Genomic DNA, 144,179 nt, shown 5'->3' on the forward strand with positions numbered 1-144,179 from the left:
CCCCCTCCCTGCCCAACCCACTCTTCTCAAATCCCCTACTCTTCCTAATCCCATCCCCTCTTCCCTTTCACTTCTCTCCACTCTCCTTCCTATTTCCTTTTCACTACCCTAACCATCTCCTCTCCCCTTCTGTCTCCCTCCCATTCCCTCCTCTCCCTTCCACTTGCTTCTGTTACCTCGTCTCCTTCCTCTCCCAGGCTCTCTACTCACTTCCCCTCTTCCCTTCCACTTCCCTGAAACTCCCTCATCCTTTCCCCTTGTCTCCCCTCTCCCTCCATCTACTTATCTCTGCTCTGCCCCCCCTCCTCTCTTCCCTTCCACCACTCCTCTCTTCCCTTCCACCACCCCATCCCATTCCCCTCTATTCTCTTCCACCCCCACTGTTCCCTTCCACTTCCCTCCACCTCCTACTCTCCCTTATCTCACATCCTCTCCCCTCCCTTTTCTCCCCCACCCCCTTTTAGCCCCTCCCCACTCCCACCCCTTCTCTCCCCTCCCCAACACCTCCTCTCTTCCTAGCACTTCCCTTCCAATATCCCTCTCATTACCCCTCCTCTTGTCCTCTTGTTGCCAATCGCCTCCTCTCCCTCCCCATTTCCCTTCCCCCGTTCCACTTCCTTCTACTTCCATACCCTCTTCCATCCCCTGCCCTCTTCTCCCCACCGGATGTATGTTGTTACAACGCATGCTTTCACAACGCATGCCTTTACCACGCAGGTTTTACAACGCTAGTCGTTACAACGACTTGCGTTGGGGGGCGCTGGATAGTGGAATCGTTTAATTTACTATTCCAACTCCAGTCCCTGTGGATAGTAGGGAAGGTTTTGGATAGTAAATTAAACTATTCCCTATCCTACAGCGCTCCCAGCGCAAGTCGTTGTAACGACTTGCGTTGTAATACCTGCGTGGTAAAGGTACTGCGTTGAAAAAGTTGCATTGTAAAGGATGTTCCCCCTCCCCACCAAATCCTTTCCTCTTCCCTCCCATTATCCCTTCTCTTGTCCCCTTCCTCCTTCTCCCATCACCTCTCCTACCCCCTTCCCTTCACTCATTCCACTTTCCTCCCATACTCTTCTTCCCTCCATACTTCCTTTCTAATTCCATCCCTTCTCTCCCCTACCATGTTCTTGCCCTCCCGTCCCATCTTCTCCACTCTTCCTTTACTTTCATCCTATCCCTTTCTCCCACCCCTCCTCTCTCCCTTCCCTTGCCTTCCCATCACCTAATGTCTCACGCTTCCTTCCCCTCCCATCACGTCTTCTACATTCCTTCTCTCCTTTCACATCTTCCCCTCCTCTACCCTCCTACTCTCTCCACTCCACATCACCTCCTCTCCTCTACCACTTTTCTTTCACTTGTCGCCCTCCTTCTCATCCCATCCCATCCTCCACCCCAATCCCCTCCTCACCCCTCTGCTCTTTCCGCTTCCCTCCCACCCACCCCCTCCCTGCCCAACCCACTCTTCTCAAATCCCCTACTCTTCCTAATCCCATCCCCTCTTCCCTTTCACTTCTCTCCACTCTCCTTCCTATTTCCTTTTCACTACCCTAACCATCTCCTCTCCCCTTCTGTCTCCCTCCCATTCCCTCCTCTCCCTTCCACTTGCTTCTGTTACCTCGTCTCCTTCCTCTCCCAGGCTCTCTACTCACTTCCCCTCTTCCCTTCCACTTCCCTGAAACTCCCTCATCCTTTCCCCTTGTCTCCCCTCTCCCTCCATCTACTTATCTCTGCTCTGCCCTCCCATCCTCTCCCCTCCCTTCTTCCATTCCACTCCCCTCTGCCCCTGCTTCCCACCCCCTCCGTGCCCCTGTGATCCCCTCTTCCCTTCTTTTTTTAAAAAAAATTCTGTTTATTGGATTTTTAGACATTTAAAACCGAATAAAACAAGCATTAGAAATGCAATCGGGCTCGGATTTATTTGAGTTTGAGCTAATGGCATTGTAAATGCCAATGTCTTTTTGCCATGTGTTATGGAGTGTGTGCATGTGGTGTGTAGTGGAAGTATGTTGGTTGAATTGTAATTTTACCAATGGTGGCATGCTGTGCTTTATATGAATATGTTTAAAAGTAAAGTGTACCATACTGCGATTGCTTGGTGGAAAAGTGCACTGCCGGCTGGAGGTGTGTGTGCCTGGTGGAAGGGTGCACTGACGGCTGGTGGGTGTGTGCTTGGTAAAAGCGTGCACAGATGGATGATGGTTGTTGGTGTTTGTGCATGGTGAAAGCATTCATTGACGGCTGGGGGTGTGTTGTTGTGTGTGTTGTTTTCTGTGTGCTGGTGAGTGTGTGGTGGTGAGTCTGTGGGGGTGAGCCTGGGGAGTGAGTGTGGTGGTGAGTGTGTTGTGTTGAGTGGTGACAAGTGTGTGGTGTTGAGAGACTGAGGTGTGTGGTTTGTGTGTGCGTTATGTGTGTGTGGTGTATGTGTGTGTGGTGTTTTCTGCACACTCACACACTGCCCCGTAACATTCACACACTGCTCACCCGCACACTCCCAATGTCACCCTGCATAGTCACACACTGTTTACCCTGCACACTCATTCTGCACACTCACACAATGTGCACCCTGACACACTGTCTCTGCGGTCACTCTGCACTCACTGTCACTCTGCACTCACTGTCACTCTGCACTCACTGTCACTCTGCACTCACTGTCACTCTGCACTCACTGTCACTCTGCACTCCCTGTCACTCTGCACTCCCTGTCACTCTGCACTCACTGTCACTCTGCACTCACTGTCACTCTGCACTCCCTGTCACTCTGCACTCCCTGTCACTCTGCACTCCCTGTCACTCTGCACTCACTGTCACTCTGCACTCACTGTCACTCTGCACTCACTGTCACTCTGCACTCACTGTCACTCTGCACTCACTCTACAGTCACTCTGCACTCACTGTCACTCTGCACTCACTGTCACTCTGCACTCTGCACTCACTGTCACTCTGCACTCACTCTGCACTCACTCTACAGTCACTCTGCACTCACTCTACAGTCACTCTGCACTCTACAGTCACTCTGCACTCACTGTCACTCTGCACTCACTGTCACTCTGCACTCACTGTCACTCTGCTGTCACTCTGCACTCACTGTCACTCTGCTGTCACTCTGCACTCACTGTCACTCTGCTGTCACTCTGCACTCACTGTCACTCTGCTGTCACTCTGCACTCACTGTCACTCTGCACTCACTGTCACTCACTGTCACTCTGCACTCACTGTCACTCTGCACTCACTGTCACTCTGCTGTCACTCTGCACTCACTGTCACTCTGCACTCACTGTCACTCTGCTGTCACTCTGCACTCACTGTCACTCTGCACTCACTGTCACTCACTGTCACTCTGCACTCACTGTCACTCTGCACTCACTCTGCACTCACTCTACAGTCACTCTGCACTCACTCTACAGTCACTCTGCACTCTACAGTCACTCTGCACTCACTGTCACTCTGCACTCACTGTCACTCTGCACTCACTGTCACTCTGCTGTCACTCTGCACTCACTGTCACTCTGCTGTCACTCTGCACTCACTGTCACTCTGCACTCAATGTCACTCTGCACTCACTGTCACTCTGCTGTCACTCTGCACTCACTGTCACTCTGCTGTCACTCTGCTGTCACTCTGCACTCACTGTCACTCTGCACTCACTGTCACTCTGCACTCTGCTGTCACTCTGCACTCTGCTGTCACTCTGCACTCTGCTGTCACTCTGCACTCTACAGTCACTCTGCACTCTACAGTCACTCTGCACTCACTGTCACTCTGCACTCACTGTCACTCTGCACTCACTGTCACTCTGCACTCACTGTCACTCTGCTGTCGCTCTGCACTCACTGTCACTCTGCTGTCACTCTGCACTCACTGTCACTCTGCTGTCACTCTGCACACACTGTCACTCTGATCTCACTGTCACTCTGCACTCACTGTCACTCTGCACTCACTGTCACTCTGCACTCACCGCCACTCTGCACTCACCGCCACTCTGCACTCACCGCCACTCTGCACTCACCGCCACTCTGCACTCACCGCCACTCTGCACCGCCACTCTGCACCGCCACTCTGCACCGCCACTCTGCACCGCCACTCTGCACTCTGCACCGCCACTCTGCACCGCCACTCTGCACCGCCACTCTGCACCGCCACTCTGCACCGCCACTCTGCACTCTGCACCGCCACTCTGCACCGCCACTCTGCACCGCCGCACCGCCACTCTGCACCGCCACTCTGCACCGCCACTCTGCACCGCCACTCTGCACTCTGCACCGCCACTCTGCACCGCCATTCTGCACCGCCACTCTGCACCGCCACTCTGCACTCTGCACCGCCACTCTGCACCGCCACTCTGCACTCTGCACCGCCACTCTGCACCGCCACTCTGCACTCTGCACCGCCACTCTGCACCGCCACTCTGCACCGCCACTCTGCACCGCCACTCTGCACCGCCACTCTGCACCACCGCACCGCCACTCTGCACCGCCACTCTGCACCGCCACTCTGCACCCCCACTCTGCACCCCCACTCTGCACCGCCACTCTGCACCGCCACTCTGCACCGCCACTCTGCACCGCCACTCTGCACTCTGCACCGCCACTCTGCACCGCCACTCTGCACTCTGCACCACCACTCTGCACCGCCACTCTGCACTCTGCACTGCCACTCTGCACCGCCACTCTGCACCGCCACTCTGCACTCTGCACCGCCACTCTGCACCGCCACTCTGCACCGCCACTCTGCACCGCCACTCTGCACCGCCACTCTGCGCCGCCACTCTGCGCCACCACTCTGCGCCGCCACTCTGCGCCGCCACTCTGCGCCGCCACTCTGCGCCGCCACTCTGCACCGCCACTCTGCACCGCCACTCTGCACCGCCACTCTGCACCGCCACTCTGCAACCCCACTCTGCAACCCCACTCTGCACCGCCACTCTGCACCGCCACTCTGCACTCTGCACCGCCACTCTGCACCGCCACTCTGCACTCTGCACCGCCACTCTGCACTCTGCACCGCCACTCTGCACCGCCACTCTGCACTCTGCACCGCCACTCTGCACCGCCACTCTGCACTCTGCACCGCCACTCTGCACCGCCACTCTGCACCGCCGCACCGCCGCACCGCCACTCTGCACCGCCACTCTGCACCGCCACTCTGCACTCTGCACCGCCACTCTGCACTCTGCACCGCCACTCTGCACCCCCACTCTGCACTCTGCACCGCCACTCTGCACTCTGCACCGCCACTCTGCACTCTGCACCGCCACTCTGCACCGCCACTCTGCACCGCCACTCTGCACCGCCACTCTGCACTCTGCACCGCCACTCTGCACCGCCACTCTGCACCGCCACTCTGCACCGCCACTCTGCACCGCCACTCTGCACCGCCACTCTGCACCCTGCACCGCCACTCTGCACCGCCACTCTGCACCGCCACTCTGCACCGCCGCAACGCCACTCTGCACCGCCACTCTGCACCGCCACTCTGCACCGCCACTCTGCACCGCCACTCTGCACCGCCACTCTGCACCGCCACTCTGCACCGCCACTCTGCACCGCCGCACCGCCACTCTGCACCGCCGCACCGCCACTCTGCACCGCCACTCTGCACCGCCACTCTGCACTCTGCACCGCCACTCTGCACCGCCACTCTTCACCGCCACTCTGCACTCTGCACCGCCACTCTGCACCGCCACTCTGCACTCTGCACCGCCACTCTGCACCGCCACTTTGCACCGCCACTCTGCACTCTGCACCGCCACTCTGCACCGCCACTCTGCACCGCCACTCTGCACTCTGCACCGCCACTCTGCACCGCCACTCTGCACCGCCACTCTGCACCGCTGCACCGCCACTCTGCACCGCCACTCTGCACCGCCACTCTGCACCGCCACTCTGCACTCTGCACCGCCACTCTGCACTCTGCACCGCCACTCTGCACCGCCACTCTGCACCGCCACTCTGCACCGCCACTCTGCACTCTGCACCGCCACTCTGCACCGCCACTCTGCACTCTGCACCGCCACTCTGCACCGCCGCACCGCCACTCTGCACCGCCACTCTGCACTCTGCACCGCCACTCTGCACCGCCACTCTGCACCCCCACTCTGCACCGCCACTCTGCACTCTGCACCGCCACTCTGCACCACCACTCTGCACCGCCACTCTGCACCGCCACTCTCCACCGCCACTCTGCACCGCCACTCTCCACCGCCACTCTGCACTGCCACTCTGCACCGCCACTCTGCACCGCCACTCTGCACCGCCGCACCGCACCCTGCACCGCCACTCTGCACCGCCACTCTGCACTCTGCACCGCCACTCTGCACTCTGCACCGCCACTTTGCACCACCACTCTGCACCGCCACTCTGCACTCTGCACCGCCACTCTGCACTCTGCACCGCCACTCTGCACTCTGCACCGCCACTCTGCACCGCCACTCTGCACCGCCACTCTGCACCGCCACTCTGCACCGCCACTCTGCACTGCCGCAACGCCACTCTGCACCGCCACTCTGCACCGCCGCAATGCCACTCTGCACCGCCACTCTGCACCGCCACTCTGCACCGCCACTCTGCACCGCCACTCTGCACCGCCACTCTGCACTCTGCACCGCCACTCTGCACCGCCACTCTGCACCGCCACTCTGCACCGCCACTCTGCGCCGCCACTCTGCGCCGCCACTCTGCGCCGCCACTCTGCGCCGCCACTCTGCGCCGCCACTCTGCGCCGCCACTCTGCGCCGCCACTCTGCGCCGCCACTCTGCACCGCCACTCTGCACCGTCACTCTGCACCCCCACTCTGCACCCCCACTCTGCACCCCCACTCTGCACTCTGCACCGCCACTCTGCACCGCCACTCTGCACTCTGCACCGCCACTCTGCACCGCCACTCTGCACCGCCACTCTGCACTCTGCACCGCCACTCTGCACCGCCACTCTGCACCCCCACTCTGCACCCCCACTCTGCACTCTGCACCGCCACTCTGCACCGCCACTCTGCACTCTGCACCGCCACTCTGCACCACCACTCTGCACCGCCACTCTGCACCGCCACTCTGCACCGCCACTCTGCACCGCCACTCTGCACTCTGCACCCCCACTCTGCACCCCCACTCTGCACTCTGCACCGCCACTCTGCACCGCCACTCTGCACTCTGCACCGCCACTCTGCACCGCCACTCTGCACCGCCACTCTGCACCGCCACTCTGCACCGCCACTCTGCACTCTGCACCGCCACTCTGCACCCCCACTCTGCACCCCCACTCTGCACCGCCACTCTGCACCGCCACTCTGCACTCTGCACCGCCACTCTGCACCACCACTCTGCACCGCCACTCTGCACTCTGCACCGCCACTCTGCACCACCACTCTGCACTCTGCACCGCCACTCTGCACTCTGCACCGCCACTCTGCACCGCCACTCTGCACTCTGCACCGCCACTCTGCACCGCCACTCTGCACCGCCGCACCGCCACTCTGCACCGCCACTCTGCACCGCTGCACCGCCACTCTGCACTCTGCACCGCCGCACCGCCACTCTGCGCCGCCACTCTGCACCGCCACTCTGCACCGCCACTCTGCACCCCCACTCTGCACCGCCACTCTGCACCGCCACTCTGCACTCTGCACCGCCACTCTGCACCGCCACTCTGCACTCTGCACCGCCACTCTGCACCGCCACTCTGCACCGCCACTCTGCACCGCCACTCTGCACTCTGCACCGCCACTCTGCACCGCCACTCTGCACTCTGCACCGCCACTCTGCACCGCCACTCTGCACTCTGCACCGCCACTCTGCACCGCCACTCTGCACTCTGCACCGCCACTCTGCACCGCCACTCTGCACCGCCACTCTGCACCGCCACTCTGCACCACCACTCTGCACTCTGCACCGCCACTCTGCACCGCCACTTTGCACCGCCACTCTGCACCGCCACTCTGCACTCTTCACCGCCACTCTGCACCGCCACTCTGCACTCTGCACCGCCACTCTGCACCGCCACTCTGCACCGCCACTCTGCACCGCCACTCTGCACCGCCACTCTGCACTCTGCACCGCCACTCTGCACCGCCACTTTGCACCGCCACTCTGCACCGCCACTCTGCACCGCCACTCTGCACTCTGCACCGCCACTCTGCACCGCCACTCTGCACTCTGCACCGCCACTCTGCACCGCCACTCTGCACTCTGCACCGCCACTCTGCACCGCCACTCTGCACCGCCACTCTGCACTGCCACTCTGCACCGCCACTCTGCACCTCTGCACCGCCACTCTGCACCGCCACTCTGCACCGCCGCAATGCCACTCTGCACCGCCACTCTGCACCGCCACTCTGCACCGCCACTGTGCACCGCCACTCTGCACCGCCACTCTGCACCGCCACTCTGCACCGCTGCACCGCCACTCTGCACCGCCACTCTGCACCGCCACTCTGCGCCGCCACTCTGCGCCGCCACTCTGCACCGCCACTCTGCACCGCCACTCTGCACCGCCACTCTGCACTCTGCACCGCCACTCTGCACCGCCACTCTGCACTCTGCACCGCCACTCTGCACCGCCACTCTGCACCGCCACTCTGCACTCTGCACCCCCACTCTGCACCCCCACTCTGCACCCCCACTCTGCACCCCCACTCTGCACCGCCACTCTGCACCGCCACTCTGCACCGCCACTCTGCACCGCCACTCTGCACCGCCACTCCGCACTCTGCACCGCCACTCTGCACCGCCACTCTGCACTCTGCACCGCCACTCTGCACTCTCAAACTGCACTCTCAAACTGCACTCTCAACTCTCAATCTCCACTCTGCACTCTCAAACACCACTCTCAATCTGCACTCTCATACTGCACTCTCATACTGCACTCTCATACTGCACTCTCAAACTGCACTCTCAAACTGCACTCTCAAACTGCACTCTCAAACTGCACTCTCAATCTGCACTCTCAATCTGCACTCTCAATCTGCACTCTCAATCTGCACTCTCAACTCTCAAACTGCACTCTCACAATTGTCATATACACGAATGTGAGTGTGACAGGAGCAAGGCGGTCATGTTTTCTGCCCCCAAGACCACTGTAATCAGATGCTTTACTGTCTGCTAGAATAGTGCAACTACTCCATATAAACAGTCCTGAAGAATTCCAGTTAGACTTCTGAAAGGGGAAACCTGTTGACAGACAGCCTTTAGAGCGAAAGACAGTTCCCCCCAGCTTATCCCAGATTTGCTGCTTTTATGAACACTACACATAAACTTTGAGAATGCTATTAGGCTTTCAACGTTTTGCCCCTTATTAAAAAAATATTATAGTATGCCACTTGTAGTATGTCATTGCTCTGCATTGTGCTGCTTTGGCATTTCATCTTGAAAAAATACTTTTGGATTGTCTTAAGATATGTAAAAAAAATATACACAAACCTTGAACACCTAAAGAGTGATATTTAAAGAGGAATGAAAGTGAATCTCTGAACTATATGAAACCAGTCAAAAGGTTCCTATCTCCCACTTCCGATAGATGCTTGCTTTTAGAAAAAAGATTTTGTAAAACATTGTCAGGAGTCTCAAACAGAAAGCAAACAGTTCTAAAAGGCGCTGCCTGCCAGCTTGCTATTCATTACCTCAGCTCCGAAAACAAAAGCTGCTGCAAAGAAACACATAATAAACTCGAGAGAACAATTCCATTCACACCGGCCACGGACCATTCCAGAAAAAAAATGAAACTGAGATTAAATGAACAGCCCATGACAGAACGTCAGACTCTTGTTCTTGAACTAATGAAGCCCTTTCCCGGCCTGGCATGGAGCAGCTGCGCGCTGAGCGCTGCTGAATGGTGAACGCGCCCGGCCATCTGGATTCACTTACGGAGGCACCCTGACAGCTCCTAATTATAATTAATGTACTTCTTTGCGCGCACACGCACGAAAAATGCTACACATGCCCGACGAAAACGACATTTAGCCTATCACTTCAAGGCTATTAAAACGACACCACAACGAAGACGAATCACTGGCCAGATGACATCCCACACTAAGGAATGTGTGGAATGTCTCTCGCCAAAGCCCTAGGAGATACTTTTTTTTTTCTTTAACATTAGGATCTCGAAACTCCTCCCACTTTCAGTGGGCGGAGGCCGAGCCCTAAAAAGGAGAAAATCATTTCGGACCTTTACACTACCGCATTCATCAACCCATTATATGATATGCAATACATTAGCTTGTGCATTACAGTGATCAGTAAACATATTATAGCGTTCTTAATCAGTTGATTGTACATTAAAATAAGATGTGAGATAGTTCCAGTAGTTTTTGGGGCGGGATCTCGCTGGCAACTCCTCCTCATATGTAAGCCTGTATTCGCGAACACGCCCACGCAAGGTGGATGAAGTCTGCCTGCTCAACCCCACATCGTTTACAGCCTGTGTCGGCTCGTAAGCCATATTTAAATACTTTCACAGGTGTATAATATGCCTGGTGTAAGTACATAAAGTGAATGATTCGAAGATTCCCATTCAGTGTGAGCATTGGAGTCAGGGCGCAGGCGGTCCGCCATTCTTCCTCTGTGAGAAGATTATCAAGGGCTTTGTCTCACCTTTCCCGTGCCCTATCTGTCGTGATTTTCAACTCATTCTGTGCTGTGGTGTATAATCGGGATACTAAGTGCTTAGTATTCGGTGAAGATATAATTAGTTGTAATGTGTCAAGCTGCTCATCCGGAAAACTAGGGTATGCTTTCTTCATTGCCCCCTGAAGTCTGTGATATGTAAATTGAAACAGCAGCGTCTGGTTGGTAATACAAGTAAGATCCTGGGCCGTCTTGAACACTCCATCCTTGTATAAATCTCCCATGTTGTCTATCCCCACTTGGTGTAGTAGGTTCATGCCTACCGTTTCATTGGTAATGGACACCTCAGGATGGTGACTCAGCGGTAGGGCCGGTGCATATAGCGGCAATTTATCAGCCATTTGTCCTAGCTTTTGCCAGGCTTTGTTTGTGGCGTCGATTGTGTTGATATCTTTAGCGTGCAGTGGAGGTCTGGTGTGTGTTATAATTGATGTTAATGGGATGGGGAGGGCATCACCCTCCTCCACTGCCGTGTCTGGTACGGTATTGGATGGTACCAGTACGAGGCGTATTGTGCCTGTGCACAAAGATAGTAGAGATAAAAATCAGGGACACCCATTCCGCCTTTTACATATAGTAGAGTTAATGTACGCAGTTCTACACGCGCCTGTTTGCCTGCCCAAATTAACCTCAGTACAGCAGTTATATTTTTGAATACTTCTCTGGGCGGTGGTATCGGTATATTGTTAAAAAGATAGAGGAGTTTAGGGAGGACCACCATCTTTACGATAGCTATCCTGTCTGCAAGTGAAAGTGGTAATTGTATCCACCGATTGATCTTGTCATCGAGAGAGGATAATGCTCTTCCATAATTCGTTCGTTTAACAATTTCAGGGTCTCTATGATACCACACCCCTAAATATTTGATAGGTTCTACTTGCCATTCGAGGGGAAATTCTGTGACATGTGGAAGTGTGGCATCTGTCAGTGGGAGAATAGATGATTTGGACCAATTGATCTGGAGTCCTGAGTGTCTGCCAAATTTAATATATTCACGGAGAAGTGGGGCCAGGTGTTGTTCGGAGTCTCGTACATATAGCAGCATATCATCCGCATATAGTGATATATGCAGTGGTCTATTAGGGAATTGTAGGGCAGAATGACGGTGATTTTGTCTCACTTTGCAAGCTAGGGCTCAAGTGCAAGGGCGAATAGCAAAGGAGACAACGGGCACCCTTGTCTTGTCCCCCGTTCTATATTGATCGGGTCAGAGATATAGCCGTTGATTTTGATTGTAGCTGTTGGTCGAGTGTAGAGCAATCTCACCCACTGGATAAACATGGGAGGGAACCCCATTCTCTGAAGTACCGTTAGTAGATAGGTCCATTCAATAGAGTCGAAAGCCTTAGCGGCATCTAACATGACTGCTACTGCCTTAGTGTTCGGTATGAGATAGTGGGATAGTGCAAACAGTGTCCTAGTGTTATGCGTAGTGGCTCTAGTTGGTATGAAGCCCGATTGATCCGGAAGTACTAAGTTGGTCATAAGTGGCTGCAGCCTGCTTGCTAATAGTTTGGCTAAAATTTTAGAATCAACGTTTATTAAAGACAAAGGTCTGTATGAATCGCAGAATTCCGGATCCTTAGCAGGTTTCAGTAGAGCTATCACTACTGCTTCCCTCTGTGTCGGCGGCAGTTCTGCTTTCTCAAATGCATCACCATACATTTTGACCAGGTGTGGGGCAATTAGGTCTACATAGGTTTTGTAAAATTCCCCCGTGAACCCGTCGGGGCCTGGGGCTTTGCCATTGGGTAATGTTTTTATGACCTCTGTGACTTCTTCTACTCTTATGGGTTGTGCTAGATATGCCCTTTGTGTATCAGAGAGCCACGCTATGGCAACATCTTCTAGATATTCCAGTACTTCCGTCGGTGACGCAGTGGGTTGCGACTTATACAGTGTGCCATACGTTTGTACAAAGCCCTCCAATATACCTGTTGCATCCGAGCATACAGTACCATCCTCTTTCCGAATTTGCAACTTTTTGGGAATTTCGACCCTCACAGATCTTAGCCGCCAAGACTCTTCCCGCTCTTCCACCTTCTCCATAAGTCCTAGCTATATAGCGTTTATTAACATAAAGATTGGTATTCAGACAAGACTTGCCTCAATTCCCCCAGGACAGTTTGGTCTAGTGTGCGGTCATAGCGTTGTTCAAGTGTTTTCAGCTGTGTTTCGCAGCGTGTTAGTTGACCTCGAATGTCTCTGAGTATCCCAGTGTTCGTGCTGATGCATACTCCCCTTAAGGTGGCTTTAAAGGCCTCCCAAAGGAGACTTGGATCTTGTGTGGAGGGCGCATTGAGCTGGAAGTAGTCGGTGATTGCCTTGGCTATGGTGTTGGCATATACCCGGTCAGTAAGGACTTTGGCACTGAATCTCCAGCTGTATGGTGGTGGTGTGTAATGTGGGATGCGGAGGGTTAACAGTATAGGGTTATGATCATAGAGGTCTTAGGCATGTGTTTGATGGCTTCGGTCCAGTGTAGAATTGTGTCTGAACCAATCCAGTAGTAGATACGGGACCAGCTGCCATAGGCAGCTGAGGAGTGTGTCGCTTCTTTAGAGGTTGGGTTATTTGTTCTCCATACATCATGCAAATTTATATCAGTGAGGATGTCTAAGACTTTTGTTCTTGCTTTTCTATGCGGTTCCAGTGTTGGCCCGATCTGTCTAAATTATCATTCAGTGTGAGGCTCAAGTCACCGCCCCAAAGTAAAATGCTATCATGTGCCTCATGAAGATGTTGCCACACTTCCTGGAAGAACTCTGGTGCATCAATGTTGGGACCGTACGTATTGATAAGTGTGACCCTTTGCCCTCTGAGTTTCCCCGTTAAAATGAGGTATCTGCCTTTAGTGTCTACCACCAGACGGTCTTTGCTGAAGCTAGTACCCTTCTTTATTAAAATCGTGACTCCCCGCAAGTAGGTAGAGTAGGCAGAGTGATATCCAGCCTCAGCCAATAGTCCGCCTATTGTACACTTCATAGAGGGATTAATGTGAGTTTCCTGCAATAGCGCTATGTCTATTTGCCATATGTTTAGGCAGGCAAATAGCTGTCTAACCTTCTTTGGGTTTGCAAATCCCCGTTTGTTCCATGTTATCAGTTTTAGATGTGCTTTTCCTGTCATGTCATGTGAGTTAGCCATCCCCAGTGGGCAAGCCCGCGTCCCATAATGTCATGTGTATCTTTGCCCAACTCCTGGACAGCCAACAATATCTCAATGCAGAAGTCCCATGTGTGTTATTACAATGCCAGTGGGCGTCAGCAATGCATCTCAAGTGGTCAGGTCCTGTGAACTGAACTAATCCCCAACTTGGAAACCCCCCACCCACTTCAGCAACCCAATTTTGCCAAAGCCATACCCCAGTTAGAACAGTCTTTGAACTTAAAAACATTTCGGGCTATACCCATACAGAGGTCCTCCGAGGGCCCACTACTCCATCCAAATTAATGGATGTGGACAGACAATAATTGTACCCGCAATATGTAACTTTCTAAACACAACTCTTGATTAAGGCCACATTTTCACAGTATTCGTATCAACATTGCACCCAATGTTACGTTTATCCGTTACTGAGCACGGATCTACCTACCTTCAGTGTAAGGACATCGCTTCTTGTAACAAACAGCCGTGATATATAATCTTTAGTTCTAGGGAGTCAGGGGAGCATTACCTCTAATCATATATTTTATATCCTCAGTCCTAACTCACACTGTGTAGTACAAGATTATAAGAGTAAAACATGCAGTACTGTCATTTTACCTGGGGGTATCGACCTCCGTCCCACCAGACCTACATAACTGTTCCCCAATCTATGCTATACACTCAATACTGTTCCTGGTATTGCATTGTGAGTTGACAACAACGTTCGTAAGATCCTGAAATACAGTATCATGTGTCCCCTTATTGTATCACGCTTACCACCTATACAGTTCGTGGCATCCATATTGTGCAGTTTCTGTAGTTCGTATACTGCACTTTCTACAGCATATTCGTCATCTTCCATGCTACGTAGCCGATCAGTCTAAGTCTTGTTGTTGGGAAGCGCGTTTCTTTTTTTTGTGTTTACTGCCAATCTTTTTAAGGAAATCATGAGCAGCCTTGGGTGTGGAACAGAGGGTGGATTTACCTTCCCATGTTATCTTCAGGCGCGCCGGATATAACATGGCATATTCTATCTGCATATTTCTCAATTTCGCCTTGACATTGGTGTACTCTTTTCTCGCCTGTTGCACTGCCATAGTGTAGTCCGGGTAGAACTCCAGTTTATTTCCCTGGTACGTGATTTGTTTTTTCTCCCGTGCTATTCTTAGTATACTGTCCCGGTCGCGGTGATTTAGTATTCGAGCCACTATTGGCCTAGGAGTTGCTTGGAGCCAGCGATCTGTGCGCTCGCTCAACTATGAAGATCGGCGATAGGTGTTCGTCGCCGAATGTTGCTTTGCATAGTTCCTCCACATAAGTCTCCATCCGTCCTGTGTTAGTTGTTTCTGGCACACCCGCTATGCGCACATTGTTGCGAAGTGATCTGGCCTCCAAATCTTCCGCCCTAGCTTTGATCACCTCCAGCACTTTTTCCATTCCTGCACATTTGTCAGTAGAGGTGTGTGCCTCATCCTCCACCGCCGATATGCGGGTTTCAGCAGCATCCAGGCGTTCTCCCTGTTTGTCTAATGTGGCCGCCATATTGTCCACCCTGCACGTGAGATGATCCAGTTTACCATTTATATCTTGCAGATTGGTCTGTATCGCTTTCAGAATGGCTTCCATGGTGCTGGTCGATTCCGTTTCACCCTCTGTCTCAGTATCAGAGTGTGCTTTATTGCTGCGATTCGGTCTGCGCGCTTCGAATGTTAATTTTGGCTGTTGTTCATCTGGCTTCCCCATCGTTAGGGAGTATTCTCTTGTAGTGTGACTCAGTTCGGCCCTTTTATTAGCTTCAGTTGTGCCCCGGCTTCAGTACAGGTTGATTGATTTGTGTCGTGTCTACAGCATACGCGCACACAGCTTTAACGTTCTTTAGGAGGAGAGTGTGTGTCAGCCTGTCATTTAGTTGCTGTCGATCAGGGCAGTAGTCGCTGTGGTAAACGCAACCCCACGTGCATAGGAGCGTGCCTCCTCTGTATCACAATCTCTAGCTGCGTTACGGATTAGTGTCTGGAATCAAGCACTTCCCATTTCCAGCCCTTATCCGCATTTGCCATTCGCGGTTTATGTAGGCAGATTTCGTGGTGGCCAATGCCCTCGCTACCGCATGCACTGTTATTGCGACCCTGCAGCCATCTGCGTACTTTACTGTAGTTTTTCGCAATTCTGCCTATGGTTCATGAGTTCTAGAAGCGCTATAGGGCTTCCGTCAGAAATGCGATCTATCATTTGCGCCACCTCTCAGTCTCCCCCACTCATGTGCGCTGATGCTGCTGGCCATGTGTTTTTGCAGGATCGCCTCCGCGAGAAACAAAGCCCATTTAGAAGCTTAGTAATCAGCCGTTGAATTAAGTACCACTCTGTGCTCCCGGATGGGAGATGCTGCGGCGTTGTTTCTATAAAGTACGGGGCCACTCTCTGTTTACGCCGCGCGCTCTGCCTCGCAACCGATCATGGCGGCCGCCATTTCCAGTCCGCTATGGCGCCTCACTAGCCAGCGGGCAGTTTGTCTCCCCACAGCTTCCCAATGCCGCAGTTCGCCTTCGCCAAAGTCATTTGTTGGCCTGTAACACACCGATAGCGCCCCCTAGCGCCTCCCCCCTCTTCCCTTCTACTTCCATTCTCTTCTCCCTTCCATCTCCTTCTCTCACCTCCTGCCTTCACCTTTTTATTCATTCCCCTCCCATCTCTCCCTTCCCTCTTCCTTTCCACTTCCCTCCACCTCCCTTCTCTTCCTTCCCACCCAATCCCCTTCTTACCACTCCCATCCTCTATTCCCCCCTCTCCACTCTTCTTCACTTCCTTTTCTTGCAACATCCCCATCCCCTTGTCTCACCTCCCACCCCCTTCATTTCCTTTGCTTCCCCCCTTCCATTTCCCTCCCACCACCATCCACTCTGCTCTGCCCTTCTCCCGTCCAACTCCCCCTCTTCCTTTCCTCTCCATCCTCTCCACACCCCACCCCTACCTCCTTTTCCTCTCCATCCCTCTTTCCCCTTCCTTCACACTTCTCTCCCTTCACTCTTCCATTCCCTTTTTTCCCTTTTACTCTTCCCTTCCACTTCCCTCTCATCCTCATCTTTCCTTTCCTCCCATTTCCATCCATTCATGTCCCCCTTCCCCTTCCGCCACCTCTTCAGCATTCCAGCGTCTCTCCTAGCCCCTCCTATCCACTAGCTACTCCCATCAAATCCAATCCTATCCCCTCCTCTTTCATCCTCGTCACCCTTCTTTATTCCCTTTCCTCCTTCTCCTTTTACCACCTACTCACTCCCCAACTCTTTTCTCCTCCTCACTCTGCTGTTCACTACTCCCCTCTTCTCTTCCATCCCCCGACTCGCCTCTTCCCTTCCACTACCCTCCTCCCCTCTCCTCCCTTGCTATCGTCTCCCATCACTCTACTTTTCCCTTCCACTTTCCTCCCCTCTTCTCCTCCATCCTTCCCATCTGCTTTTCCACCCTCCCCGCCCATCCCCTTCTTTCCCCTCCCAATCAACTCCTCTCCTACCTCCTCCATCTCATTCCACCCTCCCATCTCCTTCTCACCCCTCTAACTTTTCTCTTCTTCTCCCCTTCCCTGTCTCATTTCTTCTCTCCGCCCCATCCCATCCTCTCCACTACCGTTCCACGTCCTGCAACACCGCCCTTCCATCTCCTTGTCTCCCCTCACCCTCCCATTCCTTCTTTTCCCTCTTCCTTGCCACTCCTATTACCTCTGTCTCCCATCATCTGCTATCTTCACCCCATCCCCTCCTCCCCATACCATCTCCTCCCCTCCTCTCACCTTCCCTCCTATCCCCAACTGTCCTTTCCCTTTTCACACTTCCCTCCCTTCACCCTCAAATTGCTTGCCACCTCTTCCACTTCTCTGCTCTTCTCTTCCACCTGCCCTCACATCCACTCTTCCCTTTCACTTCACTCTCATACCCTCCTCTCCTCACCCTGCTTCCTTATCACTTCCCCCCTTTCCCATCACCCCATCCCATAACGCATTCCCTCGTCTCTCCTCTCCACTTGCCTACTCCCATCCTATCCTCTCTTCCACCTTCCTCCCTATCGTTCCCCCTCATTCATCCCCACTCCCACTCCCCTCCTTCCCACTCCTCTCCTCCCTTCCACTTCCCTCCTCCCCACTCCCCTAGTTCCTCCTCCCTACTCCAATTTTCCCTCCTCCCCATTTCCCTCTTCCCCATTTCCCTCTGTCCCTCACATCCACTCTTCCCTTTCACTTCATTCTCATTCCCTCCTCTCCACTCCCCCACATTCATCCCCACTCCCCCACTCCTCTCTTCTCCACTCCTCTCTTCCCTTCCACTTCCCTCCTCCCAACTCCAATCTTCCCTCATTTCCCTCCTCCCCATTTCCCTTTGTCCCTCACATCCACTCTTTCCTTTCACTTCATTCTCATTCCCTCCTCTCCACTCCCCCAGTCATCCCCACTCCCCTCTCCTCTCCTCTCTTCCCTTCCACTTCCCTCCTCTCCCTATTTCCTCCTCCCAACTCCAATCTTCCCTCATTTCCCTCTTCCCTTCTCTCCACTTCTCTCTCACTCCTCTGCCCTATCCTCTCACCTCCCTTCCTATCGCCACCTTCCCCTCCTATCAAGGATAAAGAAAGGAAAGGTTAGAGAAATAGATGGGTCAAGGTAGAAGGAAAGTAAACGGAAGAGAAGGGCATTGGGAAGTTAATGTGGCTTGGGAAATGGAAGGGACAGGGAAGGAAAGGGTGAGAGGAAAATAAGGAAAGCAATGAAAGGACTGTGGTATGGAAGGGAAGAGGTTAGACTGGCTCACTCATGTCCGACCCCATCCTCATTGGCGAGGGCATGTGCCAGGGATGCCCGCTGTCCAAACTAGCAGCTCGCCTCCACATACAAGGTGCAGAGTGGAGTACACCCCTAGGCGATCACGTATACTCGATCTGCTTCAATGCAGATGCTCTTCTCACCTATTTGAGGGATATCTCTTTTATCACTGATGGGATTGCTTTCACTCTGCGACAACCACTCTCCGACAATTCACTACGCTTTCATATCTGAAAAAAGTAAACTGGGCTAAATCTGGTCTTTTCCCACTTGCTCGGACCACCCTTGGCCCGAACACTGACGTGTTCGCTACCACTCCTTGTTTGACAACCCAACACATAACCTGACACATGCGGTCACTTCCCTGAGAACTTAAATGACATTCTGGAGGACTTTACCTCTATCCGTCGCAGGCAGAGTAGCTTTGCTCAAGATGGCCGTACTCCCCAACTCCTGTACTATTTTGTCAACTTGCGCTTGAACAAACACACCTCCTTTTTGAGACATAAAAACTTAATTTAGAACACTTCCAGATGCCGTGTAGCACTTTATAAACGTTATCAACCTACAGCCTTAGGTGGTGTGGCGGTTCCCAACTTTGAGAAATATTATTTAGCGTCCAAACTTCAATGGGTGTTGAGATGCTTTCTGCTTTACAATTAGCGGACACTGCCCTGCTGCTGCCAGCCTGGACCTTGGCCATCATTGCTCAGCTATTCCACCCTTGTGCCTGACCGCTACTACCCAGGCTGGCAATTCCATTGTTGGCGCATCACTGCTGCTGACAAAGTCTCTACCTTACGTGGCAGATTATGCCATACACGCCAGCCTTGACACTCTTGGGCACACCGCATGGCCAACGCTACATCATGTGTCAGAGCTGACTGCGTGGACCGTGCCTAGGGTCCAGACGATGGAAGATCTCTGTAGAGATAGCCTGCTTATGCCCTACCAACTTCTGGTGGAGGACAGTATCCCTCCTGGTTAGTTTCTTCTCCCCGCGTCACTAATGGGGGAATCAAGGTGGAAATGGAGGGAATGACCCGTGAGCCACCTATGCATCTAACTATACAGTACATGCATGTCATGGGCCGGGGCAGGCAGTTGGTGCACTGGTTTGCTACCACTCTGCGCTCCTATACGGCTCCACCACTTGCATCCATGCGTGCACAATGGGAGGCTGGCCTTTCTCATCCCCCTATACAGATAGGGAGTGGTCAGCCGTATTGGAGGGTCCTACTCGCATACCTTGCAATGTCCATTTTTGCTTGATTCAGCTAGACATCGTACACAGGGCCGACCTTACTCTGACCATCAACGGACACTTTCACTGTACAGACGCGGCATGCCCCTGTTGACGGATGGTGAATGCCAATATCATAATATGCACTGAGCTTGCAAGCCCCTACAGCGCTACTGGCATGGGGTCCCAGTGCATTGAGAGCTCTCTCTCATACATGGGAGGTGTGCATACTTGCCCTAAACCTGCAAGGCAAAAAACACAGTCACGCCTCGTTTCATAGGTCTGGGTCAAATCGTAGCCAAGCGGCTGATCACATGCAGACAGAAGTCACCAGACCCTCCGCACCTTGCCGCCTGGATGTGGGCGCTTACCAACTGGGCCTAAGCAGAGTGTAGCACTACACAAGGGAGATGCCATGGGGCTCTGTTAATATCCATTGGCCAGTAGCTGGGATGCAGTCATGGCTGACCTCCATACGGATATATCAGATGCTCCTCATCACTGGAAGCAAAATGAACCCACAAAGATGAATCGGAAGGTGTAGCTTGTGAGTTGCTGCCCTCTATCGTCGCTTCCTTCAGCAGGCTCAACGTTGATGAAATGCGCCGCTTGACAGATAATGGCCCGCTGATGCAATACCTGGAGACATACATGGGTGACTCGCTTAGCAACTAGACGAGGGGTGGGGTTTATTAGTGGTGAGGGTGGAGGCTAGGCCTGATATGTTAGTTACTACTAAGGTTCTTTCTCCATGTGTTCTCATTGTTGTTTAATTGAGATCCTCAACTATGTTTTTCTGCCATCACAGGTATTCGGAGTGGCAAGGTCCTATCTGCTTCCATTAAATATTGCCAACAATGTAATTTATTAGGTTGCTGTTGCAAGATAATAACATGAAATTGTTAACTGGCCTCATCATTGTAAACTGTGTTCCTGGAATCCTTTTCTTTTGTAACTAACTATAAAAAAGCAATAAACTGATTTAAACAAAAAAGAAGGGAAGAGGTTTGAGAAGGTAAGTCCAGGGATGGGAAGAGTAAGGAGGGGAAGGTAACAGGGTTCTTACGTGAAGGGAGTTGGGAAGAGACAGAAAGGCAGCAAAGGGCAGAAACATAAAGATAGGAGATGAGAGGGGATGGGAGAAGAGGGATTTCGGGACCAGAAAAGAAAAGAATGGGCTGGAAAGGAAAGAAAAGGACATTGAGAGGGGAAGAAATAAGGTAGAGTAGAAAGGGAAGAGCGAATTGAAGGGTAATGAAGGGAAGCAGGGGGAAAGAAGAGTAAGAGGGGAGAGGCAGGAAGAGGATTAGTTGGGATAGGGAACAAAGTAACAATGGAAAGGGGATTGAGAAAGGAAGTCAGGAAGGAAAAAGGGGGGAGGAATCAATGGGTTAAGAGATGGAAAGGGAGGGGGAGGGAAAGAAAGAGGGACGCAATTAATCACTTACAATATAGAAAGGAAAGGAAGGGAGACAAAAGGGAGGAAGGTGGGTTGGGAAGAGGAGAAGCTCATGTTTCAGGATAGTTGTCATTCATCAGTAGAGAGTAACACACACAGTTCAAGGTGCTGGAACTGCTGCTCTAGTCTTTTCAGGTTACAGTACCACTCCTTGAGCGCAGGTGCATCACTCACAGCTCGCCAGTTCATGTAATGAAGGACATCAATCCTGAAACATGAGCTTATCTCTAGGGATACGGTAATAAACAGAAGATCCTTGAGCCAGGTATACAAAACAGGATAAGTTTATTTGAGCTTAGTTCCAGGTTAAGTTTCAAGTAATCACGTAGAATATAGCAAAGCCCCACCAGGAGCAGCCTCCCTGCTGCTTAGCCTGCATCCACCAACTGCCACTCCACACATCTCCAGATCCCAAGCATTCTGTGACATCACACACATCCAACATTCCAAACATCATCAAGCACACCAGCATTCATTCTGGCTGAGCAGTAGGGAAGAGACAGCTAGGGAAGAGGAATGGCAACACGCACGTTAGAACACATCCCCCTTCCTTAGGGAAACTAAAAGCAGGAATGATGCACATAAATAGAAACATCATTAAATACATTACATAAGGAGATGGAAGCAATCCAAAATATACATGCATGAAATAGAAATGATGCAGATAAATGGAAAACATCATTAAATATAAAAAATCAGAAGAGATGGAAGTAATCCACCATATATATGAATGAAATTATGGAATTGACCGAATACGAAAAATAACTGATAGAGATTAACCCCATTCCCCTCCCTTAGGGAAGATGAACTGATTGAGATAAACCCCAACCCCTTCCCTTAGGGAAAAATGAACTGCTAACATTACGAGGACATGGCTTAAAAACACCACCAAGCCTATGCCTCTGAGCCAACAAAACTGTTAGGCAACCTCTTACATCATTAAGGCAGAGGTGGGTGGCATACGGCATTCAACTGGATGACGAGGATTGGCAGGAAGTGGTTTCATCCCCCAGGGTGGTGGCTATACCGGCCAGATTGCGTTTAGTACAACTTAAGATTCTTCACAGGATGGGGGGCGTGGCCAACAGCATGGCCGACTAGACGTGCCTCGCCGGAGCTCCGGCCGAGTTGCCCCATAATCCGACTTAAAACCCTGACATCGAGCTAAAAAGCATACCAACTTGCAGCAAAACCACTCCGGTTACCGCAGTGCAGGCGGCCAGGGTAGAGGTGCGGTTTCTCCCTGGAATTCGGCAAGCCCGGAGACTGCATCGGGGTGAGGGCGGCCATGATGGCGGCCGTGCAGCGCGGAGGACGGCGAACACGCTGACACAGTGCCCGACAGGCTGCCTGAAGAACCGAGCGGCGGAGCGCCCAGGGACCCCTCGCGGTCCGAGACTGTGACGCGCGGCAGGGAGAGCAAGCCGGACCCGCACTGACCACTCGGCGGGGAACAGTCCCATCCCAAGATGGCGGCCGGCGGTGAGTGCTGAGCTGTGGCGCTGCCCGGCGGGGAACGGAGGAGAGCTGGGGAACGCTCCGAATTGAGACCCTGATCCAGGAGACACAGTCGCCAGCTGGGGTGGCTTCTTCCCCCCCCCCCGTTTTCGCCAGCACAGTGACGGGGTGAAGTGCGGCGCCCAGGCTCCGAGGACCGGGAAGAAGTGACGAGGGTGCCATACTGAGACCAGGATACGACTGGACTCCCCCCGGCGGAATCTGGCCAGTGATCCAGCGGAGCAGAAAGCCTTCACGTGGAGAGCATGGGGAAAAAGGAGACGGTTCCCAAGAGTACAAGGCAAGGCCCCATGGATAATTTCGCGGCCCCGAGGACCGGGACTGACCAACCGGGCTCCCGCCCCGATATGGCCGTGTTGCTGGAGGCCAGTCAAGCGTCCAGAACGGACATCCAGGCGTCGAGATCAGCTCTGGAAACGAAGATTGGAGAGGTCGGGGCGGAGGTGACGCTATTGCGCCAAGACTTTAGGAACCTGAACGAAAGGGTGACGGCCACGGAGGGCAGGCTGAAGGAAGACGGAGAGGCGATTAATACACTCAGGAGAGACATGGCGGACCTCCAGGCATCACACCGTAACCTCCAATGGAAAGTGGACGATGCGGAAAACAGGTCCAGGCGCAACAACCTCCGCTTTGTGGGGTTTAGAGAAGGGATTGAGGGCAAGGACATGGCTGCCTTCCTGATAAACTGGCTCAAGACCACCTTCCCGACGGCGCCATTTTCTCCCTGCTTCATAATCGAGCGAGCGCACAGGGCGCTCTTGGCCAAACCCCCGGAGGGTGCGAGACCCCGGCCGGTCATCGCGCGCTTTCTGAACTTCGCCGACAGGGACCTGATCCTCAGAGAAGCCAGGGCACTGGGGGAGATTCGACTGGAGAATGCAACGATAATGATTTTCCCAGATTATAGCCAGGAAGTGTCGAAACAACGCCGCTCCTATGACTCGGTGAAAGCTAAACTGCGATCCCTGCAAATCAAGTACATGCTTCTCTTTCCCGCCAAGCTGAAAGTGATCTATAGAGACAAAGCGATCTTCTTCACTCATCCTGAGGACGCTTGGCAGTGGCTCGAGGAGCGCCCCATCTTGAATAGCCGCGATGTGGCCAGCCGGGAGGCAATGGACAAAACAGCGAGGAGTAAGTCACAGTGGGAAATGCCGAAACCGCAGGGACAGAGGACGCGGAGAACCCAACACAAGGCTTCAGCGACACCGTATAGGACCCGGGGGTTGGCAAGCAGGAGGGTCGGCAGATCGGAATCCCCCGACGCAGCGCCAGGCTCACGATTTAGTGCCCTCCGGAAGGGAGCCCGCTCGGAGGGCGATGAAGTGGAGGAGTCGGTGGGTCCATCGTCCGGTGAGGACATGGAACTTTTGAGTGAATCACAACACCCTTTGGCGAAGGAGATCCATCACTTGGAACAGGACCTCTCTGGCCACGGCCTAACCACGGACACACAAGACTCCCATTCATGAACCTGGTGCGGTATGGCTCGATGCCGATGGCAACTCGGCGCACGCAAGTTGGCACAGTCCCCCTCACATACCCTACTTCCCCTGGTGTTTGATTTAACCACTGTTTAAGTTGGGGAGGGATGTGCGGGAGGGCGACTGACCTGCTCCCATTGATGGTTTGGTCCCATGTTGGGGCACAGCTGGAAGGGGAGGGAGGTGGGGTGGGGGTGGGGGGGGAGCACGGGTGTTGTTACCTCATGTTGGGGTGTTGGGTTGTTGGGGAGGGTGGGGGACGGATGTTCATGAAGCAGCGAGTTCTAGAAAAATTCCCCTTGCTACTGTCCTGGCCCTGGGGTCCGGTCCTTGATGGTCCTCGTGAGGTGCAATGGCAAATACACTAGCTACACCGAATGGAGAAGGCGCCGGGATTAAGGCGCTAACATGGAATGTGAACGGCCTGGGTTCCAAAATTAAGAGGAGCCTGGTGACTGCATACATTAAGCGCGCAGCTCCGGACATTATTTTCCTCCAGGAAACACACTTGAGGGGAAACCGATGTCCTTTTCTAGCGCGCAGGCAATACATAGTCCTGGCGCACGCTGGATACACCATGGACTCTAGGGGCACTGCAATACTCATTAGAAAAACAGCACCTTTCACAGTAACACGCACATGGTTGGACCCACAGGGCTCATTTGCCGGAGTGCAGGGGACGTGGAGGAGGCGCAGGTACACATTATTGTCGGTATATGCTCCACCCAAACTGCAGACACGAACGATGCAGGAGATCACGAATATACTACTAGACACGGCCGACACGGTACAGATTGTGGGGGGGGGATTTCAATGACGTAATGTGCACGACACGCGATAGATCAGGGAACCCACACACAGTGGCCACAGAGACTGCTTTGGCGCGTAGAATAGACACGATTGGTCTCACCGATGTATGGCGGTGGCTCCATCCTGCTCAGGAAGCTTACTCCTTTTTACTCCGGGGCCCACAAAGTCTTCTCTAGACTAGATTACATATTCACTTCGAGGCAGGAACTTTCGGCGGAGGACTCGGCAGACTACAGGGCGAGGGGTATCTCGGACCATTCCCCACTGTTAGTACACATAGGTCGTGGAAGGGGGAGAGGACAGGCACACTGGCATATGTCGCCATGGGACATACAGACTCCTGAAATTCTAAGGGGCATAAGAGCGGATATTAAAGTCTTCGTGGCGGAAAACGAGGGATCGGTACAGTCCGGGGTTACACTTTGGGAAGCCATGAAAACCGTGTTGAGGGACCGCTTCCAATCCAGGGTGGGGGAGGCCAGAAGGAAACGCACAGAAGCCATAGCGAGGGAAGAGGCAAACATTTTGACCCAAGAGGCCGAATACCACAGAACGAAGGAGGAGGTAGATCTAAGAATACTGCTTGACACTCAAAGGCTGTACAGGGAACTAATCACGGATGAGGCGCGTACTCAGGCGCTGGCTACCCTACATCGCCTGTACGACGTCGGCGACAAGTCCGGGAAACTCATGGCGTGGCTGAGCAGGCGGGAGCGGGATGCCAGGTGTGTAGACTGGGTTGAGCTCCCTGGTCAGGCGCGGGCGTCCTCGGATGACGCTATAGTAGAGGCCTTTGCGACCTATTTCGAGGACTTTTACAGGGCTAGAGACCTGGGGGACCACGGGGTGGTGCAGTCGTTCCTGGGTAACATAGAGGTCCCGCAGCTGACCCCCGGAGATAGCGAGGCTTTGGAAGCCGACCTTTCCTTGGATGAAATCGCGGAGGCGATGACTGCCCTGAAACCGGGGAAAGCCCCGGGACCTAATGGTTTCCCGGCGGAATTTTTCAAGCGGACAGGGGACCTCCTTTCACGTCACTTGAAGACGTTATATGCAGATGCGTTTGACTCTGGGACTCTTCCGCCGGACTTGGCCTTGGCTACCATAATCCCGATCCACAAGGAGGGCAAGCCCAGGGGGGACTGTTCCTCCTACCGCCCAATCTCCCTTCTGAATATTGAGACTAAAATCCTGGCCACGATTCTGGCAAGGCGACTGCGACAGGTCATAACGGACCTAGTACACCCGGACCAGTCCGGGTTCCTGCCGGATAGGGCCACTAAACTCAACCTGCGGCGCACACACAACTGGCTCCAGGAAGTCTGTGACAGAAGTGAGCCACACTGGTTCCTCTCATTGGACGCGGAGAAAGCGTTCGATGCGGTCCACTGGCCCTTCCTAATGGGGACCCTTGAACGGTTTGGGTTTGGGCCCAAGTTCCAGAATTGGGTGCGACTTCTATACTCGAACCCTAGGGCCAGAGTGCGGATAAATGGGCGGTTGTCGAGAGAGTTCGCGATAGAGCGGGGGACACGCCAGGGGTGCCCGCTATCCCCACTCCTCTTTACCCTCACGATTGAGATCCTCGCGATACGTATCCGGCTCAATAGCGATGTGGTAGGCTTCCACTGGGGAGAATCGGCCACTGACCAGGAGAAGATTTCCTTATACGCCGATGATGTGCTGTTGTACGTGACAGACCCGGCTAGGACAATACCGGCCTTATTTAGGGAACTGGGCGAATTTGGGGCAGTGGCCGGACACACTATAAACTGGCATAAGTCGATCCTCTACGACCCACGAGGTGCGCCGCGGGGGGAAGGACTGCCGGAGCAGCTCATACACACCACAGAAGGCTTCCGGTACTTGGGGGTCTTTATCACCCGAGACAAGCGGCGCTCCTACGCGGACAATGTTGATAGGGTGGTGGTGGTAGCGAGGGCGGAGATGGATAGATGGCGACCGCTCCCGCTCACCATTCTGGGTAGGGCCGCCCTGTATAAAAGGATACTGCTACCAAAGTTTTTATATGCCCTCCAAAATGAATACTATCCCCTACCGGCTATGACAGTGCGAAAAATTCATACCGATCTCCGCTCTTTCTTGTGGCTGGGGAAGCAAGCCAGGGTGGCACTCACGACCCTGCAGCGCCACCAATATAGTGGGGGACTCTCGCTGCCCAACCTGGAGGCCTATTATTGGGCAGAGCACCTTACCCCGATCAATGACTGGATTCATGCCCCGGCTGACCACCCTACCTATGCGCTAGAGAGATCTAAATGGGACAATAAAACGGTGTTACACTTCTTATATGGGGGGGGAGGGGGCCGACAGCTCCTCCCTGCGACTAAGATTACACTATTGGCGTGGCGCAGAGCGACGGTTAGAATGGGCTGGCATGAAAGGCCCACCCGCCAAACACCCCTGTGGTCATGTAAGTGGCTGGCGGAACTGTACAAACTACGGGGATTCCAAAGGTGGGACGATATTGGCATCTCCACAATTGGGGATGTCATAGCAAGGGGGGAACTTAAAACCTTCCAGGAGATGCAGCAGGACTTTGGACTACAGAGAACCCAATACTATAAATACCTACAGTTGCGACACGCATGGGGAGCACAAAACATATCTCTCACTGACATACCCCAGTTTGCACCACTTGAGGGCCGCCTACTGCAAGAGCAGATGCAGAGGGGGGCGGTATCCATGACATACAAAACGCTAACAAATAACATGTTGGGCGATCTACAGGCCCTCAGGGAGAGGTGGGAGGCGGATGTGGGCACGATGGAGAACCTGGATTGGGAACTCGTACTCATGCACCCCCGAGAAGTAGCCATAAAATCGAGGCTTCGTCTCATCCAGTGTAAGGTCCTTCATCGGGCCTACTTTGATAGAGTAAAGCTCTTTCGGATGGGGAGGGTTACCGACACCACCTGCCTACGATGCCAGCACCAAACAGGCGATTTCTTTCACATCATTTGGGGGTGCTCTGTAATACAGGAATTTTGGGACGAGGTCTTCAATGAATTGAGTGCGATACTAGAGGTGGAGATATCTAAGGACCCCAAACTGGCGCTTCTGGGCATGTCCACGGAGGTCGACATCACACGATACCTACTCATTTTTCTGTTGCTGGCCCTGGTAGTCGCAAAAAGGGACATTGCGAGATTGTTGGGGGCGCCTGGGAAACCCAATCTGGAGGACTGGAGAAGGGGGTTAGATATGTATATGGCAGCGGAACGAGTTACCTATAAAGCTAGAGGGTGCCCACGAAAATTCCGAAAAATATGGGCTAAGTGGAGACACTACCATGGATTGGAGTAGGAGGGGGAGACTGACTGGGGAGGAGGGCGGGGGAGGGGTGGTTCGCCGGAGTAGTACGTTTGTCGCTGACTCCAGCATTTTGCCTCCGGTGGGTTTGGGCCATGGGTTGCTTATCTTCAATGTATCACAACTTGGAGAGCCGAATGAGACAAGGATGTCGGGGGGGTGGTAGAGAAGGGGGACACGCTGCTCGGGGGGGGGAAGGGGAGGGCGGGAAGGGGGGCTTCGAGAAGAGGTCTCTCAGTTGATGTCTTTACTTGTAGTTAAGGGGGGGGGGGAGTTCGGGGTGGAAATAGGAAATAGATCAGTTCACCACGATGTCTGCCATGTAACTGTTGATTTACAAAAGTTGCGTAAGGTCGGGAAGAGCGGAATGTGGACGCTCCCCCAAGATGTCTTGTTTCTTGTTCTTATGGTTTGCCTGATGCAACAATAAAAAGAATTTATAAAAAAAAAAAAAGATTCTTCACAGGATATACATGACGGGGCCTAGACTGGTGCAGATGGGAAGAGCTACTACTGGAGACTGCCGTAGACGTTGTGGGTGCATGGGAACCATCCTTCATATCATCTGGGAATGCACGCACATACAGTCCTACTGGAGGGAAATACACGACGTGGTTGAAACAGTGATGGGGGTATCCCTTCTCCCAGAGGCGCGAAGGTGCTTATTAAACATTTGGGAACCAACAGATCTAAATACACACCAGAAACAATGGGTCATGTTGGGGTTCAGGTGGCGAAAAGAAATATTGCCTGAGCTTGGGGGGACCCAGCCTCTCCCACTTTGGATACATGGATATCGGATATGGACTGGTGCATGTTTCGTGAAAAGACTAATAGTGGCACAGCGCTGCCCCCAAAAAAGGGTCAAGATCTGGGGGACCTGGAACTCGTCTAGGGAAGACATCTGTAGTCCGCCGCAACACCTGGCCCAAGATGAACAGCTCTCTCTTTGATTGGACCTCACTGTGTACCTTGTATGTAATTATTGCCGAAGCTGCTGTACCCGAATTGAATTTCTATGTATCATTGTATGTTAATAAAAAGATTTTTTTTTTTTTATGTCAGGCAACAAAATTCACAACAATATAGCAGGAACTAATCACCCCACAACCTTACCACCATAGGATACTCCGTGATAGGGTAATCACCACCCTATAAGATGGATCTTGGGCACACACCACCCCACGACCTCACAACACCGTAATAGGGTACTCACCACCCTATAAAACATGACTGGGGCACTCACTACCCCAGGAACAGAACTGGGGCACACAGCTCCCACAACCACACAAACTGGTGCACACAGCTCCCACAACTACACCATAGTAATGGGTACTCGCCACCCATGTAAACCAGAACTGGGGCACTCGCCACCCCACAACCTCCACGTAGTAGGGTACTCCCCACCCTTATAAACCAGAACTGGGGCACTCACCACCCCACAACCTCGACATAGTAGGGTACTCACCACCCCTAGAAAACCAGAACTGGGGTACTCACCACACCACAACCTCGACTTACTAGGGTACCCACCATACTAGAAAACCAGAACTGGGGCAAACACCACTCCACAACCTCGACCTACTAGGGTGCTCACCATCCTAGAAAAACAAAACTGGTGCACTCAACTCCCAGAAAATACACGTAAAAGGGGACAAAAAAAATACTCACCACTCTAGTAACAGAACTGGGGCATTATAAGGGTACACACATCCCTATGTAAAAGAACTGGAGTACTCGCCACCCCACAGCGTCACCTAAGTATCATACCCCACAAACTCACACATCCCTATGAACCATAACTGGGGCACAACCTCCCCCACAACACATTTTTCAGTTATGAAAATGGACAAATGGGACTTGTGTTGCTCCGGGAGCGATCTCTCACCCGAGGTCCTCACCATACAGACTCCTTGCCAACAAGCTGCATGTAGCTGTCGCCACCCAATGCGATGGTGCAAAAAGTTCAATGCCGAAGATTTCTCCAAAAGGGCACAGCGACATCAACGGAAATCTCCATATGCTTGATCAGCGTTGTAGATGTACATGCGATGAGCCACAAATGCTATCCGCCTTGCACCTTCTTGCGCAACACTTGCTACATTGTAAATAACAGTGAAAACGTGGTTGGCAAAAGGTAGCGCGAAACAGCATGCTCTGCCAATTCCAAGATGGCGGCACACTGCATCACGCTGGGCCGAGTGGCTCACGGCACGTCTCTGTAAGGGGAAACATGAGACAATAGAAAACAGAGGAGACGGAGGAACGTCATTGTGGCACAATGGAAACCCCACTCGACAGAAAATAGAGGTAAGAGCACGCACTGGGACAGACGTGGGAACACTTTTGAAAAGGGCCGCTTGCGTGTATTTGAAAAAGTAGACTGCCAAAACGGCACCGCAGTAACGGGGCTCTCCGTGCAGAAATGCACAACAAACTTACCACAACACAGTTACCTCACTTGGCGTTGCAGTACGACCACAGAAACTCTCCTCTTGTCTTGTCAGTGGTTCTTCTCAAAGCGCCCTGCCAAGCACAGACCCAAGAAGTGCTGGCAGGAAAGGGACAGCACACCTCCGCAGGTCGTGCGAGAACACTGACACACGTGGTTCTAGTTAAACACTCTTGTATCCCCCCAACACTCTTGGTTCCTCTAGAGCAGGCGCTAACTTCCACAGCAGGTTGACACGCAGCGTCAAAGGATGTTGGAAGGTTTCCCTCAACATGCCACGCTGCCCAGAGTGTACATCTGGGCAAGACCAACTCCTCCAAGACAGTAGGATGGTGGAATCTTCACAGTAGCTGCACAAAGACCGACAGTAGTAGGTCAAACTCCCTGGGCTGCAGGCTGTCCAGATGAGAGAGGACACTGGAGGGGCGGACCAGAGCGTTTCCTTTATGCTTCTTTTTCTTTTGAAGTTCAGTTCATATGTTCCAGTTAATTTAGTAGACTTCTTAGTTCCAGTGTCTTCTTATCTTCTTTAAAGACAGTCTCTTATCTTCACGCTGTAGGTTCTTTAAATCGTCGCCAAAACTTTTTATAAACAGAAGATCCTTGAGCCAGGTATACAAAACAGGATATGTTTATTTGAGCTTAGTTCCAGGTTAAGTTTCAAGGAATCAAGCAGAATATAGCAAAACCCCACCAGGAACAGCCTCCCTGCTGTTCAGCCTGCATCCACCAACTGCCACTCCACACATCTCCAGACCCCAAGCATTCCGTGACATCACACACATCCAACATTCCAAACATCATCAAGCACACCAGCACTCATTCTGGCTGAGCAGTAGGGAAGAGACAGCTAGGGAAGAGGAATGGCAACACGTAAGTTATAACAGATACTCAACACCGACTGCACCAAACAAGGTGGATACACAATGTTGTTTGATGGAAGCAAGTGTTACCTTGCACCGCATTAACCAGGATGCATCTGAGTGAACTAGTTACTGGGATGTCAAAGCAGTGTGCTCTCGCCGTTTTTGTTTCATAAGGCTCCCATGAGCTGGTTGAGCTGACAAGCTCCAAATGATAAACATGTGATAAAAGAGTGGTACTGTGACGTGAGAAAATTTCTGAGCAGCAATTCCGGCACCTCTAACTGTACGTGTCACTCTCTACTGATGAAGGACAACTATCCTGAAACATGGCTAATGTCTAGAGTTATTGCACGCAGGCTGCACCAACCATGGTGAAAACTAAAGATTGTTTAACCACTTGGCTGCTAAGGCACCTGATGAGCTTCCATTGACTTTCCATTGAAATCAATGGAAAGTCCATGACGAGTTACCCTTGTCATTAGCGCTGAAGTGGTTAATGGATGCAAGTGTTACCATGCACTGCATTTACCAGAATGTATCCGAGTGAACTGGGTGCTGGGATGTCAATACCTTCTGGAATCAGGAAAAGGGGATAGGAACTACGGGTTAGGAGCAAAGGAAGTGCTGAAGAAAGGAGAGGTTGGATAGAAGGGAATGGGATGGAATGGGAGAGCAGAGGAGTATAAGAGATTCGGATGGGAAGGGAATAGGGCAGGAAAATCAGAAGTTAAAGAGCGAAAAGGGAAATTAATAGAAGGGATGCAAAGGAATAGGTGGGTGGAGCAGGAAAGGGATGGAAAGTGATGTGGGGAACTGGAAAGAAGCAAGGTATTTATGGAGTCGGAAGGGAGTGAAATAGAAGAGAAAGTGTAGGTGGAAGGGGCGGGGAGGGAAGGGGTGGGGTCAGAATAAGTAGATGGCATGAAAGAAAGGGACTAAGGGAATTGGAAAGGAGTGAAAGGATGGGGAAGGTAAAGGAAAACAGTGTAGGTACAAAAGCAAAGAAATTAATGGGGATTGAAAGCGGGTGAATGGACATGGGTTGGGCAGGGAAAAGAGGGGGAATGAAACAGGCTCGGGTGAGAGAAGAGAATCGGATTGGAAATATAAGAAGGGAAGTATTAGGGAGAGTGGGGAAAGAAAAATGTGTTGTGGTGGAAGGTGGAGAAGGGAATAGGGAATAGGGAAGATGAGATGGGAAGGGAAGGGAAGGAGGAAGTTATGAAGCAAAGTGTTTATGGCTGAACTGCAAGTGATAGGAGGGGGTAGGAAGTTAAGAGATGAAAAAGAACCTGAAATGAAGGAAAGAGGGTGGTAAAGAGATGGGGTGGGTTTAACAATAATGTGTGGGGTTGCTCGAGAAGAGAGAAGGGGAGTGCCTGGAGGTAGAGATCAGGGGAGGAGCAAGGTTGAAGAATGAAGGGAAGCAGACAGGAAGTTTGGGGGGGGGGATGGGAGAGACAGGGAATAGATTGAAAAGAGAAGAATTATGTTGAGATTGGAAGAATTGTGATGGGGGTGTGAGTTGAAAGGATAGGGTAAAGGAATGAATGATTAAGGTAAATGGGGTTCCAGGTCAGTTTCACTTTGGTTTCAAGTCCAGTTTTCGTTTAGTTAATTTACTCACCTTGTTCCCTTGCCCACCCCCCTGTTTCCATCCTTTTTTGAGCTGGCTTAGGCCACGTGGCTTCCTACTACTCAGTGTCCCCCAGCTCCAATCACCCGCAGTGCTCCTCCCCGTCTGGTGTCCTTGTGTGCAATGCTGCTGGTCTCTGGTTTCCTGCCTTTTATACCAAGCACATGTCAATTCAATTCAATTCAAAAACCTTTATTCGAATTTCAAAAATTCATAAAAGCAATCGCGTATACAAAGTATCATAAAATCCCATTTAAAATTTTACGAATTACATTTACAAATTTCCGAGTTTAGGCAGCAAATTATTATAACAGCTGAAATTAAACAGATATTCAAGGATTTTCCATCATTTTGCGAACACGGGTAATAAGTCTCAAAAAAGTGCTAGTGCAAAAGACCAGTTCTTCAGTATCCAGGGAAAGCAACATCAAGTAGGACTGCCCCAGAGAAAGGGGTCTACGTTTCCTAAACTACTACGCTAAAAACCATTTAATATATTTTAAATACATTTTACAAGAGAAGAAAAAGTGCAAATCATTTTGTGTGCTCACTCCATCACAAGGGCAAGGTTTATAATGTGATTTTGAACAATAGCCCAGGGGGAAGCATAATAAAAATCTTACAGTTCCTGCCCTTAGATGGAACAGGAGTGATCTTTCCCAATTGGACATTGGAAGTGTGAGATAAAGTGGTAGTGGATGCCTATACAACTCATTGTTCATGTATACCGCGACGGACGATTTATTGAGTTCCTTTTTTGTCCTATCTAAGTTATAAAGTGCATATAGTGCATGTTTTAACTCATTCTTATCTTTGGGCTCAATTCTGGTGGGATCCAAAAAGAGGTGGCCTTTATCCACACTACATAAACTTTTGTAAACTCCTGAGAACCAGGGAATGTCCATTCCCTTTTCACAATTAAGACAGTCGCTTATAATTTCTTGCATTAAAGTGGCTGATTTATTCCTCCAAATCGAGAGCCAGAATAACGCCGGTCTTGTCTCAATAAAATCACAAATGAAATGCAGATTTAGTTCCCTGTGGTAAATATACTCAGAGGTAGAAATTGGGACACCCAGAATTTTCCTACAGAAGCGTTTTTCTTCTAGTTGGATACAATGATTTTTTGCCAGGCCCCATATCTTCGCCCCGTATGTAACTACTGGGGCACACTGCAATTTGAAGATTTTTAAAATAGCTTTAGTTGCGCCTATTTTCCTTGGACAGGGTAGGCTAAGGATTGAGTTGATGGCCTTTGAGAACTTGCTTGTGGAGTGGGCCAAATGTCGAGTCCACGAGCCGTTCGCAGCAAAGACCATCCCTAAATATGGGAATGAGTTAGTGGAATGTAGTCTGTCAGTCCCCATTAAAATTGAATTAAGCTGTCGTTTCCCTAACCCGCATGACATGATAAAAGAATTCACGCGCAGATCCAGGTCATCCATATGCTGTACAAAGGTTTTGACTAGGCTACGTAGCGAGTTTGGAGTGCGGCCCACAAGGACCGCATCATCTGCATAGAGAAGTGCTGATAGTAATTTCCCTTTGATTTTCGGAACATCTGAGGTCGCCTGCTTTAGAGAATTGCTCAACCCATTAATATAAATAATAAAAAGCAGGACAGGTCATAATGGAGACCTTCCGACATGTCCTCAAACATCTCCACTGTGGGTGATACCAAGTTTTTCATGTTAACATGGGGATCGGAATAAGGTAGAGACATGATCCATTTCCTGATGAGAACCAGCTCCTGTCTCTAAAAATGAAAATGATCTCCATGCTACCAGCTTAAAACCTATCTTTTTTCATGCCCTCTCTCTCTTTGGGCTTCTCATTTGGCTCCACAATAGATGCAAGAGCCTAGACACCATTGGGTATATGTGCGCTCTACAAATTTCTTGTAATTACTTACTGTGCTACCCACATAACTTACCCAGAAGTGTTCTCTCCGTTCTGCAGTGGAGGCCTCCCCTCCACACGTATCCGGGTCCTGCACTCCAGACATTGTGTTGCAGGGTCTGTGATCACATAAGTGTCCTGTTGCCAGGCTTCTGCTGCTTCTGGTATGCTTTCAGATAAGTTTTAGAACGTACGTTTGCCTCAGTTTAAAATAAATTATATATACATAACATGACCCATCCTCACAGCTTGTGTGCACAGAGCTCCTTGGATGTATGTGTTAAAGGATTCTCAGTAGACCACATCTCTGCATCTGACCTCCCGCCCCCTCTCTAGTAATGCCTCAGACTCGTGTGCTTCCTGAGATGTGGTTTCTCAGGATAGGAGTGGTACTGACTTTGGTGGTGTCCTCCTGTGACCTGTCAGCCTCCAGCTGTCCCCTCTGTCTGGTACTGCTATTTGCAGAGTCATCAGTGAACTTAGTCTCAGTCCCCATTTAGCCCAGCTACTGACATTGCATGCCATCATCTAGTATCCACCCACATGTTTACTTAAAATGAATAATGAACATTACTGGGAGATAATCATAGCTTTTGAATTGAGAAGAATTACATTCAGGCTACAGACCTGTTCATTTGAAAAAATGTACCTATGCTTCAAATTTTTATTTTACAAAAGCTTAGCTTTATTTCACATATTTTTACTATGTTTCACTACAGCTTTTCCCCTCATTGCACTCCTATAGATTCTATGAGCTATTGTAGCGGTTCTTAACCTTTTGACTTGTGTGGACCCCCAATGGATCAATACCGGAATCCCGGGACCCCTGACTTAAGCAATTCCTATGATTTGAACCTCAATACAATACACAAAAACAAATATACACCAAGCACATGCTCAAATATTGAAATATTTTATGTAATTCACAATCATATAGAAAAAGATTTCACATTCTCATTTTGCTTCTTTATTAGTATATACTTTATTTATTTTCATTTATTCATTTTAATATTTAATTTAGTAAAAGTCACGGGCCCCCGAGTAAGCCTCATGGACCCCAGAGATCCTCAGAATAGGAAGGGAAGACGAAGGGAAATGGGGGGGAAGGCAAGAGGGTACAGGAATGGAAACAATGGGAGTGTGGGAGAGGCAAGAGGATTGGGCCAGGAGAGCAAGAGATGGTAGAGTGGGTGGAAGTTGAAGGAGAAAGTAGAGGAGGGGATTGGAGGGTGGAGGACGGGATGAAAGGGAAGTAGAAGGGAAAAGAAGGGGTTATGGAAAGGGGAGAGAAGGGGATGGGAGAGAAGAGAAATGGGAGGAGTGCAGTGGAATGAAATGTAGCGGTATGGGAGAAAATAACATTGGAATTGGGGAGGAGGGAATTAAAAGAGAAGAGGAGTGGGGATGGAAGAGAATAGAGAAATGGGAGGGAAGAGGGAACCGAAAAGGGAAGTGGTGTGTTAAGGAGGAGGAAAAGGGGAGTGGGTAGTGGGGAGGGAAGTTGGAAATGAAAGGAAAGAGGGGAAGAGGAGAGTGGGGAGAGGGCGGAAGGAAGGAGAAGAGGGAGGAGTTGAGGAAGAGGAATAAGGGCAAAGTATGATGAGGAAAGAGGAAGGTGAAGGAAGCGGAGGATGGGATGAGAGTAGACAAGTGTAGACGAGGGAAAAGGAGAGACGAGGGAATGAAGAAGAGGTGACGGGAGAGAAAAGGAAGGAGAAATAGAGAATGGGAAGGGGAGAGAGTGGAAGGCAGGGGAGGGGAGGGTAGTGAAGAGGGAAACAGGAAGGAAGACGAGATGGGAGGGAGCGGTGAAAGGGAAGTGGGAGGGGGACGGCAAGGAAGTGAAAGGGAAGATGGAATGGGAGGGAAGTATGAAGGCAGAGTGGAAGGATAGGACGGGAAAGGATTAGGAGGGAAGAGGATGAGGAAGGGATGGGAGGGCAGAGGGGATGAAAGTGGAAGGGGAGAGGTGAGGATGGGTATAGGAAGCAAGTGGATGGGGGAGAGGATGGTAGGGTCGGTGGACAGAAGGCGATGGAAGGGGGAGTCAAGAGAATGGGAGGTGGGAGGGGAGAGAAGAGAATGGGTGGGGGGGAGATAAGGACAAGGGAGGGATAGGGGAGAATGGGAGGAGAGAGAATGGGGTGAGGAAGGGGAGGAGAGGTGGAAGGAAATTGGTTGGGAAGAGAGGAGGGGACAGAAAAAGATCTGAGTGGGGAGGGGAGAGAAGTGGAAGAGGGGAGGGGATGGAGAGAAGAGATAGGCGAGGAGGAAAAAGGAATGGAAGAGTTTGAGATGGGAGAGAAGCGGGAGAGGAGTCGGGTGGAGAAGAAGGGGTGGGAAGAGAGTAGGGGATGGGAGGAGAGTGGAGGGGATGGTAAGTAGAAGGAAAGTGGTTGGGAAGAGAGACAGTGATGGAGGGGGGGAGGATGAAGAGAAGAGAGAGTGGAATAGAAGAGTGGGGATGGAATAGAAAAGAGAGCAGTGGGGAGGAGAGGAGTGGGGAATGGAAAAGGGAGAAAAGGGTGAGAGGTAGACGTGTAGGTGAACTGAGAGGAAGGGAAGTGGGAGGGTAGAGGCAATGGGAAGGAGAGGGGACAGACGTGTAAATAAAGAGGGGAAGAGAGAGATGGCGATGACGAGAGGGAAGTAGAAGGGAAGGAAAGTGTAAGGGAAGAGAGAATGGGGTGAGGGGACGGAAGTGTAAAAGAAATGGGGAAGTGAGAGATGGGGATGGGAAGGGATGTGGAGGGGAAAAGTGGGATGGGAGAGCAGGAGGGGAGAGGAGGTAGTAGGGGAGAGGAGATGGGAAGATGGAAGGGATGAAAGTGGAAGGGAAGAGGCGAGGAGGGATGGGATGGGGCATGAGATGGGAGGCGGAAGGGAAGAGAGGACAGGAGAGGATGGGAGGGAAGAAAATGAGATGGAGGGGGAGAGAACACAAGGGGATGGGAGGGGGAGAGGCCCAAGGGGATGGGGGGTGGAAGTTGAGGAACGTGGAACGGAATAGGGAAGGGGAGGGAAGTAGAAGGAAAGAGCAAAGGTGAATGGGGCTAGAGGAGGAGATGGGAGTGGGGGAAGAGAGGAAAGGACAGAAAGAGTAATGGGAGGGGAGGATACAGGATGGGAGAGTTGAAGGGGGGAATGGAGGAAGGGAGAGGAAATGAAAGGGCAGAGTGAAAGAGAGTAGAGTGGGTAGGGGGTTGCAGACGTGAAGATGGCAGTGGGGAAGTAAAAGAGATAGAAGAGGGAGGGTAGTGGGAAGAGGGACGTGGGAGGGAAGTGGTAAGTAGATGGGAATAGGGGAGTGGGTAGGAGTAAGTAGGGAAGACATAGGGGAGTGGGGAGAATGGATGGGAGTGGAAGGAAGTGTAAAAGAAAAGAGGAAGGGAGAGATGACGATGGGAGGGGAGAAATGGGAAGGGGAGGGGACGGAAGGGATGGGAGAGGAAGGGTCAGGGGCAGAGGAGAGGAGGGGATGGGGCGAGACGAAGAGTGAATGTTGCAAGGAGAGGAGGGGATGTGAGGCTGGAGAGGATAAAAGTAAAAGGGAAGAGGGGAGTGGAGAAATGAGGCAAGGAGGGACAGGTGAGATGGGAGGGGATACAAGAGGATGGGAGGGGGAATTGAAGGTAGTAGAAGGAAAGGGGTGGAGGAGGGCATGGGGTAGACAAGGGGGTTGCAGTGGGGAGTTGGGGAAAGTGGAAGGGAAGAGGGCTGAGGAAGGCATGGAACAGGGAAAGGGGATGGGAGGGAAGTGAAAGGAAAGATAGGGAATGGGGAGGAATTGTGAAGGAAGTGGGGAAGGGCTAGACACGGATGGGAGGTGAGGGGTGGTAGGGAAATAGAAGTTGAAAGAGGAGGGGAGTGGAAGGAAAGGATGGGGAGGGAAGTGGCAGGCAAATGAAGAGGGGAGAGGAGGTGCTGCGAGGGAAGAAGGGACGGGAGAGTAGGTGTAATGGGAGAGGAGCGTATGGGAGGGAGGAGTGGGGACTGGGAAGTGGAACAAAAGGAGGAGATGGGAGTGTGAAGGATGTAATGAGGGAGGATTGGATAGAGGTGGAAGGAAAGTGGTAGGGAAAAGAGGAAGTGGTGGGGGAGAGGAGGTATGGGGATGGGAGAGGAGGGGAGAGAAGGGTATGGGAATGAGAGAGGAGAGGATGGAAGTAGAAGAGGGGAGGGAAGAGGATGTGAGGGAAGGGGGAGGGAAGAAAGGTAATGGAAGGGAAGATAGGGAATGGGAGGGGAAGGGAAGTGTAAAGGAAAAGGTGGTGGAAAGTAAATGGAACACAAGGAATGTAAACAGAAGGAAATGGAGAGGGGAAGGAAAGAAATGCGATTGAGATGAGGGTTGGAATTAGAGGAATGAGTGGAGTTGGGAGGGAAGGGGCTGTAGAGATCCGCAAAGGGGTAGCGCTGGAGAGAGAGAATGGAAGCAGAGAGAGAGGACGTGGAGGGAAGGGAAAACGTGGATCGGAGAAAAGGGAAGAGAATGAATTGGAAAACATCTTTGGTTGAGAAATGAAGAATTGGGCAGAAAAGGCTGCGAGTTTAAAGAACAGCGGTGAAAAAACTAATAAAATGGGAATTTCAAGTCAGTCTCATGTCAGTTTTGAGTTCAGTTTGGTTTCCAGTTCAGATTTCACTTGGTTCATTTACTCACCTTGTTCCCCTGTTCCCATTCTTTTTGGAGCCGGCTCACCCCCCGCGGCTTCCCGCTTCTGTGTCCCCTGCTACCCGCAGTAGTCCTCCCTGTCTGGTGTCCTTGTGTGCAATGCTGCTGGTCCCTGGTTACCAGCCTTCTATACTAAGGACACGTCACAATGTAGAGCTTTCAGCATGTCATCATACATCAACGCTGGGTGATACCACGTTTTTCATGTTAATGGGGGAATCAGGACAGTCACAAGCCAAGTTAAAAGTGCGATTTCTTCACAAGATATCTATTCTTAAAAAAAAAAATCCAGTCAAGAGCCTGAAAGAATACCCCATGCTACCCAACATAACGCACCCTAAAATGATCTCTCCCTTTCCTCTCTGCTGCAGTGGAGGCCTCCCCTCTGCACGTACCCGGGAGGGGGCTCGCCTCGAGACATCACGTCGCAGGGCCTGTGACCTCATAAGTGTTCCGTTGCAAGGATTTTGCTTTTGGTGCTGCTATGAAGGCACGAACGAACTGTAACGTAATTTTGAAATATTTTTATTAACATTAATGAAAACATTAATAACGTTATTAACATGCAGAAAACAGGTTAACGTAACTTCAAATTAATATTAGAATGTACATTTGTCTCATTACAATTTTTTCATTTATTCATAATGCCCGGCCTCACAACCTGTCTACAGACTGTGTTCTATTGATGTATTGAACGATTCTCACTGGGCACATCTCCGTATCGGACCTGCTTCTCTCCTCTTGTCCAGCAGACGCGAAACTACCGTCGGGCTGAGAGGGTAAAGCTGCAGTTGTCTCATTCGACACCCACCGACAAATAACAGCAGGGGTACCCAGCAGCATTTTAATTCGAACCAAATTGCGACAATAAGTATCCATCATTTGGCAGTGAAAAGATTATCAGTGTCAGGACAGAAGAATTGAGCCTTCCATAAAAGTCTATGTTAGCCTAGTGTATTAAAGTCTTTTTAATAGCATTTTGTCTTATGTTTTCACGGTGCTGTAAAAAAATACGGATATTGTACAACATGATTTAAACAAAGTGCACAAGGGAAATATTGCATTTTGGCATCGAGGAAAAACAGAATGCTTCATTCGTCTAAATGCACATTATAGGCAACAGCATATCGGTGTTAATATGTACCATTATTGGGCCAACTGCAGACATCTACACACAACCTGAATAAATGTTGAATTCCAGGGAGAAGGCAGATGAGAGATTGATGAAGAGAGAGAAAAGATTTACAGAGGAGAACAAGGGTGGAGGAAGGTCAGAAGAGAGACTAGTAGAAGGGACTGTGGTGGAAGATGGGAAAGCGCGCAAGTGTTAAGTAGGTGGACAGTGGACTGATGGGCAGGGCTACGCAGAGATGAAGGAGGAAAATCTCTGGTAGATCTAAAGAAGGAAATATGAGTTGGCCAGTCGCTACGGGGAGCTGGATAAGGGGAAAGGTTGTGGTTATAGCATCACTAAGTAACATCAGAACACATATTCACAATGATGCAAACGTGGAGCAGGACAAAGCGTGTGCAAAATTTGGGTAATCCACTTTTGTGTAATTACTTGAAATGTCAGAAAATGATGCCAAGTTACATATAATTATGCAAAAAGCAACACTGGCATTTAGTGCTGCTATATTTTACCACAAAATGTGTCCTTGAGTCAACTTTGGATGCAAGGATGGTTTACGTGGTAAAAAAACAAATTGTGCAAATATACAAAAGCTCAATGGACAGTACCTGCTTGCATTTAGCATTGTTCACTGCATTCTTGAATTTTTTTACTGCAAATCGTGCATTAGCTGTACATTTGCACTCCGAATGGGGCATAATTGCTCAACGTGGTGTAATAGCGTAATTTCTGGAATTTAGCCCAAGAAGAGCAATGCAAAATTACAGAAATTACACTATATTACACAGGTGCAATGCAAATTTCTACCATGCCTAAGCAGGATCTATGCTGATTTACACACAGAACTGGTTCCTGGCAGGGTGGGCTACAAAATGATAGACTAGAAAGTGGCCCCAAGTAAATTCAAGTGGCAAGGAACAACTCAAGAATTCTACCCATCACTTTTTGTTTTATTTACTATGATGCTCAAAGTGCAAAGAGTGTGCTCACATGTGCCATAAAACTCCAGTTGTAATCTACTAATGAGACCTACATAGCCTGACAGCAATTTAGGGTGGCTTATTTTACCATTCAGAAGAGACGTGGCCTGGCAGTTTGGGTTGAACTGATCCTATTGGAGCATGACCAAGACTGATTGCATATGGCTGGTTCCTGTCTGAGGTGGCATTGTGGGCAAAACAAAATTATAGACATAAATGCAGCTCCAGTAATAGCCAGGGTTTGAAATTAGTTCAGGCATTCCACCCAACATGTTTTCCTATCTGCAATATTTGCTGTAGCAAGTGCTAAGTAGAACACTAGAGGCCTAATTACAATGTAGGTCGGAAAGCATCCGACCTCTGCTCGGAGGCTGTAGGTTTAAAGTCCGACAGCTCTATTATAATGACAGCTGTCAGACTTTAAACCGGCTGGGGAACCCAACTCCCTGACGTCAAGCTCAAGGAGAGGTCGGCCTGTCAGAAAGGCATCATAATCCCTTAAGGATGGCATTTCCGCAGTCTGGATTACAATGGCACTTTCTGACATGGAACTGCTGTCAGAAAGTGTCTTTGGGTGGGCCCTAGAACGGCCCCTTTCTTCCCTGGCCCTCCGCATGTGGCCCTGGGAGGCACCTATGGTGCGCCCCGCCACATCCCTGCACCGTGTGGCAGGCACAGTGAAGTACCTGCCACACAGTGCAGGGATGTTTAAAGATGTACATTTTTCAATGGGAGCTTGCGCTGAGGGCAGTTTCAGCCTGCCGCACAAGCTCCCATTGAAAAATGGAAGTTTTCAACCGCAACATGTGCAGTTATATCCTAACTGATGTATCGGAACCACCGACCTGAGATCGGTCGGTTCCCAATCAGCAATGATGTCAGAGGCAACTCCGACCAGCATCGTAATCAGGGTCTAAATCTGGTGTAGAAAGCACTATTTAGAACTCAATGCAATACAAAGGTTCCTTGGAAATCACTGGGGTTTGTATAATTGCCAGCCGGGTGCATATGGGACTGCTGTGATAGCCCGACCTTTTACATGAATTAGAATCTATTTCCCTCCTCACAAACAGCGGGAGACTTGCGTTGATGGTGGACTACTTTAAGGGCCAACAGAGCGAGAAGACTTGTGCATGACTCTTGTTTTCCATTGTGTTGCACGGCACAGGCCAACATGGGGTAGTTGAGAGAGAGACCTGAAGAACAAGTCCCAGGAAGAGAGACAGGCTGAAATATTTCTGAAAACTGTATTTGTAGTGCAAAGGAACGTCAGTTGTTGTCTCTGCTTGTTTTAAGATGTTATGTTGTTTGTTTGTGTAGCTTTCCAAGCCATCATAATATCATGTCAAAGCCCCAAGCGAAAGAAAACAAGGTAGAGAAAATGAGGAAATAGCCTTGTGGATGAAGTGGGTGCTCCCCAAGACATTGGATTCTGACCCGTCAGGAAGCAGTGCTTTATGGTTAAACAGCCTTAGCCATTTGAGCAACATGAAGGAAGTGGAGAAAAGAAGAAATAGGGTGGAAGGAGGGATCCCCAGAGGAAAGGACGTTGCTGGGGTGCCAGAGAAAGGAATCGAGCGATGACAGCATTTTAAATCATGGTATACAATTAATGAGATACTAAGGTAGGTCAATAAGAGTACCATTGAGGGAGGAAATTACCAACCAGCTCCACAGTGCCAAAAATGTGACCCCTTATGAGCATCTTCTTAACAGTTAAATTTCACTCTGTAACCACTGCTGAAAATTAAGTTTGGAAGGAAGACTTGAAAGTCTGGGAGAACCAAGGCAAACGGGGTTAGAGATTTCAGGTTTTTCAATATTGTTTGAGGGGTGGGGGTGGGGAATTGGGTTAAAAGGAAGGAAGTGCGCATTACTCCTGTTTTTCCCAAACCGTAACCTTTTGTACAATTGTTCCATCACTGACAGACTGCAGTCCAACATTGTTTCTGGAAGTACAATCTTATGCTAGTGCAGAGCATCTCATGAAGACATCTTATATCATGATTCTTTTGCATCACACACACTAGGATTCTAATTAAATATACTCACCCTGACATCTGTATAAAACATATTGTATAAATTCCACAGACTTAACTTGTAGCCTTTAGTCTCAATGCAATGCTCCTAAATATTTTCAGAAAATGCTACTATTTAATACTCACTTGTCACTAATGTTCATGTATGTGCTGCATGTTTGGGTAATGGTCTGGGATGTCAAGGCCTGCAAAAGATTGAAATTCAAAAGTGGAAGTAACATCATACACCCTGTGAACAAAAATGGCATCACCCCCTTGACCTCTTGACTCACCTTGAGCACCTCAACAGCCTTCCATTGACTGCTAAGGGGATAGCAGGAGCAAACAGTGTGAAATAAAGAAAGAAAGACGGACTTTTAATTCAAGGTTTAAGATGAATCCCAAGACCATGGATAGTAAGCACTGGTCCAGTGTGCTTGCTACAAACAAACCCATACCACTTAATAGTTAATCAAATCGATGGATCAGCATCACGTGCATATCTCAGCTGTGAGCGAACAGATGATGCAGTAGACACAGTGGGATTAGCCTGCCTCGCTAAGTCCCCAGTTCTGGATTTAGGTACTCACCACACACCTCTGTACATATCCATGGAAGCAACACTTGCAGCAGCACGGTGGGGTTAATATAACTATACAGATGCCTCAAATCAAAAGAAAATAAAGTTGGTGATTCACTATTAAAAAGTACTCAAGTTTGCTTCACCAGTTAGCAGTTCTGAAGCTCTGCCCTCTGATGCGCCGAAACTTAAATCACAGAAAAGTAGTTAACCCAAGAACAAAGCACTACAAAAAAACATTGATGAGTTTAGACGAGAAGGGAGGCGAGAGGAGATTTCTGGGCTGCTCAAAGAATGTAAACTAAGCAGTCATGCACCCAGAGCGCCAGTGACACTAACATTTAGGCAATCACTTTGAAGTCAGAGAAAGAAAAGGCGCTCTTGGAAAACAGCATCTGGTATTTGATCTCGGTCTTTGAATGCTCTGCTGATGGGATGAGATAAGAAACAGATTTACAGGCCTGTTTAACGGAGGTTGGAGCCAGTGAAAACACGTCTAGTCGTGTGAAGTGCTCTTCAAAAGAGAAAAAAGATTTACCAAAATAAGAGCAGGGGATGGATAGGAGTAATTGGTCCCTGCTCTCCAGAAGAGATAAACGAAGGAAGAGGCATGATGCCAGCATGCCATAGATAAATGGGTAGAAAGAATAGGAGAGCAACGCTGAAGTCAGTAAATGGGAAGCCTAGGGGCGGGCTGAAGCCCACAGAGTATATACAACAGGTCTCTTCAAGACAGCACATGTGCTGTCTAGAGCTGAGAACTAAAAAAAAAAAAAAAAAAAAAAAAAAAAGAACAGGGCTTTAGCCCAAAAATGTATTGCTTCTCTCATCAGGCACAATGTTAGAGAAAAGTTTTCTTTTCTCAAAACTTTTCTAACTTTGCATGTCTGCTGTACTGTACAGCACACATAAAAAATGTGAACATTTTTCAATGGTGTCTAAGTATATTAATGTCTATTCTAGGCATCACACATGCATCCTTGCACTATGAAGCAAGAGTATGTACGTAGTGCAAAGCTGCTTAAACTGCACCAACACAGGAGATGACAGCAAGAGATATCTTATCACATTACAGAAAGGAGCACTTGTGGAAGAATACAAGGAAAGGTGATGTGAAAGGCTTTTCTCCCTGGGAGGTGCGAACTCACGCTAGACAGCCTAAAACAATTGAAGTCAGCAAATAGAAAGCAAGCAAATGTGAGTTGCAAAGCGAATTTTAAGCAATGGGTGGAATGCATCCCCAGGATAGTTTTCCGAACGTCCCCAAGATGTCTTTAGCAAATTAGACAGATGCACTGTCTGGCAGGCTTCAAACTAAAAATGAGTGACAGTGACCCCAACTGGCTCAAATTAAGCATGATGTGTTCCTGACCTCTGTAACGTGGCCCTAAGAGTCAATAGTCTTGCCCATTATCATTAAAGCTATTTTATGTCCTTTAAAGGGAAAGACACTGAGAAAGAATAGAAAGGCATAAGTAACGGCACAGTTGGATATCATGTAAAATATGAATCGCGGGCAGACAGGAAACAGGAACGCTAGTTGGGGCTGGTGGTCATCGTTGCTGAATGCAGGCCTTATGTGGATGTCCTCTTTCTTGTACAGGAAGAAGCATGGTCTCTCTCATCCTTCGGCCATCCTGCTGCCTCTTAGCTACTGTTAACAAAGGAAATCCGGGACATTGGAAAGTCATCTTGGTGCACTGGATCAGGTCTTGACCAGCACCGTGGGAAAGGTAAAAGGAGAAACAAAGTAACACCCCCAGGCGAGAACAAAAGAATGGGAAATGGAAGGACAAGCCTGGCTGTTTTGGGAGCTGAAAGCATGGGAATTTAAGTAAGCATGCTTTTGGCTAGAAGGAGAAGATACAAAAGGTTGGGTTCAGGATGAAGGCAAGAGCAGTCATGATGAGGGAACAAGCCAGCAAGGCCAAAAAAAAGCAGAAGTAAATGGGCATGTGGGGAGTCTTGAATAACTGGAGCAAATCCATATAAGGAGCACTGGGGTTATTAGCATGGTTACATCACAGAAGTGTGCCGGGAGACAGCATTTCAATATCTTTTGATGATCTACTTCCATAAGTAGTAAGTAATATTTTTTATTGTTTGGTTAATTAAAACCTTTACAATTTCCATGTAAAAAAAAACATAGTAGTAAAATTCATATTCTAAAACCATTAAAATAAAACATATTGGGCTTTCATCAGTTATGCTAACATTCACAGTGCAGCAGCAGCAGAATTCGTATTCTAAAACTATTGTGATAAAACACATAAAACTTTCTTGTGTTATATTAACAAACAGAGCAATTGTCAGTAAATGTTTACACAGTCTATACGTTTAAGAAAAGCAGGGTTCACATCTCAAAGAGAAAGAGAGGAACTGTTCCATCATCAATTAGTTGGTACCAGCAGTAAAAAAAAAAAAAAAAAAAAATTGGCTGTTAGCTTTAAGGGGTCATGAAACGCAAAGATTAAACAGTCTGGTCACTTGACGCAAGAATTTTTGTCCCTGCTGCTTCCATAAATTGAACAAGGTGTAGTACACTTTCCTTGGCGTCAGCACATAGGCGGCATATTGACTGACCCTGAAGACGCTTCCATGGGGGAAGATGCGGTAAAGATGGTAAAATACCCAAACAAAAGTGAAGATATTTTTCTTTCCTCTTTCTATTAAAGCCCGTGCCTAAGTTTGGTAGTGGAGAGGATTTTTCATAGCTGTGAACTACAAACCATACGTGGGTTCTTTCTGTGAGTGTTGCCTTGTCTTCTACTAGCGATAGCTTTTTCACTGTTTTGTTAACAATTTGTTTAAAACAAGGGTAGGACCCTGAGGCGGCCCAGAGCTCCTTGAGTCCCAAACGATCTATACATGCTGTCAAGTAAGACCTTGCTGCACGGGAGGAGCTACGCTAGCAACCAAGATGGCCGCATAAGCTCTCGGCTCCGCCGACCTCCGCCAGTTGCTCACAAATCCTGACGATTATCCTGATTTCTCCCCGGACTCCCGTGCAGCTGATGTGTTCCTGACTCTAAAGGTGCAATCCCGGAATTTCTAGCTGCTTGAATAACGAAGATACGCCGTGTTCCATTCTAGGCCTAACCCAGAGTTGAAGCCGGGGCCTCGATTTCTAACCCAGCCGGGTTGGAGTTGAATAACATCGGCCACGGGACGTGGGTGGCGTCCGGTCTCCCGGAGTGGTGTTTCGTGTCCGTTTCGGATGGTGGATAGGTGGCAGTCTTATCTCGCAGCTATGGCGGCGTGACGCATTGGTTGCTGTGGTCTGGGATCCGCCGCCCGGAGGCCCCGTTGGGCTCCCGGGGTCGATGGGCTTGGTTCCTCTCTGGAGGCGACGGTGTTGAGATCGCGCTTTTGAGAGTGCCTACAGTTGTCATCGGATTTGCCTGTGCCTGGTGCCCCGGAGTAGTCGACCTCCGGGGTTCAGAGACCTGCTTAGTCGCTTCGTGAGGGGCGATGGAGCGGGTGGAATGTATACCGTCGCTGCATACTGTAATGGCCGCCATTGGGGAGCTCCATTCACAGGTCACCGCCATCATCCAGAGGATGGTCGTAACGGTTGATATCATCTACCGGAGCTGTTTTTCCCACGGATCAAGAAGCGTCTGAGACGGAGGGCCCCGTGCTGAAGCCAGGCTTGGTATCTTTTGTCGACCCCCGAACGACTGCTAGCAAGCCCCGGACTATCGAATCTACATCATGCCCTGTGTCGATACCGCCCCAGATGGACATGGATGATCTTATATTTCAGAGCGAGTTCTCCAGTGACTGTAGGTTTGTTACCTCACCCTTTTTCTCCTGGATGATTCAAATACGCTCTAGCGATTTATCTTTGGTGGACTGTGGATATCGTTTGACTCTTAGACTTTGTGTACTATTCTCCTGGCCTCAATCCTTCTGTACTGACTTTGAACTTTCTCAACATTTTGATACTCTCATGGGGATGGCGGATCGAGCGGACAGGGCTTGCATGAAAAATCGCAGCGGCCAGGGTTGACTTTGACTGGATGGGTTTAAACAATGACCTCATTTGATACGGGATTGTAACCTATACTAGCGCGGGAGTTGGGTGGCTCTTCTACGCTCCCCCCCGTCTGATTTTAATCGTTGCATTGTATTATTCTGGATACGTGTAGGGGCGGGCTGCTACTGGCGGGGGGTAAGGGAGACCGGGGGCCTGTTTGATATTTCCTCCCCCACTCTTTCTTCTTCCTTCTTTTAGGTCTAGTTCTGGGGCGACAGGCACACTGCTAGTGGGGATGGGCCGTAGCCATTGCAGGGGTGTAGGGTGGGGGGATTGGGGAGGGGTTTGTTATTTTGCCTTAGTTTAGTTCTATGGCCTTTTTTTTTCTTTCCTTTTTTCTTTTACGAGAGACGGGTTGTTTATCCTGTATTGATTTTCTTATGTATCGGGGTGTCCGATTTGTCTTCATTATCCTGAACTATGGGTGGGTGAGCCCTGCTGGCTGCTACTTCGCTGGATTGTTGATCGTACTTCTCCCTATTGATGTACCGAACTAAGTTGACATTGCATACTCCTTTGAATTGACTTTTCCACATTGATTTATTCGCTCACCTATCGCAATATTGTATTCTATGTATGACACCCGATATATGTAAATTTCTCTTGTTTTCTTCAATAAAATCTTTAAAAATTAAAAAAAAAAAAGACCTTGCTGCACACTCCCTCTTTAGGTGTATTTTGTTCCATAATTGTGAGTTCAGTGTGCCTGCTGCAGATTTTTTTATCCTATACCAGGTCTTAGCATAGGCTCCTTTGCGGGCTATTTCTTGACTATGCACGCCGAATTCTAGCCTTATTTAGGCTGGCGAGATGTACTTTGGTAGATTAAATATTATTCTGGCAGCTCTTGAGACAGTTCTGTCCAAAGTCAATGCATCACTTCCTCTCAGACACTCACCATAAGTGATTGCCGGGATGAGTTTCGCCTGCCAGACTTGTAGCAGTGGAACAAGGCTAGGGCTGGCCATTCTCTTTTTGATCGATAAGTAGAGGAAACCCTTTTATATAACTTTATAATGATATGGTGGTGTTGAGGAATTGTCCAAGTTGAACAGGCACTTGAATTGCCGATTTGCCTTAAAGATCTGCAAAAAATGGCTGAAGGGAGCATGCATGTACACGTAAAATGTCAAGAGAACATTAATATAGTATCTTGACAATACAGATTTATGTACCATTTAGCAATACTAGCAAAAATGGGTTTTGTCAAATGGATTTAAACCAGAGGTTGGAAGACAATCCCAAAATAAATCTCAACACCGTCAACAAAAGCCAATGGAATGACTCACTTTTTTTCAAACATTCTTTCATGGGATACAAGCAAAGCAGCGACCTAGAGCTCTGCGTGTTCTTTACAAAACAGTTCTGAAGACAAAACGGACAAATAGGTGGGTCATGCTATGTATGAGAATTTGACAGCGCCATCAACCTTACCAGTCCCTGCCAGTTGGACCATTACTATGCAGTCTATGAGAATGAAGTACATCTTTTGGCTTTGTATTTTTGGTTTGGAATGAACTGATTAAGCATGAGTCGGAGACAGTTAAAGCCAAGGCCAAGAATGGATCTAGTAGGGAATTAATGATAAAACAAGATGTAGTAAAAACATATGTAGTAAAGTGGATTATCTAAGGTACCAGCAACATGTTTTTGTGGCTATCATTTCTGAAGAAAAATATTTTACTTTTCACCAACCATCTGTATCAGCTCAAAGGAGAGATAAATGCTAATGGCTGAATTAATTCATGGATAATTAACAACCTTTTTGTTTGAGAAGGGAGTTTTTAGGTATCGGCTACAAACAGCTTTAGATGCCTGTTGGCCAGATCTATTGTTTCCAATACATGAAATGGTTTTGCATCAACCCCTTACTTGGATAGCTTAGTTATCTATCCCAGCTGTCGCATCTTCTTTCAATGGCTTTCCTTCCTATTCTTGTGTTTGTCCTGTTTAGGAGCATTTCGATTTCAGTGTTCTGATTGGTTGCCTTGTAACTGCTGACGTTGCTACTCTGCAATGAACTACTATATTTTCCTTAAAGCCTTCCCTGAAAATTGATGTATTTGCTTGCTCTCTCCCCAGAATACGTCCCCTTTAATTTTCACAGCTCTCCGTAATGCTTCCCCCCACACCTCACTCTGCTTACCCCTTCAGCTCTTTTTCTTAGAACACCCTAACTCCTCTGTTTTCCCACCTTTTGCTCTTGTCTCTTGTCAGCTTTTACTTTCTACTCACTGTTGCCCATAATGCAGTAGCTCCCTCATCTCTCCATGTTGTATTCATTTTGGTTAAAAAAAAATTAGGACTCCGCAGCTGTTATTTGCTGACAAGCTACTCCTCATTTAATATGTAGTTATGCAGACATATATATATTTTTAATGTAGGTGATACAAGATTGGTGTCCACGTGTATGTAGCTGCAACCTGATACATGGACGTTGGACTTGCATGCATCATCATACATGGGAATTTGCCAGATTGCCGGACGTGTGTGTGCATGTGCCTTGACCCATGTGTTCACATACTGGTTCAATCAAGCATTGGCAAAGCAACTAGCTTGGCCATTTAAATCTGAGACCCACTGGTTTTGCCAATGCTTGTCAATTACAGCCACTTCAGAACGAGGGCTGTCCTCAGGAGCATAACCATGATCACAGTACATAGCGTTATTGAACCTTTGCGTGGCGAAAAAGTGACTTATCACTTTCAAAGTGAGATTTATTGAGAGATTTGGTTAAAAGCCATAGTTGCTTAGATTCCAACAGCATTGAGATTTATGTTTTGTGTACGAACATACTAACTTGCTTTAATATAAAATTACTTACTTCTTATTACAATACAATGTCATCATTATCCAGCTGAATGGCACTATGGAAGGATTAAAAGCTGAGTCCACCCTTGCAAGACTGACGCCTGCGATGTATAGGTTAAAGACAGATTTCTGCAGCAAGGGTTTGTCTCCAATGGACTACTATGTCACCAACATCATGTTTTTTAGGTCAAGCCTAGGCAGCACATGCGCTGCTCTGCAAGGTATGCTTAATTTAGACTGTGGCTTGAAGCACGTACCATCTTTTCGATTCGTTCCTGGTCGTGCCCTTCATAAATGCCTGCTTTTGTTTGGTCAGTTTACTTAATGAGTCCCGGCGTTTGGCGTTTCAGACCCTTCCCGCAGACTTTTTAATTTTTTTAATTTACATTCCATCGCGCACCCTATTTTTTTTTTTAATCTGCTTCGGGCTTGTGTATCAGCACGGCGCCCGCTTCACTAACGCGGCACTTGCATTTTCCATTGAGTATATTTTTATTATAATCAGCGCAACTGCCGGCACTTTAAATTTTTATTATAATCCACGCGACTGCTGTCGTGATTTATCTTTAAGTAACACAGCCACAAGCCTTTTATTTTGTCATCAGTATATAAAAGAAGAAATGCAGTGTGTATTAATAGGCCAAGTGAGGTAGACATTTTGTTTAAGAAAAAGGGGGGTAGGCGGCATTAGTGATTCTCAAATGTGTGTTCTTAATATAGATACGGTCGCTAAACAAAGAAATTCAAGGAGTCAACAAAGATTAAGCTCATACCTTTGCACGGAGAGCCGCCGGCCGCTTCCCCACACCAGGAGAGCGGACACTGGTGGCTGCAGTAGCCGGCATTACTTCAGACCGGCGTCCAGTGTGTTCGGAAGGAGCATGGTCATAAGATTGGCCACTTACAATGCGAGCACGTGATGCAGGACGGCTAGGAAATGTGATCATCAGCCATCTTGTAGATGCTCTCTTATTCATCAGTTGTTTTCTTTCAAGCAGCCCAGACTGCATCAGTTTGAGCTTCAGAAGCCTTCTAGTGTACAAAAATAGGGAGAGGCGATTTTGGCCCATTAAAAATCGTGTTTCTATGAAGTGTTATAGCACGTTCTGTATTTACATTCCAGTAGCTCTCAGTTTCACAAATGCGAGACCAGTTACAATAAAAATGCTTGTTTTTTTTTTATATATTTTTATTGAGGTTCAAACCATCATACCACCAGATCCATATCACATGCGAGAACATCTGAGAGATGATTCATTAGGCATTATTCAAAACAGAAGAAACCAGTGCTCAACGTTTTTGTCCCCCCCCCTAACTCCCCCGGCCCCTCCCCCTCTACCCCCACCCCCCCCTGTCAGTGTGCCCTTGATTATTTCCCTAGAGCTCTAGGTTCTGCCAAGTCTAATGCAAACAATGTAAAATAACAGCAGCAGTAGTCCCAAGAGTCGGTAGATTCCGCAAGACTGCCCCCGTGTGCTCCGGATCTCCCTCCTGACCTTTCAGTATATCTGAACGTGTCGTGCAGGGCCTAACTCCCCTCTGTATGTGCTCAAGTGTCCCCACCCAAAACATTCCCCTCTGCATTCCCGGCAGTCCCTGCTCTGGTCACCACACCCATATCTGTACCTGCCTGGACCCCGTCCCCCTCGTCCAACTCAACTAGTGAATGGCGCTCCGTTACTAATGCTTCCCAAGCCCCTGCAGCTTCCAGCGCCTTCTCATTAGAGGAACGCCTGGCCAGCTGAAGCCGAAGTGTCCCCTCGCTCAGTTTAAGAAGCCCGCCTTCCACCTCCGAAAGCTCGGACCCGTCCTCGTCTTCCAGTGCACGGTAAGCTCCCTCTTCGCCATTATCAAACCCAAATCATAAAATTTGGTTGTTACTTTAGTGCTGGGGGTGTGCGAGAACCACAACAGAAGGCAGGTTCCCATCTCCACTTCCAGCTCGCGCTCCGTTACTTGATTCAAGCACGTCATCACATCTGCCCAGTAAGATCCTAACCCCGCACAGTACCAAAACATGTGGCCAAAGTCAGCGCTTTCTGCGTTGCACCTAGGGCACATCGATGAGGTCCCCCCAAAGTACTGCTGAATTTTGACCGGAGTTAAATAGGCCCTGTGAAGAGTGTAAAATTGAACCAATTGGAACCTGGCATTGCGCGTGCCCTTCCAAGCCCGCCTCAACAATTGTGGCCACGTCGTCTCAGGGATGGGCTTACCCAGATCTTCCTCCCATTTACCTCTCGGGATGTCCAGGGGGGAAAGATTTTCCGTAGACAGTCGCCTATTTAGAAAAGTAGGTAGATAATGGTAGATAATGAGATCTTTAATCACTGGATTACGACAAGTCTAGAATTAATCAGTACGAAGGGATTAAAGAGCATGTCCAAGAATAAGAAAAAAATAGCACTCTGGTTCTCACAACCTCTTAGAGAGAAGCATGCGGAGGTTAGACTATTGGAGAGAAGTGGAGACGCTCATACACAATAGAAGAACGACGAATTTATAAAGAAGCAAGAAATCAATACCATCTGCAGATTAAAGCTGCCAAAAAAGTATTTTACTCTGAGGCAATTTCATCGGCAGAAAATAAGCAGAAGGAGATCTTTAAAATAGTGGATGACTTCCTAAATCCAAAGATTATCAAGCAAGATATCCCCCCCTCTCAGACCCTATGTGACTCCATTGCAAACTATTTTGAGGCAAAGGTCCAGGAGCTCACAAAAGCTTTCCCGATACCATCGAAGGGACAGGAAAAGGGAACATTAGACCCAGATACCAGAAGGGCTGAGTTGAATGAGTTTCTTCCAATTAGTCTGGAAGACAGCAGACAGGCAATCTTGACAGGAAGATCCGGATCCCCTTTTGATCCGTGCCCCCCCAAGGTACTGCATTCTTTGATTGATTTAGTGAACCCGATCATTAATAACATAATAAATTCCTCCCTTGCATCAGCCACAATCCCTCAGGAATGGAGGTTAGCGGCAGTTAAACCTCTGCAGAAGAAAGCGCTGGCTAATCCCTCCATTTTATCAAACCTACGGCCAATCTCATTATTACCGTTCCTCTTTAAGCTCACCGAGGCAGTTGTAAATAAACAACTGACCACATTTTTGGAGGATGAGGATCTTTTACACCACAACCAATCGGGTTTTAGAGCCTCTCACTCCACGGAATCAGCTCTCCTTTACACAACTGAGACACTGAGGGCCGCCATGGATCAAGGAGACAGGGCTGTCCTAGTTCTCCTGGATCTGTCGGCGGCCTTCGACACGGTCTCGCATGAGATACTGATTAACCGTTTAGCTACGGTGGGCATAGGGGGCACGGCCTTGGCATGGCTGGAAAATCTCCTTGTGGATAGGGAACAGATTACTGTTCTTGGACAGTATTTATCAGCTAAAAAGTCAAATCCCACAGGTGTACCCCAGGGATCAAGGCTAAGCCCGGTGCTGTTTAATCTATACATGACACCTTTAATTGCGCTAATAACATCATTTAACATCAATACAGTATCATACGCTGACGATACTCAGCTCATCTTAGTATTAGACAGCAAGTCCAAAAGAGCAGAGGAGAATCTTGGAAATTGCCTCACTGCAACCTTCAATTGGATGAAGGCTAACCATCTAAAATGCAACACGGCGGGAGGAGCCTAGCTCGCGAGCGTAATGGTCGCCCTTTAGCTCGGCTCCTGCAGCCCTCCGTCCTGATTGCCTATCCTGTCTTCCATCCTGTCCGGGGACGACACATTTTTGGGGAATTGGAAACAGAACGGCTTGTTTGTACTTACCATCTGACCCCGGGGTCTCGGTGTGCAGCGGCTCCGGAGTTGTGTCCTCTGTGAGATCGGGGCCTCCGCGAGACTTGGACCGGGACCTAGCCGGTGGGATCCGACGGCTCTCGGCCCCGGCCGAGAGCGAGAACCAGTGATGGGAGCCGTTGTGCGGAGATCCCGGCGATCCTGACCCGGGCCTGCCCTGGTGGCCGCGCGGCCGATGTGGGTGAGAAGCCCCGGGACCTGATTCTGTGAAGGGGTCTCCCCCGCCGCTGCTTTGTCCGGCGGCCCTGGTCCTCGGTGCCCGGACTCCGCTTGTTTGGGGCGCCGGTGCTGGTGCTGGCGGAGACCCGTCTTGGGCGGACATCCTTTTGGCATCAGGGCCGCCCTTGCTGGGACCCCCGGAGCTTGTAAAGTCCTACATTTTCGAACTGTTCTTTCCAGGGGTCTTGGTGGGCGGCGACTGGGCTGATTCACGAAATGGCGGCCGGCCCTCTGGAACGAGAATCACCCTGTGGCGGCGGGCTCGTGTTGCCTAATTGTGCGGGGATCGGATCTGGTGAGCGTGAGCCTACGGTCAGAGATATCCTGGAAGCCCTGAGATCCCTGCACGCATCCCTGGCCCCGGGCGTCTCGGTGGGTCCGCCACGATCTGCCGCCATTTTGGGCGGCCGTTTCTTCTTGTCGCCCTCTTGTTTCAATGACTCCATTGCCTCGCCCTCCTCGATTGACTTGAGTGTTTCCACCACTGATCGAAGATCGTGTAGTGTGCCGGTGACTTTGGGGCGCCCTGTTTTTCAAGGTTCGGACCCCGGGGACTTGGACGCTGTGCCGCGGCCCTGTTCGACATTGCTGCCTGGAACTATTGGTGGACTGCCTCCTGTGCCTGCTTCGATGGCTTTGCCTGTGTCTATAATCGAGACCACCTCGCCCGCTCCAGTGGCGCAACTGAACTCCTGTTTTTCATTGCTCGTACTGCGATTGTTGATGCATCTACACTTTCCGTTTGGACTTCTGCTCCCTTGCGGATCTATCTACCCCCCACGTAGCTATGCTAGTCACCATTCCACTTGATTATATGCTGATCTCGTATTTAGTATTTGGTTTTACATTGCCATGTGGTGGGTGGGGTTTGTCGCTCGAAAGGGTTGGGGGTGAAATGTACGACTTCTGTTTGATTCCTGGTATACGATTTTGTAGCACAATTGTTTCTAACCGTATAAAGGTGGGAGGTCCCCTTCTCATTATGTTTTGTGGCGCGTTATGGGGTGTCGTCCTGGTCTGTTTTTGGCTGTGCTTGTCTGGTTGGGCGGAGGGCTGCGGCCGACCATTCTGATTATAGTTATTCTGCTCCTCCCTCCTGTCTTCCTCTTTCTGCTTCTGTTGCCTTTTTGTCTCGTTCTTCTTTCTTGCTTCTTGCTATATTTCGGGTTCTGGTTTAGGGCGACAGGCACGCTGTTTGAAGGGTAGGCCATAGCCTTCTACAGGGGTGCAGGGTGGGTTGGGTTCTACTTTTTGTTTGTCTTCTGGTTCTATGGCCCTTTTGTATCTCTTTTTCGTGAGGCCGCGTCTGTCCCGACCTCCTGTGGTGTGTTTCGGGTGGGGGGTGTGGCGTCGTTAATCCTCCTGCTATGTTTAGGCTGCCTTTCCCCTCGATCGCCATACCCTCACGTGTGCTGCTACTCCTGTTGTCTCCTGTCTTCCCGCCACGGGGGGCCTGTGTCGGCGTGTCTTCTTCCTTTCGTTTTTTATATTTCCTTTCCCTTTTTCATTGTTTTATTTTGTCCTCCCTCCCTTTTCCTTTCCCTTCCTCTTCCCCTTCCCTATTTCGCCCCCCCCCCCCTTTTCCTTCCTGTTTCCTAGAGGTTGCTATGACGGGCTGGTTTTGATGCATTGTTTTTCCGATCCCTCTGTTCTGGCTTGGTTGTGTCTTGGGTGGCGGGCATGTTACGAGGATAATGCTCAGGGGCCGATTGTGTCTCACATATCCTGATTTTCTTGAGTGCATTGTATTGTCCCCCCTATATTGTGGCCTGTAGGAAGGTAGATCCCTGACTATGGTTGCCCCCAACTTTTTGCCTGGTGTTTTGCTGATTTTCTGACTTAGTTGACCTGAGGCCCTGCTATTCAGGACCTCAGGCCTACTGCTCTCTCTGTAAAATGGATTCCATGTACCCTAGGTACATATCTAATTGGATACTGAGTCACCTTATCAGTCCCTGTACAGTGTACCTTAGGTACCCAGGGCATAGGTGTACCCAGGGCCTACCAAGGGCTGCAGCATGTATTATGCCACCCCTGGCTGGCCATCCAAATCTGACACAACTGGCTGCACGACAGCTGGGGCAAGGTGGTGTAACCACCCTTTGCTTTAGATATAGTATACCTATATCTAACCCTAAAATGGACACACAGATCTCCTATCAGTCACTCCTATGGCAGGCCTTAACAATCCTGGAGGCAGAGTGCTTGGAATCGTGTGAGATAGTGCTCTGGCATGAGCTGAGCCTGTCTGCGGCTTTCGGGATCCATCCCTTAGCCGTTTCCATGATATCGCATACCATATACTCTTAAGTGCATTATAATCCTCGCGGTTAAATGCCAACTCTGGTATCGCTTTATCAAAACATGTCGAGTAAGGTGTCATACGAATTGGAATACTAACCCCTCGCCAATTCTGGCGACGGGGTTAGCATTCCACCCTTCTAGAGGGACACGACATGTATGTAACCCCTAACCCCGGTTAAAGTCAGACAGAGCCTTAGCATCCACAAAATGGATGCTGCCACCGAGACACAAGTCTGCCCTCCTGCTGCTGGGAGTCCTCCCAGAGCAGGAGATAAGGACAAAGGGTTTCCTGCCAGGGGCGGTGCCAGCACAGTCCCAGACAAGATTTTGTGTATTGTAGGTAGGCAGGGCTTCAGAGGAAGGTGACTGCACGTGGAACCCCGGTGCTCACTGTGCATAGGCTGGCTTGAACCAGTTCCAGGGACACTCCAGACCCTGTGCTGGGGAAAAGCCCGCCAAGGAAGTGGGTGTAACCACCCCCCTCCTGGTCCCACCCCTAGGGCAGGACTTAGTCGCGTGCCAGCCCCCTTTTCCCAGATAAAGGTAGGGACTGGCCCCCTTCCAAATCAGATCATCTTTGGAATCAAGATACCACTTTCCACGAAAGGACTTCACGATTTCTTCTTCAAGATTCTCCCTTGTGGCTAAGGAGTAGTCACCCTGCATCCGCAGGCACCATCTAAGAACACTGCGGTCTGCTGCACGTCCTTCCTCCGGAATCCGACTGCCCAGCTCGACGAGACCCGGCTTCCCTGGCACCTCTGACCTCTACCCACCTCTACAGCACAGCTGAGAACCGTGGGTGCGACGAGACCTCGAGGGACCGGCCATCGCCAAGACTGCACGACTTCTGCACAGCAAGCCCACCGAGTAATTTCCTGGTGAGTGCTTTGGGGTCCGAGAAGCCCCCACCCTGAGCAGCTCCAGCACCGAAGAGCAGCCCCCCAGCATCTCCACGATCGGCGTGGGGCCCTTCTGCTTTTTGCTGCTCACCGCGTTGTTTGGCTACTAGCTCGCTGGCTTGTGGCCTTCCGAACGACGCCCGACGACAACACTGCTGCTGGTCTGGTTGCTCCAGACTGGCCCTTGCTTCCCTCCATCGGAGAAGTACCCTGGACCCTCCTGGTCCGGCTAAGACGCCATTTTAGGTCCACCGCGTGGGCCTTGCATTTGCCAAGACTTGTTGCCCAATCCTGGGTCCAGCGATGTCGACAGCAAGATCCTTCGTGGGACAGCTCGCACCTCCATCCTGGTCGCCGACAACGCCTCCTGGTCCGAGAGACTGCAGAGCCCAGCAGCGCCCACTCACCTGACTGCGGTGACTTCGCCCAGTGCCATCCTGGTGCCCACTTAATCACTGGCTAGTGATTGAAGAACTTGGTCCCCTCTGCTTTCAGGTTTTCTTCTTCCTTGATCCAGGCTTGGATCCATCGAACTTTCTTCACTGGTCGCCTGCCAGCAACTTCCTCCTTCCAGGCTCCTGGTCCGGCAACGAGGATTCCCGACGTCTTTTGAGACCTATGCAGCTGCAGCCCCTGGGCTAGGTAACTTCGGCACTTCGGTGTCCCAGCATAGCCTCACTATCCAAGGGTCAGGATCCACTGTCGTTTTCTCCCTACCAGGTCGGGTTCGCCCGTGAACACTAACTTTGTGAATTCTAGCTTCCATAGACTTTGTCCCGCATCCCGCGTGAGAGTGCACACTCTGCACCCGAGTTCCCTAGGCCTCCTGCTAGTAATCTAAAGGTTCAGTAGTCCAGTCCTAGCGATCCCAAAGCCTCTGAGAATCGTTACTTACCTGCTAGTAATTCGCATTCCACTTTTAGAGTATATGGTTTTTCGTGCCCCTCGGGCATTTGTGTATAACGTGCTAACTTAAGTATTTTCATAAGAGTTTTGTTGTGTGCTTAGCACCCTGTCCTCATAAAGAGTACAGGGTTGTTGTGATTCTAATAAATACATTGTTTATTTTCATAACACTTGTGTGGTGTCCTTTCACTGGGTGTTCAAGGGGTAATGTGATGGTAAAACAGCTGGCTTAACACGCCCTCTAGAGTCTTAGCCTTAGACTGCTCGTATCCATGCTACTAGGATAGCTGGTCTATAAGGTTGACTTACAACCAATCATCAATAAGGGTTGTTTGGACTGATATATAGTGATCACTAGAATAGTGAGCACTGCACATCAGGCCAACTTCTCACATTGGTGAGCAGCGGTTGGGATTTGAGCTTGCTGTTGTTTTACCACACATGCCCTAAGAATATCTTGTGAAAGATCACATAAGTACTAAAGGTACATATAACTTAGCTTAGAATACTCTGAGTTCTACTGAACCAGCTGTTGTAGCTCCTAGGGCCTAGCACACCCTAAACTACAACTCTAGCAAGGGATCAGTAGGCAAACACATAGTGTAGGTAAGTGCACCACTTACACCTCACTAGAAAAGCATGTCTACCCAGGGAGAATCTACTGAGACTCCCCTGGTCAGTGTTGACCCTCTACAGGTCACATCAAGATATGCAGCTCTCAGTTTTCAGGAGATGAGACAAATCTGTGTCTCCAGGAAACTGAAGCAGGGGTCTAACCCCACCACTCCCTTTCTGATAGGTCTCTTAGAGACATATGATGCCAGAAAGCTTTCTCAGTTACATGAGAACATGCCAGCCTTAGAGGGAACCTCTGAGGATCCAGATCTCCCCAACATTGCTAATGCAGTTGAGGAGGAGGATCAAGAGGAACTCTCTGGGGATGAGGTAGACAAAGGTCTTGAGGTAGTCAGAAGGCTAACTAGGGCCAACTTAGACCTACTTGGGGAAGGATCTGGGGGACCCCCAGTACTGACCCTAATGAGGCCTAACCTTGGAGTTAGGAGAGATAGATCTCCTTCTAGGGACTCCATTAGATCTCTGCACTCTAATGCCTCTTCTCAGGGGAGAAGGAACTCTCCCCAGAGGAGATTGACTTCCCCTCAGAGAAGAGAGCATGAAGCAAGGATGAGACAAGCTAAACTGAGGATTGAAAGGGAAGAACTTGCCCTGGCCAAAGAGAAGCTTGCCTTTGCAAGAGAGCAGCAGATGAGTGGGTTAGCTCCCACTGGTGGCAGCAATCTCCCAAGAGAAAAAGAGAAGGGTTTAGATACTAAACACCTGACTAAGATAGTGCCCCCCTTTAAACAAGGGGATGACATCCAGAAATGGATGGCTGCTTTGGAGAGGGCCTGCACTGTGCAGTGCATTCCCCAGAGTCAGTGGGCAGCTATACTGTGGCTCTCCTTTGATGGTAAAGGTAGAGATAAGCTCCTCACTACAAGAGTGGAGGATGCTAATGATTACCAGGTCCTGAAAAATGCACTGGTTGATGGGTTTGGCTTAACCACTGAGCAGTACAGGTTGCTGTTCAGAGACACCCAGAAAACTCAGTCTCAGGACTGGTCTGACTTTGTTGATTGTGCCACTAAGGCTTTGGAAGGCTGGCTACTGGGTAGTAAGGTTACTGATTTCAAAGGATTGTATAATCTAATTATGAGAGAGCAAGTCTTAAATAATTGTCAGAACCAGTTATTACACCAGCACCTGGTAGACTCTGATCTGACCTCTCCACAAGAATTGGGTAAGAGGGCAGACAAATGGGTCAGAACCAGGATTAGGCCCAAGAACCAAGGTGGTGACCAGAAAAAGGAATCAACCAAGCCTCAAGAGAAGGGTGGGAATAAATCTACAGATCAAACTACATCAGGGCCCCAAAAATCCTCTGACGGGGGGTGGGTCCCAGAACCCTTCCAATAACCAAAAGAAACCTTATTGTTATCCCTGTAAACAGGTGGGTCATTTAAAAACTGACAGCAGTTGCCCAAAGAATAACAATAAGGAAAACATACCCCCAAGTAACATTCCCAAACCTCCTGTTACTACTAGTAGTAATCCCCCAGGTGGTGGGAGTGCCCCCAAGAATTTGGGTGCATTTACTTTGGGAGTTCCTGGGGACTCTGGCCTAACCAGGTCCCCTGACTTAGATACTCTTGTCTGTGAGACTGGCATGGGGTTTGCCAACTTCACAACTTGTCCCAACACTTTGGGCAAGTACAGACAGGAGCCCCTCATCAATGGTATAAAAGTTGAGGCCTATAGAGATACAGGGGCTAGCATCACTATGGTGACTGAGAGTCTAGTCCCCTCAAGGCAACTTTTACCTGGTGCCACATACCAGGTGACCAATATTGATGGAGTACAGAGAGATCATCCCATGGCAGTGGTCAATCTCAGCTGGGGAGGTGTCACTGGCCACAAGAGAGTGGCAGTGTCACCAAACTTGCCTGTAGATTGCCTACTGGGGAATGATTTAGAGCTCTCAGCCTGGGCTGCAGTTGAGCAAGAAACCCATTCTAAAATGGTAAACACCCATGGTAAGGTTAGTGGGGCAGTGATAGCCACAGCCCCAGTCCAAGATGTCCTCCCTGAACAGGTCAGGAGGGTTGTGCCAGTCACAACCCAATCTCAGACAACTTCCTTCCCAGAACAGGTTGTCAAGGCTGTCATGGTAACAGCCCACACCCAAACTGAGCCCCCTCCTGAAAAGGTTGGGAGAGTTGTGATGGCCACAGCTCAAACTCAGACAGATGATAGTGTTGTGAAGCCTGAAACTATGGATCACTCCACTCAGACAGAGAGCATTGAGGAGGAAGAGAAATCTCCCTCCCACCAGACTTTAGGAAAAGATCAGCCTCCTCAGGGAACTGATCTGACCCCTTGTGAAGAAACTGCCACAGAGGTAGTCAGGCCTAGCCTGGCAGAACCCCTGATGTCAGTGGACCCTTCCAAGATGGGACCCAGTCTGGAGCAGGTAACCTGCCCCTCTCTCCCCTGCCTCAGTCAGCCCAGGGCTGTAGAGGTCAGGGAGGCCAGTGTTGGACCCCAAAGGGCCCCCTGTCCAAAAGAATCTCCCAATCAACAGATTAAGGGCACTGAAGCTAGTAGTCCTAGCCAAGTGAAAATAAAACACACTCCTGAGGGATCCCCCTTAAAATTAGTTAGGGACCTCCCCCAGATGGACACTGCTGGGCACAGCCAAACTTGGGACCTGAGGGCCCCAGACCTGACCTGTCCCTCCAGTAAGCCAAACAGAGGGACCCAACCTCCAGCTGTAGGTAGCCAGAGGTTGACCCTGAGAGCCCAAAACAACTCAGTCTTGGAAAGAAAGGCCTCTTTGGTGGATGATGATTGGAGGAAGCTGAGCCCAAAATTAGTGGAGCCTCACTTCAGTACTCCATCTCAGCACCAGCCTTTTTCTGTGACAAAACACACCACAGGTAGAGATTCCCTATGGTGGAGACCCTCAGACACCCTTAGGGTGAGGGATTGCTTAGTGGACCATGAGATAGGGGGTAACCATGCCAGTGCTGGTACTTCCTTATATGGCCACTCAGGCAATATAGGCTTACCTGGCAAGGCTAGCCTTATCTCCTTTCGTTTGGGGGGGGGGGGGGGGGGGGTTTATGTAGGAAGGTAGATCCCTGACTATGGTTGCCCACAACTTTTTGCCTGGTGTTTTGCTGGTTTTCTGACTTAGTTGACCTGAGGCCCTGCTATTCAGGACCTCAGGCCTACTGCTCTCTCTGTAAAATGGATTCCATGTACCCTAGGTACATATCTAATTGGATACTGAGTCACCTTATCAGTCCCTGTACAGTGTACCTTAGGTACCCAGGGCATAGGTGTACCCAGGGCCTACCAAGGGCTGCAGCATGTATTATGCCACCCCTGGCTGGCCATCCAAATCTGACACAACTGGCTGCACGACAGCTGGGGCAAGGTGGTGTAACCACCCTTTGCTTTAGATATAGTATACCTATATCTAACCCTAAAATGGACACACAGATCTCCTATCAGTCACTCCTATGGCAGGCCTTAACAATCCTGGAGGCAGAGTGCTTGGAATCGTGTGAGATAGTGCTCTGGCATGAGCTGAGCCTGTCTGCGGCTTTCGGGATCCATCCCTTAGCCGTTTCCATGATATCGCATACCATATACTCTTAAGTGCATTATAATCCTCGCGGTTAAATGCCAACTCTGGTATCGCTTTATCAAAACATGTCGAGTAAGGTGTCATACGAATTGGAATACTAACCCCTTGCCAATTCTGGCGACGGGGTTAGCATTCCACCCTTCTAGAGGGACACGACATGTATGTAACCCCTAACCCCGGTTAAAGTCAGACAGAGCCTTAGCATCCACAAAATGGATGCTGCCACCGAGACACAAGTCTGCCCTCCTGCTGCTGGGAGTCCTCCCAGAGCAGGAGATAAGGACAAAGGGTTTCCTGCCAGGGGCGGTGCCAGCACCGTCCCAGACAAGATTTTGTGTATTGTAGGTAGGCAGGGCTTCAGAGGAAGGTGACTGCACGTGGCACCCCGGTGCTCACTGTGCATAGGCTGGCTTGAACCAGTTCCAGGGACACTCCAGACCCTGTGCTGGGGAAAAGCCCGCCAAGGAAGTGGGTGTAACCACCCCCCTCCTGGTCCCACCCCTAGGGCAGGACTTAGTCGCGTGCCAGCCCCCTTTTCCCAGATAAAGGTAGGGACTGGCCCCCTTCCAAATCAGATCATCTTTGGAATCAAGATACCACTTTCCACGAAAGGACTTCACGATTTCTTCTTCAAGATTCTCCCTTGTGGCTAAGGAGTAGTCACCCTGCATCCGCAGGCACCATCTAAGAACACTGCGGTCTGCTGCACGTCCTTCCTCCGGAATCCGACTGCCCAGCTCGACGAGACCCGGCTTCCCTGGCACCTCTGACCTCTACCCACCTCTACAGCACAGCTGAGAACCGTGGGTGCGACGAGACCTCGAGGGACCGGCCATCGCCAAGACTGCACGACTTCTGCACAGCAAGCCCACCGAGTAATTTCCTGGTGAGTGCTTTGGGGTCAGAGAAGCCCCCACCCTGAGCAGCTCCAGCACCGAAGAGCAGCCCCCCAGCATCTCCACGATCGGCGTGGGGCCCTTCTGCTTTTTGCTGCTCACCGCGTTGTTTGGCTACTAGCCCGCTGGCTTGTGGCCTTCCGAACGACGCCCGACGACAACACTGCTGCTGGTCTGGTTGCTCCAGACTGGCCCTTGCTTCCCTCCATCGGAGAAGTACCCTGGACCCTCCTGGTCCGGCTAAGACGCCATTTTAGGTCCACCGCGTGGGCCTTGCATTTGCCAAGACTTGTTGCCCAATCCTGGGTCCAGCGACGTCGACAGCAAGATCCTTCGTGGGACAGCTCGCACCTCCATCCAGGTCGCCGACAACGCCTCCTGGTCCGAGAGACTGCAGAGCCCAGCAGCGCCCACTCACCTGACTGCGGTGACTTCGCCCGGTGCCATCCTGGTGCCCACTTAATCACTGGCTAGTGATTCAAGAACTTGGTCCCCTCTGCTTTCAGGTTTTCTTCTTCCTTGATCCAGGCTTGGATATATCGAACTTTCTTCACTGGTCGCCTGCCAGCAACTTCCTCCTTCCAGGCTCCTGGTCCGGCAACGAGGATTCCCGACGTCTTTTGAGACCTATGCAGCTGCAGCCCCTGGGCTAGGTAACTTCGGCACTTCGGTGTCCCAGCATAGCCTCACTATCCAAGGGTCAGGATCCACTGTCGTTTTCTCCCTACCAGGTCGGGTTCGCCCGTGAACACTAACTTTGTGAATTCTAGCTTCCATAGACTTTGTCCCCCATCCCGCGTGAGAGTGCACACTCTGCACCCGAGTTCCCTAGGCCTCCTGCTAGTAATCTAAAGGTTCAGTAGTCCAGTCCTAGCGATCCCAAAGCCTCTGAGAATCGTTACTTACCTGGTAGTAATTCGCATTCCACTTTTAGAGTATATGGTTTTTCGTGCCCCTCGGGCATTTGTGTATAACGTGCTAACTTAAGTATTTTCATAAGAGTTTTGTTGTGTGCTTAGCACCCTGTCCTCATAAAGAGTACAGGGTTGTTGTGATTCTAATAAATACATTGTTTATTTTCATAACACTTGTGTGGTGTCCTTTCACTGGGTGTTCAAGGGGTAATGTGATGGTAAAACAGCTGGCTTAACACGCCCTCTAGAGTCTTAGCCTTAGACTGCTCGTATCCATGCTACTAGGATAGCTGGTCTATAAGGTTGACTTACAACCAATCATCAATAAGGGTTGTTTGGACTGATATATAGTGATCACTAGAATAGTGAGCACTGCACATCAGGCCAACTTCTCACATGGCCCCATGCCCCCTTATTAATGTTGAGGTTGGTTACGGGATATCGGATGTCTTCATATTGAAAGTGAGCCTGTCATACGACTTTTCCCCATATTATAAAATTAAGCCTTATTTACTCCTGTGTTCTAGCCCTTTGGTTCCTACGTCTCTTCTCCCCTTTTACGATTGTACGGCCCCTGCTTTGTACTGACTGATTATGTAATATTTGCCTTGAGACTTCTGATTGCTTTGTACATTGCGGCCGGCCGGCTTGGTTGTAGGCCTCGACTTGTCTCTCCTTTTGATGTTAATAAAGGTTTAAAAAAATAAATTAAAAAAAAATAAAATAAAATGCAACACGGGCAAGACTGAAATTCTCCCTGTGGGTTCCCAAAATCTGTTTTCCCCTCAGATGTGGTGGCCCCCTAATGAGGAAATTCCGCCAAAAACAGTATTATCCGCACGTAATCTGGGAGTCAGATTTGATGAAAAACTTTGTTTTAAACAGCAAGCGGTTGCAGTGGCAGGATCTTGCTTCAACATCATTCGTGGACTTCGAAAGTTTTTTAACTTTCTCCCTTTGGAAGCAAGGAAGACAGTTGCAGTGGCACTAATTTCATCACGCTTGGACTACTGCAATAGCATATATGCAGGAGTGAATAGAGCTACCCTGCATAGGCTGCAGGTGGTCCAAAATGCTGCTGCACGCCTGGTGCTTAATCTTCCTAGGAGGTCTTCTGCCTCTGCTGCCCTAAAACAGCTACACTGGCTCCCCATACATAAGCGAGTGCTTTTTAAAATATTGGTAATTACTTTTAGAGCGTACCACAAAAAAGGGCCTAAGAAAACAAGTTACTTACCTGTAACTTTGGTTCCCCAGTATTGGTAACTTTCATAGATTCCCATGCTTTGTATCATTCCCCGTCGTCGGAATGGGAGCCTCGGTAGTATAAAAACCATAGAAACAAAAGAGAAGCCTAGGCCTCATCTCATTTTGTATTCTATCAACCTCTTTTTGTAAAAAGAGACCAAACTTTTGCCAGGACCAATCAGAGCAGCCTCACCCTCTAGAACCTTCCTGAGAGAGCTCAGAGCCTCAGATTTTCGTAGCCGTTGTGCAAAACTGCCACTAACTCTGTAGACTGAGCTTTCCCAGGGGAGGCGGGCGGGCGCATGGGAATCTATGAAAGTTACCAATACTGGGGAACCAAAGTTACAGGTAAGTAACTTGTTTTCTTGCCCCAGTATTGGAACTTTCATAGATTCCCATGCTTTGTATCAGAGTAGCTAGCAGTAAATTACCAAGAACACATTTTGTAAATACATGGCATTACATAACCATAGAAGCAATACATAAAGCATATCAAAACAAACAAAATGTGCTCACCAGGATGGAGGGATCGTAGGGAAAGCTCACCTCTCAATGAAAGAGATTCCGCAGGACTGCCTGACCAACAGCCGCGTCCTCTCGTCCTGCAGACTCCAGGCAGTAGTGTTTCATGAAGGTATGAGTACTGCTCCACGTTGCTGCCCTGCATATGTCCTTAATGGCAACTTCCGAAAAGAGAGCCACTGACGAAGCCACCGACCTCGTGGAATGTGCACGGACTCTTCCGTCCAGTGGCTTGCCCGCTTCCTGATGACAGAATTGAATCGCACTGGAGATCCAGCGGGAAATTCCACTCTTCGCCAAAGGTAACCCCTTCCGTGGTGCACTGTAGGACACAAACAACTGAGTTGTCTTCCGAAAGGGACGTGTGCGCTCCAGGTAAAACTTTAAGCATCTCTGAACGTCCAAAGAATGTAGTGTGCGTTCCGCAGCAGTAGAAGGGTGCAGAAAGAAAGATTTCAGAATCAAGGGTTCATTCAAGTGGAACTCAGATGGTACCTTCGGTATAAATTTTGGATTGGTCCGAAGAATAAGAACCTCTCTTTTAAATTGTAGGAACGGATGCACTATGGAGAGTGCTTGAAGCTCACTCACTCGTCTCGCTGATGTTAGAGCCACAAGGAGGGCAAGTTTCCAAGACAGGAACTTTAAGTCTGCTTTGTGCACAGGCTCAAACGGAGCCTTCATGAGTTGCGCCAAGACAAGGTTGAGCTGCCACACTGGTGGAGGAGGACGAACTGGTGGATACATCCGGAATAATCCCTTCAAGAATTGTTTCACAACCCTAGAGGACCATAAGGAAGGACCTGAAGAACTGCGTCGATACCTCGATATGGCCGCCAGATGTACCTTTACAGATGCATGTGCCAAGCCAGACTTAGCCAGAGATAGTAAATATGGCAACAAGTGATGAGGTTGGGAAGTGTAAGGATGTAGACCTTGACGTTGACACCAGAAGCAGAATCTTTTCCATTTTGCCTTGTAAGTCTTATTGGTACTAGGTGCTCGGGCATGAGCTAAGACCTCCCGGCACTCCTGAGAAAGTATTAGATGACTGAACTCTCTGTGTTCAGGAGCCACGCCGTCAAGTGGAGTGATGTCGGATCCGGATGGTAGACCTGCCCCTGACTCCTGGACAACAGGGACGGAATGGGTTGGAAATGAATTGGAGGAGCTTGGGAGAGCCTCAGAAGCTCTGTGTACCAGAATTGTCTGGGCCATGCTGGAGCAATTAGAATCATCTTGCAGGGCTCTGCCTTCATTTTCCTGAGGACTCGAGGAATGAGGGGAATTGGAGGAAAAGCGTAAAAGAATGCGCTGTACCAAGCCATCGAAAGAGCATTCCCCAGGGACCCCTGATGGTGAACTTTGCTTGCGTAGAACCGGCATTTGGCGTTCTCCGGCGAAGCAAAGAGGTCGATTGTTGGTGTCCCCCAGACTGAGAACACCCTGTCCAGAATGGATTGATTCAATTCCCATTCGTGAGTCACCTCCGTCTGTCGACTCAAGGCATCCGCCATGACGTTGAGTGTGCCTGCCAGGTGTTCTGCTCGCAGAGTGATGTTGTGGAGAATCGCAAAATCCCAGATCCGTTGAGCCTCTGTGGACAGAGTTTGCGATCTGGTACCCCCTTGTTTGTTGACATAGTGCATGGCCGTCGTATTGTCCGTCCGGACCAGCACTGTATGGTTGCGAACTCTGGGAAGGAAAGCCTGCAAAGCCAACCGAATGGCCGTCAGTTCCAGGAAATTTATATGGTACTGGCGCTGTTCTGGACTCCAATGGCCACTGACCTGAAGCTCTCGGAGCACTGCACCCCAGCCTTCCAACGAGGCGTCCGTGGTCATGATCATGGGTGAAGGAGAAATCCTGAATGTCAGACCTTGTGCGATATTGTCCTTTAGAAGCCACCATTCGCACGCCTTCCTCATTGCCGCTGTAACCAACACCTTGTCGTTGAATGACCCCTCTGATTGGCGCCACTGCTTGTCTAGTTCCTCCTGCAGAGTACGCATGCGCAGCCTGCAATGCGGTACTAATGGTATGCAGGATGACATTGACCCGAGAAGGGACTTGTATTGGCGGACTGAAAGGCATTTCTTGTGGTATAGTTGTCGAGCTGATACCAACAACTTCTGTTGTCGTTCCTCCGAGGGACGGGCCGTGCATTGTGTGGTGTCCAAAACAGCCCCCAGGAATCTGGCGGCTCTGGAGGGCAGGAGGACAGACTTGCGTTCGTTCAGCTGAAGGCCCAGGCAACGGAACAACTGGATGCAAGTTGCCACTGCTTGAGAAGCTTCCTCGAAAGATGGCGCCTTGACGAGCCAGTCTTCTAAGTAAGGGAAAACTTCTAGAGATTGTTTTCGAAGAAAGGCTGCTACCGGCGCCAACACCTTGGTGAACACTCTAGGCGCCGACCGAAGGCCGAACGGAAGTACCTTGAACTGAAAATGGCTCTTTCCCACTGTGAAGCGTAGGTATTGCCTGTGAGCTGGATGTATCGGAATATGGAAATACGCGTCTTCTAAATCCAGCGACGCCAAGTAGTCGCCTGGATTCAAGAGAGGAAGAATTTCCTGGAGAGTGACCATCCTGAAGGAGAGCTTGACGAGATAGGTGTTGAGCTCCCGCAGGTCGAGAATGGGACGCCAAGTGTCTATCGTTTTCCGCACGAGGAAGAACCTTGAATAGAAACCCGGCCCCTCTGAGACAGAGGTACCGGTTCTATCGCTCCCTTGAGGAACAGTTGATGGGCTTCGAGGTGGAGTTGTCCCAGATGTCCCATGCGGATGGCGCCCGGAGCTCTTGTCGGAGGAAGGTCTTGGAATTCCAACACGTGGCCACTCTCTACAATCTTGAGGACCCACTGGTCCGATGTTATTGATCTCCAGCTGGTCAGACAAAGAGATATCCTGCCCCCCACTGATGTGATTGGGAGGGGAGGAACAGTAGGTAGAGCCGGAAAGCCGCTATTGACGCTTGGTGTTGTCACGTCCCTGCCGGGACTGACGGCCCCGCGGCGGATGGCGAGAGAAAGACGCTGATTGTCCTCGCTGATTCGAATACTGGGGCTTATAGGACTGTGAAGGCTGAGAGGAATATCGCTGTTGGTTTCCTCTGTATGATGCAAATCCTCTGCCTCGTGCGCCCCTAAAGGGGACCTTACGGTAGGTGAGTGACCCTAAGGACTTTGCAGTGTCCGTGTCCTTTTTGATATTCTGCAGAGCATCGTCCACGTGCTTGCCAAACAGCATCTCCCCATCGAATGGTAGATCCAGGATTCTATTTTGGACCTCCTGGCGAAACCAGGTGGCTCTCAACCAGCCCTGGCGCCGTAGTACTGCCGAGCCAGCTAAGGCTCGAAATGCCGTGGAAGCAATGTCCATTGCACAGTCGATAACCTCAGCAGAAGACTTTTCCCCCTCTACAAGCACTTTCTTGGCTTCCTCCTTTGTGGGTTCCGGTAACTGCTCCACGAAGGGTTCCATGTCGCACCACATCTGGCGGTCGTAGCGGCCAAGGATGGCAAGAGCATTTGACGCTCTAACAAGCAAGCTGGCCATTGAGGAAAACCGCTTCCCCACATTATCTAGGCGTCGACCGTCCTTATCCGGAGGTGTGGTCAAAGGTGTGGACTGATTCTTGGACTTGCTTTGAGCCACCTGAGAGATGACTGAATCAGGCTTCGGCTTACCAAGAAGGCAAGCAGGACTGCCGTCCGGAGCCTTATACTTTTTCTCCAGCCTTGGAAGGACTGGAATAACCGTGGCCGGATTCTGCATAATTTTCATCCCTTCCTCCCATATATGCTCAATGATGGGAATAGACTTGACCGATCTCCTGTATTGTTCCTTAAAGTCATACAGGAAACATTCCGATTCCTCTCTCGAGACAGGCAATCCAAATCATTTAGCTGCCCTTTCCATCAGGTGATGAAACCCCCCTATATCCACTGGAGGGGAGATGGACGTGTCACGACCAGCGGCGTCCGGATCTTGTGGTCCACTGTCCCCTTGATCCAAATCTGGGTCTTGCAACGGATCAATCAAGGGATCCACCTGTACCACCTCCTCATCCGAAGAGGTATCCTGTTGGACGTCATGAATAGGTGTGGGATCCGGAGTGCGGACCCGGACCGCAGGGGTTGTAGGTGGTGGCGAGGGGGGCACCACAGGAAGACTACTAGCCGGCTGCACTTGCGACTGCGTAGAACCTGCAGACTGTCCAAAAGGTTCCGACGGAAATCTTTTCCGATAATCGTCCAGCATCATCTGTAGATCAGTAATGAGCGAGGAAGGCATGTCCACCATGCCCTGACCCAAACTCGGAGTGCGTCGCTCCACCAGAACATAAGGATGCGACTGCTGGCCACCTGCCTGTTCGTAACCCTCCTCTGTGTCCGTCTCCTGCATCTTGACGTTTAATTCAGAGGGACTATAGGCAGGACCATAATTGTCCTCATCGTCACCTTCAACTTCATCTTCCTCAGAGTCATCGTCCAGAAGCATAGTAGGAAGGTGTGAAGACACCCGTCGCGGAGACGTCATCTCCGGCGTTATTTTCATCTTCTGCGAGAAAAAAACAATTTTTTGCCCCGTCGACGGTTTCGTCGACGAAGATGTCAACGGAATGGTTGACGGCACCATCGCTTTCGTCTACGCCGGTCTCGTCGTCGACGTAACGTCATCAACATCGTCGTCGAAGTCGTCGTCGTCGTCGACGTAATTCTCGTCGTCGTTGCTGCCGTCGACAGTACCTTGCTTGCCGTCGTCGACGTGGAAGATGTCAGCGTCGACGAACCCGGGACCTTGAATGACGACGAAGTCATCGTGGAGGGCGCTACCGCCGACGAGCCCGTCGACGGAGCCACAGAAACAGCGGGAACTTTAACTGAAGTAACGCTCGTCGACGTACCTGGTGTTTTTGTCGTCGACGGATGCTGTTTTTTGTCCGGCATGGATCCCGAAGTGACAGAAGAGTGTTTGTCACTGGATTTGGTCTTTTTGGACGGAGGAGGAGAAAGAGCAACCTCTTTTTTGTCCTTTAAAGCTGCAACCACTCCCGCAGCCTGTCCCTGCCTCTCCTTTTCACTTCCGTGAGGAGATTGAAGGGGACCAGCCCTCTCAGACCTATCAGAGATCTTGTGAGGGGCTTGAAGAGAGGGCTCAGATGTAGAAGCACCAGGGGGAGACCTACCCCTCTTCCTAGATCTCTGAGAGGAAGCACAAGACATGGAATCTTCCTCATCTGAAGAGAGCACCTCCTTGCGAGTCTTCATCTTTTGAAGCCAGGTTAACAGCCGACCTTCCCTGTCTCGAAGAGTCTTGTTGGAGAAGGTTCTGCAGATCTTGCACTCTGTGGCCCTGTGGTCAGGATATAAGCAGTAAATACAATTGTCATGCTTATCCTCCACAAAAAGACGTTTTTTCCCACAAGAGGCACAGGCCCTGAACAAGGCCTTCTTCTCCGTGTCAGACATGTTGTTTTTCCAGTAGAAGCTAGAAGAAATATCCAGAAAGTAGTTGAAAAACTGAGCAGAGCTCAGTGGAGACTCCCTAGCACAACGTGCGGTAGAAAAATCTGAGGCTCTGAGCTCTCTCAGGAAGGTTCTAGAGGGTGAGGCTGCTCTGATTGGTCCTGGCAAAAGTTTGGTCTCTTTTTACAAAAAGAGGTTGATAGAATACAAAATGAGATGAGGCCTAGGCCTAGGTTTCTCTTTGGTTTCTATGGTTTTTATACTACCGAGGCTCCCATTCCGACGACGGGGAATGATACAAAGCATGGGAATCTATGAAAGTTCCAATACTGGGGCAAATATCTGTTCACGGTTCAAGCCATACATACCAGCTCGGAACCGGAGGTCATCAGATATGTGTCTTCTGACAGTCCCCAGATTTAGATTGGCCACCAAAGGAGGAAAATCCCTGGCCGTTCTAGGTACCAAGGCCTGGAATAAACTCCCACAAAGCCTACGGCAAATTCCCACTGAGAGCGAATTCAGGAAAGCCCTGAAGACGTGGATTTTTAACTTACCAGACACGATCAGCAAACTGCTGGTCTAGGCTCTAAATGACTCTCAGGTAAAATGAAATTGATGTGAGTAATTTTTCCGGCCCTCCATTCTAGGTTACGGACTACAGCGCCAAGATGCTCCTTGGAGCGATAGAATGCGCTTTACAAAAACTGGTTTACATTACATTACATTACATTTACAAGTGATGGCCTTGAACGTACCCGCCGCCATAGTGACGTATTGGCACCCCAGCGATGTTGGGAGTTCCGACAATCCCGTCTTCCACTGTTTCTGAATTCCCGCCACGAGGGCAGCATGCAATAGATAATCCCCCCTCGGCAGGTCGAAGGCTCCCTGCAAGGCTGGGAAAGACATCAAGACACCGTCCCTATATAAATTCCCAATCATGTGGATCCCGCACTCCTCCCAGCCAGCCAGCGCTGACCAGTCCCCGCCATGGGGGAGGGCTGTGTACATGCCCAAGGGGATTTCCGGGGCATATGGGCTCGCAAAACCTGCTCGTTTCTGACTCCGTATCCAACATGATCGGAGGGTGCGCTCCTCAAGAGTGAGCTGATCCAGTCTAATATTCTGCCGAAGGATAATGAACAATAATACATGTCTGGGGATGACCCTACCCTGCGGTCCATCCGGCCCTCTAAACTCTCGTGCCACTGCCTGCGTAAGCCATTGCAGCTGCGCCGCCAGGTAATACCACTCGAAATCTGGGGCCGCCAGCCCTCCTCCGTCCCTCGGTCTCGTCAGGGTGGTCAGCGCCACTCTCCGTCTGCCAGATCCCCAGATGAACCCTGTCATCAGCGTCCGGAGTGTCTTAAAAAAGGAAACAGGGATCCAAATCGGCAACGTGCGAAAGTAGTAGAGCAACCGAGGGAGCGCCACCATCTTCAAGAGCGCTACGCGCCCAGCCACCGATATAGGGAGAGTGCGCCAGAACGCTATGCTACCTTTGAGCCCCTTCAGTGCGCCTCCCACATTCCCCTCGAAGAGGTCGGCGGGGTCGTGAAAGATGCGGACACTCAAATACGGTAAGCAGTCAGGTTCCCACCTCAGGCCATCCAGTGCCGGTGATGGCCGACCCTCAGGGGACAGGGGAAATAAACAGGTCTTATTCCAATTCACCTGTAGGCCCGACAAGCGGCCAAAGTCTCTGAGCAAGGTTCTAGCACCCTACAAGGAGTTCCCTGTATCAGCCAAATACAAAAGGAGATCATCCGCGTATAAAGAAATGTGATGGGGCGCCCCACGCAGCAGGACCCCCTCGTACAACCGTCCCTGTCAGGCATGTGCTGCTAGCGGTTCTATTGCCAGCGCAAACAATAGCGGGGACAGAGAACAGCCCTGGCGAGTACCCCTCTCCACCTGGCAAGCCGCTGAGATCGTGCGGCCCGTACAAACCCTAGCCGTGGCGGACCTGTATAACAAGCTGGTCCAGCGTATAAAATGATCCCCTAGTCCAAAGCCCTTCAACACTCTGAACAAATACGACCACTCGACACTGTCGACGCCTTTTTGATATCCACCGACAGCACCGCTGCCCTCGTCGAGCCTTCTCCTTCGTCCCCCATGATCCGTATCAGCCGCCTTATGCACGTCGCGGTGTTCCTAGCAGGGATAAGACCCGATTGGTCTGGGTGCACCAACGTACCCATGTGGTCTAAGAGGTGCGTGGCCAGGATCTTGCTAAGGATCTTGTAGTCCACCGTAAGCATGGAAAGCGGCCGGTATGCTGCCCTAGTCGTGGGGTCCCCACCTTTCTTCAGCAGTGGCACTAGGATCGCTTCTCTCATGGTGGGTGGCAACCTGCTCAGTTCCCACGCCTCTCTATAAACCGACTGCAGGTGCGGCCCCAGGATATCCAGATATGCGGCATAGAACTCCACCGGGAGTCCGTCAACCCCTGGCGTCTTTTTCCTAGCCATGTGTTTAACCGCCGCCCTAATTTCTCCCAGGGATATAGGTTCACCCAGCTTGGCGCCCTGTTCCGGATCCAGCTGAGGTAGCTCCGCGGCCTCCAGATAGTCATCCAGACCGTCAGGGGTGTCCCTCATCCTGCTCTGATACACTCTGATACAGCAGTGTATAATAATACAAAAATTGGTCATTGACCTCCTTTTGTGAAAAGACTAGGCCCCCCTCGGGCGTGGCCAACAACACTATTGGGGATCCCCGGACCGCCGGGTTAGCCAGCCAGGCCAACAGCGACTCTACTTTGTCCCGCTCAGCATGAGCACGGACCATGGCAATAAAAATGCTTGTTAATGATGTATTCACAATATAGAATCAAGTCACATGTTTACCAACCCAAGCAATATAGGCAGGCAGAAATGTTCTCCTACCACTCACTGTTCTGGGCACGGTTTGACTTAATCACATGGAAAGGACTGATTTAGCAATTGGTAAGAAAAAAAAATCCATGTGCTTGGCCCTGCTCCAGCCCTAGCAGCCTTTCAAAGATACTGCCTTGTTGGGAAATCCTCCCTTTTCTGTAACCGCATTGAGGCCTGCTGGTTTTCTTGGTATCTGTGGTCTAACTGCATCACGATTTCTATTATTTGCTTTGAATCAGAGCCGAAGCCCCACAAGTTACTTTTCTATCCACAACAGCATGTTTTAAGCGCTCCCGATGAGATAAAATCTCTGTAAAGCACAGGGTAACTCCTTGGTGCTAGGTTTGAGCTGCATTAGATAGTAAAAATAAAGCAAAATTACAACAGGAAGGGAATATACAAGATTATGCAATAGTTGTGCAGCTTGGCATTCGTTATAAATTAACACGTGATGCTTTCTTTAACGACTTGCTTTGGTTTGATAATGATAACAACGTAAGCCATTGTGTTAGCACAAGTTGTCAATGAGAAGTAGCACGTTATTACCATCTCATAACTTTTGACAATACAAGTAGGCGAATATCTATCATGTTTATGAAGTACGAGCAGTACCACAAAGTAACTGTATACACTTGTTGCTACATAAATGCCTGGTATGGCTCGGCACTGTACACGTATGCATAGGTAAGAAAACGAGTTACTTACCTGTAACTACGGTTATCCAGTATTGGTATCTTTCATAGATTCACATGCCTGAATCATTCCCCGTCGTCGAGGCGGGAGTCCCACGGTAAATAAAATATATAATAGCAGTGCCTAAAATTTCTTGTAGTAGGCTGGAAAAGCCTAAAGGCCTAACTAGGCCTCAAAACTTAGCAGCCTATCTACATCATTATGTAAAAAGACCTGAAATAGTAGCCTCAGCCAATCAGCTGTCCTCACCCTCTAGAACCTTCCCAGCTCAGGCAGTTCTCCTCAGATTTTCCCAGCACAAGTGAGAATTAGTATCCATAGCCAGAACTGCCCTACCGGGGAGGAGGGTGGGTGCATGTGAATCTATGAAAGATACCAACACTGGATAACCGTAGTTACAGGTAAGTAACTCGTTTTCTTATCCAGTATTAGGGTATCTTTCATAGATTCACATGCCTGAATCAGAATAGCAAGCAGTAACATCATGTCTGTCGATAGAGGAAGGTGGGAGACAAAGAAAACATAAATCAATCCCCACACAACCAGGAAGGTAATAGAGTACAAAACATGTTAACATAACATATGCATCAAAACCTTCAAATATATCAGATAGGACAGCATTAGAAATATGTAAAGTTTAAAAGATATAATCTTTCCAACCTTAGTGAAGAAGATGCTGCAGCACTGCATCACCAACAGCTGTGTCATCTTGAACTGCCGACTGCAGACAGTAATGTTCGGTAAAAGTGTGCACACTTTTCCAAGTAGCAGCTCGGCAAATGTTCTCTAGAGTCACTCCAGCGAAAAGGGCCGTAGATGTCGACACTGTTCTTGTGGAATGAGCTCTGACCTTCCTTGATAAAGGTCTATTGGCCTTGTCATGACAGAAGGTAATTGTGGAAGACAACCACCTGGCAATAGTTGCTTTTGTGACAGCTTGACCGAAGGTGGGTCTTCCATAGGCAACAAACAGTTGTGTAGATTTACGTATGTCTTTCGTTTTTTGCAGATAGAATTTCAGACACCTTTTGACATCAAGAGAATGTAAAACCCTCTCTGCAGGAGTTTTTGGATCCGGGAAAAAGGTTCTGAGTTTGACCGGTTGATTAATGTGGAATTGAGTTGGCACTTTAGGAATGAATTTAGGGTTGGTCCTAAGTGTAACAAAGTCCTTAGAGAATTGCAGAAAAGGGGGAGTAATAGTGAACGCCTGTATTTCACTAACTCTGCGAGCAGAAGTAAGAGCCAACAGGATTGCAACTTTCCAAGTCAGAAACTTCAGTTCCGCTTTATGGATTGGTTCAAAGGGCCTTTTAAGAAGTTGGGAAAGGACTACATTAAGATCCCATTCCGGAGGAGGAGGACGAACTGGAGGAAAAGCTCTGAATAGTCCTTTAAGGAATTGTTTGATCAAGGAGGAAGAACATAAGGATGGTTTGCTGGAGTTCTTCCTGAATCTGGATATTGCTGCCAGATGTACTTTAATAGAAGAAAAGGCTAGACCTGATTTAGCCAGAGAAAGCAGGTATGGAAGGATGGCTTCAGGAGGAGCCTGCAGCGGATGAACGTCATTATCTCCACACCATGAACAAAACCTCTTCCACTTGAAACGATATGTTTTGATGGTACTTTGCGCACGTGCTTGCGACAATATCTTCCTGCATTCCGAGGGAATGTTTAGGTCTTTGAACTCTAGGAAATCAGGAGCCAAGCGTGCAAGTGCAGCGATTGAGGATCTGGATGTTGGATCTGACCGCCCTCTCTTGTCAGCATCGACATTGTCGGTTTGAGCCGAAACGGAGGCTGTTGAGACAGCAGGAGAAGCTCTTGAAACCAATATTGTCTTGGCCAACGTGGAGCAATGAGGATGAGAGTGCAGTGTTCCCTCTTCATCTTTTGCAGGACTTTCGGAATGAGCGGAATCGGAGGATAAGCGTACGCAAACATTCCGGTCCATCTCATGAGGAGGGCGTTTCCTCTTGACCCCCGTCCTGGGAACCTGCTGGCATAAAACAGGCACTTGCTGTTTTGCTGCGTGGCAAACAAATCCAGCGTTGGTCTCCCCCAAAGGCGAAAAATTGTGTCTACTTGATGTTGTTCGAGTTCCCATTCGTGACAGTCCACAAAAGTTCTGCTGAGACTGTCTGCTAGAGAGTTTCGAACCCCTTGAACATGCTCTGCTTTGAGGGATATGCTGTGACTTAAGGCCCATTCCCACATCTCCTGAGCTTGCAGTGACAGGGTAAGAGATTTCGTTCCTCCCTGTTTGTTTATGTAGAACATGCTGGTGGTATTGTCCGTGCGCACCAGGACGGACGAATTCACGATCCTTGGTAGAAAAGCTTGCAGGGAAAGAAAAATGGCCCTGAGTTCCAATATGTTGATGTGCATCTGTTGGTACTGATGAGACCATCTTCCCTGGATCTGAAGGTCCTGAAGGTGACCTCCCCAACCTTCCATGGACGCATCCGTAGTCAGAGTGAAGTCCGGAATCTCTTGGAGGAAGGTGAGGCCCGGCGACAAGTTGTGCGTCTTCGACCACCAGAGAAGAGCCTGTTTCATTTTGACAGTGACTTTGATGCGGTCGTCGAATGATCCCTCGACCTGCTTCCACTGACGAAGCAACTCTTCCTGCAACGGTCTCATCCTGAGTCTTGCCATAGGAATGAGATTGATCGCAGATGAACACATCCCCAGAAGGGAAGCATATATCCGAACTGAAAGCGACTTTTTTGCGGATATTTGTTTTGCCAGTTTGACGAGCTTGTTTTGGCGCTCCTGTGTCAAGTATGCCTTGCACTGGCATGTGTCCAAGACTGCACCCAGAAAAGTCAATCGTTGACGAGGTTGGAGCTGAGATTTTTGAGAATTGAGGGTCAGTCCTAGATTCGAGAACAGTGAAAGTGTTCTGTTGACTGCCTCCATGGTCGAGTGACTGGTTGGACCCTTTAATATCCAGTCGTCGAGGTATGGGAACACCTGGAGTCCCAGGGACCTCAACATTGCAGCCACTGGAGCCAGGCATTTCGTGAAGATTCTGGGGGCCGATTTGAGGCCGAATGGGAGGACTTTGAATTGGAAATGGACGCCGGCCACTTGAAACCTTAGGAATTTGCGGTGGTTCGGGTGAATAGGGATGTGAAAATATGCGTCTTGCATATCCAGAGAAGCCAGAAAGTCTCCTTCGTTGAGACAATTCAGAATGTCCTTCAACGTTACCATGCGGAAACTCTGTTTCTTTAGATATTTGTTGAGTTTGCGCAGATCCAATATTGGACGCCACTCTTCTGAATTTTTCTCCACAAGGAAGAAGCGTGAATAAAAGCCCAGCCCTTTCTGAGAAGGATGGACTAGTTCTATTGCGTTCTTGCGTAGCATCTTTAAGGCTAGGGGGAGGGGGACCCCTGGGCGGCGTTGTGGGAGGCTTTTGTAAAAACTCCAAAGTGTGTCCCTTGCTGACCAAATCCAGGACCCACTGATCTGAAGTTATCTTCCGCCATTGATGGTAAAAGGCGGAAATCTTGGCGCCCACGGGAAGGGAAGGAGGGGTGGCCGACATCCGGCAAAGCTCATTGGCGCTTGTTAGAATCTCTCCCTTGATTGCCTGAGCGCCGTTTCCCTCCTTGCCGAGAGAAAGAACCAGAAGCAGACTGCCGGTTAGAAGATTGGTAGTAGGGCTTGTTGTAGGAAGATTGATACTGTCGATTTTGTTGGTTTGAATAATTTCCTCTGGAAGAGTAACCACGACCTCTTGCACCTCTAAAGGACCCCCTCTTGTATTGCAGGGTTCCCAGAGATTTCGCTGTATCGGTATCGGTTTTAATAGCCAATAAAGCGTCATCAATGTGCTTTCCAAACAATGACTCACCATCGAAAGACATGTCCAAGATTTTGGTTTGGACCTCAGGTCTAAAAGTGGTAGCCTTGAGCCAACCTTGACGTCTAAGCACAATTGCTCCAGCCAATTGTCTAAAGTTGGTATTAGAAATGTCTAGGGCGCAATCAATAATTTCTGAGGCCGCCCTTTCGCCTTCCTGCACAATTCTGCGTACATCCATCTGTTGATCCTCCGGGATCAGCTCAAGATATTCCGTGAGCTCAGACCACATTTGTCTATCATAACGAGCCAGGATAGCTAAAGAATTAGCCGCTTTAATGGATGCTGCTGCGTTTGCTGAAAATTTCTTCCCAATGGCGTCAAGCCTTCTTCCCTCCTTATCAGGTGGCGTTGAGATGGGAGCAGAAGGATTTTTGGACTTTTGCTGCGCAGCTTGAGAAATGACCGAATCCGGTCGAGGATGGCCGATTAAACAAGCAGGAGTATCGGATGGTGCTCTATACTTTTTGTCTATCCTCTGCAAAACTGCTGGAATGGAAGCTGGTGTTTTCATTATATTGAGGCCTTCCTTCCATATATAGTCAATAATAGGTATGGCTCTGATCACTCTCCGATACCCCTCCTTAAAGTCATGTAAAAAGCAGTCCGACTGCTCAACTGTGACAACCAATTCAAATCTATTAGCAGCTCTCTGCATAATATTGTGAAAACCCCCAATATCTTCAGGCGGAGAGTCTGAAGGACGGGGAGGAGGCGGAGAAGGTGTAGGGATGACATAATCCTCCCAAGGGTCCACTGGAGTGTTATCCGGTAATTCTCCCTCCTCTCTACTTTCGTCACCATCAGAGGACGAACTGTCCACAACCTGAGGAATTGGTGAAGTACGTGGTTGTGGTGACAAAGGAGCTCTTGGCGACGGAGGTCGTGGCCCGGGAACCGGAGCAGATGACCCAGCGGGCGCACCCTCATTAGGTGGAAATCTCTGGCGATAATCTGCCAACATAGCTTGCAAATCCTGTATTAAGGAAGTTGGTAAATGTGCTGTGTCCTCAGACCGAGGAAGTCTAGAATGAGGTGACTGATATGGTGTGGAATAGACGTCATGCGTATATTGCTCCTGAACCTCCTCTTCATCATCCTCTTGAAGTTTAATATGCAATTGAGAAGGGTGACAGGCAATCCCAAAGGGGTCATCATCCTCTTCCCCTTCATCTGACTCTCCTTGCATGTATGTCTCCAAAATGTGCGATGGCAAAAGTGGAGAAATATGTGAATAATCCTTATAAGTTTTCATTTGAAAATGAGTGAATTGTATCTTTGCTGGCGGGGAACCGTGCAGCCGATGAGCAGAAGTCCCAGTAAACGGATTCTCCGTCGACGGCGCTGCCAATGCTAAAGATCTTGCCGTCGACGAGGTCGTCAAAGGTATTGTCGTTGACGAGTCCTTCGACGTTGAGAGCGTCGATAATGCCGTCGTCGACGAGGCCGTCCTCGGCAGGTCCCTCGTCGTCGAGACCGTCGACGGCGTCTTCGTCGACGAGTCCCTCGTCGACGGGACCGTCGATGGTGTCTTCGTCGACGAGTCCTTCGTCGACGGGACCGTCGATGGTGTCTTCGTCGACGAGTCCTTCGTCGACGGGACCGTCGATGGTGGACCGTCGATGGTGTCTTCGTCGACGAGTCCTTCGTCGACGGGACCGTCGATGGTGTCTTCGTCGACGAGCCCTTCGTCGTCGGGGTCGTCGATGGTGCTTTCGTCGACGATGCCTTCGTCGACGTGTCCGATGTTTGTGTCTTCGTCGACGAAATCTTCGTCGACGAGGTCGTCGATGATGTCTTCGTTGACGATGAGGTCGTCGATGACGGCTTCGACGACGAGTCCTTTGGAGACAATGTCTTCGTCGACGACGGCCTTGCAGTCGTCGACGGAGCAGACGGTTTAGTCGATGGAGCCTTCGTAGAGAAGGATTTCAAAGACTGTGACTTGGTTTTTGATATCAAAGGTGGTACAGACATCAAAGGTGACGTGATAGCTGAAGTGGTAACCACAGAAGTAGAAGAGGAGGTAGAAGTCCAAGTAGTAGTAGGTACAGACACCAGAGATATAGTTTTGGCCTGGGTAGTACTCACATGTGAAGAAGCCGATGCACTCTTAGAGGGTTCTGAAGCTTTCTGAGAGGTTTTCAACATTTTCTTTCTCTCAGGAGAAGCATTGTCCGTGGATCTAGCTCTCTTGCTAGAAGTTGAGGCTTTGTCCTCCTCATCAGTGGATGAAGACTTTAGCCACAAAAGAACCCTTGCCTCCCTATCCCTGATGGTTTTCTGAGGGAAGGTACGGCAAATTCTACAGTCCTTCACCACATGTGAAGGGTGCAGGCAATAAATACAATCCGAGTGCTTGTCATCCACATGGACTCTCTTCTTGAAGCAGGTTCCACAAGGTTTGAAAAGAGCTTTCCTTTCAGACATTATAAGCTTGAAAATCCAAAAAACTGAGTAGGCACTCAGGGAGACTCCCTTACACACGAAGTGCGGTGAAAATCTGAGGAGAACTGCCTGAGCTGGGAAGGTTCTAGAGGGTGAGGACAGCTGATTGGCTGAGGCTACTATTTCAGGTCTTTTTACATAATGATGTAGATAGGCTGCTAAGTTTTCAGGCCTAGTTAGGCCTTTAGGCTTTTCCAGCCTACTACAAGAAATTTTAGGCACTGCTATTATATATTTTATTTACCGTGGGACTCCCGCCTCGACGACGGGGAATGATTCAGGCATGTGAATCTATGAAAGATACCCTAATACTGGATAACAGTTAGGGTCAAAAAGATGAAATTATACAAATGTATATAAACATTAACTCAGTCAGATACTGATAATGTGCAAGTAAATAACTCCACAGATTCCTCGGCAATTCAAAGGACGCAGGCAGCCCAGTGGTCCCACCACAGCGCAGTCAGCTAGTTATGTGGAAAGGCTGTGAGGACGAGCTTCCAGAAGTGGAGTGTGAAAGCATAATAGCATTCACTATTAAGATAAGTGTGTTGATGTGCTGCCCCGTGTGTCAAATAATTCCTATCAGCAGGTGGAGTGCAGCACAACTCTAGAAGCTTTGTCCGTACACACAACACTATGGTTCCTTAATCAGATAAGATTCACATTTGTCAAGGAGGTCTAATGTCATCCTGATTGTCACTTGCAAGGGTCAGCACAATACCCTCCCATTGCCTCCTAATAGGATATTTTCCAAGACCTCTTGATTCTTCCCTCTTCTATTTAGGGCTATGGTCTCTTCTTCTGCCCATTTATGGACCGACCTCTATCACTGTTTAGTAGAGTGAGTGAGTGCTATTCAGTGACTTTAACCTAAGACTTGGCTGACAGAAGGGTGATACCCATAAGCTTGGACCCTGCTCTGTTGCCCATGGGCATTTATAAAGACAGCACTGGAGGCAGCAAAGATTGTGAAATTCAGTGGCAGTTGAGGAAACTTAACAAACCTCCCGACAGGAGGCAGCCATGTTAGCAGCAATCCCAGACATCTGTCTTATCCCTTACAAAGAAGCATGACATCTGGGGCAGTCACACGTTGTGGTCGGAAAGATATTAAGGAGTGCCGGAGGGGTCAAGCATGCTCTGTACATTATGTAAAGCTGAACATTCTTAGAGCACATTGTACATTATATTGTGTGAGGCTTAGCTAGGATCTTGCTCCACTCCGCACTAAGACTTCTACCTAGGTTTGCCTCCCAGCCTTCCTTAAGGCCTAACAGGGGGTCCCCTACATGAGACTGAATAGCATTCCTTAGCCAAACTATTAACTTTTTCCCAATTCCCATAATGTAGTGTGTCTGTATTATGGCATGTGTACGAGGTTCTGTGTGTATTATTGGCCAGTAAAAGTGTTCATAGCCTTCACCAGTCTACCAAAGGTCAGGAACTGCCCCGGGTGTTGGCCATACTGTTCCACTAAAGTCCCAAATGGGAACAGGATTCCATTATGGAAGAGGACGTCCACCACCAGAAGGTCCACACCCTTCCAGAGTTCCAATGAGGGTTTAGAAGTGAAGCCTAAATTTAGGAATATTTTGTAGAGGAATTACAGGGGCATATGGGATTAGACTCCTGTTATAACAGTGCATTGTTATGAGCAACAAACGGGTAGTATTTTCAGAAGAGAGGCTCCAGAAAGAAACAGTTTTTGTATTTCGATGAAACTGCCTGGTGCAAACCCCACTTCCGTTAATGATCAGCCAGCAAAGCAACAGGAAACCCGCTAGTGTTCTATATCGGGAGCTCCTAGGCTAGGTCTGCTGGTCCGCCAGGAGCTTTACATTTGGCTAATGACACATTATGCCAGCCCATAATTCCAAATTGTCTCCCAACATCCTGTCAAAGGCAAGAAATAATTTAATGGAAAGTGGAAGAGGTAAATATAGCAAAGTGGGAAGTAGAACCATTTTGCCCAGGCCAATCCTGCAGATTGTGGACACAGGTAAAGACTTCCAAAAAGCTAACTGAGACCAAAGCAATCACTTTTGTTAAATTACCATCAAGTAGATCTTCGTTGGAAGGCTATATGTTAATTCTTAGTTAACAGAATGTTACAGGTTTCCATTTAGTTACTTTGTTGTACATCTTTATTACAAGTTCTGGACAAGCAGGGTGTACCGGAAAAAGGCACAACCAGTCGACACCCAATGCCACCTTACAGCCATTCATGATCTGTAAAATTGGTGAGATAACATTACATGCATCCTTCAAGTATATCAATATGTCTGGCATCTGCATAAAATGAAACAACACAAGTAATTTCATCCAAAGTGATATTCCAGATACCTCTCATCAGACAACACTTTGCAGCTAGCAACTCTATACCAGGGCTAACTAGAGGGGTGATATTGGGCGAGTGATTCAGACATAAGCCCACATGTAGAGATCCTACCTGTTGGGTCGCTGTACCAAAATTTAATCTACAAAGCATTTTAGGGCTAATCCCAAATCAATCCAAGGCAGCAAACATTTTCCGACCGAGTGACTCAAAGGACTTCAAGGTCCAACACCAAGCAGACTGCTTCTGGCTATTTAATTGATTGAGGCATTCCCACCACACAATGTAATGGTTTAATGTTAAGGGAGGTGCTTCAGCCTGGCATAAATCCATTTTGGTTAGGGTGTATCAATCCATGGAGGCCCAGGAGCAGGGTTGCCACCAGTATTTTGCTCAATATCTGATTAACATTATATGGAGAAGAGCCTACAGGATGCCGCCTCATGAATCTGCTTCCTCTAGTCAATCCCCACTGCCTGCAAGCCCAGCATCCAGGTACAGATCTTGCTCCTTCCCTCAGCACATTCTAGCACTGAGCTGGAGATCACAGGCTAGAACCAAGATGTTCGTTGGCGGTCACAGTTACTTCACGTGGCACCAAGCCTGGCTGCCACCATGGAGCCCAGTTGCTCAGCATATGGCTAGTATGCAGTCCACACGCCATTCATGCAAGGCGGCCAACAAGTGGAGTCAGCTAGAACCAAGGTCAGTCAATGGCCTCTGCTACAGCTTTTTACAAGCTATTTCAGGGCTACAGGTCACAGGATGAAGGTGGATGGCATAGGCTGGGTCGAGTGTGCTATTGTGGCATGTCTTGTAGACATCTGGTCAACAAAAGTAGGCAAGACCCAAAGTGCACTACTAAATTAGCCTTATGGATTCCAATATAAACAGTCTCAGATGCTTTTCTTTGATAATCAGGTAATTCTTTGGAATTAAAGGAGAGTTTTTTTAACAGTTTATCTTAGAGAAATTGCATTCTCGGTTTCTATGATGTCAATACAGGTGTTGCTCCACACTTGTAGAAATGAGATAACAGAATACATCACTTAAACATTCTTCTTGTGAAAATGTTTGACGACACAACCCAATTCATTTCGGGTAGAAACCCTTCATTAGGGGTAACTATGGATACAATGAGAACCATTTTAGGTCAATGAGGGGCAATATGTAGGGAAACAAAAGATGAAAACTGGAGAAAGGGATGAGAAAAAATAGGAACGTGTGTATTGCAACACGCGAAGGTCACAATTCCACTGGATAGAAAAGGAAAAACAAAAGGCACCCCATCAATCAGAAATGTCCTGACATATACCTTACATGCATCCAAAGTGACAAAAATAATGAGTGAAAATATGTTCAAACAATCATCTGAGAGTCCGAAAAAAGTAACAAACAAGCATTTACAATGCAATGGTCTCGGCATCATTAAAGGTAGAGCTATTGGCATTGCTCATGACATTTCTTTTTTTTCTTTAAATCATAAATAAATGGCATTGTCATTTACATTGCCAATACACAGCACTCTGCACTCAACAGCACACACCACTCTGCACTCAACAGCACACACCACTCTCCCTACTCCCTACTCTGCACTCACCACTCTGCACTCACCACTCTGCACTCACCACTCTGCACTCACCACTCTGCACTCACCACTCTGCACTCACCACTCTGCACTCACCACTCTGCACTCACCACTCTGCACTCACCACTCTGCACTCACCACTCTGCACTCCCTACTCTGCACTCCCTACTCCCTACTCTGCACTCCCTACTCACGACTCTGCACTCTGCACTCACTACTCTGCACTCTGCACTCCCTACTCACGACTCTGCACTCCCTACTCACGACTCTGCACTCCCTACTCACGACTCTGCACTCTGCACTCACGACTCTGCACTCTGCACTCACGACTCTGCACTCACTAGTCACGACTCTGCACTCACTAGTCACGACTCTGCACTCACGACTCTGCACTCACGACTCTGCACTCACGACTCTGCACTCACGACTCTGCACTCACGACTCTGCACTCACGACTCTGCACTCACGACTCTGCACTCACGACTCTGCACTCACGACTCTGCACTCACGACTCTGCACTCACGACTCTGCACTCACGACTCTGCACTCACGACTCTGCACTCACGACTCTGCACTCACGACTCTGCACTCACTACTCTGCACTCACTACTCTGCACTCACTACTCTGCACTCACTACTCTGCACTCACTACTCTGCACTCACTACTCTGCACTCACTACTCTGCACTCACTACTCTGCACTCACTACTCTGCACTCACTACTCTGCACTCACTACTCTGCACTCACTACTCTGCACTCACTACTCTGCACTCACTACTCTGCACTCACTACTCTGCACTCACTACTCTGCACTCACTACTCTGCACTCACTACTCTGCACTCACTACTCTGCACTCACTACTCTGCACTCACTACTCTGCACTCACTACTCTGCACTCACTACTCTGCACTCACTACTCTGCACTCACTACTCTGCACTCACTACTCTGCATTCATTACTCACTACTCTGCACTCACTACACACTACTCACTACTCTGCACTCACTACTCACTACTCTGCACTCACTACTCACTACTCTGCACTCACTACACACTACTCACTACTCTGCACTCACTACACACTACTCACTACTCTGCACTCACTACACACTACTCACTACTCTGCACTCACTACTCACTACTCTGCACACACTACTCACTACTCTGCACTCACTACTCACTACTCTGCACTCACTACTCACTACTCTGCACTCACTACTCACTACTCTGCACTCACTACTCACTACTCTGCACTCACTACTCACTACTCTGCACTCACTACTCACTACTCTGCACTCACTACTCACTACTCTGCACTCACTACTCACTACTCTGCACTCACTACTCACTACTCTGCACTCACTACACACTACTCACTACTCTGCACTCACTACTCACTACTCTGCACTCACTACTCACTACTCTGCACTCACTACTCACTACTCTGCACTCACTACTCACTACTCTGCACTCACTACTCACTACTCTGCACTCACTACTCACTACTCTGCACTCACTACTCACTACTCTGCACTCACTACTCACTACTCTGCACTCACTACTCACTACTCTGCACTCACTACTCACTACTCTGCACTCACTACTCACTACTCTGCACTCACTACTCACTACTCTGCACTCACTACTCACTACTCTGCACTCACTACTCACTACTCTGCACTCACTACTCACTACTCTGCACTCACTACTCACTACTCTGCACTCACTACTCACTACTCTGCACTCACTACTCACTACTCTGCACTCACTACTCACTACTCTGCACTCACTACACACTACTCACTACTCTGCACTCACTACACACTACTCACTACTCTGCACTCACTACTCACTACTCTGCACTCACTACTCACTACTCTGCACTCACTACTCACTACTCTGCACTCACTACTCACTACTCTGCACTCACTACTCACTACTCTGCACTCACTACTCTGCACTCACTACTCTGCACTCACTACTCTGCACTCACTACTCTGCACTCACTACTCTGCACTCACTACTCTGCACTCACTACTCTGCACTCACTACTCTGCACTCACTACTCTGCACTCACTACTCTGCACTCACTACTCTGCACTCACTACTCTGCACTCACTACTCTGCACTCACTACTCTGCACTCACTACTCTGCACTCACTACTCTGCACTCACTACTCTGCACTCATTACTCACACTTTCTAAAACTCTATAGTCCGAAGCATAATAGGCACATGACCAAAAGAAGGGTAGACATTTGCTTAAAATAATCTTATTGTATTTATGAGAAGCAAAAGCTAGACTGTGAAATGTGCTGAATATCAGTTTGTTACGAATCAACAGAGTGGAGTTAGAGAACCAAGAAATAGTCATTTAGAATCCGGGTTAGAAGGAGTAGTAATCACAAGCTGAGGATCAACAGGCGCGAAACAGCATGGTGGGCGCGCACGAGACGCAGCGTGGGCGTGCACATCAGCTGAAGATCGCCGGAGAAGACACCGAGTCTGCCTGCTGCCGTGACTGACCCGCTGCGAGGGAAAGAGCCCGGTGAGTGGGGGTAGAGGGGGGCGGCAGAGAGGGAGGGAGGGTGTGTGTGTGTGTGTCTGTCTGTGTGTCTGGCGTGTGCCTGCCTGCCTGCCTGCCTGTGTGTGTGCGTGTCCACAGACCCTGGTCGGCTCGTGCACCGCACTGTCTTCCCTTGCGAGCGAACTCGGCGACAATAGATCTCGTTGCCGAGACCTAAAAATGCAAGACGTGTCACACCACATTGCATAATGAAAACCCATCCCCTCCCGAGATACGATAAATTGCCAAAAAGAAAGAGGGTCCAAATGTGCCCATATTTACGAAATCACAGAGTACGTGAACCATCGAGCATCCCGTTGAGTGATGCATCAATTATATTTGTATCAGTTTGAGATCTGCACCTAGGGGCACCCGTACTTTCCTCCAAATCGTGTCCGATCTGGAACCTTCTCTATCGAAGAAACAAACTGCAATAATCATTTGCAATGCAATAGGTCTCGCATTTGCAAGAGTTTAAGCTACTGGCATTGTAAATGACATTGCTTTTAATTTACCTTATTGATAATTAACACATAAATAAAAGGCATGGTCATTTACAATGCCAATAGCTCAAACTCTTGTAAATGTGAGACCTATTTCAATTCAAAGAAGTGTCTGCCATTGTCCCAGGCTGCTTGGAAATGGAAAGCGCCCATGCTTTAGGAAAGTATGTCGTGCCTACAGTAGGAGAAATTCATTAAAGAAAATCGTGCTTACAGACAAAATAAGACATATCGTGTAATATGAGTAAAAGGGCTTGTCCTCATTAGAGGTTACAAATATAGACATGGTGGTACTAAGGAGGGACTAACAAGCTTATTAACAAATCAGAAGTCAGCATTTATGAAGGACAATGACACAAGCCAATTCCAAATATGGGCGGAGTGTGGGTGGGGCTTCATGTCTATACTCTAATACAGCATGTCTCACAGAGCAGAGCATGCACTGCCCAGGCTCGACCTAAAAACGGTGCCCACAACTAAAGAGTGCATAAGTCTAACAAGCGTACACTTGCGGTGCATATCAAGGTTTTACCTGTTTGTGAATATGTTTGTAAACCGACGCACCACCATTGAAGATACCAGTGCAAACTTTACCATTCAGTGGAATTCCGACCTTCACGTGCTGCAATACACACATACCTATTTTTTCTCATCTCTTTCTCCAGTTTTCATCTTTTATTTTCCAACATATTGCCCCTCATTGACCTAAAATGTTTCTCATTTTATCCATAGGTACCCCTGATTAAGTGTTTCTACCCGCATTGAGTTGTGTCGTCAAACATTTTCATAAGAAGATTGCTTTTGTGATATATTCTGTTACCTCATTTCTACAAGTGTGGAGCAACACTTGTATTGACATCATAGAAACGAGAACGCAATTTCTCTACAATAAACTGTTCACACCAGTGCAAAAACTGTCGTTTTATTTTAAAGAATGATCTAGTTATCGAAGAAAAGCATCTGAGACTTTTTATTGGTAGCCACAAGGCTAATTTAGTAGTGCGCTTTGGGTCTTGCCTACTTTTGTTGACCAGCTGTTTGCGAATTATCTTACAAGCACTGGGCAGAGCTTGCACCAACGCTGCATACTGCAATTTCAACGTTTTAGGGATTAGAATTATTATTATCGTTCGCTTGATGATTGATTTTTGATGTTTGAAACATTTGTGAGAATTACATTTCCTTTAAATTGTGACAAATCTGCTATCTTTGGCCACCCAGCCACTCCTCCAACATGTGATCCTACTTCAGTGGTAGAACAGTTCACAGATGCATTTAACACATACATGGAAAACTATATTTGTCTCAAAACAGGAAGATGGCACATCTGTGGAACAATGTGGAGGTCCTGTCAACATTATTCCCACAGACAATATCTACAAATTGAAACTTTTAAAGGCCAGTAAATTAACCATAAAACCACCAGACTGTAGGATTATGAAGGATTGCAAACCTATTGACCCTTCAACATTATACAGCACCAGACACCCATACAAGACCAGCACCCGGCCACGAGTACAGAGAGTATACAATGCTTTCTTAAAACTCAAGCTGCAATCAAATTGCACATGTAAGTTCCTCTTGGCACTTCTGAAAGTATTTATATTACTATTCTGTTCGCAATCAGGGTGTCGGGTTAAAGTGGAGTACGATAAATCCAGCTAGATTTGAGGAGATCATTATAAAAACAAATGTAAGTAAAATCATGACATGTTTAGCGTATGACTCCCATCCAGATGTTATAATCCAATGTTTTGAATCTATCTGTGAAGACGTGGCTAAAAACCTATCTAAAGCAATGAGGAGGCGGGACTTACCAGAAACAAGATGGTTTAATGCTAAATGTTCAAAAGCGTGTAAAGACCTGAAGAAAGCTTTGCACGCAGTCCCCCGCGATAGGGCTCTGATCAAGACTGTTAGACAGACCTATAAAAGTACTATTAAGTGTAGAAAGGTTGAGCTGAGAAGACAGGCTTGGGAAGACCTTGAGAGAAGCTAGCGCTCTCAAGGACTCCAAGAGTTTCTGGGAGGTCATAAATCGCCCTCTCTTCTCCAACGACACTAGGAGTATGGATTCTACTATAACGGGGGAAACCAGGGAGTCTCACTTTCTGAGTATATTTAACCCAAAAGGTGTCTCTTCACAAGAGCAAGGGATGAAATATCCATTAATTTAGCGCTGCGAGGCCCCCGGGCGGTTATGCGCTATATAAGTGGAATTTTTCATTTCATTTCATTAATTTACAAACAGCTTGTCAACTTAGTTCACCCCTGTCCTTAAATGAGGTTGAGGACGCCCTAGCAAAGGGCATTCCTGCGAAAGCCCCAGGAGCGGATGGGGTGCCCTTGGATTTATTCAAAAGCAATCCTCAACTATGGGTCCCCCTGATGCTAAATGTTTTTAAAGCGGTTATAGTGGCCCCTATCCCATTATCATGGAGAAGTGCAGTGGTAGTCCCGCTTTTTAAAAAAGGTAACTGGAATGACCCCACATGCTATAGGCCAATCTCTTTAATTGACGCCACGTGCAAGGTAATGGGGAGGGTAATCCTTGCACGTTTGGAGTCATGGGCCAATGCCTCTGGACTTATATCAAATACCCAATATGGCTTCAGACAGGTGATGGGAACAAATGAAAAGTGCCTTAACTTGTCCATGGGCAAGTACATGAAGGCCAGGAGGGGATCGATCCACCTGGCCTTCATGGACTTGTCCAGTGCTTTTTATACAGTGAGCCGTGGGAAGTTGTGGACACTGATGGAAAATATGGGTTTTGAAGAACCCCTCATTACCCTGTTGCGTAGGCTACATGTGTCTACCTCCGTAGCCATTGGCTTTGGCCGTGGAGGAGAAAAGACTAGGCCCATTGCTTTTACGGAGGGGGTACGCCAGCGATGCAATCTGGCCCCTTTTTTATTCCTAATATATACAAATGTATTAGAATTATTCCTGTTAGAACAGCAATTGGATTTCCCAAGCATAGAAGGTAAACAGGTTCCATTGCTGTCTTAGGCAGACGATACAGTGTTGATGTCCTTAATGACCAATAGACTCCAAACATGTTTAAGAGCATTTACTGAATTTATGATGGAATTGGATTTAAAGGTACATTTTTGTAAATCATATATTATGGTATGCGATCGCAATTCGACAAAAACAAGGACATTTATTGTAAAGGAAAAAATGATTGATAAGGTGCCAAATTTTACCTACTTGGGGAATGTTTTTAATAACAAATTAAATTGGGATAATCTAATTATGGCTAGGAGTCAATATACTAGCAGAATATTAGAGGGGCTTTTTCGCTGTGCTGGTAAAGTCGGACATAAGCCGGTAGCAGAAATGTTAACATTATATAAATCGAAATGTCTGTCAGTACCCACCTTTGGCGCAGGAGTATGGGGCTACCATAAAAGTTCCCAGATCCAGATTCTAGAGAACACATTTTAAAAAAAGGTTACTGATGATTCCCAGCAGTCTTTCAACATTTTTTTATCACTCTGAAGTGGGTCTGCATTATGTAAAAGATAGGATAAATATTGCCCCATTGATTCTATGGGGGAAAATCTGGACCTCGGAGGACTTATTATTTTCAAGAAGTATCCTAAGAGATTGTATGAATCTTGATAACACAATGTTAATCTCTTGGCTACGTTATATCAAAGATACCTTTTTATAAAATTGGCTTGGAAAATTACTATGATAATCCGGAGGGAATCCAATAAGACATGAAACGGGTTATAAAAAATAAATTTTGTACTGAAATTTGTATGTCTAACCCGGATCATGGATTAGTAGATTGTGTGTTTCAAAGCCAACCGCAATTTTACTTGTCTTTTACCATGCATGTTCAATCACGTTTCCTAATGACCAGATTTCGCCTTTGCACATTGCACTTTCTTGTGGCTTTCCCCAATCAGGCAGGCTGGTGTGAGAGACTAACCCCCTGTCCCTGTAATAATTTAGCCCATTAGAGCACAATGCACTTTATGCTGTTTTGCACACTTTATAAAGACCCAAGGGCACGTTTTATTAAGCCCATTTTAAAGGAAATCCGTCCCTGCTCCTGTCAGGAGGGTTTTAATTATTGGCGGTCATTATCTACTGCAGTTATGTGCAGTGCTGTGCTCAACTTCATTAAAACTGCACTTTTAATCAGGAAACATTATGAATCATGAAATGAACTTATATTTTTAGTGAATTTAGGGGTTTTTAATGTCTTGCACAAATATGTTGTAGAACTGTAGGAGGCTTTCTTCAAATTCATAGAATCAGTGCTGGGATAAAATGACCTAGGAGTAGAAATTAGATTTACCGCATATTTAATCTTTGTACAAAATGTTTCCTATGCATATTAAGTCATGTTTTTAATGTTTTAATGTATGAATATACATTTCAGGGATTTTAGGGTTTTTTAATATCTTGTAGAAATATGTTGTGGAATGGTAGGAGGTTCTTCTTCAAACTTCTAGATTCAGTGCTGGGATAATATGACCTAGGAATAGAAAATACATGTACTGTATATTTAATCTTTGCGCATAATGTATGTACGTAAACTTTTATGATTCAACTGAATCAAATAAAGTTATTTGAACTTGAACTAATACTCTGTTTTGCATAACCAGTTTTTAATTTGCAAGCCTGAGGTGGGTGTGAGTTGACTGTGACTACTAAATATGAAAATAGCTAGCAGCTACCACATAATTTATTTCTCCATACCAGCAACAGCAGTTACGAAATCAAATTTTTCCTTCAGAATGTCCTTGATTTTCACAATAACTGAATTCTGAAAGTCAACATGTACTAAAACTTTCAAATAAAAGGGTCGCGTTCGACTGGGAGATGTATTGGGCTCCAGGCAACAGGACCTCCACCAGCTCCATAGATATTCTTTGGAGAAGAATTAACGCAGAGAAGTTTCACCCAGTAAACAAAATGTTCCCCAGAAAAGCCCCAGAGATGAAAAATTAAATGGTGATAAAGTTTATTACCATTTTATTTTTCATCAACCTGTCCGAACAGTGTGTCAGGAAGGGGCAGGGCCACTGCTGCAGCAGGGAGGAGATGTGTGCTGGCTGTGCACTTAAGTTTAAAGTGTGTATGTCTCTTTGGCTGGCTGTCTTGTGATGGCCAGCCAGACATGCGTATTTTTACCTCTTTAACCCAGCTACAATAGTCAGCTGGGTTAGAGAAAGCACAGGCCTCCAGTGCTCTTGAGAGTGCTGAGAGAGGCTGCTCCCTCCAATCCTGGTGCGTCTTCATGCTGGCCAGCATGAGAGCAGTGCTAGGATTGGTTAGGGGAATTAGCTGGAGCCCATAGAGCCTAGAGGAGACAGAAGCAGAAGATGGACTGGAGCGAGGAGGACACCGGACATCATGCAGCAAGCAAGGTAAGTGGCTATTTCTTTTTATTTATAGTCGTCACTCGCCTTGCATGCATGCACCCAACCACCACCCATTTACTCCCCCCCCCCCCCCCCCCCCACTCTTTTGAGTTGCCAGCGGAAAAAGGTGTTTAACTTATTTTATTTGGGGAGGGGTAGAGCGAAAGAAACCAGATGCAGGGCATATGCTACCTCCTGCAACTTTTCGTTTTACTGAGGCCGCTCTGGTCTACAACACGTATGCCAGGGTGTTAAATGACTCGGCAACGAACAACTTACTAGCATAATGCTGCAGGAAAGATAGGTAATTCTAGTTAAATTGGTACGGGATGTGTGGTGGATAATAGTGTGAGTCTATATTTTATTAACTTTGACAACATTCATAGTGACAGTCATCCATTCATATGATGATAATCTTAATTCATATGATTTATATTAGATTAGCGTAAGTAAACACTACCTATTATAAAATACCAAGGGGCATATTATCAAGCCTGTGCGATAAAATTATCGCCGCTTTATCGGCCGAAAACGGCCGATAAAGCGGCGATAATGGGCTTGATAATATGCTCAATGAATTCCAATCGAAGCCCATGTTAGATGTGAAGACATCTAACATGGGCTTCGATTGAAATTCATTGAGCATATTATCAAGCCCATTATCGCCGCTTTATCGGCCGTTTTCGGCCGATAAAGCGGCGATAATTTTATCGCACAGGCTTGATAATATACCCCCAAATCTTTTGTGTATACTGATTGGATTTTGGCGGCTTAAGGCAATGTCTCTTCATTATACATTGCAAAAGTAAAAACAGACAAAACAAAAAAGTTACTTACTTTTCAAACGCATCAGTCAACTTCGAGACTTGTGACGGAGAGAATTCCTTTCTAGTCATGTAGTAAGAGTTTTCAACCTGTCATGATGCACCTGCAAAATAATACCATGGAATAATAAGGATACAACAGTAAAAGAAGAAAACCAACCACAAAACAATCCTGTCTAGAAAGAAGACAAACATGGTTTACTCTTGCACAGCCATTAATAAATAAAGCCTCCTGCGATCGGTTGAGAGAGTGGGCTCTTCCAAAAGCAGATCATTTAATCTAATGGCGAAGAAAGGCATTTACTACTAATGTTTTAATATTGGAATAGATGTGAGCCACGAATACATGTGGTCATCTTGAAGAAAAACACAAGGCACGAAAGCAGAATTTAATAGAGGGCTTCAGAAGCTTTTCCAAAAGGTCTGTTTCCCAATTTCCCGAAGTACTAGGTCTATTTAGAAAAGATATTTACCTAAACATTCCCGGGTTTCCTTCCTCAATTAGGTATCTCTTAGGGCGCAGCTAAATACCCATTTCTCACAAGTATTTTTATCTTTTCACATAACGAAAACCTTGACAATTCAAAGGCCCCTAAAACCTTTGAGCTTTGGTCAATTTGCATATCAGAGATGAAAACACACTTTGCTGTCACTGATAATCATCCAGACATTCTTTGCCCATGTGCATGATTTTAAAATGAAAGGTGTCAACTAGGACATCAAATTTAGATCAGTTTATTATTGTGTATTTGAAACTATGCAATACAAATGAAGAAAAAGAGAATGTCACAAATATGCATAAGAGGGCAACTCTGTGCCACGAAGCCTAGTGGAGCCAACCTCAAACTTTTACACAAAATTTATCTACAGAGGAAATTACAATATTGATGGCAGCCTGCAGGGTTCGACGTTTCAGGTGCAATACCTCTCTTACATATTTCCCTGATTCTGTCACCATTCATGGAATCCTGATTCTCTTTTCTGTGCAGGGTAAAATGTTTCGGTATCCACTGAGAATTGATCAGCATATATTGATAGTGTTTTTCTCCAGCAGAAAGGTAAACTACTATGTAAAATGGTGCGCACCCAAAGAGTACCCCACTCTTAGCCACAGTCCCTAATGTCTCCTTTAACCAGGTTGTAGCCACACAGTAGGTGGAAGTTCTATAACAGCAGAGAGACAACCCTTTTATGTCTGGGGTCCCTGGTACGGAAACACAAGTGTCCCCCCATGCTTTGTTCCTTCATAATTGGAATCCCTTCCCGCCCTTGCAAGTACAGTGAGAATGTTGTGTAAACTAGGAAATGCATAGGAGGGCACAGATTTCCCTTTATAAGAACCTGTGTTGGTATTCTCAAATATGGGGGGTTGTCCTCAGCGAAAAGTGGTCATCACCATCCCTCTATATTTCAGGCACCCTCATGCACTACACCCTAGGTTACTGGTTACTACGTGGTAAGAATGAAGCCAAAAGGTCTGCAAGAAATCTCTTGAAGCTGCGAACAACTGTTGCACATAACCTTACTGAGATGTATGTATGTAAGGTGTATTTGTATAGCTCTCTGTACAGTGATAAAGGCAAACATACTGTCCACGAATGATAGAAGAGGGGCCTGGGTTCTGGGAGCAGAAGTTTACCATTATTACATTGTGATGAAGTGTTCTTTAAAGAGGAAAGTGTTAAATTCTTTCCTAAATTGAAGCAGTGTTAGAGGATGATGGATATGGAAATGCTGCTACAGAGTGGTACAAAACGGGGTGGTGATGGACGGAGCATCTGAACCAATCAAACACTCACACCCAGTCAACAGATCTGGGTTTAATCCATCACCGTTCTTTAGCCCACTCTGCCACCCCAGTTCAGACATGGCCATATGCAAATCAGTCTGACCCTGTGCTTGTATTGTCAACGCCTCGTCCATCACCACCTTTGGTTTTGCTTTGTTTGCCATAAGTTGGCAGGGTATGCTCAGACGCGAGTCCCTTGCTCACTTTGCCACTGGATTCAAGCAAGCCGGGCTGAAGACGGCTGTAATACCAGAAACCGGTCCTCGGAAGCTTGTTTCCTGTCCAGGGAAGGCATGGCTTGGCAGTTCGAGCTGGACTGTTCCCATGAGGCACAGGGCCAGACTGATTTGCATATGGCCATGTCTGAACTGGGGTGGCAGAGTGGGCTAAAGAACGGCGATGGATTAAACCCAGATCAGTTGACTGGGGGTGAGTGCTTGTATTGTCAACGCTCCGTCCATCACCACCTTTGGTTTTGCTTTGTTCGCCATAAGTTGGCAGGGTATGCTCAGACGTGAGTCCCTTGCTCACTTTGCCACTGGATTCAAGCAAGCCGGGCTGAAGACGGCTGTAATACCAGAAACCGGTCCTCGGAAGCTGGTTTCCGGTCCAGGGAAGGCATGGCTTGGCAGTTCGGGCTGGACTGTTCCCATGAGGCACATGGTCAGACTGATTTGCATATGGCCATGTCTGAACTGGGGTGGCAGAGTGGGCTAAAGAACGGTGATGGATTAAACCCAGATCAGTTGACTGGGGGTGAGTGCTTGTATTGTCAACGCTCCGTCCATCACCACCTTTGGTTTTGCAATGCTGCTACAGATCCTTGGTCCATAGATGGAAAATGCCTTCCGCCTTGTCTTTTATTTTTTGGACTGTTCGTATTTTTTCAGGCCCTGGATGAGATGTGCTGTGGCATGAATATTTAAATGAATAAATACTAAGCAATATCAATATGTAATATAAAGCCATATATAATAATATATAAAGCAAAGGACTATGGGCCAGATCTATGAAAGGATTTAGCATTTCTTAAATGACCGAATCACAATTTTGGTCAGTTAAAAAATGCTAAATTGCCTTTCTATATGTAGATATGGAATCACAAAACGTGATTTCCACCCAGTAGAAATTGCATTTTGCGATTCCCTAAATAGGAAATTGCAAATAGGGATTTCCTATTTGCGATTTCCTAAGCACGTGTACGAAGCATTTCCTAAACGCGCATTTAGGAAATGCTATTACCATCGACTCCAAGTCAATGGTATCCATGTGCAATTTGAAAAAAGCACCCCAAAATGCTTTTTTTTTTTAAGTGCCATAAAGGGCGCACTTGCCCCTAGGGCATTTATGTGCTTTACGTGTGCACCACTTTTTTGGGGGGGGGGTGCATCAAGGGGGCATTACTGGACAACAAATCATAACAGACAAGTGAAGTGCTTTTCCAGCTTTCGGTTCTTGAAAGGTACTAGAAATGTCTGAGAACTGCTGTGTTTGAATGAGTTAAAAATTTGCTCCAGCCGCCATCACATGATGTGACCATTGAAGAAAAGAATCTTGGGTGCAACTTGTTTGGGGTTCAGTGGAGAGAGGAGGGCACAACGTAACCATGCACTGGTAGTTAAATAATGGGGCATACCATAAAAACTGACACGGAAAGAAGAAAAACCACAAACAGGTTCTTGAATCATTTTTAAACCACCAAAACAAAACTGAGAAAAGAACACAAAAAACTGGTTACTGGAAAGGTACTTGCATTGTACTGGGGGTAGTATTTAAGCAATGGCCCGGAGATGCAAGGGGACTGGTCATACTCTGGGAGCAGGGTAATGGTCACACCACACACTTGAGTCCGAATGCACAATCCAATGCTGAGGAAGCAAGGCTGATTGAAGGGAAGGCAGGCACCCCCATGCGTAGTTGGAGTCACATAGGATTCCTAAATAGGACCAAAAAAAGACCTTATCGATTTTTTTCCCCATTAACAAAAAGCAATGAGGACTTCAAATTTTTTGGGTCACTTGTCATGACAAAGATTTAGAAATGACAAAGATTTAAGATTTAAGAAAAATTTGTCTCCAACTTAAGCTCCTCCACAAATGACCTCAAAATAGCTTTTAGACCCATTGGGGAGCTTGCCATGATAACAGCATTGTTTGCATATAAGAGCACAGGTCCGACAGTTGATTAATAACTTATCCTGCTCCTCTGTCACCAGTGCCCCCGCCAACCCATTGGTATGTAACAAAATTAAAAAGGGGGCCAAAACAGAACCCTGCCAGACACCCCGCGCCTATCTAAGGGAGTCAGTACACTCTTCATTACGACCAAAACATACAAAGGCTGTCAAATTAAAATAATGAGCAGGCAGAAGTTCACTAGTCCAAAATCTATACCCATGTTATCAGGATCAATCAGGATTTGTAAAGGGCAACTAATCACCTGACACGGTATCCAGGCACTTGCAGAGGCTCATCTGAACAGCTAGGTCTTGAGGGCTCTTCGGAATTCCGGAAGAGAGGTGATGGCCCAGAGTTGCGTGGGGAGGCCGTCCCAGGTCTTTGCTGTGATGTGATGTGGGAGTAGCAGCGTCCTCCAATTCTGCTTCGGTTGATGCAGGGAGTGTGGGCAAGTGAACGGGAGGCGGAGTGCAGTATTCGACGGTTGGTGGAAGTTCAGGCGGTGGTTAATGTAGGCGGGTTCTTGATTGTGTAGAGCTCCGTTTGCATGGGTCAGCAGATTGAATTGCCATCTCTTCTGTACAGGGAGCCAGTGGAGTTGCCCGAGGTGGGCTGTGATGTGGGGTTGTCAAGGAATGTCGAGAACTAGTCTGACTGCGGAGTCCTGTATGGTTTGAAGTTTCTATATGAGGTGTGTGGTAAGTCTTACGTAGAGAGTGTCACTGTAGTCCAGACGCCTGGTGATAAGGGCATACGTCATGGTGCGTGTCATGTGCAGGGGTAGCCACTTGAAGATCTTATGTAGCATGCGCAGTGTGAGGAAGCAAGCAGAGGAGACAGTGTTAATGTGATTTCCTGACTAGCTTGTTGTCAATGATGATTCAGAAGTTCCTGGCATTGTCCGAGGGAGTGGGTGCGGTTCCTAGGTCTGGTGGCCACCAGGAGTTGTTCCATGTGTTGCATATTATCCAAAATCCCCCACAGGTTGGACTGTGCTACGCTATTAAAAGGCGCATGAAAGGTCAATGAATGCCATATAAAAGGTACTGTGCCTGGCCACTGTATATTTGGAGATCAATAGATAAAGATTTGACCACTGAACCCTTTCAACAAACCAGCCCTGACGAAGTCGTAGTGATATCTCCCAGAAAAGATGAAACACATGTTGGCTAAAGGAAGGTCACCTGAAGAAAATGAAATAAAATACAACAATTGAAGACAAGAAAATAAATCTCTTTTGCTCATTACCAATTTTGACTGTCTTTCAACAAAACTGTAATTAATTTGAATGGCTTGTGCTTCATACAATTAGTTATTATTGGGACGGAAAGTTTAACTATGACGGGGTTGTGATCACTGTACAATTGCGATAAAACAGTGTCCTTTGTTAGTTCATGGTAGTGTGTTTAACTTATGTAATGGACTACAAAAGAATGCGTCTTTTTTTCACCCTGGTGCACAGGAATCTCAATGCTGTTTTACATGGCTAAAAACATGAATAACATCAATAGGTTTTACATGTGAAGCCTAATGCTTTTTAGGTCTCAGCCTAGCGTACACTGCGCATCAGTGTTCGCGCAGCCCGAGTCCTTTTCTGAGGGTTTTGAAAATGGACCTGGAAAATAAGAACTATAGTTACATACCTGTAAACTGTGGTTCTCCAGTATTGGTGTCTTTCATAGATTCACATGCTTGAATATCCCCCGTCGTCGAAGTGGGAGTCCCACGGTACATAAAAATAGCAGTCATATATGCATGTATACATGAAAATTATAACAAATAAAAATATACATACATATAGTGCAATAAATTGTAAATTCTAAAAGTACCATAGAACATAATAGGCCCATTGAAAAGCCTAAGGGAGAACTCACTTTAGTAGCATATCAGTGTCATTATGTGTTGGATCACATTCCAGCCAATCAGGCTGTAGCCTCCTCTAGAACCTTCTCCTCAGAAGCCCAAGTCCTCAGATTTTCGTAGCACAGAGTAAGTAAAAGTGCCTGAGGAGAAGAGAGCCTCTGAGGGGAGGATGGGAGGGTCGCATGTGAATCTATGAAAGACACCAATACTGGAGAACCACAGTTTACAGGTAAGTAACTATAGTTCTTCTCCAGTATTAGGGGTGTCTTTCATAGATTCACATGCTTGAATAGAGTAGAAAGCAGTAAATCATCACATGAGTCAGAAAGGTAATACAGCAAGCAAAGAAGGTAAATATATATGGCAATATGCACTAAATACCAAAACATTATTAGGAAAAAACCCTTATGACTGGAGGCGGGTAGCAACAGAGGCTCACCTTTATTGGAAAAGATTCCGCAGCACCGCTTGACCTACTGCCGCATCCGCGGCGTCTGTTGATTGCAGGCAGTAGTGCTTAGTAAAAGTATGGCTGCTCGACCAAGTTGCAGCTCTGCAGATCTGTCGTAAGGGTACCCCTGCAAAAAGGGCAGCCGAAGTAGACACTGCTCTAGTTAAATGAGCTCGAACTGGAGCAGGAAGGGGCTTTCCAGCCCGTTGGTGGCAGAAGGATATGGTAGAGGATATCCACCTGGTTATAGTCTGTTTGGTAACAGGTTGTCCTTTGCAAGTTGGACCATATGCCACAAACAATTGATCTGACTTTCTGATAGGTGCAGTTCGTTGAATGTAGAATTTGAGACAACGTTTCACATCTAATGAATGCAATGACCGCTCCGCTGGAGTTTGCGGAGCAGGAAAGAAAGTTTTCAGTATTACAGGTTCGTTGAGATGAAAGTCACTGGGAACCTTTGGGATGAACTTAGGATTAGTTCGTAATGTCACAGCCTCGTTGGAGAATTGTAGGAAAGGAGGCTGTATGGTAAACACCTGGATGTCACTGACACGTCTTGAGGACGTTAAGGCGAGTAAGAGAGCAACTTTCCACGTGAGAAATTTAAGAGTTGCAGAGTGAATAGGCTCAAATGGTGGTAGAAGTAGTTGAGACAAGACCAAATTCAAGCGCCAAGCAGGCGGAGGGCGACGAATAGGTGGAAACATCCTAAAAAGGCCCTTGTAAAATTGCTTAATGATCCTTGAAGAACATAGAGATGTGGAACCATCATGGCGGAAACGGGAAATCGCCGCCAGAAACACTTTAAGAGTTGAGTGTGACAGTCCTGATTGTGCCAGGGATAAAAAAAAGGTAACATCTGTTCAGGTTTTGCAGTCATTGGGTCCAGATCCTTAGTGCGGCACCAGACACAGAAACGCTTCCACTTTAATTGGTACGTTTTTATGGTGGAGGGTGCGCGAGCCCGCGCTAACACCTCCCTGCAGTCCCTGTCAATATTTAAACGTGCAAATTCATTGTACTCAGGTTCCAGGCATGGAGTTGAAGATATGCCGGATCCGGGTGACAGATTAGTCCCTGCTGCATCGTGAGGAGGTGCGGTAGATGACGAAGTGGTAACGGGTCGGACTGCGAGAAGAGGAGCAGGTCCGTGAACCATGGACGTCTCGGCCATTTGGGTGCGATCAGAATGATGCGACAAGGTTGGAACCTCATCCTGTGTAAAAAGCGAGGGATCAGAGGAAGTGGAGGGAAAGCATAGATGAAGTCGTTCGACCAATCGATCGAAAATGCATTCCCGCTCGACTCTCTGTGGGGATGCCGACTTGCAAAGCGTTGGCATTTCCTGTTGACAGCAGTCGCGAAAAGATCCATCTGTGGCCGGCCCCACCGCCGGAAGATGAACTCGACCGTCGGCTGGTGGAGTTCCCACTCGTGATTGTCCGACGATGCTCGGCTGAGTGAATCTGCCAGAACATTGGCCACACCTGGCACGTGAATGGCTGTGAGCTGAATTTGACGTTGAATCGCCCAATCCCATATTTCCTGTGCCAGTTGAGAAAGTAGAAGAGACCACGTGCCGCCCTGCTTGTTGAGGTAGTGCATGCTGGTGGTGTTGTCCGTCCTTACCAGCAAAGTGTGTCCCTGCACTAACCTCTGGAAAGATTTTAGGGCTAAGAAAATCGCCAAGAGTTCCAGACGATTGATGTGCCAAGTTCGTTGGATTGCTGTCCACTTCCCTTTCACAGACATGCCGTCGATATGCGCTCCCCAGCCTTCGAGAGACGCGTCTGTTGTAAGAGTCAGAGTTGGAGGTTCGTCCTGGAATGATCGGCCCGCAGATATGTGCGGAGGGTGAGCCCACCACTCCAGCGCTTTCTGGATGCGAGGTGTTAAAAGGACCTTGTCCTCGAATGACCCCGACACCTGTTTCCACTGCCTGTCCAGTTCCTCCTGTAGAGCCCTCATGTGCAAGCTGCAATTTGGGATAAGTTGGATGCACGAAGAGGCCATGCCAAGGAATGATTTGAACATTCGGACAGAAACGTACAGTTTTGATTGGAGGAAGCGCACCATCTTTGCCATGCGGTCCTGTCGTTCCTGGGACACGAACACTTGTCCCTGTCGAGAATCTTGCAAGGCTCCGAGAAAATCTCTCCTTTGCGATGGTTGAAAATGTGACTTCTGGCAATTGATTGAAAGCCCCAAGGCGTGGAAGAGGGAGACGCAGACTTGAGTGTGCTGCTCCGTCAGGTGAAAAGTTCTTGCCTTGATGAGGCAGTCATCCAGGTATGGGTAAAATTGGATACCTTGGAGACGCAGGAAGGCAGCTACCGGGGCCAAGATCTTGGTAAAGACCCTCGGTGCTGATCGGAGGCCGAATGGTAGGACTTTGAATTGGAAGTGTAGCTGGCCGACTGTGAACCGTAGATACTTCCTGTGTCTGGGGTGAATTGGCACATGGAAATAAGCGTCCTGAAGGTCGATTGTTGAATATAACTCGTTTGGAATGAGAAAATTTAGAATTTGGAGCAGAGTTAACATCTGAAAAGTTTTTGAAATGATAAATTTGTTTAGGGCTCGCAAATCTAAAATTGGTCGCCATTCCCCCGACTTCTTCTTGACTAAGAAAAAGCGGGAATAAAACCCCTTGCCGCGTTGACCTTGCGGCACGATTTCGATGGCTCCTTTTTTGATCATCAATTTCACCTGGGCCAGAAGTTCTTTGAAATGAGGAGGTGGGGGCCCCGAAGGTGGATGAGAGGGTGGAAATTGTGAATTCCAGGGTATGTCCTTTGGATATAACGTCCAGGACCCATTGGTCGGAGGTGATTTCGGACCATTTGTAAAAGTACTTCGAGATGCGACCTCCAAGATTTACGGTCGGCAAAAGGAAGGGTCTGAGGCAGTCACTGCTTTTTGTTGCTTGAGCCACCTCTATAAGTGGATTTCCTCTGGTATGGTCTGGAGGTGGATTGACGATTTTGGGGTTGATAGGAACCCCTCTGTCTGTTATCGTTGTAGGTGTTGTAAGAACGATATTGACTTGATCCACGAAAAGTAGAGGAACCTCCACCTCTACCTCGTGCACCCCGAAAGGGTCGTTTCTTGTACTGTAGGGTAGCCAAGGACTTCGCAGTGTCGGTGTCCTTTTTGATCGCCTCAAGGGCATCATCAACATGTTTGCCAAATAATAATTCTCCGTCATACGGCAAGTCTAGGACTCTTGCTTGTACACCTCTGGACGGAAGGTGGTAGATCTCAGCCAGCCTTGACGCCTCAAGACTGCAGCCCCAGCCAATTGTCGAAACCCCGTTGAGGAAATATAGAGTGCACAATCAATGATTTCGGATGAAATCAACTCCCCCTCTTGGATAATTGCCTGTGCTTCTGCACGGATTGCATCAGGTAGCTGAGGGATCAATGCAGCAACCTCGGACCACATCTGGCGGTCATAACGGCCCAGAATAGCCAGAGTGTTTGCCGCCCTCACCGTAGTAGCCGCCATAGTTGTGAATTTCTTTCCTATTGAATCCAACTTGCGGCCTTCCTGATCAGGAGGAGACGCGAGTGGCGTAGCAGGATTGCGCGATCTTTTTTGCGCAGCCTGTGTAATTACCGAATCTGCCTTTGGCTGAGACACCAAGCAGGCCGGGGAGGACGCCGGAGCCTTGTATTTCCTGTCCAATCTGGGCAAAACTGCAGGTACAGAATTTGGACGTTCCATCAATTTAAGGCCCTCCTTCCAAATATAGTGTGGGATTACCTTTCAGATAGGTCTTTAAAGTCATACAAAAAACATTCACTTTCATGCTGTTGTTGTTCGACCTTGAGATGAAAACGTTTGGTAGCACGGATCATCAAATTGTGGAAATGTGCAATGTCCACTGGGGGCGAATGTAGAGGTGAGGTGGGTGGAGTGGAAGGTGTTTGAGCCCTGTAATTGTCCCACTCAGTCATATCGACGCCATTGTCGTCGTCATCAGTATTGTGAGGATCCGGATCCTCGTCGCCAGTGTCAGGACGAGCACCACCTGGTGACGCGGGTGAAGCTGGTGCAGGTGCCCGAGGAAGTTGAGGTTGAGGCTGCGGAGGAGGCAGTGGTGCTGGAGAAGCAGGTGTAGAAGAAGGAAACCTGCAGTTATAATCATCCAGCATGTGTTGAAGGTTCATAACCAAAGATAGAGGTATCTGTGTAGTCGGTTCTGAAGGCATCGGTTCTGACGCATCAACCGGAAACAATTCAGTCCCATCTTTGACATTGTCCACCACATCACCCTCATCACTATATTCTTGGCACTTAATGTGTAAATCCGAAGGGCTGGTAGCCTGTTTAAAAAATTCTTCCACCTCTGAATCGTTTCCGGATTCCTCCTCACCAGACTGGAACAATTGGTCTGGAAGATGAGTGCCGCTCCGCACCGGACTCAGTTGGATGAGTGGTACTGTCCGCAAAGAAGAAGCAGTAACCACTGTATAGACGGCAGCTGTTTTCGGTAAAGGTCGACGCGACGTCAACGAGCCCGTTGGCGTAAATGTGGCAGTGTCAGGCAGAACCTGAGGCGGCTGCGTCGTCAACACAGAGGCAATTGGCGTAGAAATGGATGGTTTTTTCTTCGTCGACGAGGATTTCTTGTCCGTCGACGAAGCCGTCGACGAGAGTGGAGCTTTGGCCGTCGACGAGATTGGAGCCTTGGTCGTCGATGACGACGTAGACGTCGACGGGATGACAGCCGTCGTCGATGCCGTCGACGATGGAATGCTGGTCGTCGGAGGCGCTGTCGACGAGGCAACCGTCGACGGGCCCGTCGACGAGGTGCTGGTAGAAGGCTTGATCTTCGTCGACGGTGTACGCGTCGACGAAGGAAGCGTCGATGACTTCGTCGTCGACGGTCTCTCTTTGACGGTTGTCGACGAGATCTTCACAACCGAAGAGATGGGTCTCGTCTTCGTGGTCGTCGTCGACGAGGTGGTCGTCGTCGACGTAGCGCTGGTCGACATAGTGCATGTCGTCGTCGACGTAGAGATGGCAGACACAGATTTCGTCGACGCTGAAGACAACGGCGGGCGCGTCGACGAGCCCGTCGACGAGCCAAAACCAGATTTTTTACTGGAAGGCAAGGTTTTGGGCGCAGACGTCAGAGAACCAGGTCCCGTAGACGTGCCCTGAAGCAAATCCTGTGGGGAGACAATCCCAGAGGACTCCAACAGTCTACTCTTCTTAAGAAAAGGAGAAGGAACCTCAGTCTCCGACCCACGCTTCTGAGAAGATCTTGAAAAACCAGAAGATAAACTGCCTACCTCTGAAAGTGCAGTGTCCGAAGTCTTCAACCTCTGTAGCCACAGAAGGAGACGGGCCTCTCTGTCCCTCAGAGTCTTGGGAGGGAAAGTACGACAGTACTTACAGTTTTTGACCTCATGGTCTGGGTAGAGACAGTAAATGCATTTACTGTGTGGATCCTCGTGGAAAAGGCGTAATTTACCACAAGAAGGGCAGGCTTTAAACAAAGATTTCTTGTTTGAAGACATTTTCTGAAGAAAAGAACAGTAAAGTTGAAGAAAACTGAGCAGAGCTCAGGGAGACTCCCTTCACACGACGTGCGGTAGAAAATCTGAGGACTTGGGCTTCTGAGGAGAAGGTTCTAGAGGAGGCTACAGCCTGATTGGCTGGAATGTGATCCAACACATAATGACACTGATATGCTACTAAAGTGAGTTCTCCCTTAGGCTTTTCAATGGGCCTATTATGTTCTATGGTACTTTTAGAATTTACAATTTATTGCACTATATGTATGTATATTTTTATTTGTTATAATTTTCATGTATACATGCATATATGACTGCTATTTTTATGTACCGTGGGACTCCCACTTCGACGACGGGGGATATTCAAGCATGTGAATCTATGAAAGACACCCCTAATACTGGAGAACAGCGCTCGTACGTGTTCATTTTCTATGGTCCATTTTGATTGGGCTTTGCGTGAGTGTAGTTTTTTTAACAGAACACGCAATAGGCCACGGGCGGTCGCGTAGCTCTGCCCATGGCCCATTGGTGTCTGTTACACGCACCAAAGCCCATATGTCTGCAATTATGGTGCCCAAACACGGGCGCGATAATTGAAGACATATGCTTCGTAGTGGCGAGCGCAACACGCACAGGCGTTTTTTTTTTTTACAATAGCGATCGCTTTCACTGCTGCTTATTTCGGTTGTTGCTGTTGTTGCTAATGTTGGACCTCCTGAACTGGGCCCATGGCCAGGTTCCCTCCCGCCCCACCCAACTGTTTTGCAATCCTGTTCTGCTCCTGAACTTAACTCGACTCCCTCCTCTCACTCTTCCTCCCCCTCAGTCTCTACAGCCTCCAATGCATTTTTAGAAATTTGTGAATGTAAGCTGCATATAAAACACACACTGTACTGGGGTATAAGCCAAGGGCCGAAATGCAGTAGATTTTTGGACTCCAAAGACTATGGAGAGGTTGCAATGTTATATATTGAGAGTGCATATTCACGTATCTACGTTGTTTGCTATGCATATATCGAACCTGCTGAGACATCACAACATTGTACCAATTCATAAGCGCAGTTTTAGCCACATGGCAAATATGTGGTAGTTGTCTTGATCCGTTAATCAACCTAACTGCAACAAGGCCCCACTATTAAACGAGGGACAACATTTTCAATACGTCTATCAAAGATCCTGGTTATTGTCCTATTCGCAGAGTTTTCCACTTTTCCAACATCAACAAACTTGCATATTTTTCCCTTAAAACTGGCAATATTTCCTCACGAGTGCTAGTAAGTGCAAAAAATGTATGTGGATCCTTGCGAGTTAACTTTCCAACCATTTTGATTCTTTGTCCAAAACTTAAACTCACATGTGGAGAACTGTGTGACCTATCCGTAGCAAAGGTATTATTCATTGGACTAAGGGAAGTTTGCATGAGAAAGCATTGTAACTTCACACAGGCTTGCATCAAATTTGCAATGCCGATGACGTACACTACAGAGAATACAACACCCGCACACAGATTGAGACACTGTTCAACCAGGGAAGATCTAAAGAAATCCCAGTGCTCGTCGAGGCCCAGCTTAAATATACCCCCTGTACTATGAAGCCAACCACCCAACTGCAAAACATTGTGCAACTGCAAAAATATATGCATCAACACTTTATAAAAATACCTAAAACGGCAACCATTATATTTTGTTAAATTCACCTTTCCTTAACAGACACAAAAAATTAAGACAGTACAACCACCAAATTAACATCTGCAGTTTCAGGGGACTAGGCTAGTGGTATCTTCCACAGCGGCCTTTAGTTTCCAGAACTATAGATATGCTTGCTACAAGATGAGCTAAGTAAAATTTGTTTTGCCATTTTAGGACTATCCAGATCTAGAGTTATCTAAAAAGGAGCTGTAGGCGTTGCGGGTTGAGTGGTGCTGTACGCGGTGGGGATTGAGTGGTGCTGTAGGCGTTGTGGGTTGAGTGGTGATGTAGGCGTTGCGGGTTGAGTGGTGCTGTATGCGGTGGGGATTGAGTGGTGATGTAGGCGTTGCGGGTCGAGTGGTGCTGTATGCGGTGGGGATTGAGTGGTGATGTAGGCGTTGAGAGGTGATGTAGGCGTTGCGGGTTGAGTGGTGATGTAGGCGTTGCGGGTTGAGTGGTGCTGTAGGCGTTGCGGGTTGAGTGGTGCTGTAGGCGTTGCGGGTTGAGTGGTGCTGTAGGCGTTGCGGGTTGAGTGGTGCTGTAGGCGTTGCGGGTTGAGTGGTGCTGTACGCGGTGGGGATTGAGTGGTGCTGTACGCGGTGGGGATTGAGTGGTGCTGTAGGCGTTGCAGGTTGAGTGGTGATGTAGGCGTTGCAGGTTGAGTGGTGATGTAGGCGTTGCAGGTTGAGTGGTGCTGTACGCGGTGGGGCTTGAGTGGTGCTGTAGGCGTTGCGGGTTGAGTGGTGCTGTACGCGGTGGGGATTGAGTGGTGCTGTAGGCGTTGCGGGTTGAGTGGTGATGTAGGTCGTTGCGGATTGAGTGGTGCTGTATGCGGTGGGGGTTGAGAGGTGATGTAGGCGTTGCGGGTTGAGTGGTGATGTAGGCGTTGCAGGTTGAGTGGTGAGGTAGGCGTTGCAGGTTGAGTGGTGAGGTAGGCGTTGCAGGTTGAGTGGTGATGTAGGCGTTGCGGGTTGAGTGGTGCTGTACGCGGTGGGGCTTGAGTGGTGCTGTAGGCGTTGCGGGTTGAGTGGTGCTGTACGCGGTGGGGATTGAGTGGTGCTGTAGGCGTTGCGGGTTGAGTGGTGATGTAGGTCGTTGCGGGTTGAGTGGTGATGTAGGCGTTGCGGGTTGAGTGGTAATGTAGGCGTTGCGGGTTGAGTGGTAATGTAGGCGTTGCGGGTTGAGTGGTGATGTAGGCGTTGCGGGTTGAGTGGTGATGTAGGCGTTGCGGGTTGAGTGGTGCCGTACGCAGTGGGGATTGAGTGGTGCTGTACGCAGTGGGGATTGAGTGGTGCTGTTCGCGATGGGGATTGAGTGGTGCTGTACGCGGTGGGGATTGAGTGGTGCTGTAGGCGTTGCGGGTTGAGTGGTGCTGTAGGCGTTGCGGGTTGAGTGGTGCTGTACGCGGTGGGGATGGAGTGGTGATGTAGGCATTGCGGGTTGAGTGGTGAGGTAGGAGTTGTTGGCTGAGTGGTGATGTAGGTGTTGCGGGTTGAGTGGCGCTGTACATGGTGGGGCTTGAGTGGTGCTGTAGGAGTTGCGGGTTGAGTGGTGATGTAGGCGTCGCGGGTTGAGTGGTGATGTAGGTGTCGCGGGTTGAGGGGTGATGTAGGTGTCGCGGGTTGAGTGGTGATGTAGGCGTTGCGGGTTGAGTGGTGCTGTAGGCGGTGGGGATTGAGTGGTGCTGTACACAGTGGGGATTGAGTGGTGCTGTTCGCAGTGGGGATTGAGTGGTGCTGTTCGCAGTGGGGATTGAGTGGTGCTGTACGCGGTTGAGATTGAGTGGTGCTGTAGGCGTTGCGGGTTGAGTGGTGATGTAGGCGTTGCGGGTTGAGTGGTGATGTAGGCGTTGCGGGTTGAGTGGTGATGTAGGCGTTGCGGGTTGAGTGGTGATGTAGGCGTTGCGGGTTGAGTGGTGATGTAGGCGTTGCGGGTTGAGTGGTGATGTAGGTGTCGCGGGTTGAGTGGTGATGTAGGCGTTGCGGGTTGAGTGGTGATGTAGGCGTTGCGGGTTGAGTGGTGATGTAGGCGTTGTGGGTTGAGTGGTGCTGTACGCAGTGGGGATTGAGTGGTGCTGTAAGCAGTGGGGATTGAGTGGTGCTGTACGCGATGGGGATTGAGTGGTGCTGTACGCGTTGCGGGTTGAGTGGTGCTGTAGGCGTTGCGGGTTGAGTGGTGCTGTAGGCGTTGCGGGTTGAGTGGTGCTGTAGGCGTTGCGGGTTGAGTGGTGCTGTACGCGGTGGGGATGGAGTGGTGATGTAGGCATTGCGGGTTGAGTGGTGAGGTAGGAGTTGTTGGTTGAGTGGTGATGTAGGTGTTGCGGGTTGAGTGGCGCTGTACATGGTGGGGCTTGAGTGGTGCTGTAGGCGTTGCGGGTTGAGTGGTGATGTAGGCGTTGTGGGTTGAGTGTTGCTGTTCGCAGTGGGGATTGAGTGGTGCTGTACGCGGTTGAGATTGAGTGGTGATGTAGGCGTTGCGGGTTGAGTGGTGATGTAGGTCGTTGCGGGTTGAGTGGTGCTGTATGCAGTGTGGATTGAGTGGTGTTGTAGGCGTTGCGGGTTGAGTGGTGATGTAGGCGTTGCGGGTTGAGTGGTGATGTAGGCGTTGCGGGTTGAGTGGTGATGTAGGCGTTGCGGGTTGAGTGGTGATGTAGGCGTTGCGGGTTGAGTGGTGATGTAGGCCTTGCGGGTTGAGTGGTGCTGTACACGGTGGGGATTGAGTGGTGATGTAGGCGTTGCGGGTTGAGAGGTGATGTAGGCGTTGCGGGTTGAGTGGTGATGTAGGCGTTGCGGGTTGAGTGGTGATGTACGCAGTGGGGATTGAGTGGTGCTGTACAGAGTGGGGATTGAGTGGTGCTGTACGGGATGGGGATTGAGTGGTGCTGTACGCGGTGGGGATTGAGTGGTGCTGTACGCGGTGGGGATTGAGTGGTGCTGTACGCGGTGGGGATTGAGTGGTGCTGTACGCGGTGGGGATTGAGTGGTGATGTAGGCGTTGCGGGTTGAGTGGTGCTGTACGCGGTGGGGATGGAGTGGTGATGTAGGCATTGTGGGTTGAGTGGTGATGTAGGCGTTGGGGATTGAGTGGTGCTGTAGGCGTTGGGGATTGAGTGGTGCTGTAGGCGGTGCACGTTTTCAGCAGGCACACTCCTCCAGCAGTCAGTGCACACTTTCACTAGGCACACGCCACTATCCGTCACTGCACGCCTTTACCAGACATACACACCACCAGCCGTCAGTGCATGCTTTCACCAGGCACACACCATCAGCCGTCAGTGCACGCTTTCACCAGGCACCCACACCACCAGCCATCAGTGCACGCTTCCACCAGGCACACACACCACCAGCCAGCAGTGCACACTTCCACCAGGCACACACACCACCAGCCATCAGTGCACAATTTCTACAGGCACACACACCACCAGCCATCAGTGCACAGATCATTTGTTAACGCATCCACAATTAACTATTGTAGCAATCGCAGTATGGCGCACTTTACTTTTAATATCAATATGATGAGTCTTTGCAAAGCAAAGACTGCGTGTCGCACAGCTACACAGGCCCTGAATCAGGCCTAATTAACATTTAACTCGTTTTTCTCCAATTACATCATAAAGTATTTGCAAACATACTCAAAATGAGATTGCAATTCATATAAAGATGAAAAATATGAAGCAATGTATTGTCGCTCTTTTAGACTGCAAAAATCATTCTTTAAACAAAATATCAAATCAAGTAAACAATTCAAACTGTTTTCATCAAATAACAACGTATTTAACAACTGAAAGATATGACTTTTCAATGTTTCCCTTCCCAATGCATTTCGGGTTCAAAATCGAACCCTTCGTCAGGGGATTAGCAAATTACAGAATGGCCAGGTTTTTCCACCGCGGGGTTCGGCAGAAAACAAAGGATTATCATCGTTACGGAGAGGCCATTCCGACATAGAGATGCATATATAACTTTACTAAAGAGAAAACCGGAAGCCTCCGTTTACCTCCCTAACAGAAACATAAGATCCGATCCGTGGACGTAAGTTATGCGAACCCCCACAATGTCTAAACCATTTAATCGGATTAATTGATGGTATAGCAAGGAATCATGGACCACATGGAATAATAATCGTTTGGTAGACTATAATAGTCTCTGAGAATTAGTCCTGCTCTGTATATACAACCTCCGCATATTGATTCCGATAACAACTTTTAATAAATATTGAAAGGATCGTAACTAAATTAAAACAGATTCATGTTGCACCATTTTATGTATTGTTAACTGGGATTGACGGTCACCTGACGAAGGCCTTTGGCTGAAACGCGCGTAGTTCTATTCCACCGCTTTGCCTATCTCATTTTTACAACGACCGAAAATTATCTCACAATTTTGATTTTATGTTTGTCTTGTGTATACATAATTTTGTTTGTAATGTGTCAATATTTGCATAAAATAAATATCATGAAATGAAAAAATGTAATGAAAAACAATTCAAGATATCTATATATATAAAAAATGAATAGAAAAAATAATAAATAAAAACAAAGTTTTGTGAATTTTAAAATATGGTGTTGAATCATTAATTGTTTACTACCAGTCGCTTCAATGTTGAGTAAATATATGGGCATTTGTTAAATTGTATGTTTGCTAGTGAGAGTCTCTTCTCTCCTTTTCCATAAATGCTAATTGTTCCCTACGACTAGCAAACCTAATATTTGTAGGGGTCCCCTGCTTTCCAAGAATCAAATTACAGAATGCAACATAGTTTGCTGTGGAAGATTCCGAAGTAGTTCTCGTCCGAATCTACAACACAAAGTGATGTGCTTAGTATTACATAATTCTGTACATTCTATTCCTATAAACAATATTGAGAGCTTTGCTGTGAAATTGTGAAAACCCCCGGTAAGGCAAGTGTAGAGAAAACCAAAGTATTAGATCCATATTTTCCTCCGAATGGAAGTGAAAGCATTAATATAGCCCAAGTGGTCTAAAATAAAGTGCATAGAGCTGTAACCAGACACACTATATCTCCCGTGGTGTGTTGATCAAGAAACATGCAGATATGTCAAGCGTTATAATCCTCAAGTTCGGTTGTGAACTGCAGTGTTTGAAACCTAAAAACGCGACCCAATGTGACTGCCCGTTCTAGAAACACATGCTGTCCTACCTTCCGTATTCCGATATTAACCGAAAACCGTCGTAACCTGCCAAATAGTATAATGGGCCTTGTTATGTGGATGCTTATCTAGTAGAATTACACAGTGCAATTTGACCGTTATCAAAGAGTCTTACCCACTGATCTTATGAAACCACAGTAGTAAATGGATGTAGAACTCGTATATCACACTGACTGCCAACTTCGTCCGGTAATCTAAATAAACAAATCTAATGAATACTAGATCCCACACGGGATGCAAAAAGTTTAATTCTATGCAATTTAAAGTTTAAACTCACCCTAAATTCTTTCTCTGTAGCGTTCTATCCTGCCGCCATGTATTAAATCTGCGTGGTCACGTGTACTCGAATATCCAATCTACTGCGATTAAAAAAGAGCCTAAAGGTAGATAACGGACTACAATACCTCAACCAGTCTCTGGGGTAGAAAGGTAGAAGAGGGACTACAATTTACGTGCAAACTCTAAGAAAGACTTCGATTTTCTAAAGTGAAACTTTATTGTTCCCCTTTATAAACAAGCATTTACAATGCAACGGCTTCGCCTTTGGAAAAGTTAGAGCTATTAGCAATGTAAATGACAATGCCATTTATTTATCTGTTTTCAAAACCAACACATAAATACAAATTTTGTCATTTACAATGCCAATAGCTCAAACTTTTCCAAAGGCGAAACCTTTGCATTGCGCTCCGTCTGTGGCATTATTTATGGCAGGGGTCGGGTACAAGCTACAAAGTGCAGGGCAACAATTCCTCCTCATTTTCAAAATCTACTGGATTACATGCACATATCTGGGATAAAGTGTCATTCAGAGTCACACATATACTAAAATGTCACACACTAGTGCTCTCCAATTAAATGTATGGTCAGAGTAGTGAGAAGTTCAGGTACTTTTCCTCTACCCCCCCCCCCCCCCCCCCAAAACGGAAGTACTCAGTAGCGGACAGTACCTGTCCATTTAGAGCACTGATTATAGTGCTACGGACGTGTAGCCTGCGACCGGAAGCACTATGAATATGCATTGTTTTAAAGTATATGATAGGCTGGAACAAAACATGCAGAAATGTATTGTTCATTATTATTAGGCAAGTGTTGAGCTTTTATTTTAGGGGTCTGTGTCATGTCAGTTAGTGCCCTTCCATTTCTGGTGCTTTGCAGCAGTTTTAATATCTTCATAAGAGTTTTTATTGGCTCAAATTGGTATCATTTCTGATATGCACATGTTTTACTCGTCTTCATTCCTTGATTTTTGCTCGCGAGAAAGTTTCACTCATAGTCGTTGAATGTCACTGGTAATTACACTGAAATTATGAAAACGTCACACATAAGCAATCAAACTTTGGCAGCTATGCTTAAAATCGTGTGATGTAGTGACTGCAGCAGTGTAGTTTTAAACCCTGAAATATCCTACATGTTCTTGGTAACAAAATTTCGGCAAATATATCACACTCTTAATAGCCACCTAGCAATCCTTCGTCTATTTAAAAATACTGTATTTCGAACAATTTAAAGAAAAAAATGGGATGCCGTGTCTCCTGACCGTATTATAACTGTGGGACCTACTGCGCAACTAAATGAAAAGAGCGACAATACAATTGTCTAAGCCTTGTGTCACGACAGGAATAGTCGCAGTCTATTGGGCTCGAAGCCCTAACCTTGCAAGATGGTCGCCGTCTTGGCAAAGTGTACCAGTCCCTTTTTTATGTCTCTCAACGAGAGGCTATTTACTACGTTTCTGCAAACTCAAAACACGGAAGACAGCACATGGTCTAAGAAGAGTAAATAAGAAAAGGCGTTTCCTCTGGGTGAGGGTACGCAACATGCGGTCCCACCACACACAAAGTGTTTACGGATCTTATGCACTAACCCAACAGCATCACTTTGTTACTTACTGTGTGCTTCTGGAGTTGAAATGCTGGAACGCGAAGGCGCCAAACACGAACCCGGAGACCACGGTGCCGGTGGTCTCCCCTTCCGTCATCTTTCAGCGGCTATGGAAGACCTGGGTGCTCTGCCTGTTCATCCTGCTACGGTTTCCCAAATGCAGCTATCTTTCGGGGTCCCCCGTCCGGCTGGTGAAGAGGTGCGCTGGCACTCGCACCAATCCTGCTAGGGGCGGGGGGCAGGTCAGAGCAGCAGGACGGCGCCTGACAGACAAATGGCAGCAGAAGCGCTCACGAGGACGCTTGCAATACGGAAGGCTACCAAATTGCCCATTCTCTGGGAGTGCTCTAAATGACATTAAATACCGAGGGGCGGGAGAGGACACGGACGGCGGGAGGGGGCGGGAGGGGGCGGGAGGGGGCGGGAGAGGACACGGACGGCGGGAGGGGGCGGGAGAGGACACGGACGGCGGGAGGGGGCGGGAGTGGACACGGACGGCGGGAGGGGGCGGGAGAGGACACGGACGGCGGGAAACGTGCACAGGACAGCGAGGGGGGGGGCGGAAAGGCACACGGAGGGGGCGGGAATGGACAGACTTTCAGTGAAAGGGGAGGGAACGGGGAAAAACTTAACTCCGCCCTGGGAAAAAATCTCGGGAACGCCCCCGAATCTGGTCCGGCCTTGACGGACAGATCCGGCACTCAATGGCTAGCCTCCATTTATGGAGCTAGCCAATGAGAGCCGGGGGACGTTCCCGAAGTGCTTATTGTCAACATAGGATTTCACCTGCGCTGAAAAGCTGCGCAGAGCGCAGCCTTCGGCAGGCGAAACCCAAAAACGGCCACACTGATCATTAATGTGTTTAAAGATGAAACCAAAATATTTCAGATGTGTGTATGCTGTGAATAGTAAAAAAGAAAAGAAGATTGAAACAAAAAGAAACCAAAGAAGTGATGTGCAACACTAAGCTCCCTTACAATCTAATTGTGATATAAACAATTTTACATGATAATTACATGATGAGTCATTGAAATCTATTTACAAGAAGCATAATAATTCATAATGATCATTGAGACCCCCTGGGATAAGAGTCCCTAGGTGTTTTATCCAAAATGTTTCCCTGCGCGCCAGTGTGGTATTTATATCTGTGTCGGTGCGCTTGTCAATATGCTCAAGAATTGTGAATCGTAATTGTGGTACTGTATGTGAGGTAGTTGTCCAATGGGCAGCTAGGGAAGAACTCATGTTTTTATTCCGGATGCGACTCTTGTGTTCTACAATTCTTGTCTTGATCATTCTACTCGTTCTCCCTACATATATTAAACCACAAGGACATTTGATTGCATATATCACTCCTTCTGTTGTACAATCCGACGTGTGTCTCAAAGTGATAGCTTTGCCAGTATGAGGATGTCTGAATTCTTTGCCAGTCATGACGTTACCACATTGTCCACAGTTGTAGCATTTTCTCATTCCCTTATGATTGGCCTTCATAGTTTTTTTTTAAGGTTTCAGAAGCTCTCTCAAATTCTCTGAACGAGTGTGTGCAAATAATGGTGGACCGGTCAAAATACCTTTAAAGTCTTCTAATTTTCCACCAGTTCCCATCTTTTGCGAATTATGGCCTTTATTTTGGAAGATTGTGTCGAGTGCTTTAATACAAACACTTCTCTTTTTGTTGTTTGTTTTGTCTGCTTTTTTAATAAGTCCTCTCTTTTTACTTGAAACTAGATTTTCTGCTTCCTCCAATGTAGGATTAGGATAGCCTCTTTGTCGGTATTTGACAGATTGCATCTTTATTAATTCCTTACATGTATCCACATTAGATGTTATTCTTTTAATCCTCATGAATTGGGAGATCGGTAAATGTTTTTTCAAGGAAATAGGATGAGCACTTGAGTAGTGTAACACATTATTCATATCTATGGGCTTCGTGTATACTTTTGCCATTAAACCTTCATTGGTTTTTGTTATTTCGATGTCCAAGAAATGAATTTGATGCGCATCAATTTCATGGGTAAACTTTATACGTCGGTTACATTTGTTAAGGTCAATTATGCTGGATTCCAATAGCTCCCTTGATCCTCTCCACACCACTAGGATGTCATCAATATATAGTACGAACATCACTGCATTCTGTTTCCAATCGGTATTCTTTAAAATAAACTGATCCTCAAAGTAGGCCATGAAGGTATTTGCGTAGGCAGGCGCCCCCGGAAATCCCATGGATGTGCCTGTCTTCTGGACGAAAAAATCATCTTGCCACTGAAAGTAACTATGATAGAGTGCGTAATGTAGCAGCTCTAGAAGGAATACACTCTTGTCCTGGGGTATGTCTGACTGTAAAAGTCTCCACTCTACTGCCTCAAGCCCTTCGTTATGAGAAATTGACGTATACATCGCTACAACGTCTATGGTGCATAGCAAAATATCTTCCAGGAAATACTCTTTAATGGCTTCCAATTTGATCAAACAGTCTGTGGTATCTTTTACGTATGTTACCCAGGATTGTACTAGAGGTTGAAGATGATGGTCTAAATAGTATCCCACTGCCTCATGTATGGAACCGCATCCTGCTACAATAGGACGGAAAGGAGGAAAACCGGGGGTTTTCACAATTTCACAGCAAAGCTTTCAGTATTATTTATAGGAATAGAATGTACAGAATTATGTAATACTAAGCACATCACTGTGTTGTAGATTCGGACGAGAACTACTTCGGAATCTTCCACAGCAAACTATGTTTCATTCTGTAATTTGCTAATCCCCTGACGAAGGGTTCGATTTTGAACCCGAAATGCATTGGGAAGGGAAAAATTGAAAAGTCATATCTTTCAGTTGTTAAATACGTTGTTAGTTTGGATTGTTTACTTGATTTGATATTTTGTTTAAAGAATGATTTTTGCAGTCTAAAAGAGCGACAATACATTGCAATTCATATAAAGATGAAAAATGTATGTTTGCAAATACATTATGATGTAATTGGAGAAAAACGAGTTAAATGTTAATTAGGCCTGATTCAGGGCCTGTGTAGCTGTGCGACACGCAGTCTTTGCTTTGCAAAGACTCATCATATTGATTGTATTACTCTTTGGGAGGAGGGTACTCTCCTAACTACACGTGTCTGCACACAAGAAACTCTTTACATTCACCCACAGTATAACATCACAGAAGTTCACCACAGTTTATTTAGGAGTGCAAATCCACCTATTTCTTTAGCACTTTACTTTTAAACATATTCATCTAAAGCGCAGCATGCCACCATGGCTACAAAAATAAATAAAAAAATTTTGGCCTACAATTTATAGACTTTTGTTGCAGTTGGTGTTGCAATATTTAGCAATGCCAATAGCTCAAACTTAATTAACCCGAGACCTATTGCATTGTAAATGCTTGTTGTTGTTTGCTGTTAATTTTTGTCAACAGTGCTACTCTGACTGATTGTCAGATAACTGTATCAACATTATCGTGACAATCGCAGACTGGGCAGTTTTTTTTTGGTTATGTTGAAATTATAATTGAAAGCTATTATTTGTAAGCAAATGTGTTGGTGATTGTTAGATCTGGCACCATTGGCGTGGGTCTCCCTTCCATTTTTGCTGTTGCCTCATGCATTTTTGCTGATATTAGATGCTTTGGGCACTGTGCCACTGCTATCCAGTGCCACAGTGCAAGTGCTCCCTACTGTAAATTGATGTACTAATCAGTGGTTCCATGTTTGGCTATTTGGTTTACTTGTCAGACCCTAGTCTAGTGCACTGAGTGTGCCAGGGCGTGTAATCCAAATGCTGCTGGTGGGCCTGCAGTACTGGTTGTGCCACCCACAGAAGCAGCCTTGTAAAATGTGTCTAAGGTCTGCCATTGCAGAGCCTGCGTGCAGTCTGGTACTGCCATGCTGACTGGGCAAGTGCACCCACTTCCCAGTCCCTAAACCTTCCCTTTTCTTCATATCAGTCACCCCCATCGTAGGCCCAAGGGCAGGGTGCATTGTAAGTATAAGGTAGGACAAGCACTGGTGTGTGTGGCATGTCCTAATAGTGAATTACAGCCATTTTCGTTTTTCACTATTGCAAGTCTACCTGTTCTCCATAGGCCAGAATGGGCTGTTAGAATTGTTACAGTTTATAATCCTAACAGGCTCAGAGAACATGGTAGAAATTTTAGTTTAGTATGCCTGAACTCATAATAATAAAATACATCTTTTAGTAAGGTTTATTTTAATATTCTGTGTTTGCAAATACCACTTTTAGAAAGTAGGTATTTGCTTGTCTAACCATTCAAACCTGCCTCTGCTAGTTTGTGTATTCCTATGTCTGGTTTCTGTGAGTGACAGGGCTGAGGAATTCCAGGAGACAGGCTGAGTCACCCAGTGGTGAATAGAGAGATCTGCATCTAGATGGGAGGGAGGAGTGCACCTGAACTCTGAATAGGGCTGTGCCTGCCTTCCACAATGATGTCTCTGCCCTGCACACTGAAAGAAGAAAAGGAGTCCGGTAAACAATGTGTTCCAGGACTGTACTTGCCTTCCACAATGCTGGCTCCACCTGCTGTGGGGAGTCTGATGTGCATGCCCTGCACTGTGAAAGGAAAGGAGAAGTCTGGTAAACAGAGTGCTTCAGAACTGGTTTGGACTGGGCAAAGGCCCCTCTCCCCTCAGAGAACAAAGGATTTCTGGGTATAAATATTGGGACCCTTGCCCCATGAAATTAGATCACTTTGGACTACAAGAAGAAACCTTTACTGAGGAGAGGAACCTGAAGAAACTGACGAGAGACTATTCTCAAGCTGAAGTGCGGCTTGGGGGATTGGCCTGCAGTGGTTGCCTTACTGCCAAAGGAAGGAGAAAGGAACTTTGTGTACTTTGCTTTCAACTTGTGAAGAGTCTTCAAGGGCTTGGAAAAGAGATTGCCTCCTGCTGAAGTCTCAGGGACAACAGACTTCACCCCCCAGCTCCCCAGAGTTCTTGTGGAAGTGCCGGCTGATGTTTTGGGCCTTCTGAGGAACTGCGTGTCGCAAGGAGCTGGAAGCGCGACTCAACGAGAAGAAGCGTGTCGCAGTCGCTGTGTCTGCCGTCGCAACTCCGGAGAAAGGAGGGTGTCGCCGCTGGAACTGTCGCACTGCACCGCATCGGAGAGAAGCGTGCCGCAACGAAGAGGAAGTGTGTCACCGTCGCTGCTGCTGCCGTCGCAACTCCGAAGAAAGAGGGCGTCGTCGCTGTGGTTGTCGCACTGCATCGCATCAGGAGAAGTATCTCGCAACGAGGTCGGAGCGTGTCGCCGTCGCTGTGCCTGCAGTCGCAACTCCGAAGAAGGAGGGTGCCGCCGCTGGAACTGTCGCATTGCACCGCATCGACCAAGAGCACCTCGCATCGACCGAGAAGCGCGCCGCCGTCGGAGCTGCTGCCGTCGCATCTTGGATGTCGCCGCTGTAGTTGTCGCATCGAGCGGAACCTTCACGCATCGTGGAGAAGAGCCTCGCCGCTGGAGCTGTTACCGTCGCATCGTAAGGGTGTCACCGCTGCAGTCCACGCATCGAACCGAGATGTTCTCGCATTCCCGAGAAGCTCGCCGCATCTGGAAGATCTTCACATCTTTATTTCTTTGCACCTTACTGTCATTTCCCATCGCTGCGGCATTGCTTGTCGTGAAAGCGCAACGCAACTTAAGGTACATTGACGCAGAGTGTCACATCTAAGAACTGAACTGAACTAAGCTTAAATCTACCATCTTAAATGTAAGCATAGTGTGTATTTTTGTCGTTTATGGTCTTGTGGTAACTTTAAATAAAGTCTACTTATTTTTTATTTAAAACCTGTGTGGTGTCCATTTGTAGTGTTGTCACTGGGTTACTGTATGTGGTCACAACTGCTTAACCTACAACGCCTCTGAAATAAGCCTTGACTGCTCGCGCCACGCAACCTAGAGGGTGAGCAGGGGTTATTTTAGGTGTGTAATCCCCTTGTCCTGACTAGAGGAGAGGGTCCCTACTTGTCACAAGTACCTACCTGTGCCAACTAGAGACCCCCAAATCTAACAGTGATGCTATCACTAGCTACTGTCCCGAAGAAGGGAGACATGGATAGCGCTATAAGGAGTAAACAAAGTTTATAAATACTTGAAGCTTTATTATATACACACATACATATATACCAAACTTCTGTGAAAAAAAAAAGATTTCACAAACAAAAACAATGTTTAAAGGGGGAGGAGGAGCAAAGTGCACAGATTTCTAAAACCAGCAAAGAAAAGAGTCCAGCAAAATGCGACTTGCTTACACCCATGAAACAAGTGTATTTCAAAATAAGACACTATATAAATACCCCAATTTTAAGCAGCTTTCTGATCCTATCCGCCTTTAGAAATGTGGAAACCCACTTGCAAAACAACCTCCTTACCCAACATATTGAAGTTCTTGGCCGACATGGAAATAAATGCACGAGTTCAGTTAACAATGTCGGCAAACGAGCTACAGTGTTAAATGAAAGTCACCAAGAGTAAAGACAAACATATGGAGAAACTGCCTAAACAGAGGCCCTCAACATAAAAATCCCAGTGGCAATACCAGATCAGTATACCACAATAACGAGCACTACTAGAATGCTAATATATAGTTAAAAAGGAAGCAACACATTGCTTCAATTCCTACACTTACAGCATCAATACATATCCTCCTAGAGCACACAACATGATTGAAGACGTGAGAAATCACCAAGAGGCAGCCCCCTTGCATCTGAGACGCCTCAAACATAGTACCCTCCTCTCCATCACATAAGAAAATATCTCAGACCCTCCAACGTTCCCAATGACCGACCCAAAACAGACACAGGCACAGCATATACCTTATACAACCATGAACACCAGTAAGGTAAAATCAGACCAAAAACCCCAGTGCAGGGACTGCATCCTAAGGTTACACAAGTATGGCCTTGCTGCGATTCACAGAAGGAAAGTGCTATAGTTCTATCCAACATCCAGCGGTAGACTTCTCCAAGGGTCAGTACTAAGCAGTATTCATGCCGAGAAAAGGCGATAAGCTTAGTAGGTCTTACTTGCACACTGCATACGTTTCAATGTCGTCCTTCTATATGTAAAGTGTGCCAGTAGGCACCAAGTCAAAGATTGGTCACCCCTTTTATCTGTAATGAAGGTCCTCGATATGAACACCTTGGGGACATATCTTTACAGCGCCCTCCCTCCTCAGCTGAGATAGCTGCAGCCCCAGTCAGGGACGTTCGCATGAGAGCTAAAACGGTCACTGAGCTTTCTGTATTTCATTGCATCTTCCCTCTAGGCTGCCACCATTTCAGCGTTTTCCTTCTCCCACCCCACACCAGAACAAATCAGTCAGGTGGTGAAGACCACTAGATCAGGAGCTGCAACAGACCCCTGCCCTCCAAAAGTGTTTCATTTGGTTTCAGATCTACTAAGCGAATCCCGAAGTTTGGTGCTCAACAAGATCATTCAGGTAGGCATATTTCCAGACTCCTGGAAAATAGCTTCACTTCTTCCTCTGCTAAAAAAAAACCAAATCTCGATCCTAACCCCTTTGCTGCGTGCATCAGCCAACTGCGGTCGCGAGCACTACCTCAGTAGTGCTGCCCATGTCCGTTGGCCGATGCGGCCCCGCCCACTCTTTAAACTGCTGCACCGCGGTTAAGGACCCCAGCAGTTAATGTCCTATCTCTAGGATCCCATTTCCCGCAAAAGTACTTGACAAACTTCTTAACGCACAACTCACAGCACATATTTCCTCACAAAATCTTTTGGATCACTCACAATATGGGTTTCGGGAAGGACATGGAATTGAGACAGCTCTGGTTATGGCAGCAGAAGAACTTAGGACAATACTAGATTTAGGGGCAAGGCTGCCTTAATTTTATTAGATCTATCAGGACCCTTTGACATAGTGAACCACGAAATATTAGCAGTTAGACTTTCGGAGTTGGGGATCCAAGATTCTGCCCTCTCACTGTTAATGTCCTATCTTGCCAACAGAACCTTCACCGTTGAATTGGGAGCCTTGGAATCCAAACCCTTCAAACTGCCTTGTGGGGTGCCTCAGGGCTTTTCTCGTAGTCCTACGTTATTTAACCCGTTCCGTGCTCATGACAAGCTGAGCTCGTTATGAGGCACGGTCGAGCTGAGCTCGTCATGACCGTTGCACCGCGCCCACGCAGGTATAATTCCCCTGCTGTGTTGGGCGTTCCATTGGAACGGGCGTGGTCATGACGAGCTCAGCGCCACCGTGCTGAATGACGAGCCAAGCTCGCCATGAGCACCGCGGCGCTGCGCGCGCCCCCCGCCCACCAGCACAGCGGGGGAATTAGCACCGCAGGGGAGGGGTTAATGTATATGTGGCTCCTCTCGCTTCAATTATACGGCATTCTGGGTTTTCTGTCGCCTCCTACACAGACGACACACAGCTGGTGGTGTCGATCTCAAGCAATGGGGAGGAGACCGCCGACCGATTTAAGAGCTGTATGTCACAAGTCAACCAATGGATGCAGTCTAACTGCTTTCAATTGAACGGCGAAAAAGACTGATGTCCTGCTGCTGGGCACCGATACAACCTTCTGGTCGCACAGGTGGTGGCCCGCTAATCTGGGAGATTGTCCTACCCCAGTGTCCAACGTTAAAAACCTTCTTCATCTTCGATGACAAATTAACATTCAGTAATCAGATCAACAAGCTCTCCTCCACTATCTGGTTATTTCTAAAAAGGATAAGAAAAATCCACCCATTTATTCCTCCCGATGCAATTAAAACCTTGGTCACAGCATTGTCCCTTTCGAGATTGGACTATGGGAAGGCACTGTACCTCGGAATTCAATACCAGCATCTAATAAAACTGCAACATTTGCAGAAAGCTGCTGCAAGATTGGTACTAGACATTCCTAGGTTTCAATCAGTTTCTCACGGTTTAAGAGCCCTTCATTGGCTCCCGATGAAAAAACTGATTGAGTTTAAATCTCAATGTCTAGCTTTCAAAGCTTTACATGGTATAGGACCGCACTTTCATTACTGGCAAAAAGGCCTTTATGACCAAAGACCTATCTTCAGGAAAGACGGAGAAAACAGCTGAAGAATGAGAGAGATAGCGACAAGACGTGTGTTTAAGAAAGAGGTTAGAAAGAGATAATAATTACATAGGCTGAAAGTGGGAGAGGAAGAAAGGGGGAGAAAGGTGGGACACAGAGAAAATAACAGGGAAGAAGGGAAAGGGATGCTGAATAATAAAAGGAGAGGGGAGAGTGAATAAAAGGAACCGAGAGAGATGGTGAACGATATGGTGAAAGTGAAGGAGCGAAAGTGATCAGGTGTAATAGGGTTTGTGAACGAGAGAAAAGATTGGATAAAGTCAGGGTGGGAAAAAGAAATATTGAAAATGATGAATAGGGGAAATATTCGTGTAAGAGAAATAAAGTGAGTAGGAGAGCAGGAAAGAAGCAAACATTGAGACAAAGAGGGAGAGAAAATTAAGGGATTAGGCGCAGCAGTGTCATGGAAGGGTCAGGAAGGAAAAAAGAGAGAGCGAGACAAAAGCAAAGAATGAGAAAACGGGAAGGAGTGGCTACATGGTCAATCTGATTAACATGATACAAAGTCACAGTTCTACCAGTCTAGACCATGTGTTATAACATTAACAGGCTATGATATTCTACAATTAACCAAGTCTATCAAATGCATAAACCAGCGCAAAAGTTGGCCATACTCCAGAAACTATAGATAGGCCAAGAAAGTCAACCCATCGCCCAACGGAGGGTGCAAATACAGAACAATGTCATGTGCATAGACTGCTTCCCTACAGAACAGAAAAATAACTTGCGTTTCAAGAATCGACAGCTTAGTAAGACATTCATAAGGTACAGAAGTGGTACAACAAACTGGGTTTCAAAAGAGGTCAACAAAAATGTACATGGAAAGCCAGCAAGTTCAGGCTCTACACCCAGTGTGACAGAAGAGAGATAGACAGAACTGTAATAGAAACTGAGCATCTTTCGCTTTTTTCCACCAGGATACAGAAGTATGCCAAAAATATACACTGAATATCTCTGAAAAAGAAAAATGCTTCCCAAGACAAAGTGAAGAAACTCTATGCATCACATTAAAACAACATACAGAGGAGTGTGTAGCATAGCCACACTCAACATGACTGCTTCCTGAGAAGCGCATTTGGTGATACCCTGGCAATGCCCTTTATTGCCTTTCGGGGACCCCTGTAGCCTGGCCGAGAGTGAGAGAAGCACAGGAGAAGATGCGTGTGGGACCCCCACAGATGCAACTTGAGGCTCCTCAGTTGTCTGTGTCAGGGATAGGAAACACAGCCAACAGGCCAAATAGCAGCTAGGATTACAAACCCTGTTAATTGCCTATACCACACCCTTGTAGGCACTGTGGGTAAGGTACCAGTGAAGAGAAATCAAGGCAGTTGAAAGCACTGAAAGCTCCCATATCTCTTATGGTAGTTTAGGCCCTCGCTTGACTATTGACAACCATTGGGGTGCACTTTTTCCTTGTGCGATAGGTCTGTTCCCACCATGAGAGAACAGTGGGAAGAGGTTTCTTTTGGGAACAGCACATGATGAACCACCATTCCTTTCTCTACCATGTAGTGAGACAATACTTAAGCTGTCCGTGTGTAGTAGCAAGCCTCAGCCAGGCCTACCAGTCCAAGGGATTCGCCCTTCTCTGCTCAGAGTCCTTAGACCAATAAAAAGAAGTTGGCACAGGAACTGGAATAGAAAAGACAGAGTTTATTAAACCTCATGAGGTGGAACTACATTCACACAACACCCTTCGGTAGTGTATGAGGTAGCAGACTGACTGGAAGGAGCTTGGCCCTTTTATACCCACACAGGGGCTCAAAAGAAGGCGGTACAAGGTACAGAATGATGGTTTCAAATACATACAAGGTCATACAGAGAGTGTGCTAGCAACAAGTGGGAAGGGCTGACAGTAAGCTAATTCTGGTGGACACATCCTGACAGTTACAAGTTAGGGACAGTTGTAAGCTCTACTGGGCATGTGCAAAGCAGAAGAGGATAAATAGATCTAGTCTCTAGGCAGATTTCAAAAGCAGTTAACAGGAAGGGAGGACAGAGCACATGGTAAACAAAATGGATGCCAGAATTACAAAATGGATTCCTCAAAATGGACAAGATAGTCTCTAAATACAAGAGGTCTTCTGCTAATGCTTAATCTAATCGCTGCTAAATTACTACACGTGTTGGATCAATACTGCCCACTACACATTGCCTTGAATTATGCGGTAGGGGAGTGCAAAATGATGTGGCAGGGTTGAGTAAATTATGTGACAAGAAAAGGCAATTATGCGGTGTAATGCGGTACATTTTATGACAGTATTACATCATTATTTTGTCATTTTCGCACTTGTTTACACTGGCATTGGTTGCACCTCATTTGTTCCAGCTTAGCACTCAAATATAGCAATAGGCAACAGAATATCAACCAGTCAGGCTTTGCGAAAGGTCTTCTTTTTGCACCTCTCTTGCCTCTATCGGCACTTCTCTTGCTTCTTTCTACACCTTTGTTGCTTCTTTCTGCCCTTCTCTTGCTTGTTTCTGCACCTCTTTTGCAAATTTCTGTATCCCTCTTGCCTCTTTCTGCACCCTCTTCCCTATTTCTCCATGTCTTTTGCTTCTTTCTTTCTGCACTGCCTCTGCTTCTTTCTACACCTCTGTTGCAAACTTCTGGATCCCTCTTGCCTCTTGTTGCACCCCTGTTCCCTCTTTCTGCATCTTTCTTGCCCGTTTCTACACCTCTCTTGCCTCTTTCGGCTCCTCGGTTGCTTCTTTCTGCACTTCTGTAGCCTCTTTCTGCACCTCTGACTTAGAGGTAGTTTTATTCCCCTGCCCTATTAGGTAACATGGCCTTACACGGGAGGTCATGCCAATCACAGGGGTACCCCAACCTAGAGTGTATGCACTGTATTCTGTCTTTCAGGATAGCACTGGCTCCGGGCCTAGTTAGTCAGTCAGTTACCACCAGTCAGCAAAAAGTTGGGGGCACAGGATGACTTTGCAACAAGGCCTCTTTCTGCACCTATGTAGGTTCTTTCGGCATATCTCTTGCTTCTTTCTGCACCTTTTTTTGTCTTTCTCGACTACTGTTGCCTTTTTATGATTTTCTCTTGCTTCTTTCTGCGCGTTTCTTCCTCTTTCTGCACATGTCCTACCTCTGTAGGCACTGTCAGAAATTAGCATTTAAAAAACCTTTGAAATTTACTGAAAAACCAAAGGTTTCAAGGACTAATAGTTAGAAAATATAATTTAAAAAACCTTAGAAATTCATACAGAAAACAACCACAGGTTTCAGGGACGTTATAGTTAGTTGGACATTTTACTCGTACAAAACCCGAGAAATTAATCTGTTATAGTTAGTTAAGCTAACTATAATTCGCTACCGCAATGCACTGCTGATGACGTCACATATTACATCATTCATGACATGGCCAGTGACATCACTGATGACATCATAGATGTCACCTCAAAAGACATCACTGATGAAATCATCCAGCCACACCGCCATCAATGACTAACACTCGATTCAGAGGTCCGATCCTATGGCCACAATGCATAAAATGATGAAATACCAACAGCTCGGTGGGAGGTGTTACTGCATGGGGTTGCAACGAGAGGGCACAGACTAATTCATTCGCATCTTGTTTTATTGTAAAATTTATATAATATGTTGAGATAATAATCCGATTTCGCAGGTATACTTGTATATGTATTTAGTGGCCCGTTAAGCAAAATGATGGCAAAATTCAATAAAACATGTTCTTTAAAACAAATTCAGTTCTACTAGCAACTACGCAGAAAAATAAATGAATGATTCTCCCTAACGTCTATCCGTGTTCTGAAGGGGTGTATCGGTGTGCCACATTTATGCCTGGCACTAGATAGTGAGTGGAATGAAATAACCAACGGGGTAAAAGTTCCCGGGCCAACACTACCCACTTTGTACATTTTCAAGAAGCGACAGTCTTCAGCCACCCTAACTTTGAGCTGTGAGTGTGTGAGGGAAGTGTACCATGGTAATACTAGCGTTCTTGAAAATCTAACACCAAAATGCAGTTTGAAGCAAGCAATGTATGCCCAATAAACCCAGGAACAGAATTTTGGTAGAATAAAAGCAGAGTTTTCCAGTAACCAGACAGTGAATACACAAGAATTATCTTGGCATCCCGTTTCCTTCCTTTCAAGTACGCCACAAGTTGTATATGCAAACACAGCAGGTCTGTTGAACAGGATTTAACACTTATGCCAAATAAAATGCTTACAGACCCCATCTGCTGAGCTCAAACGAGTCATCCCTGCCCATTCAGGTTGACCGGTCAATCACAGTTGGCTATTATGTGGCTCCTGTGAGGTATCTCACCCTTTGGTACACCTATTCAAATGCTAATCCCTAACTGGGAGAAATTGGGGAGCACATGCAAATTGGCCTCTAGAAACTTCAGACAGGGAAGATGGTAACCTTCTAAAAGTTACTGTGCCTTAATATGTTTTTTGAAAACAAACACAGAATGTGATTTTTAATAACTATTAAAAATAGTAGTTTAATTATCTTTCTAGCTAGTCCCATTCCCAAGATACAGTATTAGTATTTTAATATGTGCTCTGATTTTCTATATAGGACAGCTAGGCCTGCCACAGTGGAAAATAGCTTTTGGGTGCTAATCACTGTACGAACATGTTTACACTTTCTACATGTCCTACTTTTAAATATCATACACCCTGCCTTATGGGCTGCAAGGCCTACATTAGGGTGACTCATAAATTATTTAAAAGGAAGGTTTTGACTGATCAAATGGGTGTATAGTGACATGCTGAACTATAGTTTTTACACTGTTACAGTCAGGCTACATTGGTAGGCCTATATGGCCATGTTTGCACTGCCACTATAGTGGATGGCACAATAAGAGGATGTGTTTTGGAAAAGGGGGTGGTGATGGACAGAGTTTCTGAATGATGCAGAATACTCCTACCAAGTCAAGAGATCATGGTTTTAATCCATCACCGTTTTTTAGCTCACTGCACCATCCCAGCTCAGAACCTGGCTATGTGCAAATTAGTCTGTTCCTGTCCCATTGCATGATGGGAACAGGGCAAACCAAACTACCAAGCCAATTCTTATACTGGGAAGGAAACAAGCTTCCGGGGACCGGTTTCTGGCATCACAGCCTTCGTCGGCCCGGCTTGCTTGAATCCTGATGGTGCAATGAGCAAGGGACTCACGTCTGAGTATACCCGCTTGTTTCCTTCCCAGTATAAGAATTGGCTTGGTAGTTTGGTTTGCCCTGTTCCCATCATGCACTGGGACAGGAACAGACTTATTTGCATATAGCCAGGTGCTGGGATGGTGCAGTGAGCTAAAAAACGGTGATGGATTAAAACCATGATCTCTTGACTTGGTAAGAGTATTCTGCATCATTCAGAAGCTCTGTCCATCACCACCCCCCTTTTCCAAAATCGGTTTTATCCACACTATGTGTGGGAGGGTATACTCAGACGTGAGTCCCTTGCTCATTGCACCATCAGGATTCAAGCAAGCCGGGCCGAAGAAGGCTGTGATGCCAGAAACCGGTCCCCGGAAGCTTGTTTCCTTCCCAGTATAAGAATTGGCTTGGTAGTTTGGTTTACCCTGTTCCCATCATGCACTGGGACAGGAACAGACTAATTTGCATATAGCCAGGTTCTGAGCTGGGATGGTGCAGTGAGCTAAAAAACGGTGATGGATTAAAACCATGATCTCTTGACTTGGTAAGAGTATTCTGCATCATTCAGAAGCTCTGTCCATCACCACCCCCCTTTTCCAAAATCGGTTTTATCCACACTATGTGTGGGAGGGTATACTCAGACGTGAGTCCCTTGCTCATTGCACCATCAGGATTCAAGCAAGCCGGGCCGAAGAAGGCTGTGATGCCAGAAACCGGTCCCGGAAGCTTGTTTCCTTCCCAGTATAAGAATTGGCTTGGTAGTTTGGTTTACCCTGTTCCCATCATGCACTGGGACAGGAACAGACTAATTTGCATATAGCCAGGTTCTGAGCTGGGATGGTGCAGTGAGCTAAAAAACGGTGATGGATTAAAACCATGATCTCTTGACTTGGTAAGAGTATTCTGCATCATTCAGAAGCTCTGTCCATCACCACGCCCCTTTTTCAAAAACAATAAGAGGATGTGGCCTAATGGCTAGAGTGGCGGACCTCGAAGCTGGGGAACCAGGTTCGAGTCTCGCCAGGGACGCTCAACATCCTGTGATTCTGGGCAAATCACTTAATCTCCCCGTGCCTAACAAAAACTGACTGTGACATAACTGGTGCTTACATATACGTATTTGTGTGTGTGTGTGTGTGTGTGTGTGTGTGTGTGTGTGTGTGTGTGTATATATATATATATATATATATATATATATATATATATATATATATATATATGTATATATATACATAGAGAGAGAAAGAGAGGGAGAGAGAGAAAGAGAGGGAGTATCAGTAGTGTGCCTCAGTTTCAGGATCTTCTTTACAAATTTCAGTCAGTCAATCCACTATTTTTTAAGATGACAGTGTAACGAGCGATCTAAAAGGGAACTTACAGTGTAATTTGGTTTTGTTTCACTAAGAAGTAAGAGACGTCTGTATGAACTCAAAGTGCACCACTTTAACACTAGTGTAGGAGGAGTGTATTTACCCATTATCACAAAAACCTTGGTTAAAAAGAGAACTGCCGATTCGTTCACAAGGAATTTTATATAAACACAGGCATGCAAGCTCAACACAGAGTTCCCAGACATCCTGTTCAAACTATTACTATGGTATTGAATTCAACTAGTTGGGCTCTTCATATGGGGACCGTGTAGGAGAGTTGGGTCTGCTTCCTATGGTTACCCCCACTTTTTGCTGTGATTCACTGGTTTTTCGACTTTAGTATGGCTGTGGCCCTGCTAATCAGGAACACAGCCTAGCTGTTCTCTCTCTAAATTGATACCATGTACTTTAGGTACATACCAGATTGGTTACTGGATCACCCTTGTGAGCCCCTGTATATGGTACCTTAGGTACCCAGGGCATAGGTGCACCAGAGGCCTACCAGGGGCTGCAGCATGTATTGTGCCCCTCCTGGTTATCCTTCCAAACTGACACCACAGTTCTGTAATTGCAGCCTGGGTAAGGTGGTGTAATCACCCCTTACTTAGATATAGTAAACCTATATATATCTATCTATATATATATATATATATATATACACACACATTAACCTATAAGTCACTCCTATGGCAGGCCTTGACAATCCTGGAGGCAGAGTGCTTGGTTTTGTGTGAGAGGGTGCCCTAGCATGAGCTGAGCCCCTCTGCAGCTTTCAGAACCATCTCCTTATAGCTGTTCTATGATATAGCCATACCATATACTCGTAAGTGCATTATAATTAGGGCTCCCGGTTTTATGGTATTTATATTTTAGTCATTTCCGTTTGTATTTATCCATATTTATTTTTTGCTAATTTTACCAGTATTTATCCATATTTATTTAAGGTTTTGTGAAAAAATGAAGCTGAAATGTGTATATTTTTGCATTTATTTAACCAATTAATGTACACTCGTGCCAGAACGCCTGACAATTTTCAATGATATATATACACACACACACAGATGATAAAATGTGCACTTATAAGAAATCATGCACATTTTATTATCAAGGTTGTGCAAATCTACTGCTATTTAAGACTATTAAATTTCCTTAATTTTTTTAATCCCCTTGCCTGTCAATCTGAACAGCTATTACCCTGGCAGTCATGACTAATATCATTTAGAATCACTCAAAAACAACCAAAATTCCGTTTTTATTCACATTTAAAAATAAATACAGACATGAATGGTTTTCTGTCTGCATTAATCTGCAAAAATCAGTAAAAACGGAAAACTGGGAGCCTTAATTATAATCCTCGAGGTTAATGCTAACTTTGGTTTGGCTATATCAAAACATGTCGTGTAAGGTGTCAAACGCTTAGGAATACTACACCTCCCCCCCCAGTTCTGGCGGCGGTGGAAGCATTCCACCCTTCTAGAGGGAGAAGACATGTAGTTTCTGGTAAACCGGGTTAAAGTTAAACAGAGCCCCAGCATCACAAAATGAATGCTGCTGCCACAGACACGAGTCTGCCCTCCTGCTGCTGGATGAAACTCCGGCAGGGGAGGCCTGGACAATAGGTTTCCTGTCCAGGGAGGTGCCAGCGCCTCCCCAGACAGGCTTTAGTGTATTGGGGCAGGGTGGGTTGCATTCAGTGAATGCTTTTCAGACACTGCCTGGGGCACACAAGGTGCTCCATGCACTTCCCAGTTCAAACCGGTTGCTGAGGCACTTAGCCCCAGCTCTGGCGCGAAACTGAACAAAGGGGAAGGGGTGTAACCACTCCCTTCCCAGGTCCTCCCATTGTTGGGACCCTAGAGTTAGTCCAACCCCTAAACTTGCTATAAGAATAGGATCCCAGTCCCTAGGACTTTAGTTTACCCTGGACGAAACTCTGCAACATATATCTTGAACCTTCGACATTCCACATCGACTGGAAGACGGAAGAAATCTCTCTTGAGGTCAAGGAGTGACCACCCTGTTCAAACAGGCAACAAAAGCATCTTTGCCGGTCTGCATTTTCAAGGCTTCCGCCGGATCCCGAAGAATCTGCGACACAGGACACAGACTTCGAGACATCGGACGCTGACCTGCGCCCCCAGCAAAGCTGAGACCTGTAGCGGACACGAGAGACATGGGACCGGAACTCCTGGATATCCTGCATTTTTGCAACTGCACCTACTTCCCGAGGTATTCCGAAGTTGTGCATTGGGGTATTTGAAGCCCCTGCCCGAGCACCTTTTGCACCGAAGCTCAAAGGGCCTACACTCCACAAGTGTCCCGTGGGCCCGCTTTGTGCATTTCCGCTCGAGGTCCCTTCCTAGTTCCTAGTTCGTTGACTAGCGAGCCCCCACGAAGTGCCATCTTTGATTTCTTGAGCGTTCCTGGTTGCTCCAGACTTGCTCTTACTCCTCTCCAAAGGAGGAGTCCCTCAGGCCTTGCTGGTCTGAACCGAAGCCAATCTTGTCATCTTGCGTGGGTTGCTGTTGCCAAGGCTTGTTGGATCCAATCCGGATCCTGACGCTGCAGCACTCGACATCCTTTGTGGGGCAGCTCGAATCCAGCTCCTGGTGGTCGTCGATGCCTCCTGGTCCTCGTGGCTGAAGAGTCAAGCTTCAACTCTTTCACCTGAAATCTCCAGGCATCAGCTGGCAGCTTCTCCTCGCCATCCTGGTCATTGGCTAGTGACCCAGACTCTGTCCCTTCTGCTTTCAGGTTCTTCACATCTCCGATCCACCCTCGGATCCACCCGGACACTTTTCCACCGGTCGCCTACAGCATTTCTTCGCACCTCTCCATTGGAATCGACGACGAAACTGGACATTAAAAGACACCTATGCACCCGGCTTCCGTGGGTGAGGTAACTAGACTACTCCGGTGCTCCCGTGGGTATTGACTCTCGAAGTGTCTAAGTCTAAAATGGTTCCATCGTAGTACACCTCTAGGTGCCCTTAATTTTTAAATTTGTAACTTGTTAGTGCTCCGTAGAAAGTCAATGGTGATCCGCGGCTGTGTTTAGACACTGCACGCGTCCCCGTGGGCCTCCTGCATCCTAACCTTTGGTGGTTCCAGGTAGCCAGAGTGGTTGTAAAGGCCCTAGGCCTGCTTTCTAACGCTCACGTGGTTCTTTTACCACTATTTTAGTATATGGTTTGTGAGTCCCCTAGAGCATAATGTATACTGTGCAACTTATCGTATGCTAATTAAGTTCCTTGTATTGTACTTTTACTTCTGACCTCATAAAGAGACTAGAGGGATTGTGTTTAGATTAAATACATATATATTTGATATATACCTTGTGTGGTGTGCTTTCATTTGGTCATTCAAGAGATTATAATTGGTAAAACAACTTGCTTAACTCGCCTCGAAGTCTTAGCCTGAAGGCTGCTCTCCTCAGCTACCACTAGGATAGCTTTCTATAAGGTTGACTTTACAACCTCCCATCAATAAGGGTCGTTTGGACTGGTGCAAGATGCCCACTAGAATAGTGGACATCATATGCCAGGCCAACTTCTCACAGGGACTGAGTACTCAACAAATAATGACCATATAGTAAAACAAATGCATGCTCACACTTACTGAAGCTCCGATGTACCAATTAGCATTATGCAAACAGTAGAGAACAGCAATGGGAAAAACTGTACAATAATAAAGTGTAGTGAAGAATGGTGATGGCACTGTATTTAAACCAAGTAACAGGCAAAGTTAGGCACACCTATCTTTGCACTCCAATGCATTTTAAATGTGACCTGAGCAGTATCAGGAGTGGATACGGTCATTCCCTACTGGTATACCAAGGATTTCTATAACCAGTGTAGAAGTTATGGACTGAAAATAGATAATGTAGTGCCTTCCTAAGAACACTAAAGTCCACCGGTTTAGCAAACATGGGCAGGCATGTGTTAAATTAGGAGGTGATTGTTTGACATTTGAACACTAGACAAATAATTGCTCAATGTTCATTTTAAGTTTAAATCTATTTATTGATACATTTAGTTTATGCATCAGTGGCACTTGTAATCAGCCAAGTAGATCATACATGTACAGCAGGGCACATAATGAAAAACCCCAACTCCACTCCCTCCCAGATTCCACCCCGTGCCGCCCCGCCAACCCAACACACGTCTCAATCTCTCCTAGGCTAATTTGGTATGGAGCCAATAAAACAGAGTATTGCTTAGTGATGCAGGTTAAGAGATATCTTGTGGGGGGCATTATGAGACGTAAAAGACGTAAGTATTTGGGACAGTTAAGATCCCGTATTTCTGTGCCCAGTAGGGAGAGGAATGGGCACCATAGGTCTGCAAATGAGGCACAATCACCCTGAAGCGAGAAGGATATACGTTCCATGCCCAGTATATGTCACAGTCTATGTAACCACCCCTGGTATGTAGGAGTCCAGTCTGTGCCCCAGTGAGATAGTATATTTTGCAAGGCAGCACCCAAAGCTATACCCATTTGTTTGTATTTGCACAATCTGAGGGGGAACTTGAGCTAGTTGGGCAGGCCTAGGACAACATACGTCGTGAAGCAGAGTAACTGTGTGTCAAAGTGTTTGTCTATGTCGTCTAGGATCAGTTCCCAATGTGGAGAAAGGGTAGGGCAGTCCCATAGTAAGTGTGGGAGCCTGCCTTCAGACCGGCAGTTTCTCCAGCAGTCCGATTTTCATGTGGGGTTGCTTATGTGCAGTCTGGGGGCCGTGAAGTATCAATATGTGGTGACCTTAGTCGCTGTTTCTATGCTAGAAACATTGTGCGCGGTGTGGCACACCCAATAGAAAATGTTGCCCCATTCCTTTTGAGAAAGTGTACACCCTAATTCTGCCTCCAGTGCCTCTGCCCTGCAGTTTTGACCGCCGGTTCTGAAGGGCGCAAGAGGTGGAAGAGCTCAATGATGAGGCGTGTGCTAGTGATTTTGTGTGCAGCCATTTTCCGTATGGGGTCTCTGGGCCAGCAGGCGTACTGAGGTGTGTATGACCCAGTGCCGCGCATTTTGAAAGTGGTAGCGATTGGTCTTGGGCAGCGGAAGGTCTGAGCAAAAATCTAGGAAGGTCAGAGGACCTTCTGCATCGAAGAGATGTCCAATTGATCTGCACCCCTCTTTATACCAATGTTTAAAAGCCACCAGGTCAAGACCCAGTGTGAAATCCGAATTGTTAACTATAGGTGTAAGGAGTGAAGGGAAGGCGGTAAGGCTGCATCTCACAGCACTTGAATCCCAAGTTTTTAATGTTGCTTGAGTGGCCGGTGATCTGTAAAGCCCTGCAGAACGTTGAGTTTTGTGGCGAAAGGGGATCTTCCACAGAGACTGGCTGGCAATTGCTCTTTCCATAAAAAGCCAATGCTTTTCTGATTCACTACGAGACCATTCCAGCGAGACTCGAAGCTGGGCAGACTGGTAGTAACGACTTATATTGGTAATTCCAATACCACTTTCCCGTGGGGGTCTATAGCTTAGTTCCCTATTCATCCTAAGTTTCTTGTCTGCCCAGACAAACAAGAGGAATTCCTGTTGGAGCGATGGAAGGATACCGGGGGAGGGGGCTCCACGGGGAGAGTCTGAAAGAGGAATATTTTCGGTAGCATGTTTATTTTGAGTGCCGCCACACACCTAGCCAAGAGAGGCCAAATGGCCTCCAGCGGCGCTAGTCTTGTTGAGTTCGGGAAAGGCAGGGACTGTTTGTCAAGGTGAGGTGGCCTGAGTTGATGTTGCCAATCTAATGCCAAGATATGGAATTGATTCAGTCTCCCATTGAATCGGACATAACTGTCTAAGGGCCTCCATAGTGGAAGACTGGAGGGAAACCCCTAGGGCTTGCAATTTAGAAACATTGACCTGCGAAGATCACGAGCTCGGCAAAAACTGCTGGGATGGAGGTCCAGGGGTCCTCCAGTGTGGAGACGACATAGTCAGCATAGAGGCTTTTGCTATGGCGCTTTTCCCCAAACTGAATCCCTAAGATCAGTGGGTTCTCTCGCACTCCTTGGGCCATAGGCTCCATATAAAGAGCAATTAGTAGCGGGGAGAGCGGGCACCCGTGTCTCGTGCCGCAATAGATTGGGAAGGGGTCCGAAGTGTGCCCATTCACCCGTACCGTGGCTGTGGGGCGACTGTAGCTTCTAAATACCCATTTGGGAATGAAGTCCCCTATTCCGAACTGCGCGAGTGTGGCTTCCAGATATGTCCAATGCACCGGTCGAATGCTTTTTCAGCATCAATTGACAACACTACCCGCTTTACCCCCCTGATGCGGAGCCTTATCAATGAGATGGAGTAGGCTCCGCATACTGTTATTGCATTGCCTAGTAGCTACAAACCCAGACTGATCCTGGTCCACCAGTCCCGGCATCATTGGCCCGAGTCTGGCTGCCAAAATCCTTGTAAAAAGCTTTAGGTCAATATTGAGAAGGGATATCAGCCGGTAGGAGGCACAGAGTTGGCCATCTTTGCCGGGCTTTGGGAGGACGACAACCAAAGCCAGGAGCATTGTGTGTGTGCGTGTGGTGGGGGGTGTCAGAAGTGACACCTATTGCATTAAAAAGTCTACTTAAGATGGGCTCTAGGATAATGCAAAAAGTCTTATAAAAAATAGCAGAGAACCCATCAGGGCCAGGGGATTTAAGATGTTTAAGTCGAGCTTTGACCGAAATCACTCCCTCAATACGGATCGGGCTGTCAAGGCTGGATGCCTGCTCCGGGGTCGATTTAGAGTGGGTTATCCCTTGTAGATCGTTTAGGAAAGCCTGCTCTGGGAGATGTTGAGCAGTGTAAAGTTTAGCATAGAAGTGACGGAACGCGCAGGTTAAAACTGCGTCGTTTACACATTCAGAGCTGGTCGCATTCAGGACTGTGTGGACTGTAGCTGTCTGGCACTGAGCACGTAGTTTATGTGCCAAAAGGAGCCTGCATCTGCCCCCCCCCCACGTAAAATTAGTGTATCAGTCTTAGGGCGGCGTACTCCGCTCTGTGCAAGTCAAGACCAGCGAGCCTCAAACGTACCGCCAAACACGGGGTGCCGCTGTCCGCTTGTGGATGCGCTCTAATTCTTGCATCTGCATGGTAAGGCCCTCTCTCGTCCCTACGGAGCTTTTTACCCGCCGAGGAAGTGGCAATAAGTTTCCCTCTCACGACTAGCTTGCGTGTGTCCCATAGGGTAGTAATCGAAGTGTCAGGGGGGTCATTAAAAGCCAGGAACTCCCTTAGTGTCTTAGTTAGGCGTTGTACCACTGTCGGGCGATGTAAGAGTATGTCACGTAGTCGCCAAGAGAATGGTGCCCTGTAAGAGGGGGGATTGCTAGTGTAAGCGTCAGTGCAGCAGAATCCGAGAGCGAGCGGGATTCAATGTCCGAGGCCCGCGTTAAAAAGGAAGCAGGGATTGGGACCCAATGAAGCAGTCAATTCTAGCGTAGGTTTTGTGCACATGAGAACAGAACATGTAATCTGTGGCGTGGGGGTGTAGGGAGCACCAGATGTCCACCAGCCCCAGGTCATGTAGCCATTCCTTCCCTTTCCGTGAAAGGGCCCCTGTCTGTCCCTGCCGATGGGCTGAACGGCCCAGCTGATTGTCGAATACCATGTTTATGTCTCCTCCCAGCATAGCTTGCCTGTCCGGAGAAGTCGTTCATTCCATCAATGCTCTGCAGAGGAATATCTCCTGTCCCTCACTGGGTGCATATACAGAACAGAGAGTGAAAATGCGTGTTAATGGTCACTGAGATAGCTAAAAGCCACCCTTTATTTTCAGCCAATTGTGCACCCACCTTCCCTCCAAAAGTACGGGAGATAAGGATGGCAACTCCATCCGTTTTGGTTGTGTGTGAGGAAAAATATTAGTGCGGGAAAGCCTTCGATCGAAGTCTGTGAATGTCCCTGGCGAGGAGGTGGGTTTCATGTAGCAGGCATATGTGTGCGCCAGATTGCTCTAGATAGGATAAAATGCCCCTTCTTTTAATCGGATTATTTAACCCCATCATGTTCAATGTAAGAATTTTAGCGTTCGCTATCATATGGGTAGAGACCCAGACTGGGAGCTAAGCAAGGAGCCTGTGCGTACGAGCAGGACCCCGCCCTCAGATGTCCCCAAGGTGCCAAATGTGTGTACCCAGTGGAAAGCAGTTACCTGGGCTTGGAACCAAGCATGCGAGGAGCCCAGGAGAGAGAACAAAAAAAAAAACACAAGTGGAACTATGAACCAATAAACAATCGTACTGTTGACTAAAGGTCAGATCGATATGCTCCTAGAGAGTTAGTAGAAGGGTACCAGTGGCCAGCATCTCCCCGCCCCTGCTCATTCCTAGCCCAGTGCGTTCGTTAACGAAGTTCATGAAAACGGACCACCATCAAGTTCGAGAAGTAACCACTATGTGGCAGAGAGAGGACAAATTCAAATTTCCATGGGTGGGCTGCTGTAGGGACGTTTTAGTTAGTTTCAGATTGCCCTCGTACAAAGCCAGTGACATTCAGCAGTTTTATAGTTAGCTGAGCAAACTAACGTATGCCCCTGCGATGCACTGCTTATGACCTCTCATATACATCCCTCATGACATGGTCCACCCTTAAGATGTTTAATCCCTTCGCTGCGGGGGTAATTCCCCCACGGCGCGGGGGGAGGGGAGGGGCAGCGGCCCCACGGTGCTTTGAGGCACAGTGGAGCTGTGCTCATGATGAGCTGAGCTCGTCACGACTCCGCCCACTCATTGATTCTCCCGCAGAGGCGGGGAATCAATTTAGCGTGGGCTGACAGCGGCAGTTATGACGAGCCCAGCTCGTCATGAGCACAGCTCCACTGTGCCTCATGGCGAGCTGGGCTCATCATAAGCACGCAAGGGGTTAAAGCTAAAGTGTGGTCACCACCATTGTAGCAAAGGAAAATAAATAGAAAAAAACAAGAAGCGGCCATTTTGTTTCTCTATTTGTTTACATTTGTTACCATCGCAGCACCTGCGCTTTAGCTTAAATTTTTTAAAGCTAATGCATGAGTGCTGCAATTGCTTTGAAATGCAATAGCTCTTGCATAACAGATAGTTTGAGCTATTGGCATTGCATTATTAGCAACTGAAATAGCTCCAACTTCCAGTAATGTGAGACCTATTGCATTGCACATGCTTGTTTAATTTGTAGTCACATTTGCAGAGTGGTGGAGAAAGGGGCGGGCCTCTGACCAGCTCTTAGGAGTCCTGCTGTGCCAGACTTACTGGAGGTAACAGAAGGGCTTCTGCCCCCCCCCGCCGCAAACCTCAGAATGCAAGAGGACTTCTTCCCCCAACCAGCAGTGCGCCAGGAGGCGCATTTGCAAAGTTGTGGAGAAAGAGGGTGTGGCCTCCAAAGTCCTCTCAGCAATCATGCTGTGTGGGACTTACTGGCGGTAACAAGAGGGCTTGTTGCCGCCCCAGACCCTCAGCATCGAAGGGGACTACAACCCCCAACCAGCAGTGCGCCAGGAGGTGCGTTTGGAGCAGTCGAGAATGTAGCCGTTGCCTCCAAAGACCGCTCAGGAATCGCACTGTGTGGGTCTTACAGGAGTTACCAGAAAGGTTTGTTGGCCCCCTAGCCTTGCAGTCATGAATACAGAAAACGCTACACGTGTGGAGAGAAGATGGAAGGAGGCAGAACATGGGTTGGGAGTGCTGAGAGATGAAGTGCATGAGTTTTGAGTGTCCAGAATTTAGTTCTGGGCACATCGGACATACTATGGTGTCAATTGTTGTTCTTGTAAATAATCATTGTTTTTGGTTTGGTTGTTGTTCCTGTACATGATTGTTTAGTTTTGCTCCCCTTGAGTCTTTGTGCTCCATCGTCTAGCACATTCTTCGTTCACCCAGGTGTATGTTGGATTCCCCATGTTAGACTAATGTTCTGATTTGTTACCTTTGCCTCAAATTGTAAAGCGCTCCGATATCCTTCGGGATCAAGTTCGCGTTATATAAAACTTTAAAAATAAAATAAATAAAATAGGAACCTCTGGAGCCAAGGGGAATTTAAATCCCTACTAGTAGTGTGCCAGGAGGCATGTTTGCAGCGTGGTGGTGAATGAGGTAGGGCCTCCGTGACTTGCGGAGGGCATTTTGTTATGCATTTATATTCTATGGAGTGGAGTGGGCACATGGTCCCCCTTCCCTGGCCATATTTTGGCTTTGGGAACCTCATCTCTTCAGGGTGAGGTATTTTTGAAATGGGGATTGGGGGGGAGGGGGAGTGGCCCACCTCCGAGGCAGATTTCTGCCCCAGAGACTGCATCCCCCTGGGGCCCTGCCTACCTGTAACAGGGTGGGCATCTCCCTTCCCTGGCCGATGTCTAACCTGCGGACGTCATCCATTGGGGTCTTGCCTTTTAATATTTTCGTAATTACTTGTAGGGGAGGGGCAATGTGAACCCCCCTGGCCCCAAGGACCGGCCTTTCTTAAACAGTGGAAGTGGCTGAGGGGGTCTGGGCAGCCGCCCTCACAAAGGCTAATATCAGCCCCAGGGTCCCCATTCAGCCGGGATACAGGCCATGTCTGCTGGGTGCCACCCGGGCACCTAGTTTCCACTGTGACCATGAGGGGAGCCTGAAGGCCCCCACGGTCCCTGCCAGCCCCCCGCCTCCAGCGGGAGTCAGCATTGCTTTCACACAGAGGGAGCTGCTGAAGATGCAGCTCCCTCTCTGCTCTGCTTCCAGCACGCAACAGCATATTTGATGCTCTCGCTTGCTGGAAGTAGTGTTTGCTATGGCTTGGTGGGAGCGGTAAAGCTTCCGCCAAGCCATACCAAACAGCTATGTCCCAGGGGTGGGCACTCCAGGGCCTAGCAGGAGCTGGCCCTGGTGGGTGGCGGTCCCTAGGGCCATCCATGGCCCCCATCATTGCACAACAGAGCCCAGGAGGTGGGGGTTCCAGGGGCTGCAGGAGGGCTTGCACACCTGACTTCAATTGTAAACAATTGCTCCAGGGCTGCACGAGTCCCACATATTAAATGCAGATTTGCCCATGGGGTGGAGATTCCAAGGGTGTAAGGATTGCAGAGACAGCAACCGCTACATAAATTAAAAACTGTGCATCGGGGAGGTAGCAGTGCCCGGGGCTTTATGAGCCCTAGGAGTGGCCTGTGCACCTCGCCCCTCATATATTGTGCATGCCCACAGGACTTGGCCCACCCCGCGCTCAAGATTAGCACTTTTTGTTTTACATTTTCAGCAGGAGCTGCGGGATCCTACCCTACTCCTACTGAAGTAGTCCTATACTGCCCCAGTTTCCTGATTTTGTATGCTTTTTGTGGGACTCTACTGCTGGTTTGATGTGTTGGCAACCAATCAGGTTTGAGTACGGGGACTGTCAAATCCGCATCCCAATATATACAAATTTAGATTTTAATTAATAACTCTGCAACTGCTGAACGGATTTACAGCAGCTCACAAAAAAGGCATTTCCCTGGACCAACATCTACCTTCCTGCCAAATTTGGTGCAATTCCATTCAGCAGTTCAGGCTGCAGCTGCGTCTAAAGTTCCTAAGGGAATTAACATGGGAAACGTACACCCTTTTCTCAGCCCTGCTTGACGGATCATCCCGAAACTTCCCATGCGCAACAAGAATCCCAGTCACACTTTTTGGAAAATCTTGTGTAGATTCATCAAATGGCGCCAAAATAGAAGCAGGTCAAAAAATGATTTTCCTATGGAAACTAGGTCCTAACTATAACTACCTACTGGTAACTCCCAGTAAGAAATATATATATATATATATATATTCACTGAAAAAACCATAGGTTATACACCATATATAGTTAGGAATTAGCATTTAAAAAACCTTATTTTACTCACACAAAACCATTGAAATTCCATATATAGTTAGTTGCACTAACTATATATCGCGCACCCGCAATCCACTGCTGATCATGTCACATATTACATCATTCATGACATGGTCAGTGACATCACTGATGACATCTCAAATGACATCACTGATGAGATCACTGAT

General features: G+C 48.0%; 1 protein-coding gene across 1 annotated transcript; it reads right to left on the reverse strand.

Moving 5' to 3' along the window:
• Positions 1 to 36,167: 36,167 nt before the first annotated feature.
• Positions 36,168 to 101,171, reverse strand: LOC144781619 (uncharacterized). Its single transcript, XM_078660564.1, has 4 exons — positions 100,256 to 101,171; positions 96,041 to 96,131; positions 52,279 to 52,537; positions 36,168 to 44,281 (listed from the first exon to the last, which is right to left on the reverse strand). Exons 2-4 carry the CDS (start codon positions 96,097 to 96,099, stop codon positions 44,219 to 44,221), a joined length of 381 nt encoding a protein of 126 aa, XP_078516690.1. The 5' UTR covers positions 96,100 to 96,131; positions 100,256 to 101,171; the 3' UTR covers positions 36,168 to 44,218.
• Between the last annotated feature and the right edge of the window lie 43,008 nt (positions 101,172 to 144,179).

This window comes from Lissotriton helveticus, chromosome 9 (genome assembly GCF_964261635.1).
Source record: "Lissotriton helveticus chromosome 9, aLisHel1.1, whole genome shotgun sequence".
Lineage (NCBI taxonomy): Eukaryota > Metazoa > Chordata > Amphibia > Caudata > Salamandridae > Lissotriton > Lissotriton helveticus.

Coding starts and splice junctions, on each gene's coding strand:
- LOC144781619 (XM_078660564.1), bottom strand. CDS start 96,099: ATGACTAGAAAGGAATTCTCTCCGTCACAAGTCTCGAAGTTGACTGAT. Junction 52,538..96,040: donor TTGACTGATGCGTTTGAAAA/GTAAGTAACTTT, acceptor TTTGTACACTAG/AAGGCTTCTGAAGCTCAAAC. Junction 44,282..52,278: donor CGGCGGCTCTCCGTGCAAAG/GTATGAGCTTAA, acceptor AATCTTTTGCAG/GCCTTGACATCCCAGACCAT.